We start from the raw sequence: 135,276 nt of genomic DNA on the forward strand, positions 1-135,276 counted from the left end.
ATAAAATAGTGATTTTGTTTTGTTTTGCTTTCTTCTGCCTGCTGCATTGTCTTTCTTCTGTTACTTTCTCTGTTTTTTTTTCCTACCAAAAAATATTTCTTTAAAAAAAAATCTATATTTTGGGAACTTTTTCTTAAATTTCTTACTATCCTTGGCTCCCTAAAGTTTTTATATTTAAAGGCAAGGCACTTGAACATTGATTGGATTGCTTATTGATTAGTGGGCTTTATTGAAAGAACTTAAACGTCAATCTCGGTGAGCATTTTTCTTGAATTTTTCCATTTCTTTCAATCCCTGGGTAGGGAAGATCCCCTGGAGAAGGAAATGGCACTCCACTCCAGTACTATTGCCTGGAAAATCCCATGTATGGAGGAGCCTGGTAGGCTACAGTCCATGGGGCTGCAAAGAGTCAGACACGACTGAGCAACTTCACTAGAGGGGAGAAAAGGCAATGGTGTAATTTCAATATACATCTGGGCATTCTTTCATTTAAGTCCATTGGATCTCCACCCTTTGTCCTAACGACCAGTTCCTTTTGCATTTCTCTCATTACTTATTTTTGAGTATCATTGGCCACGTTGGGGATAGGATCAATTAAAGTGAAGACCTATGATCTATGTAGATATTTCTCACTCTCAGCTGATTTATTCAGTAAATGGAAAACTGACTCTCAGAACAATACCTCCCTTTTCTTCTGTGGTCTAGTCTTCCCTCCAGGTTTCTCCTACTGTTGGGAAATCAACAAAATTAAAAGTGTCTTGCTTCTAAACTCTCCTTCAGCTTCTCTTCTTTCCCTTTTTGCCTACTTAAAAAATATTTTACTATGGAAAATATAAAAATGTAACGCATATTCAAAAAGTAGACAGAATTTTATAATGGTTCCTTCTATGCCCATCTTCCAGGGTGAACAGTTATCAACTCAAGGCCAATCTTATCTCATCCATACCCTCACCTGTACCTCTACCTCTTTATTTTGAAGTAAACCTTCAGCACATTATCAGTTTCATCTGTAAATATTTCAGCATGATAAACTTTTAAAACATAACAGTATATACATTACACCTAAAAAAAATTAAGATAGTTCTTAATATCAAATACTCTCAGCTTCAAATTTCCAGTTGTCTCAAACATGTCTTAAGTGTGTTTTGTCTTTTTGCTTGAATCCAATAAACCTATCCTTGTATTTTATGTTTTTGAAGGGAGTATTTAGAGAAATTTTCAGGTTGATTTAACTTGGAAATTGTAGAATAATGAGCCATGATAATCTACTCCTACAAGTTCTTATGTGTAATTTAGTGGTATTAACATGGTGCAGTGTCACTGGTCTCACAGAAATTAGGTTGATCCTATTAAAAAAAAACAAAAAACAAAAAACTTTCCAGGACTCCCCTGGTGGCTCGGTGGTAACATGCAGGGGACATAGGTTCAATCTCTGGTGTGGAAAGATTCCACATAAGTCTGCATGCTGCAACTAAGATCTGATGCAGCCAAATAATTTTTTTTTTAAAGCTTTCCAAAAAACATCAAACTAATTCAGGTAGTATTGAATTTCCAACAACAACAACAACAAAGGAAAACCCTATACTTTTATTCTTTTAAAATTTAAAATAGTGAAATATACTATTCATATAAAAGAGTATACAGAGGAGTATATATAACATATATATGTACCAGGTTTGTTCTTAAAAGAAATATAATTAGCTACCTTTCAGTTCCCTCTTTTAATTTTTCTAAGGCCTTTAGTTACCTGTACCCTCTGTTCTATTGCCCTCAGGATACAGAGCTTCTTAGAATTTTATATAACTGGGGACAGGGAAAGATGCCCTAAAATATTTATGTAAGGCCAATATAGTTTATATAGTTTAACTTTTCTTCACAGTCAAATATTCTATCCACTGAAACTAAGAAAGAGGGACTTTAATATCTTTAATAAAAACTTAATAAAAATAGCAGCATATCCAAAGTGTTGGTCATCTAGGAAGTCTGAGTTGGAAGGAAACTGGCAGGGATGCCCACTCCAGCAAAATCTTTCTCATCACATTGTGATAGTGTCTGAAGTCCTACATTTGTCTTTGCTCTGTTTAATCATGGAATCTTTTAGATATTCAAGATTCTCCCTTCCTATTTGTCACTCCATGAGGGGTCATGTCTTTTTTTTTTTTTAACATTCCAATAAAACTTTATTTACACAGACAGGTAAACTAGATTTGATCGGTGGGTTTGCAGACCGTGTGCACTTGGCTGTAAAGAACCTTGAAGCCATCAAAACTGGTTGCACCGGTGTCCCAAAGATTGATAAGGGCTCCATTCTGTCCCCTCCAAGAAGGACAAAAATCAAGTTTTATTCAAATTATTTTGTATGGTGCTTTGGTATTTTGATGTGCTTTTGAATGAGTGATCTCAATCCTCCCTTTTGTCCCTTCTCCCCTCTTTTTGTGTATATATCTCTAAATGCTTCCCATTCTTCTTCATCCTGTCCCTTGAACTCACCATATTGGGTGATTTTAGAGTGAGGCTCGGAGAAGGCAATGGCACTCCACTCCAGTACTCTTGCCTGGAAAATCCCATGGACGGAGGAGCCTGGTAGGCTGCAGTCCATGGGGTCGCTAAGAGTCGGACACGACTGAGCAACTTCACTTTTACTTTTCAGTTTCATGCATTGGAGAAGGAAATGGCAACCCACTCCAGTGTTCTTGCCTGGAGAATCCCAGGGGCAGGGGAGCCTTGTGGGCTGCCGTCTATGGGGTCGCACAGAGTCGGATTCGACTGAAGTGACTTAGCAGCAGCAGCAGCAGCAGAATGAGGCTCTTCCACATTCATCCTTGCTAAAATCTTGGCTTCCTTTTAGGGCCCTCATCTATACAAGGGTAAGAGGCAATGTACACTAGTATAAAGAGCACTTGTCTGGATCATTGGGCAGAGCATGCCACCAGATTGCTGTGTGACTTTGAGTAAATTACCTAACCTCTCTGAGCCTTCCTTTGCTCATCTGTCAAATGAAGGAGTTGGTTAGTAATCTCTAGAATCCTTCCAGCTCTAAGCTTGTGATTTTAGGAAGCTGCAGCTTAAACTCTTGACAACTGTTTGAGATCATTAAATAGGATGTCACTCACAGACCTTAATGAAACTGCCAGGAGGCCACAGAAATTAGTCACATGATCTTCTGTAGTTGGCACCCTTCTGAAGCTGGGTGGGTAGGGTTACCAGCTAACTTCAAGAAATCTGAGAGCATATCCCACTAAGGGGAGAAAAGGAACACAAATGACTCCAGGAGGGGTCATGTCTTCATCATTAGTACAGTTTCTGGCACCTAGTAAATGTTCAAGGAAATATCTGCTGAATAAATATTAAGTAATAAACTTTGCAAAGGACATTTGGGAAGGATAATACTTGAAGCTCATGTTCAACTAACACTTGTTTGATAATTGAAGAGAGTAATCAACCTATAATTTTTTAACCAAGAAATGTGGGCACTTTAAGCTAGATCACCCAGGCTCTTGGTATCTTTATTTTTCCAATTCTGGTTGCACTAGATTTTTGTAGGTAGGAGTTTGGACTTGAATTGAGAGATCAGCAAAAAGGGAGACAGTCATTTTAAAGAGAATTTTTCTCTTTAAATTAATACCATTTATTTCTTTAATTGTGAATGTAGTAATTATTTGTATAATGCTTATCAAAGAATTACTAGAAGTGTGCTTACAAACGTTTTTGTAAGTGCATATATAACCTTGCTATCCCTAAAGTGAAATCGCTAGAGTGAAATGTAATTTCCACTATATATTAACTATCTTTGTGAGGTACAAAATATTCCAGAATCCTTTCTTAAGCTGTTTCAATATTCTCTATATTCTGTCTCACTCTTTTAACCATCGTCTTTCCTTCCTTTCTGTTTACTTACCTTTTTGTGTGCTAACCTTAACGTCCTAAAAAGAGGGCAAGAGTGGATGGTGGTTGTGTGATTCAGATGGAAGAAGAAAATACGGAAGAAACAAGTTTGGGATCGTATAAATACACAATCTAATTCTTTCACAACATGTACGTTTGCAAGGATTTTTAGGTGAATATATAATGCAAGAGTGAAGTTGTAATGTGCGTACTTCAGAAAAGAGGGGTGAACTTTTTAAATGTGAAAAACAAAAAGCAAAAATTACATCGAAACACAAAATAACTTCATCTTCCCAATTATCGTCTTTTTTGCTATTAGAAAAACCCTAGCTTCTCATTCTTCTGTGATGTGTGAGCATGTCTGACCTGTATGAAAATGAAGACGGGTGAGAGGAGAACGATGTTTAACACAAAATAAAATCCATGTTGTGAACATGTTCTTCATTCCATATTTGCATTCCTTTCTGTATCTATGGAAGACTTCTGTTTGTGTTTTATACAGGCATACCGGTAGAAGATATATAAACACACCGATTGTGTACTACCACTCATTTGCTTTTTCCAAGAGGAATCATGTAGACTAGTAGAGAGTGATAAGAAAAGTCCTTAAAGGCAAAGGGAGGATTCCACAGAATACATTTTTATTAAAGGACGGAGACAGTCTTGTGCTACGGTTACATGTCGATGTTTTCAAAAGCATACTCTAAGAGGATGAAGAATGTTTAAAATAAACATTTTAAAAGTTCTTTTTCTTTTCCAGTCATAAACAGCAAATGTACTTCCTAATAATGTATGGAACATAAAAGATAGGAAGCAAAAATTCGATCGTAGTATCACTTTTACTATTTAGGCATATCCCTCCGCTCGTCGGGTTATTATTATTATTATTGTCGTTTTTAAAAAGGCAGTTTCCGCCATAAAAACCTCCACCCCGTCCCGAGGAAAGTAATTTATGTAAAAAAGTGAGGTCAATTAATAGGCTTAATTTCAGAAATCCACTAAAGGACAGAAGAGCCCCTGGGGTAAACCTAGTCATATTAATTGACTTCTTTGTCCAGCCCTATGTGAAGGAAGGATTCCTTTGATGGGGATGAGAGGCTTCCTTGTTGAACGCTGGTTTTCAGATACCTTATTAAATATGTCATGTTTGGGGTTGACTATGTCTTCCAGAGCTGCTTGTGGCAGCTTCCTTCATTGACATGAGCTGCAATGGCTGCTACACCCTGCGTGCCAAAAGCAAAGGGTGGGGGAGACGCCATTTGCAAAGCCGGAAATGATTAAAATCTCAGGTTGAGACCATTCCCAGTAAGCAAAGGTTTGCCAAGAGCACAGTTCCTGCTTCTGGTGTCTTCTCTTAAGAGCACAGAGTGGACGTGTGTCTCTCACTCCATTGGCAGTAGGCTCTCCCCACCGCTTGGTAAGCCAGAGGGGGAGCGAGCCACTACTGTGGCAGGCACCCGGGAAGCGCGGTTAATTAGAAAGGTCAGCGGCAAGCCCAGCTCAGTGGCCTAGTCTCACCAGGGTGAGGGGCGGACCCTGCCGGCCTCCGTCCTCTTCCGCTCGACTCAGGTGCGGCGCGGATCCCTCCGCCGCAGTAAGCGCTCCCGGTAGCGCTCCGATCGGCTTTTCGGCAATACCCGGATGGAAGCATAATGGCCGCCATCAGGGACTCGCAGGCAATGGGGACCACGACAGGTATTCCCCGTGAGCGGGGCCGCTCAGGCCTGTTAGGATGCCGGGACTTGTAGAGAACCAGTCAGGGGGCAAAGGGCGAGTTTGTGGGGGCTGCAAAGTCCCCACGAACTCGCTCGGGGCTCCGCCTCTTGTGATAGGAAGCGTCTGTTAAATAGTCCCGGCCATTCAGCGCTTCCGCCTAACTTGTCGCAAAGTTTTTCTAGAGAAGTCAGTCCTTTGACTCGGCGCTCTTGCAGCCTGCCAGAGCTAATCTTCAGCGTTTTAGCCTGGGCTTGCTTTACGTCGGGGCTTTTTGAACTCCGCACTCTCCCACAGTCCAGGAGCTGGAGCGGGAACGCGGCTCAGTGTGCCTCCGCGCGCCCGAGGGGTAGCCGAGCCCCGGAGGAAGGGGCGGATCGGGCGCGGTGTTTGGGACGGAGCGGGGCGCGCGGCGCTCGAAGCACTTACTCGGCGCGTTCCGGGACTGGTGGAGACTGCATGGGTGCCCCTCAGACCGCACCCTTCGAGCTGTAGGTTCGCAGGCCCAAGGCAGCCCGACTCGACGGCTCACCATTGTGGGTTCAGTTTGTGGTCTTTGGAGATCTTTTTTTTTTCTTCCAGATATTCTCACCTCTCTGGCGCGCGTTCCCTTCTCCAGAGTTGGCCAAGGGCGCTCTTCCGTGCAGACCCCAACCACACCCAGTGGCAGATGGATTTCTTTGTAACTGGCTTTCTTACTCGTAGGGTCCATTTTGACTCTGTTCTTAACATAATGGTCCTCATTGTCAAGTAGACAGTCTTCTTAGAAGACTATGGTAATTGAAAATATATAAGGTGATTGTATATAAGGTAAATGTTATAACTCTTAAGTAGACCTATGAAGCAGATACGGTAGCTTTAAGGTTCTGAGTGCAAAAATTAAGGTTCAGTTTTTTTTAAGGTTTAAATTTGGGAGCATTTAGTGTTTGTGAGCTATTAGCGAAAACATTCGTTGGGTATGTTTGGCTATAAAAACTTAAAACTGTAGAAAAATAGATTAAGTCAATGTTTAAAGAATACATAATAATATTGAACTTTACACGGTTATCACAGTGATGAAACATGCCACCAAACTGTATATCAGGGTGAGAATTTTCTTAACTTTGAGCGTCTATGTTTTGGGCTTAGTGTATTGATAAAGTTGAATTGTTTTTCAAGCAGGAAGGGATCTGAATTCAGTGTATTCTAAAGTTTTTGTCTTCAAGTTGAACATTTAGTAACCACTTAAATTGATTCAATGAGATACCCTAACGTCTTTCAGAGTTTAACTGCAAAACAGTTGAAGTGGATTCATTATCTTTCAGCAAAACGGAATTTTCTTGAAATTCAATAAGACGTTGCCTTGTATTAACATTTTCAGGGGGTTAGCATTTCACGAGGATGATAAGCATAGTAGACCATGTTGATTTTTGTTAAAATTCTTGTAAATACAAGTTCCAGATTTAGAAAATTAATAAGAGTGTGGAGAAGGAGAAAATGTAGCTATCAAACCTGTTTTGCACGTCCAACTTTTTCTTAATTGTTGCCGTGGAAGTAAGTATAAATATCAGTTCAGAACGTTTTATGTCTTTTTAGGGAAGGATAAAAGGACAGCAACCAGAGTAAATATCTGCTTTACACATTGATAATATATGAGCTTTTAAATGCTTGAGATTTTTATCATCACACTTCAGATCCTCTCCTATCCTCTCTGGTAGCAGTAGCAGTATGGTGTATTGTGATCCCCAAAGTGTTTATATCTTGAAACATTCCAGACGGGATGTATTTTAGAATAAGTCTGCAATTTGACTTTGCTCTTTTAATTTACTTTTATTGTTTACTTTTCTGTTTGTAATTGTTCATGTTGAAGCATTGTGTGCTGTAGATCACCTAATACAACTTTTTTTTTTAGTGGTAAAAGACTTGGACCTTTCCCAGTTTCCTTCAGTTACGCTACTAAAAGTTTTTGGCAAAACACTATAAACAAAAGAAAAGACTTAAAGTTGAAAATTTTCTTAATTATCTTATCCCAGGTGTGTAGGCTATGAGTATTTCAGTTCTGTGTTGGGTATTGACTTCACGTGGTGAGCAATTTTCATGGACCTTAGAAATGAGAATTAAGAGGTAGCATTGTCATGGTAGGATATCTGGGTTGGAATCAGATCCAGATTCTAATTCTCGCTTTGTGAGTTGGGACAAGACATTTTCCCTGTCGTGTAATAAATGAAGATAATGAGGTTGATTTTAAGCTCCCTTCTAAGCTTTGAGTTTTGTGACTTTTGTAAATTTATGACATGTTATCACTGAATGTCAATGATAGGTTATTTAAGTGCAGAGATTTTTTTCCCCCAAGTTTATATACCTATGTTGACTATGAAGCCTAATTGAATCAAAAGCTTAAGAATATTTTATTGTGTTTTTGCAGTCAAAGTTTTAAAACTTTGGTCTTCATTTCCAGATATCATCTCTTCTTTTGATCACTGTTCCTGATTGTGGCTTTATCCAAGCATTAAATTGTGTGCCTTTTGTTCCTTGAAGAAAGAGGTATGGTGAAGATTGAAGTACTATAGTATACAATCTATTAAATAGTAAGTTATTAGACTGAATAGAATAATTATATGTTTTCCTAAGTTATAGTTTTGTTTTTGGCCTAAGTATAATATACACATGGGTTTTCATGTTAATGTAAGCAAAAAAGGTAGGTTTTTTCATAGTGGAAGTTTTAATATTTCATTAGAAATCTAAAGATGATTTAACTCTTATCATCCTTCTAAATGTAAAGATGACATTACAGGCTTCCTGGATAATGAATGATGGAGATAAATATGGTAGGAAGATGTTTTGAAGCTGTATAAATGGTCAGAAGAGTGTTTGTGTTTTGTTCTAGTAAGTGCAAAGTACTGCACCCAAAGAAAAATTATCTAATGTATATTTGTATTGTGATTAATGATACAACATTCTGAGTCAGAAAAGGGACACTATAGAGTTAAGGCTGGTTTCCTGGAAACAGTCATCTGAGTATCCTGGTATGGACAAAAAGAAGGAAAAATACCTACCAACAAATCCATGGTGATGTAAGGAACATTTTGCACTTAGTGGAAAATACTGTACCTTGTACAAAAACATGGCTTATCTATCTGTTGAAACACAGGTGTCTCTGCTGTTTTGTATTCAGTAGGTTCTGGGATATCACAGTATTACACAGTTCCCCACACCAGATGTATACCCATAACTATAACTCTGGTATAAATGATACCAGGTTATCATTTATATTCCTTTACCTGTGTCATTTCTTCTTATATGATATTTATTTGATCTCTTACCATTTGAGATTCACATGGATACTGTGCTGCTCCTGAGTAGAGAAAGTAAATACCGAGTGCCAAGAGTATTCTTTACTAGGTGTGAGCCAAACTACTCAGAAAAAGTAACACGATGAACAATGAGAGCTTCAAATATAATGAATAAGAAACTGCTGTATGGTGACTGACCAAAATGATTTGAGTTATTTGAACTTAAAAATTGTGAACAAAATCTGACTAAAATTTTAAGATTGTGATTGATATGATTGCTTGAAACAGATGTCGGAATGTTGGAATGCAGGGTCATGACTTGAAGCTTAGGAAAATTAAGTGGGTTTCACATGGGTCTCATTTCAAGAAGTACTAATAGCTGAAAACTTATATTGGCTCTTTGGAAAGTCAACTAGTTTCAAAATAATGGTAAAGTCATCACCAATTCCTAATTAATTGCTAGTTGTTGGAGATTATGGCTGGCAGAAGATGTGTGTGTGTGTATATATATATATATATATATATACATACATACACATATGTGTGTGTGCATGTATGTTGTTTCATCAGCTCAGTATCTCTTCATTTGGGAGTCATCTATTCCCTGTTACGAGTAGTTGGTGGCTTACCGTATCAGTCCATCTTACACCTCGGCCCAGTCATCCTTGTTGCAACAATGATTACCTGTTACTCAAGTAGAGCCAATCAAAATCCTTTGAAATTGATGTATGAATGCTTGGAAAAAGGTGATCCCTTTTCTCAAACATTGTTAATCTGGGAGGATGCTAGTGACTTTCTTTCCCACGTATATGAGAAGCCTATCTGTAGTAGGTGAAAGTGAAGCCATATAGAGATGGGAGATGGATGGAGATAGAGTACTACTTTTAGTGTCAGGAACCATGGTATCAGATATGTGTGGTTTTCTTTTGATTCTGTCTCTAGCTTGGTGTCCTTTCCAGTCCCTGGGGCCAAAATTCTGCATATAAATTAGTTTGAATTGGATTGTAGCAGAAAACCTCCTGGTGAATATATGGCCCTTAGGAATTTAAGATCTGTAACTTCAAGTTGGTCATTCATATCCATCCACAATTTGCCCTTTTCCTCTACCTTATAAGAGCTATCCTTTAGTCATACATGCATGCATTCATTCACTGTACATATATTTAGTCCTTTGTTCAACTTAGAAATATTTATTGAATACATAATAGTATGTACAAGTATGTGCACTTGCCTGTATAGGTGAGAATTATACATATTAGACTGAGTGGATGGTGGGCTTTCTGTAATACAGCACATTTTGATGTAATAGGTTACCTAGATCAACAAGCATGTGTTGAGAATAATCCATACTGTACTTAGGTTTTTAGAAATATATAAATATAAGAGGATGTCTTTGTCTTCAGAGTGCTTATAGTTCAGTTAGGGCATCCAGATTGATGTACGTGAAACATAACACAAACAGCTTAAAAGGATAAATGAACTCACAGTTTTATGGGTTGTAAGTCTGAGTTCTGATAGAAAGTTAGTGAGGGCAGGCCCAGTCTAGGAAAGTTTTTTGAAGCAGGTATAATTTCAAATGGATTTTGACTTCAGAATTGGGTTTTGATAGACATAAAGAGTAATTGAAGAACAGATGGAATGATTGAGGGCTGATCCGAGATGGGTAGGAGATTGGTTTGACAGGAACAGTTTGTATTTTGGGAAAATGAGAGATAATGGGAAATAAGGCTTGCTGTTTTAGGTAAACCTATATATGAGGTATTTGGAAAGCCAGGCAGAAATTTTGCTTCTTTTTACTGAAGTGGAGCTTTCTTTGAGTAAAATGCTTGTATTTCTTTCAGTGTGATGCCATTTTGTGATGCTAAGATATAAAATAAGTTTATTCAAGTGGGTGTACCTTTATTTGTCATGGAAAAGATCTTGTTGCTAATCCATCCATCTGCCTTGAAAATTAAAAAAGTAATGAACCTGAAATGCTGTTCTTTGTTTTTATGTGCAGCTAGTTTATTTCTTTTTACTGCCTCCTTTTTGAATGATGCCTTAGTACAGTGGCAAAACGTACCCCATCCCTAGAGATAAAGCTAGTTCAAAACGAATGTAGCATTAGTTATAAAAACATTTGAAAAGCGATAAGGAGTGAAATTAAAGTAATGTTTGATTACTCCAGATATTAGGAATGATGTATAGGTTAATGTGTCATTCTCATTAAATGCTGTTGTATTCTAGTATACCAGGGTTGGCCGACTTTGGCTGTAAATGACTAGGTGGTATATACGTTAGGATTTATGGGCCATACAGTTTCTGTTGCACCTGTCAGTTGTTGTGTAACACAAAGCAGCCATAGGCAATATGTAAATGAATGAATGTGGCTGTGTTCCAGTGAAACTTAATTTATAAAAACAGCCAGCAGGCCAGAACTGACTGTTGACTATAGTTTGCCAACCCCTGTCGTAGACTTAATGAGACATTTCATTCCACAACCTCTCACAATAACATCTACCCACCTGCTGACATCTTTTTCCTTCTCTCCAGTAACTGTAGATGAATTATCTTTATTCTTTTCTAAGTTCAACTCCCCCACTTGTTCACTAGATTACATTTCTTCTCACTTACTGAAGGACATTACTTTGTTCTTGTTCAGTTGCTCAGTTGTGTCCAACTCTTTGCTACCCCATGGACTGCAGCATGCCAGGCTTCTCTGTCTGTCACCGTCTCCTAAAGTTTGCGCAAACTCACGTCCATCGAGTCAGTGATACCATACAACTATCTCGTCCTCTGTCATCCCCTTCTCTTGCCTTCAGTCTTTCCCAGCAACAGGGTCTTTTTTAATAAGTCAGCTCTTTGTATCAGGTGGCCTAAGTATTGGAGCTTGAAGGACATTGCCACTGCATTTCATTTCTTTCTCTTTTCCATCAGTGATTTTAACAATTTTACTGGGTCATTTCTTATAAGCATGCAATCATACTATCATTTCTTTTACCTTTAAAAAACAAACAAATTCCCAACTCCTCTGTTTCTTCGTCCTTTGTTGTAAAATTCCTTGAAAGAGTTATCTGTACTACATCATTGCTTCTCTTAAATGAATCCCATTTTCTCTTAAATTAATACTTGTGAACCTTTCTCTATAACTCCACTTGAAACCATTCTAATCAGTGTCACCAGCACCCTTGACATAAAGTCCAGTGGTCAGTTCTCAGTGTTCATCTTATTTGACAGAGGTGATCGTTATGATTCTGGAACCAATTTCTTCAGTTTGCTTTGAGGGTACGAGTCTCGTAATTTACCTTCATTCTCACTGGTCTTTTCTTTCAGTCATATCAGCTCGTCTCTTTTTCCTCTAAATGTTACAACATCTCAAGGCTCGGGCCTTGGACTTCTTTCTTTTTTTACTTATCCTTTGGTGATTTCATCCAGTTCTACCTATAAAAATAACACACACATGCACATTATACAGACACACTAATAATTCTCCCAATTTTATCTTAGACCTAGAGCTCTGTATTCAGTTATACATCCCATGTTTCCCCTTGGATGTCAACTAGATATCAGATTCTACATGGCCAAGACCAAACTCTTGATATACTTTCCGAACCTACCACCCTCACCCTGTCTCTTCTTAGTAAATAACAACTCATTTCTTCCAGTTGGTGAGGTCAGAACTTTCAGAGTTACCCTTGATGTGTTTCTTTCTCTCGTGAACCAAATTTAGTCTGTTAGCAAATCCTGTAGTCTCAGTCTTCAAAGTATGTTCAAAATCTGACCATTGCATCATTGTCTTTACCAAGTTACCATCTCTTACCTGGGTAGTTGTAGTATAATAATCTCCAAAGTGATCTCCTTGCTTCTGTTTTTGTGTGTATGCTAAGTCACTTCAGTCATGTCCAACTCCATGTGACTGCAGCCTGCCAGGCTCCTCTGTCCATGAGATTCTCCAGGCCAAAGTACTGGAGTGGGTTGCCATTTCCTCCTCCAGGGGATCTTCCTGACCCAGGGATCAAACCTGCTTCTCTTACGTCTATCTGCCTTGGCAGGCAAGTTCTTTACTGGTAGAACTACCTGAGAAGCTTCTGTTTTTAAACTCCTTCTCAAATACCATGTTCTTAACATAGCAGCCAGAGTGATTTTTTTAAAAAACAACTTAGCTCATGTTACTTCTCTTCCCAAAATGCAGCTTTCTTCATGGTTTCTTTGACCTCATCTTCCTCTGGTTGCTTTCCCTGTGGTGCTTTCTGTTCCCATCGTACTGACTGTCTTCTTGCTATTCCCTGAACGTGTTAGGCATGCTGCATACTCAGAATGTTGGCACTTACTCTTTCTTTTTTAGAATGCTGTCTGCTTCAACTCCTTAAGATCTTAGCTCAAATAAGACCTTTTCAAGTGAGGTCTCCCTGACTTTGTATTTAAAATTGGAATTCTCTGGTTGCGCCTCTCCTTCCCTGCTTTATTTTTCTCCACAGCACTTGTCACCTTTGGCTGTATTATATGATTTACCTACATTGTTTATTATCTAAATAATCAGAGTGTTAGCTCCATGAGGGGAGGGGTTTTTGTCTGTTTCATTCACTGCTGTATTCCCAGTGTTTAGAACAAAGACTGGCACATATTTGGTACTAGCTGCAAGCCCAGCACTATACCAGATGCTGGCCATATGGCCAAAAACCTGATAGATATAGTCCATATACTTATATAGCACTTATTCCAGTGGTGGAGACAGATGGGAAATAAATTCACAAATACATAAAATATTTCCAGAGGGGAAAATGTGATAGAAAAATAAATATGAGGGGCTAAAAGAGAAAACAGTTTTTTTGTTTGTTTGAGGAAGGAATGGCTTATAGGTTGAGGAATGCCTCTCTGAGATGATGACATTTGAACTGCCTAAAAAATAAGAGGAATCTACTCATTTGAGGAATGGAAGAGAGAATGTTTCAAGCAGGGAGTAGCAGGTGCAGAGAAAGGCCTGAGATAAGAAAGATAGGAGAGAAGTATTTGAGAAACTGAGAGACTCTATATATGGTGGCTTGTGCTGTGTGCTTAGTCGCTCAGTCATGTCCAGCTCTTTGTGAATCCATGGACTGTAACCTGCCAGGCTCCTGTCCATGAGAATTCTCCGGGCAAGGATACTGGAATGGCTTGCCATGCTCTCCTCCAGGGGATCTTCCCAATCCAGGGATTGAACCCAGGTCTTCCACATTGCAGGTGGATTCTTTACCATCTGAGCCACTAGGGAAGCCCTGGAGTATATTTACAGATGGGGAGAGTGGTGTGAGATGAAGTTGAAGACAGGTCCAGGACCATATGTCACTGTTCCTTGCAGGCCTTGGCTGAGAGATTGTATTTTAGTTGCTAAGTGCTTTGGGAAGCCCCTAAGGAATTTTAAGTGGAGAACACCGTGATCTATTTTATATTAAGATCACTTTTGCTCCATTGTGGAGAATGGATTCAGAGAAGGGTGATGGGCAAGGGGCAAGCATGAATGCCAGTTAGGAAGACTATCATTTTAATCCAAGTTAGAGATGACAGTGGGCTAAGATGATGCCAGTGGGGATGGAGAGAAGAAAATAATAAACGAATTAGAATGTGTTACCCAGTCTTGTTACACAGTCCTGTGTACCCAGTCTTCTTGGGTTTTGTGAGGGATAAATCTGAAATAGAACTTGCCTTTAAGAAGCTTATAAGTTTTCTTGGGAGGTAAAACTTGTAAAAGGAAATGATGTAACTATAAAACAGTTTGTAGTAAAATGATGCACAGTGGCTGTCCTTTAAATGGATATTCAGAGAAGGGAGAGATCAGTGTGTGTTGCAGAAGATTTCATGTCTGCGTAGAAACTAGAATTAGAAAAGAAGTTTGACCAGAGTTGAGTGAAGAGGCAGAGAAGTGGATGATAAGCCTGGTGAAAGGAAATAGTATGAACATAAAGTAAAGAAAAGTAGATATGTAGGGGGGCAGAAAGTATCATATATATTGGGCTGTGTGTGTATGTGTGTGTATTCAGTGAACAGTTGTAGTTTCAGAGAGTAATAAGATTCATCTGAACCAGAAACTGCTTCTGTGTTTTAATTTTTGTTTTAAAGTCCTTCATTGTATACCAGTGTACCCAGCCTACCTTAGTGGTATGTGGCTCATACGTACACTAGCATTTTTAGTATTTCTGTATCTGTACTTGATCACATTTGCATACTTAACCTTTTTTTCTTTTCTCTTTTTTTGTGTTTAAGATGGTCATTAGGCCACAGTGATTTGAAGGGAACCAATTTCAATATAAATTTCTATATAATTTAATCTTTTACTTTTTTAAAATATGATAGGCATTAGCTTCTGGGGTAAACTTTTGATAGACTTTAAACAGCTACAAAAAGAGTAAGCCCAAAATGTTCTAAGTCATGAAAAGATAATAGTTATTATTTTGAAGACACTAAAATAGATCCTGCTTTGAAAATAAGAGTTTTAGTTTTTTTGTGTGTTCTTTACTTTTTTCAGTAAGCTCTTCCTGCTGCATGCTCTTGGTTCTCTCTAGTTGCATATTTATATGACCATTCTGCACTCGGTTATCTCTGCAGAAAAAAATTCAATTAAGTCAAGAAATATAATAGTTTTAAAAAATAATGACTAGTTAATTTTCCTAACTGTGTAATGTGACAAGTTACAGAGCTACATGCTGAGTCACAAATAGGGTCAGTTAAACTCAAGAGGTTTTTAGTTCTTTGTTTAATGTTTAAGCAACTGGAATGTTGTAAGTAGCCCATAGATTCTTCCTTTTTAATACGTTTACACTAAAACTGAACACTGTAGAATGTCTTTGCTTTTTAATCTGTTATAGAAAATAAAACTCTCTAGGAATGGGTCTTTTGATTCACTGTAAGTTTTTATCCTTGGCATTTTACTTTGGGAATCATCTTTTTAAAAGTTTCTCTGTACCTACTGTGTGATTCCTAATGTATGCTAACACTGCCAGTTCTCTGGTTCCTCTCTTTTATTTGGATTGTCACTTAGTTCTCTTAGTTTTCTCCCTTCTGTTTTTACTCTCTTCCTCGAATATATCTTGCTTTCTGTTTTCTAGTAGCATTCTATACTATTTCTAAAATACTGCTTTTGTAACTCTGCTTGTGAACTGACAAGAATGGATCCTTGTCACCTTTCATCTCAAGTTCAGGTTTGTCCTCTGCGGTCCTCTTAATTCATCTTCCCATTTTCTCTATAATCTAGATTTCACAGTTCTTGCAGTGTTTCTTTTTTTGTTTTTCTGAACTCGATAACTGTTGCTCTTTTCTTACATGTTTAAGCCCCAGTACTCTCTAAAGGATTGTTATAAAATCTACCTTTCTGTGAAGTAGATACAGCCAACATTGATCTGTTAACTTAAAGTCTTAAGAACCTTTGGTTATAAGTAATACCTAGGAGCTTAAGTTAGTTTACACTAGTGTCAGCTGAAAAGTGAAAGTCGCTCAGTCATGTCCGACTCCTTCCGACCCCATGGGCCCATGGAATTCTCCAGTCCAGGATAGAGTAGAGTGGGTAGCTGTTCCCTTCTCCAGGGGATCTTCCCAACCCAGGGATTGAACCCAGGTCTCCTGCGTTGCTGGTGGTTTCTTTACCAGTTGAGCCACAAGGGAAGCCTGCCAGCTGAAAAGGGGGGATGATATTGGGGTTGACCAAAATATTTGTTCAGGTTTTCCCAGAACATCTTACCGAAAAACCCAAATGAACTTGTTGGCCAACACAATATTGAAAGTGAAAGTGAAGTCGTCTCTGACTCTTTGCGACCCCGTGAATTGTAGCCTACCAGGATCCTCAGTCCATGGGATTTTCCAGGCAAGAATACTGGAGTGGGTTGCCATTTCCTTCTCCAAGGGATCTTCCCGACCCAGGGGTCTAATCCAGGTCTCCCAGATTGTAGGAAGACGCTTTACCATCTGAGCTACCAGGGAAGCCCATTTCCTAGAATTCAAGGGCAGGAATTTGGGCTGCTGCTGCTAAGTCACTTCAGTTGTGTCCAACTCTGTGCAATGCCATAGATGGCAGCCCACCAGGCTTCCCTCGTCCCTGGGATTCTCCAGGTAAGAACACTGGAATGGGTTGCCATTGCCTTCTTCAATGCATGAAAATGAAAAGTGAAAGTGAAGTCGCTCAGTCGTGCCCGACTCTTAGCAACCCCATGGACTGCAGCCTACCAGGATCCTCTATCCATGGGGTTTTCCAAGCAAAAGAGTACTGAAGTGGGGTGGGAAAATGGGCAGTTCAGTTTAGTTCAGTTCAGTCACTCAGTCGTGTCTGACTCTTTGCGACCCCATGAATCGCAGCACGCCAGGCCTCCCTGTCCATCACCATCTCCCGGAGTTCACTCAAACTCAAGTCCATCGAGTCGGTGATGCCATCCAGCCATCTCATCCTCTGTCATCCTCTTCTCCTCCTGCCCCCAACCCCTCCCAGCATCAGAGTGTTCCAATGAGTCAGCTCTTCGCATGAGGTGGCCAAAGGACTGGAGTTTCAGCTTTAGCATCATTCCTTCCAAAGAACACCCAGGACTGATCTCCTTCAGAATGGACTGGTTGGATCTCCTTGCAGTCCAAGGGACTCTCAAGAGTCTTCTCCAACACCACAGTTCAAAAGCATCAATTCTTTGGCACTCGGCTTTCTTCACAGTCCAACTCTCATATCCATACATGACCATTGGAAAAACCATGGCCTTGACTAAATGGACCTTTGTTGGCAAAGTAATGTCTCTGCTTTTCAATATGCTATCTAGGTTGGTCTAACTTTTCTTCCAAGGAGTAAGCGTCTTTTAATTTCATGGCTGCAGTCACCATCTGCAGTGATTATGGAGTCCAAAAAGATAAAATCTGACACTGGTTCCACTGTTTCCCATCTGCTGCTGCTAAGTCACTTCATTTGTGTCCGACTCTGCGACCCTGTAGATGGCAGCCCACCAGTCTCCACCGTCCCTGGGATTCTCCAGGCAAGAACACTGGAGTGGGTTGCCATTTCCTTCTCCAATACATGAAAGTGAAAGTGAACTTTCAGTTGTGTCCAACTCTGCGACCCCATGGACTGTAGCCTACCAGGCTCCTCTGTCCATGGGATTTTCCAGGCGAGAGTACTGGAGTGGATGATGGGACTGGATGCCATGATCTTCGTTTTCTGAATGATGAGCTTTAAGCCAACTTTTTCCACTCTCCACTTCACTTTCATCAAGAGGCTTTTTAGTTCCTCTTCACTTTCTGCCATAAGGGTGGTGTCATCTGCATATCTGAGGTTATTGATATTTCTCCCAGCAATCTTTTTTTTTCCCCCTGGCAATCTTGATTCAAGCTTATGCTTCCTCCAGCCCAGTGTTTCTCATGATGTACTCTGCATATAAGTTAAATAAGCAGGGTGACAATATACAGCCTTGACGTACTCCTTTCCCTATTTGGAACCAGTCTGTTGTTCCATGTCCAGTTCGAACTGTTGCTTCCTGACTTGCATACAGGTTTCTCAAGAGGCAGGTCAGGTGGTCTGGTATTCCCATCTCTTGAAGAATTTTCCACAGTTTCTTGTGATCCACAGTCAATGGCTTTGGTATAGTCAATAAAGCAGAAATCGATGTTTTTCTTAAACTTTCTTGCTTTTTCGATGATCCAGTGGATGTTGGCAATTTGATCTCTGGTTTTCTGCCTTTTCTAAAACCAGCTTGAACATGCTGAAGTTCACAGTTCACATATTGCTGAAGCCTGGCTTGGAGAATTTTGAGCATTACTTTACTAGCGTGTGAGATGAGTGCAATTATGTGGTAGTTTGAGCATTCTTTGGCATTGCCTTTCTTTTGGATTGGAATGAAAACTGACCTTTTCCAGTCCTGTGGCCACTGCTGAGTTTTCCAAATTTGCTGACTTATTGAGTGCAGCACTTTCAGAGCATCATCTTTCAGGATTTGAAATAGTGCAACTGGAATTCCATCACCTCCACTAGCTTTGTTCTTAGTGATGCTTTCTAAGGCCCACTTGACTTCACATTCCAGGATGTCTGGCTCTAGGTGAGTGATCACATCATTGTAGTTATCTGGGTCACTAAGATCTTTTTTGTATAGTTCTTCTGTGTATTGTTGCCACCTCTTAACATTTTCTGCTTCGTTGGGTCTTTCTGTGTCTGTCCTTTATTGTGCCCGTCTTTGCATGAGATGTTCCCTTGGTATCTTCTTGAAGAGATCTCTAGTCTTTCCCATTCTGTTCTTTTCCTCTATTTCTTTGCATTGATCACTGAGGAAGGCTTTCTTATCTCTCCTTGCTATTCTTTGGAACTCTGCATTCAAATGGGTGTATCTTTCCTTTTCTCCTTTGCCTATAGCTTTTCTTTTCTTAGCTATTTGTAAGGCCTCCCCAGACAGCCATTTTGCTTTTTTGCATTTCTTTTCCATGGGGATGGTCTTGATCTCTGTCACCTGTACAGTGTCACGAACCTCATTCCATAGTTCATCAGGCACTCTATCAGATCTAGTCCCTTAAATCTATTTCTCACTTCCACTGTATAATCATAAGGGATTTGACTTAGGTCATACCTGAATGGTCTAGCGGTTTTCCCTACTTTCTTCAATTTAAGTCTCAATTTGGCAATAAGGAGCTCATGATCTGAGCCACAGTCCGCTCCCGGTCTTGGGAATATGGGCAAGTCTCAGTAAAAACTTGTAGTGATATTACTCTCTAGGTTTTAGTCAAGGTTCTTAGGAGATCTGATGATTACTTTCCTTTTGTTTTGGTTTGTTTTGTTTTTTAGTTTTTGTTTTGTTTTATCTTGTTTTGCTTTGCTCTGCTGTCATTCCTTAAAAAAATTTTTTTAATCTGTTATCATTAGCTTAAAGGGTATCTTTACTATAGACTTCTTTGTTTACAAACATGTACTCATAGGATCTTTTCTTCTGATGTAAAAATGAGGATCTTCCCTTTTAATTTAAAAATATATTAAATGCCTTAATCTGCAACTTTCTTTTTTGAAAACTAAAAAAATTTCACAAGTCAATTCAATACATACACCTCATTCTTTATGTTGTTTTCATGTGGATATTCCATAATTTACTTAATCATTTTCCTATTCATGGACATTTAAGTGCTTAAGATAGGTATTTAAGATACATATCTATATGTTTTGCTTTTATTTCTGTAGGATAGATTGTTAAAAGTAAATTTCTGGGGGAGTATATATTTAAAATGTGAAGGAAGTTGATTTTTTTCAAGGAAAACATAAACTGCCAAAAGTGATTCAAGCAGTAGAAAACTCAAAGATTCCAGAAACCAGGGAAGAACTTGCAAAGATTGTAATGTCTAAAATGTAAAGATGTCCCAGGCCCATATGGTATATTTGCACAGTCTATGTAATTTTAAAGAGTGGGCATGTCTCATGTTTAGTGAACTATTCCAGAGCAGATGAAATGATAGAAGGTATCCTCACTGATTTTACAAATTCTCCATACCAAATCAAAACTTAATGAGAGGACTAAAAAAGAAAATAAAAATAGATAAAGTTTTGTCAGATCAAAACCAGTGCTTTATTAAAGAATAATATTAAAGAATAATAACTAATGCAAAAACAGTTCAACATTATACTTATTTATTTCTTTGTACAGTATATAGAAAAAAATCAAATTTAGATTGATGTTATAATTTTTATTCTTTTAACAGTATACCTAGATCAGGAATCATATTATTAACTAAATACCACTTGTTTTCTATATAAAATACATACAACTTTTTTTGTATAACAACAGTGCATATATAACTGCTATTTTGGTGGTGCCAGTATTTTAGATAACTTTATGGCTCTCAAATTAATTGTTAAAAGAAATTTCTTAGCATGAATTTATGAAGAACAGTGACTGTCTGATAGCATAGTTCTTCATTGTCTGAGTATTGCATTTGCCGTTAGTTTTGTACCTGTTAACAGTCTTTTCTGAAGTGATGTGATCGGGCACTTCTGTGCTGATAAGAGGAGTGTGTTGAATATACCTGTTTGGTTTTAACTTCTTGTCCACCTTTAGTGTCAACATTCTTCAGTTTTTTTATTGGCGTCATGTTTACTATTTTGAGTTTGTTCAGGAAAACTTAGTTCATTTACCTCAAACTCACTTGCTATGAGAATTCCAAAAATTTCATGGATTCATGCTGCTTTTTCTTTAAGTTTCATAATAGTGTGATTCTTGTTACTGCAAATGTTAGGCTGTTTGTTTGTGCTATGATAAGGAAGTATGCCAGTGTGGAGGCCATAGTAATCCAAGAACATTTTAAGAAACACTGACCCAAGGGATAACCAGTGATCACTATAAATGTATTTTATGTATATATTCTTGACTACTAAGAGTTTTTAGGGTTCCATGTGTCTGTTTATTCATCTCTTCTCTACCATCTATTAACAGTTGAACAAATTAAATCCTGATATGGCTACTGTTTTGATTATTTTTTTCACTTAATGTGTCTTCCCTATTACTAAGTGTGGGTTTACAGTGTTGTTTTAAAAATTGAAGAATATTCCATTGAATAGAAATACCATTATTTATTTATTGGTAGGCTTTTAATTATTTTTAATGTTGTGACTTTGTAAACAGTGCTCCCATGAACATCTGATTATTACTTTTAGGATAGATTTCTAGGGGTGAATCAGAAGTTAAAGTACTTTCTCCCCAGGCATATATGTAGATGTAGATATATTTTGTTTATATTATATGAAATTATAATGTTTATAATACATATATTTTGCAAACTGTTTTTATGAAAGTTCTGTCAGATTATTCCTATCGTTAGTATATCATAGTATGTCTCTTACCAGAAAATAAAATTGTAAAAAGAAAGCATACAAACAAGTTCAAATTTTTATTGTTGGATTCAACAGACAAACTTAACACTGTAAAATTGCTGTTTTAGTTTCTAAATGCTTATTATCAGTTTCTGTACAAATATTGTAATGGACTGGTGACAAATGGCTCTTGTATTATCAGCAGACCACATTTTTAGTAGCAGTGTTTTAACCCTGTTTTAACTGGGGCATGGGATGGGGTTTGTGTCTCATATGTGTATGGTCATTTAATCCTCTAGCTTTTGGTGTGGTGCCCCATTTCTCAGCTGTGCTGGTATCCTGTATATCAGAAATTCTGTTACTTTTCCACAGAGAATACCTGTGACTTCTGTGGTGGGGGAATAACAGTAACCTAGCATGATGGAGTGGGGAAGAGAATCTTAGTATCCAACCACAACTCAAGCAGCTTCTCCAGATTTCTGTTTTAGCTTCCTCTTCCTCTTCCTTCCCATCTCAGAGTTACTTGGTGCTGCCAGTTCCTAAGTCTTTTGAAGATTCAGAGTATAAAATGGGTTAGCTCTTAGTTTACCCCTCTGTCTGCCTGATTGTGTAAGGTCATTTACTATCTACTTACCTGCTTTCCAGTATCTAGAATTTTGTTGTTATTGTCACTTCTTCTGTTTCCCATTGTTATTTTTTAAGGGCTTCTTAAATATTTGTCATTTTTCTTAACTGTATTTACAAAAAAATTATACTTCTCTTTTGTAGATGTTACACTTGACAGATACTTCTGTATCACAATATTTATTTATAGTTATTTTTTCTGACTAAATTTGATTTTTGCTGAAGTATTAATATTTACTTAAAACTTCTTTCTAGAAAAAGTACATATATAGTGTATTCTCTGAATCTTCCCATATCTGAAATTGTGTTTTTCTCCCATATGTGAGAGTTTTCCTGGGTATAGAATTAATTCTTGAATTAATTATTTTCCCTAGAACTCTAAAACTGTTACTTCATTGTCTTCTAGCATTTAGAATTGCGAGTAAAATGTCTGGTTAATATTGTTGTCTGCTTTAGTTGGTGTTGGGAATATCTTTTTAAAAAACTCCCTATCCACCTTTTTTTGGTAAAATTTTATTTTTACCCTTTAAACTGAAACATTTTACTAGAATAAGTTTAGATATTGAGTTTTATTTTCTTATACACTAAAAATCTTGCCTGGCATTTGGGGAGCCTTTGATTTTAAAAATTCAAGGCTTTTTTTAAAAAAAGAAAGCAATAACTCAGATTTTTTCCTCTTGTTTTCAAAACCATTATTTCTCCCCCATCTACTTTGTTCTTTTTCCTGACAGTACTTTTGTTGTTGTGTTGTTGTTTTTTTCCCCTCAGTATCCTAGCTCAGGTCTTACTGAGATTGCCAATCATTATTTTATTTTTTGGGTAAAACTTTCTCCTTTTTCCTGCAGTAACTTTAACTGTAATTTTGTTTCTCATGCTGGATGAGAGAATAGATGAGGTTTCTCTGAGTGTTTCAATCATTTTCCCTTTTTTGAGCTGCTGCATCCAGTGATGTTTCTACCGGCTATCTTTTTTGATGTCATCGGGAGCTGAGATGTATTGTTGGAGAATAAACCAAGATTTTCTTAGTGTTTTGGTTAGACAGAGTTGGGAAAGTTAACATAATTTTTTCTGACAGCTTAGAGATACTAATTGACTTACAAGTAGAAAGAGCAGCACTTTTAAACAGAACAAGATGGTCATGGGTTTAGGAAGATTATTTTTATTCAGAAATGATGCCTCTTTACATCTCTCCTGACAGCTGGTGCTAGCAACTCTCAATCCCGTCTCGTCTCTGGACCCAGCTCAAAGCTCTGGATTTGTTCTCTTCCCATACCTGAGCTGGAGCCTTCTGTCACCTCAGAGTGCTTCATGCAGTCTTCCTCTCAAGCCCTCACTTCTCTCCCAAGGTATGTATAGGAGAGGGAGTGGCTGGAATCAATACTTCTCTACTTAGGACATGATGGACACTTAACTGCATGTTGGTTGAATGAATGTCCTTCATTCAACCAGGGAAGTGTGCTTCCTGTTTGAAAGTGGTGCTATAAAAGGGTTGCTATATCAGCATTTGTTTTCATTCTTCTCTCTCTGGACCTTCCTTAACCTTCCAAACACCTTGTGGCATCTGTATGGAATATATTTTAGATTCTTGACATTTTATAGAACCTTTAAAATTATGTTTTTTAGTTTATATTTAGCAGTTGGGAGAGGAAGACCATCAAATGGCTTGAGTTGCCATCTTGATGCAGCAAACACTCTGGGTTACTTTTTAAAGGGCCAGTCATACTTTAAACAAATAGTATTATTTTAAGGCTTGAGAAGATGTTGGTCATCTTATGAGATAATAATACATATATAGAAGGCAGTAATTTAAATAAGGGATTTAAAGTCAGTAATTCTTGTTAGTAAGATAGAGAGTGGTCTGTAGTGAAAGAGTATTAGCTGGTAGGTTGAAAGATTAAACTTATAATAAAATTTCTTTCCTTTTTTAAAAAATGGAACACATTTTTTCCCCATAGGTAGCAATCCTCAAAATATTTGGTACCAGGTGTTGTGTTTGATTGCTTTCACAGAAAACAGGTTGAATATAGTTGAAGACAAAAGAGATTCTCCAAACTTAAAATTTGAAGGCAAATAAACCCCAAGATACATAAAATACTAATCTCTATTGGTGCCTATACATGTCATATATTAAATACAAAAAATAATCGCATTCAACATTATTAGCAGTTATCATATTTAAGTAAAAGCTAAATGGATTTCTTAATAAGGTGGTTCCTTTTTTCAGTGTTGTTTTTTCTGTGAGGAAAGGACTTGCACTCTAATGGGTGAACTATGTGACATCTGTTTTGGCTGCCATGCATCCTATTTATTTTCTGCTTTAAGATTTTTCTATTTTATTGCTGGATGGTCAGCTCTGAATAAGCCAAGTATTAACATAAGTATATGCTCCACCTCATCCTTTAGATTATAAGCTGCAGTTAAGGGTGGTGACCATGTTTCTAGAATCTCTCAGTAGCACTCATCAAAATGTATCACATTTATAGTAGATTTTTTTTTTAGTATTAGTTGATTGAATTATTTAAATCATATACTTGTTGTCAACCTTTGGGATATGTGTTTTCATGAGAAAAATTTTAAATTATATAGATATTTTGAAATGAAGTTGATGATATTTAGAAATTTTATCAAAATATGTATTTTTTAGCATTACATATAAATTTTTGGACATGTAACATATACTATAAGAAGAAATTTGCCTTTTGTAATGAAACCTGTGATGCAGACTCCTCTTGATTATATATAGAAATAGAAAAGCCTGCGTATTGATAGTCTGGAATGACCACAAAATGCTATTCTGGCAAATGTGGAAGACTCATTACTCAGTGTGCTTAAGAAGTTTCACATATTTGAGCCCCATGCTCAGAGTCTGGTATAGTGAAAACACCATAGTTTAAAAAAAAAAAAAAAAAACACCATAGTTGATTATGATGCTTGTCACTGTTGAGAATGTGACACTCTGTAGAGAATTTTCTTAGTTGTTGTGAAGTATCCACAAGGTTATCACTGAACTTTTTTCTAGTCCTTTATTATTTTTCTCACTTTTAAAGAAAAAGTTTTACGTTTAGCTTTAAATAATATAGTAAAAAACTTCACATTTTTTACTGTATTAGGAATAATATGTTAAAGAAAAATTTCAGGAAACTTAAACACTTCTAATAAATTCATTTTCAGGTTAGTATATATATATATATATTTTTAAAATACTGAAGGTGTTCTTTTAGACACAACCAAATTTTTAAGTTTGAGAAATATTCAAAGGGCCTCTTAATAGTAATGTAATGTAACTTTTAACTATATTCCCTCAGTGAAGGATTTTTAAAACAGTGAAAAGTTACTTAGTTACTAGTTACCTAGTTACTTAGATTAATTGGAATTCAGAGGTGAGACCTTTGGATAGACATTATGGATGAAGCTTATTGTGATTTATACTTTAGTTTTTTAGTTTATCTAATTATTAGTTACATACATATTTAAGAACATGAAAGTAAGAAGATATTTCTTGTAATACACCATTTGATATTTTTGCTACTGAACCTTTGGTGCTCAGATTCCATTTCAGCAATATATTGTCGTATCTATTTGTTTATTTTTTGGCTGTGTCATGGAACATATGGGATCCTAGTTCCCTGACAAGGGATTGAACCCACACCCTCTACATCAAAAACTTGGAGTTTTAACCACTGAACCACTGAACATCTTTTTAATTCTACAGTTTTTTTGTCCTCTGCACCTTGTCATAATGTCTCATACATGGTAAGTACATACAGTAATGGTGGTAGCTACAGTTTATATGGTACCTTACAGGATGCTGTTACATAGTTAGGGGTAATTTTCTTTCTTCTTCTTTTTTTTTTTTTTCATTTTATAGGTGAAGAAACTAAAACATAAGAGATTGAGATTTGCTTAGAGTAATGCAAACCAGTAATTGTTTAAATTAATGGAGGCAGATGGTAATGAGTACATTCCAAAATGCCAAGGACTTTCCTTGCTGCCATCTGCCTTAGTTCTAGGGATAAAAAAAGAAAAAGCCAAAATGGTAGGGAACCAGAAAGGTAGTAAGTAGATTTAGAAGGCAGTGGCAACCCACACCAGTACTCTTGCCTGGAAAATCCCATGGACGGAGGAGCCTGGTAGGCTATGGTCTATGGGGTCGCTGAGAGTCGGACAGGACTGAGCAACTTTACTTTCACTTTTCACTTTCATGCATTGGAGAAGGAGATGGCAACCCACTCCAGTGTTCTTGCCTGGAGAATCCCAGGGACGGAGGAGCCTGGTGGGCTGCCGTCTATAGGGTCGCACAGAGTCGGACACGACTGAAGCGACTTAGCAGTAGCAGCAGCAGGGAAATGTACTCCTTTTAATGTCTTCTTTTTTTAACCAGTTAGTCATGATAACTTGAGAGGGTAGATAATATCTTTTTGTTATTGTTGTTGTTAGATGAGGGAAACTTTTATTTTAAACATAAATTATCCCTGAGGCACTAGGGAAGTTGAAAATCCACAGAGAAGTCTTGAAATTCTCACAATGTAATAGCTATAGGGTCAACTAAGTAATTGAGAAAGTTAATGGTATATGTGTGTAATTGGAACCATGTGTGTAAGTGGAACTTGAGCTTATAGGGCTCTCTTATTGAGATTTTTAAAAAATTGTTTAAAAACTATAGTGTCAAGTTAATATAAAATCTTAGAGCTTAAAGGTGTTTATCCAATTGTGGTTTTCTTTAGATGAGAAAACTGAGGTGCAGAGAAGTCAAACCTTACCCAGTGTCACAGAGCAGAGCTGAAAGTAAAGCTTGTATTTCCTGAGGTCCAGATTAGTAGTATTTCTACTTCAGACTATTACTTTTTGGTAAGCTACTCTTAAATTACTTAACGGGTCTTTTATATCTTTTATTTGTTTGATCAGCATTCTTGCTTTGTGTCAAAATGAACTTTAAAATGAATTTTACTGATACTTCTGTGATGAAAATTTCAGTTCTTTGTTTAATTTTAGGTGAGTTAATGTGGGGAAAATCCTGGTATTCTGAAGATGTTGCGGCACAGTATTGTTTCCTGTTCAAATTACAAGTAACTTCAAGAATTTTCAGGAAAAAAAGAATTGGGATTGTTTTGTTTTATTTTTAAATCATGCCATCTGAACAGAAACGTTTATTTTTTGATGAAAAACAAAATACTTTAAAAAAAGATTATGATGTGAAAAATGAGGTAGTTGATAGTCTCAGATCAAAAACTTCAGAACCAAAATTTCAGAACCAACTTAAACCAAACATTTCAGAAAGTAGTTTTCATTATGGACTAAAAAATGTGAAAATTGTTTTGCCGAAGATAAATATTCCAAATGAAGTCCTATTGAAACATGAAGTTGACAAATACAGAAAATTATTTCAGCATAAGCCACAGACTGCAAGAAAATCTGTCAATGTAAAGACTGTAAGCTCTGTGGAAGAGTGTATGTTGCTTCATCAGTCTGAGAGAGTTGACGAAGGTATAAAAATGTCTGCAAAAATACTGAATTTCAATTGTTTAAAGTGCCGAGATAGCACTCGGTATAGCCCAAATGATTTGCAGAAACACTTTCAAATGTGGCACCATGGTGAGTTACCTTCCTATCCTTGTGAGATGTGCAGTTTTTCAGCAAATGACTTCCAGGTATTTAAACAACACAGACGGACTCATAGAATCACATTAGTAAAATGTGACATTTGTAACAATGAGAATTTATATACTTTATTAGACTTAACAAAGCATTTTTCATCCACACATTGTGTAAATGGTACTTTTCAGTGTGAAAAGTGTGAGTTCTCCACCCAGGATGTTGGCACATTTGTTCAGCATATCCATAGACACAACGAAATCCTTTATAAATGTGGTAAATGCCATTATATATGTTTAACCAAAGGAGAGCTTCAGAAGCACCTTTATATTCATTCTGGTACATTTCCCTTCACTTGTCAATATTGTAGCTATGGTGCTACCAGGAGAGAGCACCTTGTAAGACATGTTATAACTTTGCACAAAGAACATTTATATGCGAAAGAAAAACTGGAAAAGGATAAATATGAAAAAAGGATGGCAAAGTCTTCCGCAGGACTTAAACTAATACTGAAAAGATACAAAATAGGTGCATCAAGGAAGACATTCTGGAAACGCAAGAAAGTTAACAATGCAAGTGACAGAAGTGTAGAAAAAAATACTCAAGTGCTTAAAAAAGTGAACAGAACACAGGCTACATCTGAAGACCCAAGCCATCTTGTTCAGGAACATTTAAATGAAGAAAAGCATGAAAGACTACACTGTGAGAATAATGATAAACCTGCTGAGTCAGAGTCGGAAAAACCAACTCTTCTGTCCACTGGACAATGTAATGGAGCTCAAGAGGGATCAAATTCTACTTCAAGTTTCTTGAAGACTGCTGTACAAGGACCTACAGTGTTAATGGTAAAAAACAACAGAATAACAATTCCTGCTAACTACAGTGCTAAGTTTATGGGCTTCAAGATGGTGGATGGAAAACAGCATATTGTAATAAAACTGTTGCCTACCAGTAAACAGAATTTACATTTACCAGGCTCACAGTCAGGTGCTGCAAGGGACAGTACTGCAGTTATGCAGCCCCAGACTTTGGATACCGCTACATTTTTAACAGGAGTACCAGCTGAGTTAAATGACACAGTTTGCATGAAAGCAGCTCCTTCATTTTCATCTTCATCTCCTGTACTTTCAGGGAAAGTAATTTCAGAAAAAGAAATGGCTTTGCTATCTCAGACAAGTAATAATATTCCAGCAGTGGATGATGAAAAAGGTGTATCTCCTTCACCAGTAGAGTCAGACTTGATTACAGCATCAGTGAATTTGACCACAAAAGTAGAAACAAGAGATAATGTTGACTTATGGGGCAGTCATATTACTCAATGTCACCCTGAGGTGTTAGGTACTACAGTTAAAAGTCCAGATAAAGTCAGATGTACTGCCAAACCAAATTCATACAACAGTGGAGATATGCATAATTATTGCATTAATTATATCAACTCTGAGTTACCTGTTGAATCTTCCAGTCAAGGATCATTACCTTTTCATAATTACTCAAAAGTGAATAATTCTAATAAACGTCGTAGGTTTTCAGGAACAGCAATGTGTGAAAACCCTCAAAGAGAATCTTCATCCAGCAAGACAGTTTTAACTGAGTCAGTTTTATCACTAGTGAGGAAGGAGAGCTCAAACCCAGATAGCCTGTTAGCATCTATTAGTCTTTTAAATAGTAAAGATGGAACTTTAAAAACACAAGGTGAAGTCGGAGAACAGTATGTTTTAGAAAAAGGACAGAACATTGATGGACAAAACCTATACACTAATGAAAATAAAAGTTTAGAGAGCATGACTGAAAAGCCTAAATGGGATGGCATTTCTAATGTTGAGTCACCTATGATGCCTAGGATCACTTCTGTTTTCTCACTCCAGAGCCAGCAGGCATCAGAACTTTTGCCACCTGAACTAAACCAGTTACTACTAGATGTATTAAAAGCAAAACCTGATGTAAAACAAGACTCTAGTAACAGTCCAGATAAAGATGTTCCACTTCAATGTGCCCAGTCTTTTCAGGAACATGGGGGAGAAAACAAAATAGTTGAATCTTCAAAAGACTTGAAAGTACAACGCCTTTTCCCGATTCCGTCTGGTAGTATGGGGACTAATATGCCTACAAATGATCTGAATTTAAACTGTAGTGGAAAAGAAAAGCAAATGCTGTCACAGGAGGTGAGAGATTCAGAGAAGACCCCTAAAAGTTATGGTTTTGGCACATTGCCTAAGACTCAGTCAGATGCAATAATTACACAGCAGCTCGTAAAAGACAAACTACGAGCCACAACACATTCTTTATATGTGCATAATCCACTAAATTCAGAACCAAAAAAGGCTATATTTGTTCAGACTCCAAAAGGCTTTTTTGTACCCTTGCACTTTACTAAGCCTGGATTACATGTTTCAAGAAGACCATCGGTTAATACACAAGGTATCCCTGCCCCTCTCCTTTTAAACAAGAAACCGGGAATGATTTTAACATTTAATAATGGGAAACTTGAAGGTGTTTCTGCTGTCAAAACTGAGAGTGCTCAAGCTTGTGGAACTACAGCTAAGGAAGCTTGCAGAGCACCTTTCTTAAAAGTAGAACCAAACAGTAATTGTCTGACCCCTGCACTTTGTTCCAGCATTGGCAGCTGTGTGAGCATGAAAAGTAGCCCAGAAAATACTTTGTCATTAAAAGGCCCTTATATTATTAAAACGCCAGCAAATTCTTCAGTGAAAGCTGTTCCTACTCATATAATTCCTGAGCATCAGGGCACTAAGTTGAATATCTCCACTTCAGTAAAACCACAGAACAAGATTTTTCCAAAACCACCTCTTTATACCTTTTTGCCTGATGGCAAACAAGCTGTTTTTTTAAAGTGTGTGATGCCAAATAAGACTGAGCTGCTTAAACCTAAATTAGTCCAAAATAGTACTTGCTTGAAAAATATACAGCCAAAGAAACCTGAAGGAACACCACAAAAAATATTGCTGAAAATTTTTAACCCTGTTTTAAATGTGACTGCTGCTAGTAATCTGTCAGTAAGCAACACTGGATCCTCATTGCAGAAAGACAGTGTACCATCTAACCAGACTACAGGACAGCAGAAAGAGCCAGAATCTTCTAGAGATGCCTTACCCTTCTTACTAGATGATATGATGCCAGCAAACGAAATTGTGATAACTTCTACTGCAACATGCCCAGAATCTTCTGAGGAGCCAATATGTATCACCAACCATTCAGAGGCCAGGGTATTAAGGTGTAAAACAAATTGTACAATTGAGAGAAACTTCAATAAGAAAAAGACTTCGAAAAGAAAAGTTTCAAGAATAAAAAGTCATGTAAGAAGTCAGGATTCTGAAACTGCCTTTGTATCTAGAAACAGAAACTGTAAACGCAAGTGTAGAGATAGTTACCAAGAACCTCCAAGAAAAAAAGCCTTACACAGAAAGTGTAAAGAAAAAGCAAAGCCTGAAAGTATCCCTGAATCATTTGAATTCAACAGACCTAGGCTTTCAAAAGATACAGTCAGAACTCTGCGGCTTTTCCCCTTTAGTTCCAAACAGCTTGTGAAATGTCCTAGGAGAAACCAACCGGTTGTAGTTTTGAATCATCCTGATGCAGATTCCCCAGAAGTAGTAAATGTAATGAAAACTGTTGCTAAATTTAATGGACGTGTTCTTAAGGTTTCATTGTCGAAAAGAACTATCGATGCTTTACTGAATCCAGTTTGTTGTAACCCTTCTGAAACAACTTACGATGGTTTTCCTAAGAGGCACAAAACATTTAAACCTGTTAGTTCTGTGAAGGAAAGATTCGTGCTAAAGTTAACTCTCAAAAAGACAAGCAAAAACAATTATCAGATTGTGAAAACTACCTCTGAAAATATTCTGAAAGCTAAATTTAACTGTTGGTTTTGCGGTCGAGTATTTGACAATCAGGATGCTTGGGCTGGTCATGGACAGAGGCATTTAATGGAAGCTACTCGTGATTGGAACATGTTAGAATAATTACCAAGGAAAAGTAAAATTACCTTAGAAGAAAATAGTGAGTTGGGTTACTCCATGCAGACATTTTTTACTTCAATATAGCACCAAAATTAAACATTTAAAAGTTAGCTGTATTTCATGGATGAGCAAAAGTTTCAGTGTTGCATTTGAAAATACACATTAGTTGCATCAGTGCACATTAGTTTTGAAAGAAACTAATCACAGATTTACTTTGATTTAATTTTTTTAAATATGTGTTTTCGGGAAGTTAAGGCTAAAGAAACCTATGATGAAACAGTTTTCCCAGTTTAGTGACTGTTAGTAAAGAGAGTAGCAGCTGACAGCCCCATTCCCTCTCTTCCACTAGCCTTATGAATCTTGATAACTATAGCTCCTCTGAGAAGGTTGAGAGCTCTTTCACTAAGCACCTGAAGGAGTTTCTCGTCATTCATGAAGATACTCTAAGAGAGCTTAGGTAAAGAACTTACTCTCCTGCAAGATGTAGTTCTTTTGAAGGTAACTAGGCTCCATTGAGAGTACATTTAACTCACTACAATTACACCTCATATGATGCTTGGTTAAAGTTTTTGATGAGTAGGTCTTTTTTCCTTGTAAGCTGTCTCACACATCATTGAGTGGAACACCTTTCCAAGGAGATTTTCTAAATGGCTCTCGTGTTGCAGTAGATGGGCAGTCTTGAGAGAAGAATTAACCTCTCCATCTAGTTTGAAGTTCATTTAAAGAACTTGAATATTTTTCTGAATTTGATTATATTCACCCTGCATTCCTTTTATTTAACTTGTTTGTCCCATCATAAACCAAGTGGCCAATTTTTTTCTTGGTTGCCATCCCTTTAAAAAGTGAAACGTAGAAGCACTTCCAAGGGAATGGCTTTTCTCGAAAATTAAAAATTACTCCTCAGAAACAATATTTTGAAGCAAGATTAACAAAGTAAATCATACTTTTGTGTTTATTATTAGTGTCTGAATATGTCTAATTGGGACAAACCATTTTTTGTTAGCAACGTTTCAGTATGACTGACAACCCAAAGCAGATTATGTACTGGTTGTTTGCAGTTGGAAATGAAGAAGCATTAATAGTGGACTCAGTGACAATGCATAAAACTTCAGGACAGATTCTCAAGGGATATGCCCAACAGGTAGAATTTTTAAAAGGAATGTTTTCATGACAACAGAATCATTGATTTAAACTTCTCACTTTGTAAGTTTGGGTCAAATTTTGTTGGATCATTGGATAATGGGGTTCTTGTATTAAAAAATTACTATATAATTTTTGTTACATTGTTACTACAAGTGTTATGATGTCTTTCATTGATTGAATGAAAACTTCAGGGCTTCTCCTGTATATAACAAAGAATTTAAACCTGTACATATTTTTGTACCTTTCAGTTATGTAAATTTTGCACAGAAAGTTTTTGAGATAAAAAGTTTATTTTCTTTCAATTTAGTTCTGTGCATGCACTAATAAAACTCATTGTTTAATTTAAAAGGAGTATATAAGACTTTACCCATGTTATTTTGGGGGGTTTTTATTTCAGATGTATAATTTTTTTTTATATATATAAATTCAGTTTTCAGGGATTGAACACTATTGTTAGCAAGTGCCTAAAAGATGTGAAACAGTTTACATACGTCAACTGTAACATTAGGTCCCAAATGGGCCTTTTCCCCCAATAGTTTTATTTTAAAGAAAGCCATACATAGACGCTTCAAGCTATCTTGCTATGCACATTATACATGTACTGTTTTTGTGCAGTTTGTCTACTTTCTTAGAAGTGAAGTATTTTTTGTATAAAACCTGTTACAATTGTGTTTCTTAAATTGAGCCTAAGAATGGAGTTGATTGGAAATATACAATATATATTAATAATGTGTATGGTGTTTAAAGACTGGTAAGCATTGTTAATTTCTGTAACAAACGTTTTCTTCCATTAAATTTATCTTAAGTTTGTGTTTACATATTTTTCTTTTACTGTGCTGAATTCAAATGGGAATTTTATTCTAGTGGGAAATATTTAGTTTTCAAAACTTTTTTTTTTCAATGCTAGTGAATGCAAAATAAAATGTGGACTTCCCCCACCCCCAAAGTTATAGGTGAAATTTTGTTTGAGAAGGGTAGTACGTATTACAATTTAACTATGCTGGTTAAAAAAAAAAGCCACAGAGAGGCATCTCTGGCTGTCCAGTGATTAAGACTTCGCCTTCCAATGCAGGGGGTATGGGCTTGATCCCTGGTAGGGAAGCTAAAATCCTACATGCCTCAGGGCCAAAAGACCAAAACAGAAGCATATATTGTAACAAATTTAATAAAGACTTTAAAAATGGTCCACATCAAAAAATCTTGAAAAGACACAGAGAGGGTTATGTTCTTCAGGACCCTAATGACAATAAAACTGAAATGTGGCTGTGTTATGGTTAGATTCACCTGTGTATACAGAAGGGAGAGGAGGAACTATCTTGCCACTGTTTGCAGCACTATAAAAATATACTTAAAATAATGCTAATGTTGAAGTACATATTTTTTGCCTTAAGGTTTTGAAAGCTATTTTAAAAAACTTTATGCACCAGTTCCTCTACTGCTGCTAAGTCGCTTCGGTCATGTCTGACTCTGTGCGACCCCATAGAGGGCAGCCCACCAGGTTCCCCTGTACCCGGGATTCTCTAGGCAAGAACATTGGAGTGGGTTACCATTTCCTTCTCCAATGCATGAAAGTGAAAAGTGAAAGTGAAGTTGCTCAGTCGTGTCCGACTCCCAGTGACCCCATGGACTGCAGCCCACCAGGCTCCTCCGTCCATGGGATTTTCCAGGCAAGAGTACTGGAGTGGGGTGCCATTGCCTTCTCCAGTGCATGAAAGTGAAAAGTGAAAGTGAAGTAGCTCAGTCGTGTCCAACTCCCAGCGACCCCATGGACTGCAGCCCACCAGGCTCCTCTGTCCGTGGGAGTTTACAGGCAAGAGTACTGGAGTGAGTTGCCATTGCCAGTTCCTCTAGTTGGTAACTTTTTTGAGGTTTTTTTTTTTTTTTTAACTTAGGTTATTCTGAAGGAAAACCTACTTGGAGCCTCTTACTGCCATAGCAGGAAATCTGAAAATAGAAACCTCTATCCTTCTTTCCTCCTAGCTGAAAGTTAGCTAAAGAAGGTTTTTTACAACAGTATTCATTAATTCAAAGTTCTTAGTACAACTGGAAGAGTTGGTGTTAGTTTTTCAATCCAGCTCCTGGGTAAAGAGTTTTTCATTTTTTCCCTACTTGTCCTTCTCCATTGAAAAGGGCCTATTTGTCATTTACTTAAACTAATAGTTTAACTCTTCAGAGTTCAGAGTCTTACTAAGTATTCAGCACAGATTGAAATGTAATTATTTTTAAGAATTTCATTTTTATTAAGGAGTCAACAAGATAACTTCAGTAAAGGGTCTTAACAAATAACTTAGGCTTTGTAGGCCATTAGTTTCTGTTATAACTACTTAACTGTTGTCATGCTGAAACAGCAATAAACATGTGAATGAGTGTGCCTATTTTTTTTAATTATAATTGCATGTGTTTCTTCATTTTATTAAAACTTTGTTTTAAAAAATTGTCAGTGGGCTTAATCTGGCCCATCAGATGGTTTTTCCAGCCCTTGCTTTCTCTCATAGATGTGTTCTTAGATTGAGATTTTTATTCAAAATAGAAGTTTAAGAGAGTTTTTTGTGATTCACACCAACTATACAAAAGGTTCAAAGTATTGAAACTAAAATGTGTGTAGATATGGTTACCACCATAGATGTATTTGTTCAAAAATGTAGTGAAGTTGATGAAAATAATTAGTAGATAGGTCTTTTGTGTGCTAAGAGTAATGCAGTTTATGGAGGGATCAAAAATCAAACAATTGCTATGAGAATTTATGTTCAGATTAGATGGGAAGTAGATATTAGTTCTTTTAGTGGTTTGAAATCTGTAGTGAGAAAAAGTAATAGAAATTGTTTAAGATGGGGGGAAATGGAAGTGAGCTGAAAACAATATAGTATAAATTCTGTGCAGCTCACTTAAGATTTTTTCTTGATAAGTGATTCCTTTTCACCATTGACATCTGCTTACCGAGGATTTGTCCCATTTGTGTTGAGGTATTGGCTCTGTTCCTTGCCACAGCCTTTGTTACAAACCTTGTTTTGAGCAAAGTGCCTTGGGGAATCTCATCTGGTGAAGCTTACTGATGGATGTTAGTTAAGAGTGTGGTATTTGCAGAAGAATTTCCCTATAGTGGAGAATTGAAATATAGGATCAACTTCGTTGATTTTGGTGTTCATTGCTTTAAGTATGCTCCCTTTAATAACTGGAAAATTAAGAAGTAGTCAGTATCTTAGAAGAGGTGTTTGATAAAGTCTTTGAATTATTTTTTGATTATTTCTCTAAAATGGTTTCTGTTAATAAATGCCTCTAGTTTAAAAATCTTTTTTCTTTAAAAAGTGAATATCATAAATTATGATACTGTAAATTTGAATAGGACTTCCCAGGTGGCTCAGTGATAAAGAATTTGCCTGCAGTGTAGGAAACATGGGTTATATCTCTGGGTCAGGAAGCTTCCCTGGAGGAGATGGCAACCCACTCCAGTATTCCTACCTGGGAAATCATGGTCAAATGAGCTTGGGGGACTACAGCCCATGGGATCACATAAGAATTGGACATGAGTTAGCAACTAAACAACAAATCTGAATAATGTAGGAAGAATGTTAATGTACTTCAGTTCTGAAAATCATAATTTTAGTCAATGCCAAGAATGTACTTATTTAAAAATGTTAATTTCTAGTAGAGACATTTTTAATATGTTAAAAGAAGATTTCTCCCCTGATACTTTAGAGTCCTTCAACCTAAAATGAAGGTTATATTCAGGTTGCAACTCAAATTGCCTCTTTCAATTAAGAAATGTAGGTGCCTGCTGTCTTCAATTATTTCACATTACTAATATTGTTACTGTAGGAAAACAAAATGAAAACTTGGAGAGAGTTTTGCATGACTATTTCAATATTTTGAAAATCCAAAAGAGTACATTGAGAAATAGTTAGCTTTGTGAACACTTAACAGTAGTCATTTAGAAGGCAATAAAGGAAGACCCATTTATAATAGCCACAAAATAAAAATCATGTGAATCTGCCAAAAGGAAAACCAAGCTGGGAGAAATGTTTCTGGGTGTAAGATTAAATGTAGCACTCTTTGGTTGGTCTCATTTTCCATGCCTGTGATCCGCAGATGGCTTATATCAAATAGGCGGTGGCAGCTGGGTAGTGGTGCTCATTGTGCCACTCGCAATTCCTGCAATATAAGGGACAGGACAGGACAACTACAGAAGTGTGTAGCCCCATTTTACCCCACAGCTTGCAACAGACCTACCTGCTCTGGTTAGATTGGCAGTCATGTGACAGTTTACATCTCCCAGTTTTCTGGGGCAGAAGAGCTATTGTATATACGTTAACAGCTAGTGAACCTTGGCACATTCTACTCTCCTTCCATGCCCTTCCCAACCACCAACACAGCTGTTTGACAGGGAGCATTCAACGAAGAGCCAAATTCCCAGCACTCCTTCACCCCACAACCTGCGCTATTGCACAGAGGCACAGAGTTTCTGTTCAAGGGAAGGTTGGAGTGAGCATCAAATACTTGGTAACACACTGTCTGTTGCAAGGGGCCTGACTTTATCTGGATCAGATTGGAGTCGTTTATACCCTATAGTATTGTTGAAAACAGTAGAGCAATCATCTAGCAATTACTGAAGGCCAACAATTGCTGGTGATGTCAGTAGCTATCAGTGAGAAGCTTAAAGCTTCTCTCTCTCAAGAGAGAAAATCTGAATAAAACTACAGACATCCCTTGTAATCAGAAAGGATGTGTGTGTGCTCAAGTCTGCAACCACGTAAGAACAACTCTGGCTGAATGTAGGGCAAAACTTGTAAACTCCCTGAACAGTGAAAGAAATTTCAAGCCATACACAAATCCAATGTAAAGGGTGTAAATCTCACTGATTCAGGAGTCTTAAGCACAACCTCTGATCAATCAGAGTGTATGCGTGTTAGTCGCTCAGTCGTGTTCTACTGTTTGTGATTCCATGAACTAAAGCCCACCAGGCTTTTCTGTCCATGAAATTCTCCAGACAAGAATACCAAAGTGGATAGCCATTTTTTTATCCAGGGGATCTTCCCAACCCAGGGATCGAACCCAGGTCTTTTGCATTGTAGGTGGATTCTTTACTGTCTGAGCTACCAGGGAAGCCTGATCAATCAGTGGCTAATGACTAAATAGTGTCGACTCAGAAGCAACCCCTAGGCAGTCAGACTTAAGGATAAAACTGAGGGGGAAATAAGTTGACCACTGACATCAGAGGCTGCATACTGTGGGGACAGACTTGGTGAATTAGTACAGCCAAGTTACTAAAACGTCCAGAGTAGGGGACGAGTATCCAGAGATCCTGCAATATTATTATAATAACTAAAATTATAAAAATTAAACTGTCTAGTTTTCAACATAAAATTAGACCTTCAAAGAAAGTGTGACATACCAGGGAAAAGGGCACTAGAAACTTCATTTGAGGGGTTCCAGATGTAGGGTGAATGTTAAGCAGCTATTACAAATATGTTCAAAGACCTAAAGGAAACCAGATTTAAAGTATTTAAGTATTTCTGACAGTGTCATATCAAATGGAAAATATCAGTAAGATAGAAATTACAAAAAAAGAACAAAATGAAAAATTTTTAGTTGAAAAGTACAATGACCAAAGTGAAAAATTTAATAGAGAGGCTCAACTGTTGATTTGAACTGGCAGAAGAATCAGCAAATCTGAAGATCAATAAGAGATTTGAAATACGAAGCACAGACAGAAAAAAGAATGAAGAAAAGCAGTCACACCACATACACAAAAATTAAAATGGATTATAAACCTAAATATAAGCAAAAACTATAAATCTTGTAGAAGTAAGATTTATGACCATTGTTTTGTCAGAGCCTTCTTAGATATGACACCAAAATCACAAGTGAAAAAATGAGAGAAAAAAGATACCTCAATTTTATTGGAAGACATTGTAAAGTTGATCTGTTTCACCTAGTTTGGATTAATACAGATTTGATTTCAATTTTCATTTTTTAAAAACTTTGCTCTACATAGCTTTATCTCTCCACCCCAATGCTATTATTGTCATAGATTATAGCTTTATAAATTGTGTGCCCATCAAGTCAGATTTATAATTATTACTTTCTGCATTTTTTTTAAATTAGAAGGGGAAAAAGTTACAAATAAAAATTACATAGTTTTTTTTTTTGTCTTTTATATTTACCTGTGCTGGTGTTTGTATTTACATTTATCAGTTCTGTGTTTTCTTTGTGTAGAATTGCATTACTAAGTAGTATCCTTTAAACCTGAAGGACTTCTTTTTGGACAGCAGATCTGCTAGCAATGTTTACCTGAAAATGTGCTAACTTTTCCTTTTTGAAAACTAGTTTTGCTGAATACAGAATCCTTGAGTGGCAATTTTTTCTATGCAGAACTTTGACTATGTCATTTCACTGCCATTTGGCTTCCATGGTTTCTGACAAGAAATCATCTGTTAATCTTATTAAGAGCCCTTCTTATGTGAAGAGTCACTTTGCTCTTGCTACTTTTAGGATTCTCTGTCTTCCAATAGTTTAATTATGATATTCCCAGTTTTTTCCTTTTTTTTTTTTTTAACAGTTTATCCTACTTGAAGTTCATGAAGCTTTTTGGGTTGGTAGACTAATTTTTTTTTAAATCAAATTTGGGGAGTTTTTATTATTCAAATATTCTTTCTGATGTTTTTTCTTCTCTGCTTCAGAGATTCACATTTTGAATATACTACTATGCTTGATAGTGTTCCAGAGGTCTCTAAGGCTCTGTTCATTTCTCTGTCTTTTTATCTTTCTCTTCCTCAGTATAGACAATGTTAATTGATTTATCTTTAAGCTCATGGGTTCTTTCTTCTGCCTGCTCAGATCTGTTGCTGAGCCCCTCTAGTGAATTTTTCATGTCAGTTATTTTACTTTTCAGCTCTATATAAAGTTATAGAATTAACTTGCAGAAAGTCTGTATCTGTATACATCTCTTGTTGGAATTTATATTAATCTTGAGCTCACAAAATGGGGAGGGAATGGCAACCAACTCCAGTTTTCTTGCCTGGAGAATTCCATGGATAGACCATGAGGTCGTAGAGAGTCAGACACAGCTGAGCAACTAATGCACACACACACACACACACACACACACACACAAAAGAACCATTACATCCCTCTTATCTGTACTAATGAATATCATACATTATTATTTTATTTTAAACAGGACATAATTGTCAAGCACTGCCAGTAGACACCCTAGTTACATTAGTGCACCAGGACTATTGTGGTGGCCTAAATTTTTAGCAGCTTTGTTTTATCCAAGAATATCATTTTCTTATTTTGGAAGTAAAGTGTTATTTTCTTACATGACTGAAAATACTTTACGCCTTTTTTTTTTTTAAATAGAGACATTTATTTGGAGAATATTGGTAGCATATTCTCAGCCTCACCAGATATTAACAGTTTTTCAGTTCAGGCAATAGAACAAGTCCTTGTGAGCTTCTAATAAGGAAATCCACAGCTTCCTCATCTGTTTTATTACTGGATGATTTATAACCCAAAATATGAACTTTGAGGGCTTTTTCCTTAAAAGTGGAAGTAGGGAAAATATCTGAAGCAATGATGTTGACTTCCTTTTAAAAATGTTTTTTAATTTACGGAACTTTAACTGCATATTTCAGTCTTGTGGAATCTTTTGTGTTATTCTGACTGTCAATAAGGACCAGGGGGTTGTGTTGATGATTCTTGATGATTTCAGCAACACTTCCAAAGTACTAGAACAAGAAAACGTAGATGAATTATACATTGGAACTTATGTTAACCTTGAGCTCTACTCCTCCCGTATTCTCCCACTCTTTCAGGTTAGTCAAAGTTACTATTCCCAGCTGACATTTTATCCAAAAAAGACTAAATTAACAAAGGCCACAACCTTTGAGGTGTCAGACCCTGGCCAGTCAATAAGATTAAAAACACAACTGACATCCTCAATTAGTATAACTACTTACAGAAATTACTTTGTTATGTTGTAATATTTTGTTTTTTATTTAGCATCAAGTATAAAACTCATACATTGAATTTCATCTTTATAAAACATAGACTGTCTGTTATGTTGCATGTCTTAGATACACGGATTGATGTAATAAATTAATCTTAGAATTTAGTGTCAAGAGAGTTATTTCTGAGATTAATTCATGCTTGTTTTTGTGTTCTTTTTTTTAACAAGAAAAACTTTATAAACCCTCATATATCCATTTTTGCTTTAGCTCCTAATAAACTTAGAGCTAAATTAGTATCTAATTAATAATGGAATTTCATGCAAGGTGGTTACTATACATACTTATTTTTCTGTATATTAATTTCTATTGTCTATTAGTTTTAATTTAAGGCTATCACAATTTTTTTCTGAAAAGTAATCAATGTTTTAAATGGAGGATATAATAAATGCAACACAGACCATAAAATGATATGCATCAATTATACAAAAGTGCTACAAGCTCACAATTATCAAATAAAGCCTTTTACGGTCATTTTTTATTTTTATTTTTATTTATTTATTTTTTTTAATTTATTTATTTATTTTTAATTTTTACTTTACAATTCTGTATTGGTTTTGGCATAGATTGTGATAATTGTTTTGCAACACTGCTATATAATTTAGCAATAATCAATTGATTTTTAGTTTTTCATATAAAGATAAACATCTAGAATAAAAAGTGTTTAAAAGCTTTCATTAATTATTTGGATAACTTCCAAATAGTATATATTAAATAAATATTCAGAATATTAGTCAGTTTTTCAAATGAAACACCAGTTGTTTTCTCAATAACTGCCTTCTGAATACTAGGTCAGGGAGGAGAGGTGAGAGACAGAGACTTCCAAATACCTTTAGTCTTTATTTCTTACTTTCTTTTCAGTCATTTCCCCCTCTTGTGCTTGCCAGTGAATTTTTTATGATACTCATAAAGACATTCATTCTGTTTGTTTGGCACAGCATATTGTTAAACTGAATGCAGTTGGAGGTTAAATTTATGGACTAACAAACCAAGAAAAGAAATAGCACAACCTCTTTGCAGTGAATTCCAAATGAAAAAGTGTGTTCTGAACCCAGGAAATAGAGGAAAGAGTTGCTATGCTTACACAAATAAGCATCTCACTCTGTCCTTATGCTCTTCTGAATATTTTTGAGTATTACTTTGTTGCAGTTTGGGGATTGAAATATTTGAAGTAGGGTGTTGACCTGAGTTGAAATATTTGAAGTAAGGAGTGGAGTTGAGGCCTTTTTGTAATATTTTTGTTATTTAAAATACTTTTAATATCCCATATTTAAGATATAAGCTTATACACATATTTCTGATTTAATTGAATAAAGAATTGAACATAACTTAGTTGCAGTTTCCCCTTAACACTCCTTTTTTCTGTCTACATTAATTCAGTGTATTTGAAATATTCACACATGGACCGAAAAACAATGTGTTTGATAACTCAAAATCCATGATCAATAAAATAAAGCAACTATAGCATATCAAAGCAATAAAATACTCAATATATATCCACATAATGCTGAAACAGTTGCAAAAAAGTTAATCATGTAGATACTTTTTCTACCCTAAAATACTCAAACACAAAGACAAACAGACTTTTTAAGATATCCACATGCTTAATATCATATAACCAAAGTTTTAATTTTTCAATTCAAATTTTCAGTATCTGTGACAAATAATATTTTTATTGTAGATAATTTAAGTAAATGTTTTAAAGAACTGTCATATTTCTAGATGCTAGTATAATAATATGTGTTTATTTTAATATCCATAGGCCAGATATCTGGGGAGTAGGGTGATACTCTGATCTATTCATTCTGGGATAGGGATGAAGATTCTTTAAGCCAAGAAGAATCATTGTTTACCAGAGTTTTCTAGCAGGACAAGGAAGTCTAAAGCCCCTCTAAGAGCTCAAAATTTATCTGCGAGTATTTCAGGACCACTAAAAAGGACAGCTCCTGCATCCACCTTTAAGCCTTTTACAGAAGTATTGTATTAGAGAGAAATTACTGACCTCTTCACCAGTTTTCTTTCGGCCCAAAGCATACTGTTTTGTTGCTTCAATAAATCGCACAGGGATATTATATACTCTCTTATTAAAAAATACAACTAATGTATATGGCTGTTTGGAATCATGGCCAGAGCTCTTCCGAATAAGAAATGATCCATCCTGTTTATTAAAAGAATAATTAAGATTAGTGTTAACTTGTATTTCCATAGGTTAAAAATCAGTTTATGAAAATACCTATATTATATTCAAAAGGTAATTATTTAGGTATATGATTTTCATTACTGATTAGAACTTGTTTTATTTTCTAAGAAAATACTTCAGTAAAATATATACTTATAGAAAACTCTGAATGAGGTCAGTGCTAGTTTTTGAGGCACTGAAGATACTAAGTTTATAGGATCTGGAAATGTGTGAAGGGACACATTAAGGTCAAATCTAAAGGGCACTCTTGAACTAGGAACCATGTTCACAAGTTACCTATGAATAAGAAAACATATCAGACAAATTCCATTCAAAAGCACTATAAGAAGAAAGAAGACATTGGGAACCAAAACATTTCAACTGATAGCACATGGAACTCTGCTCAGTGTTATGTGGCAGCCTGGATGGGAGGGGAGTTTATGAGAGAATGGATACATGTATATGTATCCATATTTGTATATGTATGGCTGAGTCCCTTCACTGTTCACCTGTAACTATCACAACATTATTTGTTGATCAATTGTACCCCAATACAAAATAAAAAGTTTTAAAAAATGTAACATGGCATTCCAAATTTAATTAAATATCTTTTAAAATATTATAGAATCATAAATTCAAAAATTATGAACAAAAAGTGGACAAAAAACAGCAAGGAAAAATACAATGAGTTGATTAAACTCAGGAAAGAAGTTGAAGAGAAAGCAAAACTATCTCAGAAATGAAGAAGAAATTATAAGGAGGGCATGGTAACCCACTCCAGTATTCTTGCCTGGAGAATCCCCATGGACAAAGGAACCTGGCAGTCCGTGGGGTTGCAGAGAGTTGGACAAGCACACACTATCAGGGTGACAACTGTGCCAATATAGGCTGAGGGCAGAATATGATATTTAAAACAGTCAGACCTTGTTTGATCTGTATAATGCCTCTTCAGCTGACTTTCGATCACAGGCACCAGCATACCACGGTTTACAGTGAACATCCGCTTCCTGTGAATGAGAAGGCATTGTTAAGCATGAGATGGCACTTCAGTGACACTGTAGTTTCTGCACTAGAAACAAAATTTGCATCACCAGAAAGACCTAACTACATTTGGACCAGTAATCTGAAAATGAGTTTTATGCTTCTTTTGCTCAGCCTGGAGAATCCCAGGGACGGGGGAGCCTGGTGGGCCGCCATCTATGGGGTCGCATAGAGTCAGACACGACTGAAGCGACTTAGCAGCAGCAGCAGCAGCAGCAGCGGCAAGGATTACATAATTTTCCCATTTAGTCTTAGGGGCTGGACTTAATACTTGAACATAAAAACTAAGTCCTGCCAGATTCCTGAACCATTTATTCCTTTCTCCTAAACAAGTTACCACCTCCTTTTCTATTATAATCTTATTGTTGTTGCTATGTGGACTGTTCTGTAATTTACAAAGCATGTTTACAAATATTATCTTATTTGATTCTTATAACCACTTTGAAGGCAAGATAAATATCTGCCATCATCCTTATTTTAAATTTTAGAAAGCTTAGAGACTTGCCCTTTCTCTGTCTTTTTTTAAAACTGCTATTTTATGTGTTTTAATATCATATGCCTCCACAGATCTATTCTGAGAAAATTACATAGTTTAAATAGAATCTATGTGAGAAGGAGAACAATAAAAACAGCACACATCTTTGCTAGTTTTGAAGAAGCACCAATGGTTATTTATGGCATCCAGAACACAAATTAGAATAAATGGAGCGAGGTCTTAACAACTGGGGTGGGGGGTGGAATGTATTCTGTACCCATCAGCAAATGACAACTCACAAGCCAACTTAAAATAGAATGTGTTCTCAAGTTTCACTTCCAAATCTCTTATAAGAAGGCATGCCCTTTCCTGCAGTTTATGAGTTCATTTCATACCTGTTCTGACAAACTAGAGTTAGATGAAAAGCTGGGTAGTGGGCCATCCACAGTTGGGCTTCCCCCTTCTGGAAATCCTGAAAAGGATTTGAAAAGTCAGTGGATCCTGTTATATCTCGACGTTACTATGCCTGTATGTCAGCACTGTGGTGGGTGCTGCAAGGAGCATACACACACTGAAAAATCACACACACCAAAAAATCCTTAAGAGTATTGCTTCTCAAAGTGTGGCCGGAGGACCCTGGGGATCCCCAAGACTCTTTCAGGGGATTTGCAAGGTCTTTTCTAAATACATATCTCTGTGAAGCCCAATTTTCTTCGTATACTTCAACCAGTAAAACATACTTTAACAGGTTGAATGTAGACGCAGATTTGAGAATTCGGCTGTCTCTGTTACTGCAAGCATTTAATAAATTTTAAAAGTGTAAAGCGACGCCACTCTTCTCACTAAATCTTTTTTTTAATATAATTTTTTCATAGAAATATGTCACTTATAAACATAATAAGTTTAACATTTTTTAAATGGGTTAATAAATTTTTAAAATGTCTTTTAATTAACACATTATTACTAGAAAGAAACACATAAACCATAGTTCTTTGGGTCTGCAGTGCTTTTAAGAGTGTTAGAATGGTCCTGAGGTCAAAATAATTGAGAATTGCTGCCTTAAGTACAAACTCCATCTAAATGTGGAGACATGAAATGGAGAAAATACTTGGCTGTATTCATTCATTCAAAAGCTTTGGGAATATACAGCTGTCAACAAAACAGCAAAATATCCCTCCCTCCTTGAGCTTAAACTTTAATGGAGTGAGATAGGCAATAAAAATATAAGTAAACATACATATAATATTACAGAGTCGTAGTGCTGTGAAGAATAGACGGGAACGGGTGGCGGATAGCTTTGGGCAAGTAGTATGTTTATATAGACAGGTCAGGGAGACTTCACTGAGATGACACTTGGGTAAGATCTGCAGTTGGAAAGGGAGCAGGCATGTGTATATCTCAGGGAAGGATGTTCCAGGTATAGGAAACAGTGAATGCAAGGGCCTGGCAAATTTGAGGAATAGAGAGGTGGCCACTGTGCCTGGAGAGCAGTGAGAAAGGGGAGAAGAATAAGGAATGAAGTCAGACAGGAGGTGGGGAACGGGCAAGGTTTGTGGGACTCCTGGGACACTTAACATGACTTGAGCTTTAACAAGCATGGCATGGGAAGCTTTTGGAGGGTTTTGAACAGAATAGTAAAATTGTCTGCCTGTCTTTTAATAAGGTCACTCTGGCTCCAGGGCTGAAAATAGAGAGAAGGGGGTAAGAACAGAGAGAGGAGACCAGTTGAGTGTTGCAAACCCAGACGGGAGATGATGGTGCCTTGAAGCAGATAGTATCAGTGGGAGTAGCAACAGTGATTGGATTCTGAACATATTTTGAAGGAACAGTTGGAAGGAGTGTGAGGAAAGCAAGCGAAGAGTCATGGGTGACTCTAAGGTTTTGCCCAGAGCAACGAGAGTTGTCCTTCCTAAGGAGGGAAAGTCTGCAGGAAAAACAGGATTAGATGAACCAAGTGCTTCAGATAAAATCCTGGATGTTCCAAGGTGAGAGCCACCATTGTTAATAGGAGGGAGCAGTGTGGCAGGCCCAGCAAGGTTAGGTATGAAGGAAGGCTGCCTTCTAACAGATGGGGACAATATTCCCAGATGGGAGCAACATAAGAGGTGGTCACGTGCTTCGAAGGTACATAGTACAAGCTGGCTAAGGGTTTCCACAGTTTGGGCAGCCAAGGGAGTTCAAGGCTGACATTTTCCGATCCCTGGATGTGTGCTGGTCCTGTTCTCTTTTCCGAGTCTTAGCTCATTTCCCCCTCACATGTGCCCTATGTAGGAGGAGCTCTCAGACTGTTTTATAGATAAGGTCTTACCTGGCCACTGCAGCCCTCACTGCTCCATTCCTCTCTGTGCCCACCCTCTGCCTCTTTGCTTCATTTTTCTTTACCGTATGACTTTTCTAGTTGTTTATGTTTCCTGTCTCCTCCAGTAGAATAGAAGCTCCATAAGGGAGGGACTCATTTGTTTTGTTCACTGCTGTAGCCCCTGTGTCTAGAATCAGTTCAGTTCAGTTGCTCAGTCATGTCCAACTCTTTGTGACCCCGTGAACTACAGCGCATCAGGCCTCCCTGTCCACCACCAACTCCCGGAGTTTACTCAAACTCATGTCCATTGAGTCGGTGATGCCACCCAACCATCTCATCCTCTGTTGTCCCCTTCTCCTCTCGCCTTCAGTCTTTCCCAGCATCAGGGTCTTTTCAAATGAGTCAGTTCTTCACATCAGGTGGCCAAAGAATTGGAGTTTCAGCTTCAGCATCAGTCCTTCCAATGACTATTCAGGACTTAGTTCTTTTGGGATGGACTAGTGGGATCTCCTTGCAATCCAAGGGACTCTCAAGAGTCTTCTCCAACACCACAGTTCAAAACCATCAATTCTTCGGCGCTCAGCTTTCTTCACATTCCAACTCTCACATCCATACATGACTACTGGAAAAACCATAGCCTTGACTAGACAGACCTTTGTTGGCAAAGTAATGTCTCTGCTTTTCAATATGCCATCTAGGTTGGTCATAACTTTTCTTCCAAGAAGCAAGTGTCTTTTAATTTCATGGTTGCAGTCACCATCTGCAGTGATTTTGGAGCCCCTCAAAATAAAGTCTGTCACTGTTTCCACTGTTTTCCCATCTATTTGCCATGAAGTGATGGGACCAGATGACATGATCTTAGTTTTCTGAATGTTGAGTGTCTAGAATAGTGCCTGGCATATAGCAGATGGTTAATAAGTATTTGCCAATTGAAAGAATGACTTGGGTTAAAAAACAGTAAAGGGTATAATAAAACTTTACATAGTAAAAAAAAAAATTCTATAGCCACACCATTTCACTTTGTGTTCAGAATTTTAGAAAAGTTATATTTTGTTTCATTTATTTAAGATGAATCAACTTCTAGTTAAAACCTAGTAAACAGATTCATGTTTATTTAAACACATGTAAATTTTGTATACAATAATTATTCTCTTTATTTAAATGTATCAAATCTTGAATACTTTGGAATAGTTTTCAAATTATCCATGTCAGGAAGGGGTTTTGTTTTGTGTTTTCATTTTTTCCCCTAGATTAAGTAGAAAGCAAATCAAGGTTTAGGTAACTGTGTTCTGTGAGCCTGCCTTCATATTTTTAGGATATTGTATTATTTGCTTTGGGAAAATTATTCAGATATTTGCTAAATCTTCTTTTCAGGGTACCTTTTATAGATACATTTTATAATCATTAAAAGGTATTTTAGATTAATTTAAATATCATTTACTGAAGACCTTCTATGTACCAGGCACAACATGTTGTTTTACTTAATCATCTTATTTTGAAAATAGTTATATTGTTGTTGTGAAAAAAATTAAATAAATGATGATCAGTAAAATACTCAATCAAAACTAAAAAAGAAAAAAGTAAGAATGATCCCAAATCTATTTACTTTTCAGAACAGCTCTATTAAATAAGTATTCTTGGCCCCATTTTACAGATGAGGAAACAAGCTGGAGAGGATACTCCACTGGAAGAGGCAGTATTTCCCTGGACCCTTGGGTGGAGACATGAAGCGCCAGCTCACACAATACTTGATATTGCTCTTCATGCCTTCATTGTACTTACTTGGCAGAGGTATGGGTTTTTGATGAACTGCCCTGAAAGGAAGAAATTCAGATTAATTAAAGGGCAATGCACAAGATGAATAAGTTTGACTTTTTGTTTGCACTGAAAATACTCTGAACAGGTGCATCACAAAGGATCAACAGGAAGAACCAATAAACCATATCTAAAGACAGGAGAGACACTACAGCCTTCAAGAGAAGAAGATTATTCCCTTTAGTTTCTTTAAAAGAAAGAGGGTTAGCTTGTGTTAGATTTTACTTCAGTCCAATAATTAACCGAAATATTAGTTAAGTCTCTGTGATTCTAAGCAGTTCTTTTAAAGTTGTTGCCTACTTAACATTTTTTAAAAATTTTAATTGCAAAGCTGCTGCTGCTGCTGCTAGGTCGCTTCAGTCATGTCCAACTCTTTGCGACCCCGTGGACTGCAGCCTACCAGGCTCTTCCGTCCATGGGATTTTCCAGGCAAGAGTACTGGAGTGAGGGTGCCATTGCCTTCTCCAATTGCAAAGCAATAAAATACTAAATCTTTACTGATCACTATAAGCCAGTGTTTCTGTGCAGTATGACAATACAGATGTCAAGGAAACTTATTTTCAAAGGAAAAGATTCTTACTTCTGGGCAGGAGGAGGAAACACCGGTGACTGCATATTTTCTTGTCTGTGACTAGATCCCCGGTGGCGTTCAGCAGGTATAGGTTTTTCTGCATTAAGGAAATAATCATATTAGGATTAGAAGGAAACGTCTGTCCCCATGCCCAAGCCCAGTATCAACTGAGAAGAACTGAGTTTGGTCAAATGTCTTCCCGTGAACAAGTCTTTCACCAAGAAGCTCTGAAGCCATGAAGTTTGCTCAGAGTTGTACTTACTTCCTGTAGAGGCTCACCCTAAGGCTTCACTATCACTCCAAGCTCCCTGCTCAGCAGGCATGGAAGACTATAAAGAATGGAAGGATAGCAAGCCAAAAGCATCAGAGGAAAGGCAGAGAAAAACAAGACAACAGGAAAGAAGTCTGGAGGAAAGATGTGGGAAATGATGGAAGAGACCCAGCAGAGCAATGAAAGCAGACAGGTGAGTTGTAATGCACATTCAGAAAATGTCTACCATCCATCGTCAGAGACAGGTATGCCCGTGTTAACTCAGGAAATGGTAGCTTTTAACATGGAGTACCTTCAAGTGTGGAATTAGATGGGTACAGAGCTTTCGTTTCTATGTAGTGTTTTAGGTCTTGAGATTATGAATGATTCTTCTGTTTTTTTTTTTTTTTCTCCCAGTATTTTTCAAATTCAAATTTTTTTAAATGGGAAAGTTCTAATAGAAAGTATACATGGTTATGATAAAGGAAAGGTAGCCTTTGAAGGTGTACTAAGAAGATAGATATTTGAACTCAGGAAACATTATTTTGAAAACTCAGCACAAGAACTTGTTCAAACAGATTTGTTAAAATTTCATTACTTAACTTAGCCATTAATTCTGAGACATGTGAATGGTTCTAAATCAGTCTGCACACTTATGTAAGGTTGTGATACAGTTTCTGGCAAGTCATATCTGTCTACAGACAGGCAGGTTTGGGGCATGTCCACTGTGGCCTACTGCACAGATGTAGCTTGGCAAGCCCAAGTCCTGATCAGCTTTGCTACTCACTACTCATGGCAAAGTAAAGACTGTTCTGTTTAAAAATTGAGCTTTATGTTTACAATTGCCTTATAAATAATGAAAAAAATTTAGAAATATATTTGTATACAAATTTTTAATCAAAATAACTTTTAGAGGACATGCTCTTCCGTCAAAGTAATATAGATTTACCTTCGCAAACACTTGAGACATTCTGTTGAGAGGCAACTGGAGTCTATTAAAAAAAAAGGGTAAGGATCTTCAATACAGTGGTATGCGGAAATAAAAGTCAAAACAATAATATTAAAATAAATACTGGGGATAATATTTCTTTGATGCATGGCTTTTCTTTCAATGACAAGAACAACCATTAAAAACACACAGTCCCCCGCTCAACCTTTGCATCAGTTGACAATGGACCGGCAGTGTGTCATGGAAGGAGCAGTGTCACTTTGGTGTGGGGTCTCCCCAGTCTGTCAGCAGGGCTGGTAGAGCCATGGCCCCTCAGCAGCTGCTGGGCAGTAGCGCCTATGCAGTGGAAATCTGGCTTCTGGCTTAGGTCTCAGAACCCCACCATCTTGGTGTTTGTGGTTGTAAATGTCAGGCTACAGTGTAGATACTAGGTCAGGATGGGCTTCCTTAAATAGTGGGCTGGCTCAGGTTCCCCACGTTCTGGCCAGAATATGAGTGTAGTCAGGACTGTGTGCCTGATGTACAGTTGTCAGTCATTAGCTCCCAGGCCAGCAGGTGGGGAAGCAGACCCAGGGCCTCCCAAGGGGAAGACAGAGGTCACAAGAGGCAGGGAGCCTGGCCCCTGCAGCCACTTACTCAGTGAAGCCACAAGCTTCCTGGAGGATGGGACCCTCCCATCTTCCCTGCCTAACTGAGGATTCCAAGATTCTCTTGGACTATCCAGGCAGCAACAAGACTGCTGTGTTCCTCTTAGCTGAAAGCATTGTCAACTTTAAATAAATGGGTAAGAATGAACAACGCAGGAAATATGAAGCACATTTAAATGCACAATTAACTTACTGTCTTCAGTGGCATAGCTGTTTTCTTCCTGGGGGATAAAAAGAGATTGACTTTGTTAAAACACAGCAGAGATAAAGAGGAGCTGACAACTTATCATTTTACTCTCAAATATAAACTAGAATAATGAAAGTGATACAAGTGTCTAAGAAGATGATCCATGAAGGGCAGAGAGGGGCAGAAACAGGATTCAGTCATGATCTTCTGAACCTCAGATAGCGTCTGCTAACAGATGGCCAAGGGGTTAATGGGGATAAACAGGAGAGCCAGTTGCCAGGGAGTCAAGATAACTGAGCTCTTGCTCCAGTTCTGCAACGAATTACTCTGTGACCTCAGGCTTCTCTCTTGGCTGTGAGGGCCAGTCTGAGCTTTAGTTTCCTCATCTGTGATGTAAGGACCACAAATAGTATTTTCAAAGGTGCATGGAGATCCCTCCCTTCCCCCAACAGCACCCCAGGGCTACTGTCTGGGGCAGGAAGGTGAAGATGTGAGGGTGGCCAAGCAGGTGTGTTTGGCAGCCAACGCCTCCCCATGCCAGTGGCCCTCCAGCCTCTGGTGACTCCTCTCTACTGGACATCTGCCTAGAATTTCACTCCAAACAGATAAACCCAAGACAAATGACATGTTTGAAAACCACTGTGACCTCTGGTCCTGAGGGTTCTTGTATGAGCTAACATACCAGTTTGTCTTAGTTCAGTAGAGACTGGACTCTAATGTTGTGCAATGTACTTAGTTGCTCAGTCATTTCTGAGTCTTTGTGACCCCATGGACTGTAGCTTGCCAGGCTCACCTGTCTGTGGGGATTCTCCAGGCAAGAATACTGGAGTGGGTTGCCATGCCCTCCTCCAGGGGATCATCCCAATCCAGGGATCAAACTCAGGTCTGCATTACAGGCAGATTTTTTACCATCTGAGCCACAAGGGAAGCTAAGGCTTTATAATTGTCGTCTGCATTTATTCTAAATATTGGCTTTCTTTCTATCTCTAACTTTGTTTCAGCTGAGAGCTGGAAGATTGGGGGAAGGATACTAACAATTCCCAAGTGCCTCTAAGACACCTTGTACTGGGTTAGACTATTCACATGTTATTTAAACCTCACACTGTCCTTTTTAAATGGGTATTTTCATTACATTTTAGAGATTAGGAGACTAAGTAACTTGTCTGAAGTGATAAAACTAAGCCAAGAGAGAAGTGTGCACAGTTTTGCTTAATAAACCCCTGAAATTAAAAGCTTCTTTGCTTTACTCAAAGGCAGAATTAAGACTATAACCATGCAGGCCAGCCTTGGACACATTTAAGTGTGCTTTTAAAATAGCCTGTTGAGCCAATATGACATTACTGGGTCACTATTTGTGGTATTAACACATTAGAGTACTCACCCAACAGTTTACAAACTTCTTCTAAGTTCAGCGAGAAAGAATGACCCTCTCATCTCCATTCTGAAAGGAACCTTAGCAGTGTTGCTTTGACTGAACACCCTGTACAAGCTGCTCTGTGTACACATTTGTTTACAGATCACTAACTACTTGGAAGAGAAGCCAAGGAGTAGAAAGGAGGAATGAAACCTGCTTATGGGTCTTAAAATTATTCAAGCTCTGGAGCTTCTGTTTTGTGGAGCACAAGCCACTGAGCTCAAGATTTAACTGACTCAAGATTTAGCTTATGGGAGGAAAGACTACTAGTTTTTGATGTCAGCAGGGGCACCCGAAGTCCAACTTGAAGCATGCTTTGGACATGGAGATGAGTAGGGCAGGAGGGTCATTGCCACACTCCAGGAGCACACCTATTGTAATGTTAGGTGTGCCTGCATCTGAGCTTGGGCACGTGTGCTCTTCTGGATGGAAATAGCAGAAAGACACCTGCCCCTCTTGGGCTCCCAGATACTCAGGCAGGACTCCTTTGTGGATTCCAGGCAGGCCGCTCACAGCAGTGAGAGACCAGTTACTTAAATCACAGAGTTGCTTCTCTGCAACAGGAACTTACCCGGCCCTGGGCAGTGGGGATGGTGCAGCAGGTAAAGAAGTTGACTTGGAGTCCCAGGCTCCACTCTTGCGACCTGCACAGACATATACACAGGTCAGTCTCTGGGCCTGATGGCACAGTGAGCTGGCCTTGCTGGCAGGCTCAAAAGACATGCACATTTTTTGTTACTTTCAGTTAAGCATATATAAGTAGTTATGTTGAAGTTTGGGGGGAAAACCTATCATAGGCAAAGGTAATGAAATACTTTTTAAAATGCCAATTTATAAGCTCAGAACTGGGGTGTTAATTAGGAACTCCCATCCTAACATTGCTGAATGACCTCTCCTTGTCCCTGTGGGACAAGTTAAGAACCTCTGATTCTATGGGCTCAGTGAGAGCTCACAAGGGTTCATATGGGAGGGGGCTCACACTTGCATCTATAATCACTGCACATATATGCACACCAGAGATGCCCAGAGTCAGAGGGGCACAGACCCACCACTCCTGATCACACCTAGAGATACCAATCATTCCTAACTGTGCATACTTACACAGTACACACACTTCACCTCACATTTGGAGGACACTTATTCATTCATCTCTGTATTCTCAGGGCCTTTACCCATTGCACAAATAGACACATTGAGAGAAGCAGGAAGCTGTTATTGAAATCTCATCTTCTGAAGCCACAAAAGGGATTGAAAAGGCCTTGTCCACTGTGCCCACTTCCCTTCTCTCTACTTGACCATCATTATGAGACTGGAAGGTGAGAGACTGGAAAGGGAGCAGGCCTGGAAGGGGAGAGGCCTAAGCTAAGCCAGCCCCCTTAGCATCTCCTGGCTGCCTCCTCTCAGGCTGATATTCGTCTGCCTGGACCTTACTGCTCAGGGACATGAAGGCTCTCTATTGAATTAAGTTGAACTGAATGAATATTTTAATTAAGAACCTACAACATTTACAAGTTCACAGTTCCTAATGGACTTAAAGGGGATATGCTATAAATGTAGGTTGGACTTGCCCTCAGTCTGTATTATTTGAGTTTGCAAGATAAAGCACACATAAGCAAACAGTGAGGGGATAATCTATTACTAAGAATTATTGAGAGCCTGGTATGTGTAAAGCGCTTGGAAGTACTATGTTAGTTGCTGTGGAAGAGCCGAGTAGGCCTCTGCCTTCTCAGAATTTACAAGGGAATACAAAGGCACCCCACACCACCTCATCAGACAGGGCCACCTATTCCAAACACAAAAACGGGGGAAAGGCCTTGAAAAGTATTAAGAGCAGATGTCATAAAGTTCATTCTCATGTACTTCCCTAGAGTCCTTCAGGCTCTCGCTCAGAGTCCACTGACTTTCTTTCTACACACAGTCCTTATAAAAGGGCTAATTTCCATAAGCTCTCACCAGTGGCATCTGCAAAAGGAGAGGCCCCTCCCATGTAACTCTTACTTAGATATAACCTGACCCTGATGTGATTTTTTTTAAAACACTTTGAAAAAGAAGCTACACTTGAAATTTTTAACATTTCCTGTGTCAATAAACTGCAATATCAACTGAATATGTAGTAGTAAGAGTCCAACTGTGTTTCATTAGCTAGAGCATCAAGTTGATACTGCTCTTCAAATTCTCAATATTTAAGACTGACATTGTGAGTGGGAGGTGCTTTCTTTGTGAAATACCCTTGTCTTGGCTACCTAAATTTCAAGGGACTGAAGCAACTTAGCACACACATGCATGAACATGTAGAGAATTAACCAGATTCCCAGCTGGTGCTGTATTTGCATGCTAAGTTGCTTCAGCCGTGTCTGACTCTTTGCAACCCCATGGACTGTGGCCCTTTGTCCCATGGACAAAAGAGCCTGGTGGGCTACAGTCCAGGGGGTTGCAAAGAGTCGGACGTGACTTAGCAGCTGGGCAATCACTAAGCAAAGTAAAATTATTGCTGGAAAGGAATTGAAAGTATTTGATGGTCAAAAGCATTGAGTAAAGTGAAAGGAGTGAGATGGGAAAGACTACACATTATATGACTCCATCTGTATGAATGTTCATAAAAGATAACTCTATAGCAAAAGAAAGCAGATCAGAATATCCAGGGCTGAGCATGGGAACATCACTGACCAAAAATGGGCATCAAGGCTCTTTTGGAGTTGGGGTGGACATGGTAAATTTCTAAAATGGATTGTAGTGTTGGTTACAAAACTCTGCAAATGTAATGATTTTTAAAAACCATTGAATTATACATGTAAAATGGACGAGTTTTATGACTTATGCTAGTTATAACTCATAAAGGATCTCAGTAAATATGATTATTGCTATTTTCATCTTATCCTCTTGTTATCAACCACTTCAGTGTCTCTAGATGCTGGGCACTGGGCCAGGTACTTCACATGTGTCACTTCTGAGCCTCCCATAGGATCAAGGGAGTGAACAGGGGCTCCCCTGTTAAGGGGAAGGTCCATTGCCGAAAACTAAGGTTATTCGTGTTGAAAGCCGAGGCTGGCAGTATCCTCTCCAGTCAAAAGCTCATAATGTTCCCCTGGGGGCATGATTGGGCTGTCAGACTCACTTGCTGCTTCTCCCTGTTGTGGGGAAAGATTAGTGAAATAGAGGGGTGCTTTTGTGGATGCCCATGGGAGGATGGAAGATGACTCCTCCAAGGCCAGTGGCCCTTCCTGTCACTCTGGCTGGAGTCAGACCCTTGGGCATGGCTCGGGAAGGACAACATCATACCCTCCTTACTGCCAGGATCCCCACTTCCTGGTAAAGCTGAATTCTTGGTTGGAAAACTCCAAGGCAGAAATGGGGGATGCAGCAGAGGGAGATGTGTCCAAAAGCATACTAACAAAAGAGAAAAATCAGCTCTGTTTAAATCACAGTGAGCAAAAAATTATGCTAATTTAAAATTTTTTATTCTTTTATTTGGCTTCGCTAGGTCTTAGTTGCGCATGCAAGATCTTCAGGTGTGGCATGCGAAATCTTTAGTTGCGGCATGTGGGATCTAGTTCCCTGACCAAGGATCAAACCTAAGCCCCCTGCACTAGGAGGTCAGAGTCTTAGCCACTGGATCACAAGGGAAGTCCCTATGTTAATGTTTGATTTAACAGCACAAGCTTTGCATAAGCTGCTGGTTACTAAGTTTTCTTAACTGGGAAAACAATGTACCCTTAGTTTTTCCTTCTACCACATGTATTTTATACTGTTCATACTGTTCAAGGGGTTCTCAAGGCAAGAATGCTGAAGTGGTTTGCCATTCCCTTCTCCAGTGGACCATGTTTTGTCAGAACTCTCCACCATGACTCATCCATCTTGAGTGGCCCTACATGGCATCACTGATAGTTTCATTGACTTAGACAAGAGTGAACATTGACATTTTAGGAATCAGTGAATTAAAATGGACTGGAATGGGCAAATTTAATTCAGATGACCATTATATCTACTACTGTGTGCAAGAATGCCTTAGAGGAAATGGAGTAGCCTTCATAGTCAACAAAAGAGTTGGAAATGCAGTACTTGAGAGCAATCTCAAAAGCAACAGAATGATCTCTGTTTGTTTCCAAGGCAGGCCATTCAATATCACAGTAATCCAAGTCTATGCCCCAACCAGTAATGCTGAAGAAGCTGGAGTTGAACAGTTCTATGAAAACCTACAAGATCTTCCAGAACTAACACCCAAAAAGGATGTCTTTTTCATCACAGGGGACTGGAGTGCAAAAGTAGGAAGTCAAGAGATACCTGGATAACAGGCAAATTTGGCCTTTGAGTACAGAATGAAGCAGGGCAAAGACTAACAGAGTTTTGTCAAGAGAATGCACTGGTCATAGCAAACACCCTCTTCCAACAACACAAGAGAAGACTCTTCACAGGGACATCACCGGATGGTGAATACAAAAATCAGATTGATTATATTCTTTGCAGCCAAAGATGGAGAAGCTCTATACAGCCAGCAAAAACAAGACCAGGAACTGACTGTGGCTCAGATCACGAACTCCTTATTGCAAAATTCAGACTTAAATTGAAGAAAGTAGGGAAAACCACTAGACCATTCAGATATGACTTAAATAAAATCCCTAAAGATTATACAGTGGAAGTGACAAATAGACTCAAGGGATTAGAACTAGTAGAGTGCCTGAAGAACTATGGACAGAGGTTTGTGACATTATACAGGAGGCAGGGATCAAGACCATCCCCAAGAAAAAGAAATGCAAAAAGGCACAGTGGTTTTCTGAGGAGGCCTTATAAATAGCTAAGAAAAGAAGAAAAGCTATAGGCAAAGGAGAAAAGGAAAGATACACCCATTTGAATGCAGAGTTCCAAAGAATAGCAAGGAGAGATAAGAAAGCCTTCCTCAGTGATCAATGCTAAGAAATGGAGGAAAACAATAGAATGGAAGACTAGAGATCTCTTCAAGAAAAGTAGAGATACCAAAGGAATATTTCATGCAAAGATGGGTGCAATAAAGGACAGAAATGGTATGGACCTAACAGAAGCAGAAGATATTAAGAAGAGGTGACAAAAATACACGGAAGAGCTATTCAAAAAGATCTTCATGACCCAGATAACCATGATGGTGTGATCACTCACCTAGAGCCAGACATCCTGGAATGTGAAGTCAAGTGGGCCTTAGGAAGCATCACTACAAACTAAGGTAGTGGAGGTGATGGAATTCCAGTTGAGTTATTTCAAATCCTGAAAGATGATGCTGTAGAAGTGTGGCACTCAATATGCCAACAAATTTTGAACACTCAGCAGTGGCCACAGGACTGGAAAAGGTCACTTTTCATTCTAATCCCAAAGAATGTTCAAACTACTGCACTGCACTCATCTCACACGCTAGCAAAGTAAGCTCAAAATTCTCCAAGCCAGGCTTCAACAGTACGTGAACCGTGAATTTCCAGATGTTCAAGCTGGATTTAGAAAAGCCAAAGGAATCAGAGATCAAATTGCCAAATTGGATCATCAGAAAAGCAAGAGAATTCCAAAGAAAGATCTACTTCTGCTTTATTGATTATGCCAATGCCTTTGACTGTGGATCACAACAAACTGTGGAAAATTCTTCAAGAGATGGGAATACCAGACCACCTCACCTGCTTCTTGAGAAATCTGTATGCAGATCAAGAAGCAACAGTTAGAACCGGACATGGAAGAACAGACTGGTTCCATATTGAGAAAGGAGTACGTCAAGGCTGTATATTGTCACCATGCTTATTTAACTTATATGCAGGGTACATCCAGTGAAATGCTGGGCTGGAAGAAGCACAAGCTGGGATCAAGATTGCTGGGAGAAATATCAATCACCTCAGATATGCAAATGATACCACCATTATGGTAGAAAGTGAAGATGAACTAAAGAGCCTCTTGATGAAAGTGAAAGAGGAAAATGAAAAAACTGGCTTAAAACTCAACATTCAAAAAACTAAGATCATGGCATCTGGTCCCATCACTTCATGGCAAATAGATGGGGAAACAGTAGAAACAGTGTCAGACTTTATTTTTTGGGGCTCCAAAATCACTGCAGATGGTGACTGCAGCCATGAAATTAAAAGACAATTGCTCTTTGGAAGAAAAGCTATGACCAACTTAGACAGCATATTGAAAAGCAGAGACATTATTTTGCCAACAAAGGTCTGTCTAGTCAAAGCTATGGTTTTTCCAGTAGTCATGTATGGATGTGAGAGTTGGACTATAAAGAAAGCTAAACACCAAAGAATTGATGCTTTTGAACTGTGGTGTTGAAGAAGACTCTTGACAGTCCCTTGGACTACAAGGAGATCCAACCAGTCAATCCTAAATGAAATCAGTCCTGAATATTCATTGGAAGGACTGATGCTGAAGCTGAAACTCCAATACTTTGGCCACATGACATGAAGAACTGACTCTTTGGAAAAGACCCTGATGGTGGGAAATATTGAAGGCAGGAGGAGAAGAGGACAACAGAGGATGAGATGGTTGGATGGCATCACCAACTTGATGGACATGGGTTTGAGAAAGCTCTGGAAGTTGGTGACGGACAGGGAGGCCTGGCATGCTGCAATCCATGGGGTCGCAAAGAGTCGGACACGACTGAGCGACTGAACTAAATTGAACTGAACTGAGCAACTGAACTGAACCAAACTTAACATGTATTTTATGAATCATCTTTTATTCTGTTTTACATATGATGTTGCTAAATTTCCCTATTCTTAATAATCCAGTGTTGTTGACATTGTAAACTCTTTTAGCTGTTATAGACACCCTATATATATCGTTAGTGGGGCTTGCACACTAGCTGAAGCATCCTATACTCTCATGCACTGCTTGAATTCTGACAAAATACATAAAGACATTGTATTTAACAACTTCAGAACAATTTGGGCTACAGGTAAAATTCAACTTGCACACTAGCAAGGAATTGTAAATTCCAAAACTCTGCTCACTGCCCACCCCCCATTTTAGGAAATAAGGAAATAAGAATATTTTAAAATGCAGTTTTCTTAGAGGATGCTCAGAAATACATACCTTGAGTACTATCTTCTGACAAAAGCTACAGAATCAACCAGAGCTTGAACCGCCTTCTAAATGCACTGCTGCTGCTAAGTCGCTTCAGTCGTGTCTGACTCTGTGCGACCCCATAGACGGCAGCCCACCAGGCTCCCCCATTCCTGGGACTCTCCAGGCAAGAACACTGGAGTGGGTTGCCATTTCCTTCTCCAATTCATGAAAGTGAAAAGTGAAGTTGCTCAGTTGTGTCTGACTCTTAGTGACCCCATGGACTGCAGCCCACTAGGCTCCTCCGTCCATGGGATTTTCCAGGCAAGAGTACTGGGAGTGGGGTGCCACTGCCTTCTCCAATCACAATGAGCGACAGTCTTTCAGTTTGTTTAGACCAGTGGTTCTGAACGGGGAGTGATTTTGTCTCCCTCCTCCATTCAGTGACTGGAGACATCTTTGCCAATCACTGTTGAAGAAAGGGGTATACTGGCATCTAGTGGGCAGGGGCTAGAGATGCTGCTGAACAGCCTGCAATGCACAGGACAGCCCCCACAAGAATCACCTAGCCCCAAGCACCAACTGGGCTGAGGCTGGAAAAATGTGATTTAGAGTAAAACTTTATATGGAAAGAAAGGAACACTTCCCTGAATTGTGCACAGGCTGCTCTATCAGACTGGTCTTGAATTAAGGCAGGTTGAACAAGTGATTCTGGACAATAATAATAATAATAAATCACAAAGAGCTTGTATTTTATGTATGACTCATATCTTTTTACTCATTTAATGCTCACAATATCCTGAGGCATAGGTGCCATTTTCTCCTTAATTTTTTCAGTAGGGGAAACAGACAGGGGGATTACTTAGCTTGATTGAGGGCTAGTACCTAGTGAGTGTCAGAGCCAAGGCTTGGACCGTCTGGCTTTGGAGCCTGGGCTAAGAGCCACTACTGTGCTTCCCAGGATGGAACACTGAGAGAGAAAGCCTGTCTTTGTGCCTAATCCAGTGTGTGATCCTTGGCCAGCACCTTACTAGCCATCAAAGAGCCAAGAGCAACATTAACCAGAAACAAGTGTCAGGCTTCCCTTATAGCTCAGTTGGTAAAGAATCTGCCTGCAATGCAGGAGACTCCAGTTCAATTACTGGGTCGGGAAGATCCACTGGAGAAGGGATAGGCTACCCACTCCAGTATTCTGCAGTATGGGAGACTTGGGTTCGATCCCTGGGTTGGGGAGATCCCCTGGATAAGGGAAAGGCTACCCATTTAGTATTCTGGCCTAGAGAATTCCATGGACTGTATAGTCCCAGATACAACTGAGCGACTTTCACTTTCAGGTGTCACGGTGGGGTACTTTGATAGGGACACCTGAAACCTTAGCATTGTCATGATGCCTATAGGACACTTTCTGAAGCCTTTAAAGAACAATGGTTCAATTATTCAAAGACATAAGCCAGGAGTCTGATTATTCATTTTACAAAAATCATCTCTGAAAACTATACTGTTTGCATACTCAGAAACTCCCTCTAACTGTTCAGGTTTGTTCCTTAAGTTAACTCACTTCCTTCTTCCTCCTGAACTTTCTTCTGTCTATATCCAACAGTCATTTAACCAAGAAATTATTTTCTTGTTCAAGTTTGGTCTCTGCATCTGATGCCTCTAGTGATAAAATTTAGTTATACTAGATTAATGTAAAACTAATGAATCGGAAATCTAGTGGGCTAATGCCTTCATAATGGGGCCGTATAATTCCTTAAAGACAGTCAGAGTTGGGAGGCTCAATTGCTCTCAATCAACTGACCCACCTACCATTTCAGCACCTGCTCTGAGCCAGGACCTGTCTAGGCCCTAGAAACACAAGTATAAGCAAGACATGGAGCTGAGAGTCTTACAGGAAAGACAGAGATCTCAGGAAGGATAAAGGATAAATGGGAAGTGCAGGGTACAATAGGCGTGCACACCAAGGGGATCTAGCCCACTGTGGTATCAGGAAAGGCCTCCTGTGTCAGCAATACTAAGGCAGTGTCTTCAAGGAGCTTGCAACATACTTAGGGAGATTAGACTGAGACCCAAAGCAACTGGAGAATAGGTGCGGGCTGAGTATAAGTGGGATGAGACTTATGGCAAAGAAAAGCTCTCTGAGGGCTAAAAAAACATAGGAGGTTTCCAGGAGGGAAGACTTCAAGCTGGACTTTGAAGGATGTATAGAATTTGGTGTCATAAAAGTGAGACCACAAACAAATGCCAGAAGGCAGGACCCATGAAAAATAGGCTGATTGGAGTATCAGGTGTGTTTTAGGAAGAAAACGTCCATGTAAGGCAAAAAGAGCATTTTAAGATGTAAGCGCCAGAGAGAATTAAACTGTTGTTCTAAAGAGTGCTTAAACCTTCATTTATCTGTTTCAATGAAACGTTTTCTATTCCAGAAATGACGGCACTTCTCCTGAGTTATCACAGGTCAGGAGTCTCTATTTCAGTTGGAAAGAAAAGCAACCTCTCCAAGACGTTTTAGGTTGGTGTGTTGACATTTGTTCCCAGGAATGAAGATGAGCTGGATAAGATGACTCTGACCACTATGCTGCCAGTATAAAGAGCTTGCGGGTTCTGAGGGTGAGGAGAAGTAAGAACTTGTGAAGAGGGTGAGCAATTGCACAGGAAATGAGTCTAGGAAAACACACTAAAAATACGCTTCTTTCATTTTCTCTCAAGGACCATGTCACTGAAAGCAGAGGTCGATCTCCCAATCTCTGTGTTGAGCCTTCAGTTCTGGGAGAGAAGGGAGTGTGTGTGTGTGTGTGTGTGTGTGTGTGTGTGTGTGTGTGTGTTGGGTACAGAGTTGCGGAGAGGATAAGGAGGAATGCTGTGGAGGAGGCTCTTACATCTCTCTGTGCTGTAATAGGGTGAGGGGACACTTTTGAACTGTGGTGTTGGAGAAGACTCTTGAGAGTCCCTTGGATTGCAAGGAGATCCAACCAGTCCATTCTAAAGGAGATCAGCCCTGGGTGTTCCTTGGAAGGAATGATGCTAAAGCTGAAACTCCAGTACTTTGGCCACCTCATGCGAAGAGTTGACTCATTGGAAAAGACCCTGATGCTGGGAGGGATTGGAGAAGGGGACGACAGAGGATGAGATGGCTGGATGGCATCACTGACTCGATGGACGTGAGTCTGAGTGAACTCCGGGAGATGGTGATGGACAGGGAGGCCTGGCGGGCTGCAATTCATGGGGTCGCAAAGAGTCGGACACTACTTAGCGACTGAACTGAACTGAACTGATGGGCATTACTCAGCACTGTGGGTCTCAGTCTGGGAGTTGCCAGACCCTACAGGAGAAGAAGGTCCCTTGGAGAAGGAAATGGCAACCCACTCCAGTATTCTTGCCTGGAAAATTCCATGACCAGAGTAGCCTGGTGGGCTACAGTTCATGGGGTCGCAAAAAGAGTTGGACACGACTGAGTGACTAAACAGCAGCAATAGGAGACGCTTAGGAACCACTGGGAGTTCATGGTTTGGGCAGGGATGGCATGGTACAAACCGTGTAATGGGGTGAAGCTAGCAACATTTGGAAGGGTCAGAAGCTCATCTCAGTGACTAAGGAAAGAGCCTAGGGGCGAGGATGTGCTTAGTGGACTCTGTTAAGACAGAAGGTATGGAGTGTTAAAGAAAGTCTGGTTAAGGTGGTGACAACTAATACAGAAGAGCTGCTGCTGCTCAGTCGCGTCAGTCGTGTCCGACTCTGTGCAGCCCCCGTCCCTGGGGTTCTCCAGGCAAGAACACTGGGTTGCCATTCCCTTCTCCAATGCATGAAAGTGAAAGCGTGTCCGACTCTTCGCGACCCCATGGACTGCAGCCCACCAGGCTCCTCCATCCATGGGATTTTCCAGGCAAGAGGACTGGAGTGGAGTGCCCTTGCCTTCTCCGAAATAGAAGAGCAAGTTCAGGAAAAAAGCAATAGGACTGGGAAAGAGCACAAGCACGCTGAGACATGGGGCCCTGAGGGTGACATGTAAAGAGGAACAGGAATGCCCAGAGGGTAGGAGTGATGGATGCATTGAGCTTGTGGTGGTCGGAAGGAAGAAGGGTTAAGTTTGGACACCAGAGGGTTATTAGCTTAGACCACCAAAGTGAATACAGGAGAATGCATACACCCGAAAGAAGTGAAAAATAATGGTCTACTGAGCACCTACTGTATGCCAGGCACTTAAGAATTTCCCACTCACATTTTCAGAATTCTCCTGTCTCAGGGCTTGGGCTGTTATCTCCATTTGCAGATGAGAAAATGTGATGCTTGGAGACGTGAAGTACAAACCCAGTGTGATACAGTTGAGAATGGGGAGCACTGGAATGCTTGGCTCAGAACCCAAGTTCTTAACCTGCATGATATTCTGCAAGAAGAGCAGAGGGCTGAGGCTGACCCATGCAGGCATCCTCAGTCAGGAGAGGGGAAGAGGAGGAGAAACCAGTGAAGTGCCCAGAGAGGTCAGATGAAGACCAGGATGTGGCTGTTGGAGACGCAGGGACGTGGGGACGAGGGTCCCCCACACAGGTGCCACCACACAGTGGATGAACACGAGAAGTCTCTGTTGCTACTTATGAAGACATTTGGAAATACAAGGGATTGTTTCATAATATTTGTTCTGAGTTTATCTTATTTAGAGTGGATTGAAAGCCAAATCCCCAAATGTAATCATTTCACAATAAAAAAACAAAAATACTAAATCATGTGTATATCCTACCTGGAGCTGTCCCTGGAGGAGAGGCTGACTTTGAGGAGTTATTCGGCTTGATGGATCTATTTACCACGGGAGCTGAAACACATAATCATATATATATTAGGGTTATGTGTATATATTGTAGATACAGTCTACTGATGGAGATTTACATTTATGGAAAAATGCATGGTAGAAATAATGGGCTAGACTGGATAATTTGCAAAGAATGGGAGACACACTTAATTAAGCCCACAAGCCATTAAAAGTAGCCTTTTCAGAAGAAAAAAAGAAACATTTTTTGAATGAATATGTTAATAATTAAAGTGAATACTTGCTTGGAATTTCATTTGCCAAACTGGGGGTCTCAGACATGAAAGAGTTTGTTTTTCATCAGGGGAACATGTATTAAACTAACAGTGGAGGGGCCAAATTAATAGCCCTGCCTTCCCTGCCACACATCATTTCTCTTGGATTTTGTAGGTTTGGGGGTATGGGGGCATTTCATTTGTACTTGTTGTTTTGTGGTTATGGGTGAATTCAGGAATCCTGGAGGGCCTAGACGCTGTTGTTGATATTTAGGGCATGAAGGAGAGGGCTGTGACGTGATGACACCGTAAAACCTGAGTACCGCTACTTCGGAGTCAGGTTTATTAGACGAATAAATAGCATTACTTGAAGAGGCAGCATTTATACAGGATTATATTCTCCATAGCGACTATGTCCAAAGTAATCCTGAGGGTACGTGGCATGGGCTTTTAAAGATAATTTATTTGTAACTGTATTTGTTACTTCGTGAAGGACTTACAAATGAAATGTTTCTTGTGGGCCTGACGTAGCACTAAATTTTAAAGAATTAGAACACAGAGCATATTTTATTCTTTCATTTTCTCAGTCCTCTGCAAAAATTATTCCTGGTACAATATTTGTAAGGTTAGCCTGGTGCTCATGACCTCATTAGTATTAGATTTTATGAGAAATCCATTCTTAGTGAAGAGCTAAAGAGAAGAACCTAGGTGCTTTTATAATTTGAGAAGACAGTATTAAATCATGGAAGAGGATGGAGAAAGAAGAATCAGGGTTGAAAGACACAGGCATGGGTTGCTCACTATGCTCTCTAATGGACCAGCCACTCAACCAAAGAAGGCAAATGCTGTGGCCATGGAGCAGAGGGGTCTCAGCAGCATCGTGTCTGAGCCCTTTGGTACTTGCGAGCAAATAATGCCCCAATTAACTGGTAGAAGTTTTCAGGTGCTTAAAACTGCAAACTCTTGCCTTTTTCAGATGGGACTGAACTGTCTTCTGTGGGATGAATATAGTTTTCATCTTCATCTTCCACAGGGACCACATAATCAGCCTAAAAGAAATACAGAAATGTTGTACATTTGGAGTTTACTGAATAAGAAAGAGTGATATTAAGAAATTTTTCATAATCCATATACCATTAAACGTCATGATGTAAAGTGATTTGGTTACTTCTAGTACATTCAGAGTGCAACCATCACAATTATCTTTAGAACATTGTCATCACTCCCAAAAAGGAACCCTGCACCCACTAGTCAACCACCCCCTCCCCTGACCCAGTCAACCATGAACCTTCTTTCTGTCTTTAAGAATTGCCCATTCTGGACATTTTATGTAAATAGAATCATACACTATTAAAATACAGTCTTTTGTGATTTCTTATGACAGTAATTTCAAGGATTAGCCACGTTGTAGTATGTATCACTACTTCATTTCCTTTTAGGGACAAATCATATTCCATTGTATGATTATACCCCATTTTACTTATCCATTTATCAGCTGTTTCTACTTTGGGGCTATTATAAGTAATGATATGAACATTAATGTACAAATTTTGTGTAGATGGACATTTTTCTTGGGAATATACCTAATGATGGAATTTCTGGACCATATTGTAGCTCTATATTTAATAGTTTGAGTCACAGTTGTTTTCCAAAGTGGCTGCACTAATTTTTCATTACCACTAGCAATGTATAAGGGTTCCAATTTCTCCACATATTCATCTGCACTTGTTATTGTCTTCTTTTTTATTATAAGCATCCTTGTAGGTATGAAGTGGTATCTAACTGTAATTTTGATTTGCATTTCCCTGATGGTTAATGACATTAAGCATCTTTTTGTCTGCTTATTGGCCATTTATATATATTCTTCAGAGAAAAATCTATTCCACACCTTTTTCCACTTTTAATCTGGTTATTTATCCTTTTTATATTTAGATGATTAGAGTTCTTTAAATGTTCTAGATGTAAATTTTTTATAGATATATAATTTGCAGAAAACTTCTCTCATTCTGTAGGTTGTCCCTTACTTTCTCTGTGGCATCATTTACAGCACAAAAGTTTACATTTTAAAGTACATTTTATCTATTTTTTCTTTTGTTTTATCTAAGAAACCATTGCCTATTCCAAGGTCATAACGATTTATACCTATGTTTTCTTCCAAGAATTTTATAGTTTTATTAATAGCTCTTATACTCAGTCCTATGATCCATTTTTATCTAATTTTTTAAGATATGATGTGAGATAGGAGCTTAATTTCATTCTTTGAAAACAGTGGCTGACTTTATTTTGGGGGGCTCCAAAATCACTGCAGATGGTGACTGCAACCATGAAATTAAAAGACGTTTATTCCTTAGAAGGAAAGTTATGACCAACCTAGACAGCATATTGAAAAGCAGAGACATTACTTTGTCACCAAGGTCCGTCTAGTCAAGGCTATGATTTTTCCAGTGGTCATGTATGAATGTGAGAGTTGGACTAGAAAGAAATCTGAGCACCAAAGACTTGATGCTTTTGAACTGTGGTGTTGGAGAAGACTCTTGAGAGTCCTCTGGACTTCAAGGAGATATAACAAGTCCATCCTAAAGGAAATCAGTCCTGAATATTCATTGGAAGGACTGATGCTGAAGCTGAAACTCCAATACTTTGGCCACCTGATGTGAAGAGCTGACACATTTGAAAAGACCCTGATGGTGGGAAAGATTGAGGGCAGGAGGAGAAGGGGACAACAGGATGAGATGGTTGGATGGCATCACTGACTCAATGGACATGGGTTTGGGTGGACTCCGGGAGCTGGTTGGCATCTTTGCCAATAATCAGTTCAGTTCAGTTCAGTTGCTCAGTTGTGTCCGACTCTTTGTGACCCCATGAATCGCAGCATGCCATCATCATGAATCGCAGCTCCCTGTCCATCATCAACTCCCAGAGTTCACTCAGACTCACGTCCATCGAATCCGTGATGCCATCCAGCCATCTCATCCTCTGTCGTCCCCTTCTCCTCCTGCCCCCAATCCCTCCCAGCATCAGAGTCTCTTCCAATGAGTCAACTCTTCACATGAGGTGGCCAAAGTACTGGAGTTTCAGCTTTAGCATCATTCCTTCCAAAGAAATCCCAGGGCTGATCTCCTTCAAAATGGACTGGTTGGATCTCCTTGCAGTCCAAGGGACCCCCAAGAGTCTTCTCCAACACCACAGTTCAAAAGCATCAATTCTTTGGCGCTCAGCTTTCTTCACAGTCCAACTCTCACATCCATACATGACCACAGGAAAAACCATAGCCTTGACTAGACGGACCTTAGTCGGCAAAGTAATGTCTCTGCTTTTGAATATACTATCTAGGTTGGTCATAACTTTTCTTCCAAGGAGTAAGCGTCTTTTAATTTCATGGCTGCAGTCACCATCTGCAGTGATTTTGGAGCCCCCCAAAATAAAGTCTGACACCATTTCCACTGTTTCCCCATCTATTTCCCATGAAGTGATGGGACCGGATGCCATGATCTTCATTTTCTGAATGTTGAGCTTAAGCCAACTTTTTCGCTCTCCTCTTTCACTTTCATCAAGAGGCTTTTTAGTTCCTCTTCACTTTCTGCTATAAGGGTGGTGTCATCTGCATATCTGAGGTTATTGATATTTCTCCCAGCAATCTTGATTCCAGCTTGTGTTTCTTCCAGTCCAGCGTTTCTCATGATGTACTCTGCATATAAGTTAAATAAGCAGGGTGACAATATACAGCCTTGATGGACTCCTTTTCTTATTTGGAACCAGTCTGTTGTTCCATGTCCAGTTCTAACTGTTGCTTCCTGACCTGCATACAGATTTCTCAAGAGGCAGGTCAGGTGGTCTGGTATTTCCATCTCTTGAAGAATTTTCCACAGTTTATTGTGATCCACACAGTCAAAGGCTTTGGCATAGTCAAGAAAGCAGAAATAGATGTTTTTCTGGAACTCTCTTGCTTTTTCCATGATCCAGTGGATGTTGGCAATTTGATCTCTGGTTCCTCTGCCTTTTCGAAAACCAGCTTGAACATCAGGGAGTTCACGGTTCACGTATTGCTGAAACCTGGCTTGGAGAATTTTGAGCATTACTTTACTAGCATGTGAGATGAGTGCAATTGTGTGGTAGTTTGAGCATTCTTTGGCATTGCCCTTCTTTGGAATTGGAATGAAAACTGACCTTTTCCAGTCCTGTGGCCACTGCTGAGTTTTCCAAATTTGCTGGCATAGTGAGTGCAGCACTTTCACAACATCATCTTTCAGGATTTGAAACAGCTCAACTGGAATTCCATCACTTCCACTAGCTTTGTTCATAGTGATGCTTTCTAAGGCCCACTTGACTTCACATTCCAAGATGTTTGGCTCTAGATTACTGATCACATCATCATGATTATCTGGGTCATGAAGATCTTTTTTGAACAGTTCTTCCATGTATTCTTGCCACCTCTTCTTAATATCTTCTGCTTCTGTTAGGTCCATACCATTTCTGTCCTTTATCGAGCCCATCTTTGCATGAAATGTTCCCTTGGTATCTCTAATTTTCTTGAAGAGATCTCTAGTCTTTCCCATTCTGTTGTTTTCCTCTATTTCTCTAATTGACCATAAATATGGGGAGGGAGTGATTTTGTAAGAGTCCACTTGAGTTTCTTCCTTAATACATTTCATGTGAAAATTTAGCAGCTTCACATACATTATTTCACTGAATTCTTTCAATAATACCTACCTATTAAGTTAGGTATTTTTAAAAATTTATTTATCCTTATTTTACAGATGAAGAATTTGAGAAAAGTAATCTGTCCAAGGTCAAATAAAATCATAAAACTGAAACCTTGCAAGGACAGGTACTGGGTCTGTGCTCTGGGCACCAGTGAAGCCCTGGAACATTTGTGTTGAATGAAGGGCTGACCTTTTGTCAGTGGATGCTGGAGAGGTAGTCCAGGATGGCCATGTAGCACCTGGGCTCTAGCATCTCATGATCTGGGTTCAAATGCTGGCTCTAGCAAATAGCTCTTTGACCTTGGACAAGTTTTTAAACCCCTTGTCACCTCATCTGTACCATTTCCTCCTCTGTAATGGGGGTGATAATAGCATGTACTTCATAGGGTTGCTCTGAGGGTGTGATGAGATAATACACACAGAGGGCTCAGATCACCAGCCAATACAAAGTGCTGGTCAAGTGCTAGACCCTCCTGTCATTATAGGGCAGTTGTTCCTCCACCCCCCGCCCCAACTCTCTGGCCAGCCTGTAACCCATATTTTGCCTGTAACCTATATGGCAGAGTTAAACATTTTTATTTGTGCTTGTATTTGACTTCTTCCTTTCCTATCTACTGGAGAAGGCAATGGCAACCCACTGCAGTATTCTTGCCTGGAGAATCCCATGGATGGAGGAGCCTGGTAGGCTACAGTCCATGGGGTCGCAAAGAGTCGGACACGACTGAGCGACTTCACCTTTCACCTTCATCTTTTTCCTATCTAATGTCTTGGCCAGATCTTAATGTTGTCTTCTATTTCTTTGTTAACTCTTCCTCATCTTGATTGTCCATCTCCTCATTCCAGAACGTATCTCCTCCAGTCGTTCCCTTTCCCCAGTGGTTCAGACTTGCCTGAGCCACCGCCACAAAGCTGTTATTAGCAAAACTCAGCCTCTCCCCACTGGGGTCCACCTCCAGTTATTCACAGAAATGGAGAGCCTCGCATAACTCACAGTCTTCATTTGTATTCTGTGTCTGAGTTGGTATCTTCCTATAGACCCTCTGAATGCTGGAAGAATTCACAGTGAGACCCTAACAGATCCCTACCGTGTCCCATGCTCAGATTCTCCTTGCCACCTGTTCACACCCTGAAAGGGCATCATCCCCTCAGACTGACAGACAGACTGAGGACTGACAAACCAAATTCATCCTCAGACTGCTGACTTCCTGACTTAACCTGTCCCTGGAGAGGGGGGTCATAAGCTCAAGTGCTTACAGGAATAGGCATGGAATAGCAATTGGGCATGTGCAGAGTCAGGGTGTGTCCACGCCTTGTATCAGTGGGGAAGATGATGACAAATGGAAACAGGGGCCAGGGATTCTCAGCTGAGTTGGAAGGGTGCCATGAGGCTCAGCTGCTTCGAGGCCATGACTGGCCATGTGTTGACAGGCCGTTGGTTTTCAGGAGAAACTAGAAAAGTAGATTTATAAAGAATCTAGAATATGGTAAAAAGGAATCCAATTTATATAATACATAGAATGCTTCTTTGTGTGAGACACTGAATTTAGTAAAGTATTTATATTCCTTTATTAAATCTTTAAAGGAACCTGAAGAGATGAAAAGATGAGACTCAGAGAGGTTATCTGATACCTGCTGCTGCTGCTGCTGCTGCTAAGTCACTTCAGTTGTGTCCAACTCTGTGCGACCCCATAGACGACAGCCCACTGGGCTCCTCTGTCCCTGGGATTCTCCAGGCAAGAATACTGGAGTGGGTTGCCATTTCTTTCTCCAATGCATAAAAGTGAAAGTGAAGTTGCTCAGTCGTGTCCAACCCTCAGCGACCGCATGGACTGTAGCCTTCCAGGCTCCTCCATCCATGGGATTTTCCAGGCAAGAGTACTGGAGTGGGGTGCCATTGCCTTCTCCATCTGATACCTAAAGTCACACAACTAGTAGTGTGAAGTGGGAATTTGGGCCTGGATGCTGCTTCTATTTTATTTAAAAAGTCTCTCTTTTATGTCGCCTGTTGGGCTACAAATTATACTAAAGTGGCAAAGAAGGTCATTTCACAGCATGTTTGTAAGCTATAGGTTTTATCACCTATAGGCATTTAGAAACAGTTGCTTCTTCAAGAAGCTGTGGTACCATTATGTCTGGTGATGGTTAAGAGTTGCCTTTAATGTTGTTTTCTCTCTTAGCCTGTTGCACTTGTGTACTCAGTTGCTCAGTCATGTACAACTCTTTGCGACCTCATGGACTGTAGCCCGCTAGGCTCCTCTGTCCATGGGATTTCCCAGGCAAGAATCTGGGAGCGAGTTGCCATTTCCTACTCCAGGGGATCTTCCTGACCCAAGGATCAAACCCACATTGGCAGGCAAATTCTTTACCACTGAGCCACCTGGGAAGTCCATTGCACTTGTTTAATTGTTCTAAAGGCTAAGTTTGAGGGCTTGTCTTCGACTTTTCTTAAATGCAGTAATTCTGGGAGCCATAACATATTAGGCTTTATCAGTCATTCTTACAATAGTCTGAATAAGTTCACCCATTCATTTTTTAAAATTTCATAGGGAATAAGACATGAAAATTTAGGTGCTGGCAGAAGAGACATTGGTAAGATAAACCTAGAAATGGGTCCCAGACAGTTGGCAAAGGAGGTTCCTGCATACCTGGGGCTGGGGAGAGAGAGTGAGAAGCAAGAGATGCCGGAGGAAGTGCGGGGTCAGTTCCTCCACAGGTTGTGCAGGGTCACCATACAGACAGGGGTCTCCAGTATACACCCTGTTGCACCCCTCTGCAGCTTAGAGGATCAGAGAGAAAAGAAAGTGGGGGGAAAGGAAATGAGGCAGGACAGGGAGAGAAGCAGGGGACCATAAAGATGGGGAAGTGTCTTATGGAGGAACGAGAGATTTGCAGGAAACGGAGGGGTAAGAAAGAGGAAACAGTGAGGGGGCACAAATCCAGGTTGGATATTACATCATATACCTGAATAGTACATGAAAGCGCTTAAGTAAGGCCATATGTGACATTTTAAGAGAAAACATCCTTTCAGCAGGACAATGGAGAGTTTCAGGGCAGGTGGTTAGTGCCCGTCAGAGACCCAGGCCTGGAGGAAGGAAGACACGCCTGAGGCTACACTGTCCTGCCCCTCCCCCCATCTGGCCCCTGCATCCAGCCTTCCCCTTGGTCTGGGCAGCCTTCCGGACAGATTTACTTTACCTCATCCTCAAGGAGCTCTTTGGGTTTGGGTGGGACTTGAGGTTTATGCAGTGAAGTGTTGGCCGGCAGAGAGGCGGCCAGTCTCGCCTTTGCCGAAGGCCAGTTGGGTTTACTGGGAAGAGTCTTGCTGAAGGGTGGAGACTGCCTCTGGCTTGATCGGTTGTCTTGAGAGGAACAAGAACAACAAAACATAAGATGAAAGGGTTCTGGATCATTTCCTGGGCAGAAGCCACCGAGTTCTAGAAAGTATAAAACTACCAGCATCCATGTAGCCAACATGCTATTGACTGGGGCATTCCTGTAAAGAGTATGACAGGCAACCATCTCAACAACCCATTGACCTACATTAAAAAAACCAGAACAGTGTCCTCCCAGGGAGCCATGAGACCCACAGACCCAGGAGTGCTGACGGTCCAAGCATGCGGCTAAATAGAGTAGATGGTGACTTTGGCAGTGTCGGGGGCTAAGGGGAGCAGTAGTCCTCAATGGGTTCACTTTGCTCCCTGAAGCCTTAAGTGTGATGATTCTCAATCCTGCTTACACATAGGAGCCACCTGTAAAAGTGAATGTGTTAGTTGCTCAGTCATGTCTGACTCTTTGTAACTCCATGGACTATAGCCCGCCAGGCTCCTCCACCCATAGGATTTTTCCAGACAAGAATACTGGAGTGGATTGTCATTTCCTTCTCCAGGGGATCTTCCTGACCCAGGAATCCAACCTGGGTCTCCCACATTGCAGGCAGACTCTTTACCATATGAGCTACAAGGGAAGCCCCTAGGAACCACCTAGGAGCTTTAAAAAAAAAATGCCAAGGCCCCACCCCAAACATGCAGTTTAAAACTTCTGGGGAGGGACCTTTCATTATAGGTTTTAAAAGTTCCCCAGGTTATTCTAAGGTATATGCAGGGTTGCAACTACTCATCTGGTAAAACTACACATTCCTCCCCTCAGTGGTTTCCTTGAATGGGGGAGAAGTTGTGAATCCCCTGTTCCAGGGCCATCCTCAGCAACTGTTGTGGAAGGAGTCCAGTCTCTGAAGTCAAGGGCCCTGGGTTCAGTCCCCTGCTCTCCACCCACCAGCTGCCTTCCTTTGGGCCTCTTCTTCTTTATGTAACCTCTCTGGGACCCACATTCCTCATTTTAAAAATGAAGATGGTTAACTATCCACTTCAGAGAGTTATTGTAGGGATTAGGAAGAAAACAGCAAAGGCAGGAGGAGCATTGTTGTCTGACAAAGACAATGCCTAATAAACAGAACTAACCTTACCTGCGTCATGTGATGGAGGGCTTAGGCAACAGGGGTCTACCCAGTTGATCTGTGAGCGCAGATTCTGACTGATCCATTGTAAGAAAATCTTAGCATGGGAATAACCTGGTGGGTTCCCCATCCTGGAACAGCACAGGTGCCTACACTGGCTCCCTGCTTCCTCTGGCCCTGGCTCAATGCAGCAGTCCCTGCCTCTGCCTGTCCTGCTCTGCTCTTGTCCTGGGGCCTGTTCCAGCTCTCAGCCCATGCTTTTGCATCGCTGAAGTTGTGTGGTTAACTTCACATTGGGTGCCTCCCAGGAGCCTCTTTCCAGTGGTGTAGCTGTATTAAGGCACCAAGGCATCTACTCTGCTGTGCCTGTGACAGTTTTTATAGCTTTATTGGCAGCTCCTGGAGTTTACTGAGATTTCTTAACATAAGATTTAAGCCCAGCAGAAGTAGCAAAGCACAGAAAACAGGCTCTGAATAGTATGACCTGGAATGAGCTGCTTGTGTGTGTGCATGCTCAGTCATGTCCAACTCTTTACAACCCCACGGACTGACTGTAGCCTGCCAGGCTCCTCTGTCCATGAGATTCTCCAGGCAAGAAAACTGGAGTGGGTTGAAATTTCCTCCTCCAGGGGATTGTTCCAACCCAGGGATCGAACTTATCTCTTATGTCTTGGTCATTGGCAGGCAGATTCTTTACCACTAATGTCACCTGGGAAGCCCATATGAGCTGCTTAATCTGCCCCTCTCCCCACCCCCAGCTTGAATGGTTGATCTCCCGGTCTGTAAAACGGGCCTGATGCAGCCCCTTCCTTCCTGAGGTTGTTGCGATGACTGAAGGAGGTCACAAATTGGCTGGTGCTCTGTGGAGCAGAGTGATGAAGAGCTAGGACTTTGGAGGCTGAGTGGCCCAGCTTGCATGCCAGTTCTGCCACTTATAAAACCTTGGCCCAGTGAATTCCCTCTTCCGAGCATCTCCTTTTTCCTTTGTGATCGTCAAGAAGGTGAAAGTAAAGCGCTAAGTTGTGAACTGTAAAAAGTCTGGGAGTGCATCCGTCTTGCTAGCTGCTGAGCATAGCCCTGGCACACAGCAGGTGCTCAGTAAGTGAATCGTTGCACAAAGCAAGGGACAGGACCTGGCACCCACAAGGTGGCAGTTAACTACAAGGACCCCTTGACTCCCAGGGGTGCCAGGGTGATCACCACAGACACAAACCCTTCCTCGCCTTTGTTGAACTTTAGTCACTTGTTAGAATGGAACACAGACTTGTTGGAGAGGCATTAAAAGCTACACTCAGGCCTAGAGACCACATCTAAGACGCGTCCATTTAATTCATGAGCCTCATTCTCGGCCTAGAGCTCTTTACCGCTCCCCCCTCCCCACAGTTCAGTCTAGAGTCTAGACTCAGAGCCTCTGTACAGCTTGCTGATGTGGGGGCGGGGTGAGAGAGGAAGGAGGGGCCTTAGCAAACACTGAGATGCTCGCAGCTCTCCTTGTTCTATACAGTCATCTCAAGAGAAATGTCAGAAGCTTGCGTGTAGGAAGCTGGAGGAGAAGCAGCGACTTATCCTCTCAGGATTGCTTTCTCTGGGGACTACAGGAAATGAGGTGGGGTGGGGTTGGGAGCCACATGGGATGTGGTTGCTTTATCTTTTGCCTGTTTTCAACGTTCCCAGTTTGCAAAGTTTACCCCCTCCTTCCCCAAAGGGCAAGCTTTCCAGCAGGGGGCTCCAGTACCTGTGAGTGACCAGATGACCCATTTGGAAGTGGTGAGAGTGGGAGCTGCCCACCACCCTGCAACCTTGGCCCGACCCGCTCCCTGCTGCTCTGAAGGCAGAGTGCCCAAGGTCCGGCAGGGACTCACCTACGTACTCGCCCCTGGTGAAGGGCAGGGCGGGGTGAACTGTCCGTGTTTCCTGCTCCGCAGGGGGCGGCTCATAGCTGTCGTCCCCGGCCTCCTCAGCTGGCAGCACATACATCTCTGAGTCCGAGTGCTCATCTGGGTTTTCATAATCGCTGTCCTGCAAGTGCAGACACCACGCTCAGGGCCGCATGCATTCTTAGGGGGCCAGAGCTGCTCCCCCAGCAGAGGGGCGAGAAAGCAAGGCTGGGAGGGGTTGGCTAAGCAGGGTTAGGCAGCTGTTAGTGGCAACGCTGGGGTTGAAGCCAGGCCTTTTTGTTTCCAAAATGTATCACCTGGACTGTATCCTGGGGAAACGTGTGGGCATCTAACCCCGAGGGTGGCTGAATTCTGTGTGTCTGCAAAGAACAGCCAGAGGTAAAATATATCTCGAGAAGACAGAAAAAGGACCCAATAAAATAAAATAGCCAAATAGGTTTTATTAACCATAATGTTGATGGTTGAGGAAAATGTAAGTTTATTAAGAGAGGGTAAGAGGAAGCTCAGGAACACAGACACCTTTGAGGAGATGAGGTTTGTTTGTTTTAAACAAAGCTGGAAAGCTTTGGGGATGAGGACTTCAAACCGATTCAGTACATTCTCTTTGTTTTTTGAAATCTTGAGGCACTTATGCCAACTAAGACTTTTATTATTATTACTATTTAAGTTTATTTTTTTGGCCACACCACATGGCGTGCAGGATCTTAGTTCCCTGACCCGGGATTGAACCCATGCCCCCTGCAGGGGAAGCTCAGAGTCTTAACCACTGGACCACCAGAGAAGTCCCTCTTTCTGTTTCTTTTTTTAATATGCATTTTATTTAAGTCCATCTTGAAAATACATTGACCCAGTCCAAAATTCACACAGTTCACAAGGAGGAAGGTCTTCCCAGCTGCTCAGTTCCTCTCCCCTCAGGCAAATAGAGCTACTAGCTTCTTGTGCATTTTGTGTGATTTTTTTTTCTGTATGCAGCGCACACGTATATTAACATACTCGTGTGCAGGAAATCTTTGATTCAGGACTTAAGAGGTCCTCTGACCTCTGTGCCCACTGTTCCCACACACCACCTGACACAATGCTTCATCCAAACACGATTTTCCGCTGAATCAATGATGAACCTGCCTTTTGGTCTGACAATTGTGTAACATTAAAATGGATGTTGGGTTTCCTTCAGAGCTGAATCCTCAGGGCCCGTGACGGGGCCAGCCCATGATAGGTGCCCAGGACGTTGGGAACAGGCAGAGGAGTCAATGAGTGAGCACTGCGCTTTCCTCCTCAGCTGGAAGGGAGATGGAGGGTAAGGGGTGGGAGAAGGAAAGAGAAAGGAGGCTGAAGAGAGCGTTTCCCAGGTGGCTGGAGGCGCCTGGGAGAGGACGAAAAGGAGGAGAGAGCCCAGAGGAGGGTGCTTGTCCTTAACCCTGGCGTGGGGGAGACAGGAAGGGACACATGAGAAAACCACTCTAGGGAGATTTTCCAAAACCCTAGTTCAGAAATAGCAGATGGGAATGTAAAAATAGGCTGAATAAAATAATGATAATAGTGATTATTATTATAACCAACATTTCTATGCACTGCATACCTCACTGACCCCTCACCACGAGCATAGGAGATAGTATTTTTTTTAATCCCATTTTACAGTTGAGGAAACTGAGGCACAGAGGAGTTGAGTAATTCTGAGTCTGCAATCTGTGATCTGGGGAAATCAATGATGATTCCCAGGCAGGGGGCCTGGGAGACAGAGTAGGAGTGAAAGGGTGGGCTGGAGGGGAGGCTTAAGAGGGCAAGACCCTGGCTTCCTAAGCCAGGGACCCTCTTTCCAGGCCAAGGACCTGATCACTGCTGTTGTGACATTCCAGGGTGATGTCAGTATGAATACTGAGAAGCAGTTGCTTTAATAGACATTCAGAAAGTGAAAGAACCAGTGGGCAGCCAGACACATGTGCCTGAGCTGGGGATGGCATGGGCATCCCACTTTGTTTCAGTTTTTTCTCAGAGCAGAGGTGGGCTTCATGGACTTAATTACCTGGAGGCTGAGGATTGGTGTGCATAATGGGGAGGGTTCTGGAGTCCTTGCTGCCCCTCCAGCAGAGCAGTCTGACTGAGAGGACCAGGTGGGCAGAGTATAGGAAGTATAGGAAGAGAATAGAGAGTATAGAGTATAGAGAGTATAGGAAGAGAGACCCCATGTCAGCTGTTCCTAGCAGCCATCCTCTGACACTGGGCTGCCCACCAGATTGTGCGCCCCATGAAGAACGCACTGAGATGCAAATCTAGGACCCAGCACAGGACCTGCTACAGGGTAGGTGCCCACCCACCGTAATTGGAATGGATGAGTGCATTGATGCTGCCTGGGCTCTGGGGGGACCGAGGAGGAGGGAATGGCTGCTCAGAAGTCCTGAGCTGGCCCTTCATTTGGAAAGTCTCTTTGTGGGAGATGTACCACAAGCCTCTCCTACTCAAGCACCATAGAATGCATTGAATGCCTTCTCATCAAGAGAATTACAAGAGAATCTGTTCAAACCTCTGAGAGTTTTAAAGAATCCTCCCCCTCCCCAAGTTATTCTAAATTATGACAAAATTCATTTGTTAATTCATTCAGTACTTGAGGAAGTGCAATACTTTGGACAGTCTGATGGGAACTCTGAAGGAGGGACTGTGTTATCAGACAAAAATCTTGCCAAATTGACCATTCCTTCATTCATTTAATCAAAATTTATTCACCTACTCTGTACCAGCTTGACTCTGAGCATAGTCCCCGGCCTCACAGAGCTTATATGTTAGCAGGAGAGACCAACAACAAACAAATAGTGAATAATAAATAAATAATCAGGTGGATGAAAATCTATCCCTGGTGACAGCACTGAAGGGGGTTTCAGAGAAGGGTGGACAGGTCTGCATGGGCCAAATGTCATCAGGTCTGGAGGCTTTATCAACAAGTCTGGATTTCATTCCGTGTACAAAGGGAATCCAATAAGGATTGTGAATGACTGTGAGTGAATGTTCAGTCAATTTGTGTTACAGCTGATGGGCTTCCCTGGAGACTCAGTAGGTAAAAAATCCACCTGCAAGGCAGGAGACCTGGGTTCGATCCCTGGGTCTGGAAGATCCCCTTGAGAAAGAGATGGCAACCCACTCCAGTAATCTTGCCTGGGAATCCCATGGACAGAGGAGCCTGCTGGGCTACAGTCCACGGGGTCGCATAGAGCCGGACGCAAGATAGCGACGGAACCACCGCCATAGCTGGTACTTCCGTTTTGGTTGTTTGACTTGGGGACATAAGTCATTCCCTCCTCTTCAGGCTGATTTTATTTTATGCTTTCTAAGTCCCCAGTGTGTGTTCTTTTCATCCAGCGAGCGAGCTGTTTTCTTGGCTGCCTGGTCCAGCTTCTTCAACTTTGCTTCAGATGTGACTTGGTGGTGCTGCCAGCAGGGGGCGCAGCTGCAGCGCTTCTGAGGGATCAGGGCCTCCCTCAGAAGTTCCTCCCCCAGGAACTCCATGTCTGAGTGACCCACAGAGAGGCCACCTCCTCCCTTCTTTATAAAAATCTTTTCTCTGCAGTTAAAAAGGAAGGAACTCTGGTCTCCTAATACTCTGAATAAAATCCAGGTGGGTGTAAACAGTGTGGAGCTGGGCTCAGGCTGAGTTCTGGGCACTGGACAGGACTCGTGGGTTCTCATTCTCCTGGGCCTTTGAGAAATTGAGACTGTCAGCAAGTCATTTTCCTGCTCTGGGCCTCAGTTTCCACAGGGCAGATGTGGTTGTATGGAGGCCCTCTGGGATCCCTTCCAGACGTGAAGCTCACAGACTAGAGAAGACTAACTTTCTGCGGGAATATGAGATATGAGGAATTATCATTGTGCCCAGGAGTTTTTAGGATGTCTTGTCTCTTGAAGACTCAGCCCCAAAGAGCTCTATGGGCTGCAGAGCCGTCCTGAAGGGGTTCACAGTTAATTCAGGCAGACCACTCCAATGTCGTCAAGGTCAGGGAGGGCCCTCTCAACCTGAAGCCCTCCAAGTCTGTTCATATCCTCTTGGTCATAGCAAGCCTCTTGGGTTTGAAAAACCTGGTTCTGAGATCTGGGTTTGACTTTTGGAACCGCAAGTACTTATCCTCTCCATGCCTTGGTTTCTTTGCCTATAAGATGGGCAGGACTGATGTCCAAACTGTTTAACCACTAATACAGCTCAGGTGCTGACCATGACCTTGAGGAGTGTCCCAGAGGCTCCCTGATGTGCCAGGCATTCACACTTCAGTTGTTGGTTTGATTAGGGCTCCTGGCAGGGACCAAGCAGTGATGGGGCACTGGGGAATTCAGGGCAAAAGCATTTGCCAACTGATTGGGAAATATTCAAACACTTAAACATCTTTTTTTGGTTCTGAATACCAGTAGAAAATGGGGATAAGAATGCCGACTCATAGGGCTGTGGTGAGGATTACATGAAGCGGTAGGTGTAAAGCTCCTAGCCCGCCACAATGTGGTGCTGGCCCAAGTCAGCCTAGTGCTGTCTTGCCTATTGGTGGCCCTTCCAGCCCAGCTATCTCCCCTCTGTGATGGGCAGCTGACCACCAGCATTTCATTCAGAAAAGTCCTTATAAAGACCTCCCAGGGGCCATGGTGAAAATGGTGCCCTTCTCATCCCAGGAACAAATACTCACGAAGTCATCTGACCACTCCTCTTCATCGGCTGGTCTCTCTGAAATGGCATGTTGGAAGCAAAATGAACGATAGAAATTTTTGCCGGCCCACTCCACCCTGTCCACGAGCACCCTGTACCTGCCTGCCCTGCCCTTGGGCCACATGCTCCCATCTGCTAGGCCTGAAACAGTTATTACAGTCATCTCACATTCATTCCTTTTGAATCTTTTTCTAAAAAACAGTCAATTTTTAAAGTATTAGTAAAAGTCCCACTAGGGAAGAGAAATGGTAACTCTGACCCTTAACATCTTTGTCAAGGGACATTTTTGAACCTTGGAATAGCAATCCATACTGTCCTCCTTCCTCATATATTTTTTTAATCAACGTGTGGATGGAAGAGCCCTGGACAGGGAGTCAGAGAGACCTAAATTCTCATCCAGGCTTAACTTCTCTGGACCTCCTCAATTTTTAGATCTATAATATAAAATTCAAGATCTATAAAAGGGGATCACTTCCAAGATTCTCTCTGGCTCTAACATTGACTTTTTTATTAAAAAAATTTTTTCCCGATGTGTTACTACATGCTGGGCAATATTATCAGTGAAGTATTCACTTCACTTTCTCAAAAACCTTATGAGGAAACTGAGGCTTAGAGAAGATAAATCATTTGCCCAAGATCATGTAGTAAATGGTAAAGTCAGGAGTTGAGCCCTGCAGGTTAACTGACTTCCAAGTGCATGCTCGGAACCTCAGCGCCACGCTGCTCTTGCTGGACTTGGGCTCCAGGGTGCAGCCACTGTCTTAGGCTCTCCAGCAGGTGTAAAAATGGATGTGACAGATCTTGAGCAGCTTGTGATCTTGAAGAATGAAATAAGCCTGGATTATGACAGCCAAGGAGACTATTTGACCCCTTTTCCTCCAAAACACATTTAGAGTTTGAGAAGCTTAGCGTCAATCCCATCACATAAACTGACCTTAGAAGCTAAATAAAATTCTCTCTCAATTAGACCCAAGTTCAGATGGTAGAGTGGCTTCAATGACTGCACCATAGAGGACCACATCTCTCTGCCTACCCCACTGAGCCATTGCAGCTAGAGGACTTGATGGATGGTCCCTGAATCCCCCAGAACCTCAATAGAAACTTTTCTTGCCATTTTCTGCCACAGGAGACTACTGATTCCAGCTCTAGGCAGTTCCACAGAGGCACAAGGAAAAGAATTATGGAGATGAAGTGAGAGCAGGAAGGAGGTCTTGTATCAGAATGACCACATTTTAAGAAATGACAGCAACAGCAACTCTCTCTTGAGAAAAACATGATAGACACAAAGAAGGAGCTTCATTCTACAAGTGGATCAAACTTTGACATTAACAGAAAATAATTCTTATGAAATTATTCTCTGGGCTGACCTATACCAAATGACAGTGTACTCTGATCACTAAATTGCCAAGAAGCCTTAGAAGAATAGGTGAATGAGTCTTCCCAATATGCCAATATTAGCCCAATGGGGAGTATGTTTTAATACCTTAAGTCTGAGGATGACTGAAGGTCAAAATGTACAGCAGCATGATGCTATTGTTTCAACCATTTAAAACAGAAACATTCATAAAATATTTTTATAAGACACACACACTTGATCACAGCTAGTGGAAAAAGCAGTTGTAGCTGTCATCTAACTAGTTTTCCTGTCTCTATGATCTTCAATTCATCCTTCCAACTCTTTCTAGTTATTTTCTTAAAATAGAAATTGGCTCATGCTGCCCCTTTCCTCAGGAATCATCATTGGCTCCCTACGGGATAAAGTTAAGCTTCTGTGTCAACACAGTCACACACCTGTACCTACTCTCCCTCCCTATCCTGGGCTTTTGATAGTTCTCCTCTCTGCTCATGCTGCTCCCCCAGCCCATCTCCCTCCTTCCGTGGAAACCCCTGGCGTCCCTCCTCCATGAGGTCCTCTCTGGTCCCTCTGGGTTATGGGCTATGACCTCGTAGATGCTGCTGGCACCTTGTGACATGTACTTCATCTGACCTAAGAGACACAATTTAGTGTCTCTCTGTACTGAAAAGCAAGCCCTATTTATCTTTGCGTCTGGATGCCATTTTGCATTTGTAATTCTGCACTAATACTGAAATAAAAGCATAAGCCAGTAAATGAATTGAATGAGTGAAAATGAGGATAGTAATAAGAGATTCCATCATTCGAACATTTCCTGCACGCTGGGTGTTAGGGGAAGTATTATGAATGTATTTCTTTGTTTATCGTCAAAACAGTCTCCGTCACAGGTGCCTTATTATCTGTTTTATAGTCAAGGAAACTGAGGCTAAGAGAGGTTGCAAAACCTGTCTGAGGCACACGGCTAGTGAGTGTGGGGACTGGATTGGAGGCCAGGCTGTGTTGCTTCTGCAGCTGAAATCTCATGTGAACAGCCTGGCCCTCCACTGAACATTTTCTCCTGAGATAAAACCCAGGAGAAACAGGCATTGTGGTGCATCGAGGCAGAAAACAGAGAAAAGCATCAGGAGGTGGAGGCTATTTGCGTGGCGCCCCATCTTCCCCCAGCTACCTCTGTCCTCTGGCACAGCGTCACACTCATCAAGACATTGCCCAGACCGAAAAGCATAGCAATCCAAAGTACTAGATCCAAGTAGTGGGTGGTTTTCCAGCATCTCATGGAGACTCCCAATGTGTGCATGTGGTAGTTTTAGACCCAAGCTCCCTGGGTTCAAATCCTGGCTCTGCTCTTTATTACCTGCTTGGCAATGGACCAGTACCTTAATTGTTTAAAGCTCAATTTCCTTGTCTGTAAAACAAGGATAAGAATAGTGCTGCCTCATGTTTTTATGAGAATCAAGTAATATAATACATGTGAAATGTTTTGCAAAGCCTGACCACATTAAATGCTATGTTAATGTTACTCACTGTTGTCTTAATAAATCCTCAAAATGATACCAATTCAACTTCACTCTAATGGTAATCACACAGCATTGTTACCACAAAGAAATGGATCCAAGAACTCTCTAGTATGTAGCCAGTGAAATTTTCAGGAGGGTAAGTTCAAGCTGAATATGGTGTGGGGTTGCAGCCCCTCCTAGGGAGCTGAGATGTTGGTTGGGCCTCCTTGTCGGGGAAAGCCTTTTCTGTTGTGTTATGTAACTGGTTTGGGGTTTAGCCTCTATTTACCGTGTCATAATCCCAGGCTTCCCTCATGGCTCAGATGTTACAGAATCTGCCTGGAATGCAGGAGACCCGGGTTCAATCCCTGGGTCAGGAAGATCCCCTGAAGAAGGAAATGGCAACCCCTTCCAGTATTCTGGCCTGGAGAATTCCATGGACTACATGGTCCATGGGGTTGCAAAGAGTCAGACATGACTGAGCGACTTTCCCTTCACTCACTGTCTCCACCAGTGGTAAAGAATCTGCCTGCCAACGCAGGAGTCATAAGAAACATGGGTTTGATCCCTGGGTCAGGAAGATTCTCTGGAGAAGAAAATGGCAGCCCACTCCAGTATTCTTGCCTAGAGAATGCCATGGACAGAGGAGCCTGGTGAGCAACAGTTCTTTTGGTCTCAAAGAGCTGGACACAACTGAGCATGCATGCGTGCACACACACACACACACACACACACGCATAATTCTCACAATAACCTGAAGGATGGACATACTTATCACCAGATAAGGAATGTGAGGCTCAAGGAAGTTACAAAACTTTCCTAGGTTCAGTGATTAAGGGGCAAAGCCAGGATTCTGACCCAGGCCTAAAGACCCCAGAGGCTGAGATCTTCTCACTGAGCCCAGCCTCTACATGAAATAAAAGACCTAGAGTCTAGAGAAACTTTCACAGATCAGACTGAGGACAATCTAGGGTGGTATAAAATTTCCTGGTGTATGTCCAGCAGCTGATCATATTCCTGGTGTATGTCCAGCAGCTGATCACAATTCCAGGTGCTGAGGGAATTTGGAGAAATGTGCACTCATTGAGGGCCAAGAGGCTACTGAGGCCATGTGCCCAAGGCAGGCTGGAACTAGGCCTTAAAGGAGAATGGTGATGAAGGAGGGTGTCCTTCCACCCTTAAGATGGGGGCTTAGGTGTCAGTCCCAGAAGCACAGCTTAGCCAGTGGAAGGAAGGGGCATCCATAAGGCACAGCCATGCACAGAATAGATGAGCTGCACTGGAGAATCACAGGGAAATATGCTGACAGGTAAACAAAGCTCGGTTCGCTGCCAGCCAAGGGGGTGCTCCAGCCTCAGTGGGTACTGCAGTTTCCAGTGACTAGGTGGAGAGGGGGAGGCTGACAAGGATGGAGTCTGAGTAACCTCGACAACCCACTCCAGTATTCTTGCCTGGAAAATCCCGTGGACAGAGGAGCCTCATGGGCTACAGTCCAAAAGGTCACAAGGAGTCGGACACGATTGATGACTAATACAAAGGTGTGATGAGACAGAGTCTGAACCAGACTGGGGGTTCTTGGGAATGGGGAGAGATGGCTGGAAGCACAGTAAAGGACTCTGTGTTGAGAGCTTGAGGGAAAGGGTAAAGGAGAGGGTGTGGATGTAGTCTCTTGCTTGGGTGTCCTCAGGGGCACCAGAGACCCTGGGTGGACCTGGTGTCCTCCGAGTGATGGGCACTGAGGTGCACTCCACAACTGCCTGTCCATACACGTCCTCCACTCTGGCCCTGATCTCACTCTAGAGGCTGTGCTCTGGGCCACTGGGCCCTGCATAGTTCTCCTCTTGCAGAGCGGGATGCAAGCAACCAGTGGGGAGACTTGCAGTACGACACAGGAAGAAGAGAGGAAGGAGGGTGGTCTAGCTGCGGTGGTGGGGACAGACACAGGGAAGGAACGGAAAGCAGAACTACCGAGGCTGCGGGGGAGGCAGCGAGCTGACAGTAGTCCCTCTGGGTACACCCAGAGGAGAAAAGGATGTGACTTAGTGTGCGGAGCTGAGGCCAAAGCTAGCCTCTGCCAGACTGACTGGGAGTGGTGACTTGCACTAAATCCTTAACATCTTAGAAATTCCCTTTATCTGTATGATCATTCACCTTTCACAGGGCCCTGGGAATGTGTATGTGTATGCAGAAATAGGGGGAAGGGTCCTGGCTCAGTTATCAGCTGTCTGTATGACCCCGGACATTCACTGTGCCTCTCTGGTCTCCAGTGTCCCTAAGATGAGAAGTTTGGGTTGGGTGATCTTTCAGGACTTTCTAGGTTTTAAAATACCTTTGAGTGCAAGTTTCATTCCTCTATTCTTAGTTGCATGAGTCAGAACTAATGTTGAATACAGCTCTTCCTATGTTCAGCTTTGCTGGTACCAGTTAGAAGTAACCAGGGAGACGAAAGATCAAATGAATGCTAGCTTTACTAGTGACACCAGGACAGGAGAAAAAGCAAGCTATATTTCATTCTCAAAAGCAAGTTATGTTTCAGGCAAAGGGTTGTTAGGCATGCTTTGTGCTTCTGTGGAGGGCATTTACTCAGCAATCGCTTTCTAAGTATCTTCCTTTGCCCTGAGGTCTCCCCACTTTATCATTGCTCCGATCTCCTCCCTGCATGACATCAGTGGGGGAGGAGAAGGTGGCCCTCTGGGGATATGACAACAGCCCCTGGGTATCAGGGCCCTAGGGTACAGGGAGAGAGGCCTGTTCAGCTCTGACCTCTGGGGTGTTGCAGAGTGACCAGAGGAGCTTCTGCAGTGACCCCACAAGACTCCGGGTGGCCCACAACTGGTCTCCCCTTCCCACCCTCCCTCTCTAGTCAGACCTCAGACTCAGAGATACAGGAAGCAGGTGGCTTCTTGAACTTAATATTAGAAGCTCTGGGGCTTTCAGGATAATAAGAAATATCCTGGAAAAGTGTAACCATCCTAAATAGGGTCAAAGGGAGGAACAATGGAATGGAAGCCTGGGGTGGGTCTTTTTTAGTGGACAGGTTACTGAATGTTCCTGAGACACATTTCCCTCATTGGTGAAACCAAGATAGCCGTTTCTCTTTAACGGACTAATGAGAGATTAGGGTGCTAGTGGTAAAGAACCCACCTGCCAATGCAGGAGACATAAGAGTTTGATCCCTGGGTCAGGAAGATCCTCTGGAGGAGGAAGGGGCAACCCACTCCAGTATTCATGTCTGGAGAATACCATGGACAGAAGAGCCTGGCAGGCTACAATCCAGAGGGTCACAAAGAATCAGACACGACTGAAGTAACTTAGCACAAGCACAATGAGAGATTAAATGAGCCAAGCTCTGGTTTTTTCAGTAGTTATGTATAGATGTGAGAGCTGGACCATAAAGAAAGCTGTTCAGGTCAGTTCAGTCACTCAGTCATGTCTGACTCTTTGCAACCCCATGAACCGCAGCACGCCAGGCCTCCCTGTCCATCACCAACTCCTGGAGTCCACCAAAACCCATGTCCATCGAGTTGATGATGCCATTCTACCATCTCATCCTCTGTCATCCCCTTCTCCTCCTGCCCTCAATCTTTCCCAGCATCAGGGTCTTTTCAAATGAGTCAGCTCTTCGCATGAGGTGGCCAAAGTCTTGGAGTTTCAGCTTCAACATCAGTCCTTCCAATGAATATCCAGGACTGACCTCCTTTAGGATGGACTGGTTGGATCTCCTTGCAGTCCAAGGGACTCTCAAGAGTCTTCTCCAACACCACAATTCAAAAGCATCAATTCTTTGGTGCTCAGCTTTCTTTATAGTCCAACTCTCACATCCATACATGACTACTGGAAAGAAAGCTGAGCGGTGAAGAATTAATACTTTTGAACTGTGGTGTTGGAAAAGCCTCTTGAGAATCCCTTAGACTGCAAGGAGATCCAACCAGTCAATCCTAAAGGAAATCAGTCCTGAATGTTCATTGGAAGGACTGATGCTGAAGTTGAAACTCCAATACTTTGGCCACATGATGTGAAGAGCTGACTAATTAAAAAAGACCTTGATCCTGGGAAAGATTGAAGGCAGGAGGAGAAGGGGATGACAGAGGATGAGATAGTTGGACAATATCACTAACTTGATGGACATGAGTTTGAGCAAGCTCCAGGAGTTGGTGATGGACAAGAAAGTCTGGCGTGCTGCAGTCCATGGGGTCACAAAGAGTTGGACGTGACTGAGTGAATGAACTGAACTGAACTGAACCGAATGTCTATAAAGAGCTTAGCACAACGTCCAGGTCAGAGTAAACACCCAGTATGTTCTAAATAGTTTCCCTTCCCACATCAATGCCAGCTGCGCGGGAATAATACAGTTTGCTTGGTGGACAGTGATGTTCCTGCAAACAATGTTCTTTCCTCAGAGCCCAAGTAGATTGTGGGGTCTGGAGTGAAAGCAGCAGGCTGCACACTGGCCTAACCCGCTTGCATCTGTAGGAGGTCCAGGCCTCCAGTGTTTGTAAGATTCAAGCTTTGTCCTTCCACCTTCTAATGAGAGGGACCGCGATGACGCTTCTGCTGACCTCTAGGGGGGCTCTGGCCATTTCTATCCTCTGCTTTCTGAAGGTCAGCATCACCAAGGTCAACACACTCTCCACCTTGGCTTAATGGGTTTGGGAAGCCATTAGCTTCTGGGACTGGACAGAGGACATAAATCTATCAGCCAGAGCAAACAGGTGGGGCTGCTTCAGAAGTCTTGGGTGGACCAAATCTGCATAGGCCTCTCGGAAGCACTTGACTGGCTTTCTGGACTCAGGAGGCCTGGTGGGCTAGTATCTCCAAACACTGGGGCCTCCAATGTCCTTGAAGACTCTATGGGTTCAGGGGAAACTGTCAGGGCTGGTTTCTGAGGCCCCAGCTTGCAGCTGCACAAGGACCTCAAGGCTCAGGAGAAATAGCCCGAAATGCTCCTGGGACATGAGTTGGGGGCGGGGCAGGAAGTGGCAAGGGGGGTACTAACTGCACGTGATGATGGTAGTCTTGCCAAAAGGGCCTTTACCAGGGATTGAGTGTAAAAGCAGGGAGACTAGGCAAGACTATATTGGTCTGTTGAAACAATAGGATATATTTTGGAGATTCTAGAATTTCAGTAGATTTATCTTTCAGTTTAGGAGAATCAATAAGGACAGAGTTGGTGATTTATAGCAGGTCTTCTCAAATTTAATATACATTCAAACTCTCTGGAGTTCTTGTTAAAACACAAATTCGGATCCAGTAGTTCTCGGGCGGAGCAGAGATTCTGCATTTCTAACAAGCTCCTGGGTGATGCTGATGCTGCCAGGCTAGGAATTACATTTTTGGGGCTTCCCTGGTGGCTCAGATGGTAAAGAATCTACCTGCAGTGTGGGCGACCTGGCTTCGATCCTGGGTCGGGAAGATCCCTTGGAGAAGGAACTGGCAACCCACTTCAGTATTGTTGCCTGGAGAAACCCACAGACAGAGGAGCCTGGTGGGCTACAGTCCATAGGGTCACACAGAGTCGGATATGACTGAGCAACTAGCGCACGCACGCACACACACACACACACACACACACACACACAGAGCAAAGACTTAGAAGACCTGACCACATTTCAGTGTCATAAGAGAGATTAAGTACAAAGGTACTGATATCAAGACTATTTGGGGAGTTTCGGGGAAGAGAGCAGGTGTCTGAGATTAAGCAAGGGAACATTTGTGAGCATCAGGGAGATTGAAAGCGGTGGAGTCCTAAAGTTGGGGAAGATTAGGAGAGACTGCTTCATCACTAGGCCCTGGGCTCCCAGGACTTGTTTCTGCTAGAGCATTGGCTCTGGTGAGAACCTAACAGGTTTTCTGGTTCAGCCCTGCATGACTGAGAAACGAGAAAAGAGTTGTACAAGGTTACATAGCCACTTAGTGGCTGAACCTTGAAGGATCTTGTCTGTGGGTCCTCTTGATGATGATGTAAAACCATGAAAATATTTAAGCAAAGGTATTTCAGAACAGTTCTCTGGTGGAGACTGAAAAGACCCCATGAAATTAATAATTCAGGAGACTACTTAGGGGCTTTTGTTCTAGGAGAAGCAAGAGATGAGCGAGTCTGAGCTATAACTTTGTAAATAGAAAGGGGCAAAAATATTTGAGAGATATTTAAAGAGAATAAATAAGATTTCGAGTTTTTTTTTTTTTTAGAGGTTGAGTGAAGAGGAGGAATCAAGAATGATCCCCAGCATGTGTGGTTAGGCAAAAGGGTAAGTAAATCGTGAATGCTCCCTGTCTTCTGCCCAAGTGAAAGGTAGAGGAAAAGAAGGGACCTGGGCGAGGGGATGAACAAGGAGACAGTTGAGTGTGAGAGGACCTTCAGGAGACATCCATCCTAAAGTCAGATAGATCGAATTGCCTGAGCTCCTAATGTTTGTGTTCAGCATCTCCAGTGCCATTGGGTCATCTACAAAGTAACAAATGTTCCTGCTAACTCTCTAGGTTTCAAATTGAATGGCACCCTCTCAGAGAGACCTTCCCTGACTACTCAAGTTGTTCCCCTACGCTATAGAGATTCCTTGTCACTGTGCCTGCCATCTTCCTTCACAGCAGTTAGCACGTTTGCATATTTGTGTTTACCAGTTTGCATTCTGATTTATTATCTGATTCCCCACTAGTCATTAGGTTCTTGAAGGTCCAGAACTATATTTTGTTTCTCGTTATATATCTAGCACAGTGAGTATCAAACAGGACATTAGTGTAATATTTGTGGAGGTAATCAAAGAATGTGTGGCATAGCTGAAGCGCCTGGAGATGTTTATTTTAGAAAGAAACCACTTAAATGACCTAACATCTTATTCTATTCCTTGAAGTTGCGCAGAACAACTCTATTTCCACTTTTTAAAATGTTTTAAATCTTGCACTGTGTGGCTACCAGGACAGACTTAGGAAGCCACAGGAAAGGGATCACATCTACATTGCTCCAGGGCTGTCTCTTCCTCATGGGCTCAAACAGGCTTGGGAGGTCATCACAGGAGGTTTCCAAGTGGAAGGGGAGCCCTGTGTGTGGTGTGTGGGAGTGGGGTAACTTTAAGCAATGGATTGGATGTTAGACTATATGACCTCTGGGCCCCCTTTTAAACCTGAGATCCCATGATTCCATATTTTTCAATCAAGCCTTTGGGCTTAACAGGTGCAGTCTTCTTTGATTTCTTTTTTTTGGAACTCTAGGGGAGAAAATGTATTTGTTTTTATCAATTTTTGATTAGGTAGATTTTAGATAAGATGGGGTATATTCAAGGTGATATGGCCATAGACAAACTGGGTAGATTTTAAAGGTCAGGGTACTTAATTTTTTTAGCTCCAAATTGCAAAGGAATCCCCGGCCAACTCTCTAGACTTGCTGACTGCTTGGCATTGTGAGGTCAATAAATCCTCTCTCACCTAAAGAATTCTAAAAATGGGTCCCGTGAGTCAGTGACCAGACTTGGTATGCCAGTCAGCATTTCTCAGTGTGATAAAATTTCATTAGTGCTCAAGGAAAACTCAATTATCTGATTTAATACTATCTTAATCAGTGGTAGAAAAAAAAATAGTCATGATTCTTTAAGGTTGAGATTTGGTTTCAGTTGTCATTCTGTAGAGGAAGAGTTATCATCAGTGTCTGTAGTCCTGTGGTTCTCTGTGAGGGCTGGATAGACCTGTCCACATCCAGGACATCCTTATATTTTAGAAAGTAAATGAGATTTTAGACCTACCTACCCAGTGCATCTTTTCTAGACAAGAAAATTGTGATGGAAAATCTATTTAGCTTCAGTTCAGTTCAGTTCAGTCACTCAGTCATGTCCAACTCTTTCTGACCCCATGGACTGCAGCACACCAGGCTTCCTGTCTACCACCAACTTCTGGAGTTACTCAAACTCATGTCCATCGAGTCGGTGATGCCATCCAACCATTTCATCCTCTGTTGTCCCCTTCTCCTCCTGCCCTCAATCTTTCCCAGCATCAGGGTCTTTTCAAATGAGTCAGCTCTTCGCATCAGGTGGCCAAAGTCTTGGAGTTTCAGCTTCAACATCAGTCCTTCCAATGAACACCCAGGATTGACCTCCTTTAGGATGGACTGGTTGGATCTCCTTGCAATCCAAGGGACTCTCAAGAGTCTTCTCCAACACCACAATTCAAAAGCATCAATTCTTTGGTGCTCAGCTTTCTTTATAGTCCAACTCTCACATCCATACATGACTATTGGAAAAACCATAGCTTTGACTAGATGGACCTTTGTTGGCAAAGTAATATCTCTGATTTTTAATAGGCTGTCTAGGTTGGTCATAGCTTTCCTTCCAAGGAACATCTACAGTGATTGTGGAGCCCTAAAAAAATAAAGTCTCTCACTGTTTCCCCATCTATTTGCCATGAAGTGATGGGACTGGATGCCATGATCTTAGTTTTCTGAATGTTGAGTTTTAAACCAACTTTTTTACTCTCCTCTTTCACTTTCATCAAGAGGCTCTTTAGTTCTTCACTTTCTGCCATGAGTGTGGTGTTATCTGCATATCTGAGGTTATTGATATTTCTCCTGGAAATCTTGATTCCAGCTTGTGCTTCCTCCAGCCCAGCGTTTCTCATGATGTACTCTGCATATAAGTTAAATAAGCAGGGTGACAATATACAGCCTTGACGTACTCCTTTCCCAATTTGGAACCAGCCTGTTGTTCCGTGTCCAGTTCTAACTGTTACTTCTTGATCTGCAAACAGATTTCTCAGGAGGCAGGTCAGGTGGTCTGGTATTCCCATCTCTTGAAGAATTTTCCATAGTTTGTTGTGATCCTCACAGTCAAAGGTTTTGGTGTACTTAGCTTTCTATTGTCATAAACCTACCAATCTCCAGACTAACTCCTCTCCCCTGACAAAGTTAATCCTAGTTGAAATGGAGTTGCAGGGTTAAAACTTGGAGAAGATTGAGTAACTATGTGCCTTCAGTAATTTATTTCATGTACACTGCCCCCCTGCTCCCGCCAACCTCATGGACCCTCAAGTATCTATTTTAACAATTCTCTATCTAGGAAGCCATCCATTCCCTACTTCTGCCACATTCTCCACCTCAAATTAGATTAAATATTGTTGCTATGTACTTCTATAGAACTTTGTGCTTCCCCATCACACTGAATTGTAATTGCTTTAAAAATCATCTATCTTCCCTTCTAGACTATAAATTCTGTGAGTATGGAGACCATATCTATCTTATTTCATTGTATTTTTACCTAAGACTCTGTATATGCCTGTCACATGGAAGTTGCTTAATACATATTTGATAAATAGATGAGTGGATGGATGGATGGACAGATAGAAGAACTACTATATTTCCACTATAGACAGATTACTCTTAAAATTAGAATGGGCTCCTTTGTTCTCAAATGAGTAGAACATGTTCCCTTTTCAAGAAGGAATTATGAACATTAGGTTAGTCAACAGTCCAAGTAGTTTAGAAATACTCTTACCTGGGGCATAGTCCCTCCGAGGAACACTTGGAGGTGCTTTGACTTTCAGCCTGTAGATAACAAATTAGACAGATGGTCAGTGAGTAGGACAACTGTTGTCAAGGCCCATAATATAAGCAGGTTTAGAGATAATGGGTAGATAACTAACAGAATAATGGTTTCTTTTGAACTCGTCACACTGAAAAACTAAATGTACTGTAAATGTAGTGAAGCCATTAGCATTTTCCTGCCTCTGCCCCTCCTCCCAGTGCAGAGTGTGGCTGTGACTCAGCAAAGGTGAGGTCGGGAGGGCAAAGGTGAGGTCAGAAGGTGGACGGGCTCTGAGAGGTGAGAATACTAGTAAGTCCAGAGATCAGAGATTCGAGGACAATAAATGTTGATTGGTTTGATAGGAAGGTAAGAGAAGATGAACTCTATTTTAGTAAATAATTCAATAAATGCTTTAAATAATAAGAGAAATGAGGTATAAGCAGCTAAAATGCTGAACTAAAATGTCGTGGGTTGGGATGAAATTATTTTTTGCACTATTGAAAAAAATGCCAAATAAGTGAGCAGTGAGTGTCTCCAGGCTGAGGATTGTGATGTTTAGATAAAAGTTGAATTGTTTCAAGCACTCTCAAAACTACTATATTTATGCATATATAAAATATTCTGAATATTCACAAAGCTTTCCCATTATTAAAAGGAAAAAACTAAAATTACATTTCAAAACCTATCCCAGTTTTCAGACTTTTTTACAACTTTTGACAATACTTTCCCTTCCATTGTTTGAAATGTGTAAGGTTTGTAGTAAGTTATTATTTTTAATAATAGTTAGCATGTTATGTAAGAATGCTTTGCTTAGTAAAATTTAGACATATATAAATAGAACCTATATAAAACCCAGTAGCCTTCATTTGCTAAAACATTACATAAGCTGTGTATAAGCTAACCACTGGGGCTTCCTAGATGGAACTAGCGTTAAAGAACTTGCCTATCAATGCAGGAGCCACAAGAGACACAAGTTCAATCCCTGGATTGAGACGATCCCCTGGAGGAGGGTGTGAACCCACTCCAGTACTACCAGTACTCTTGCCTGAAGAATCCCATGGACAGAGGAGCCTGGAGGGATACAGTCTATGGGGTCGCAAAGAGTTGGACACCACTGAAGTGACTTAGAGCACACACACACACACACACACACACACACACACACACACAAGGTAACCATTACATATAAAAATATTTCATTTTTGGGGAAAAAGGTGGTACAGAAAATCATGCTTGATTACAAAAAAAAAAAAAAAAGCTGATAAACCAGAACTGTAATGTTGCAAAAAAATGATTAATTATATTTGCCTAGAAATTTTTTTTTTTGTTTCCTAAAGACTCTCCAGCTATTGTTTCATTTGATTCTCAGCAAGCCAATAGGGCCTGCTGAGAAGACATTGTTGTTAGGCCTAGGATGAGGTCCAGATAGAGAGACTGTCTACGGTAGTGAAGGGAAGAAAAACCAAAACAAAACAGGATCTGGTGCCAGGTCTGTTCATGGAACAGTAAGATTTCAAAAAGCACAAACCAACCATTATATGTTATCGCTGTCTTTTCAAAAAAAAGAAAAGAAAGGATATTTTAATACCCCTGAAAGTGTGAGGTCATCATCTCAGAATAAAGGAGCAATTCAAGAGAGGATCCTTGATCACTGAACATCGACCAGAGATAAGAGGTGTCGTTTGGGCCTCCTTGAGCAACCAGCAGCTGCACGCCAACCCTCAACTCTTTATACGGGCCTTCTTTTCTCATTCAGCCATGAACTGGTGACAACTCTGTCATGCTCTCGTGTTAGGAAACCAGTGTGCTCAGCTGTGCTTCCTCCTTTGAAGGTGGCACCTGTGGCTTGGTTTTGAGCCAGAGCCCAAGTTTGGGGCACTTCAACCCAAAAGAGCCATTGACTTCACCAAGGTGATGACTGGGGCAGTCATATTTTCTAAATAGAGAAGAAAACACAGTTTGTCAAGTATTAGGGGATAGTGGGCAGAATGAAATAGAAATTATCTGGGAAAATCTGAGCTCCATGGCTGCTGTAAATGGAATAAGGAGACATTTTATACAAAGACGTCATATTATTGAAAGAATTGGTATATTGTAAAATTGGCAATTGTGAGATAATTAATTTAGAATTGCTAGTGATGGAAACAATGACTGGCAGGGTTCTCTCATTTCAATGAGATTCTGTATGTATTAGAAATAAGAAATGAAAATAGTCACACACACATCTCCCAGTCATAGGACAGACCATGAAGACAGGTTCTTCTCCTGTATGAGATGACCACTGTCCCTCAGGCAGAAGATCATTTTAACTATTTTGTGATGACAAGTTACACATATTGAAACTCATTTACACTGTATAGCCTAAAAACACCATGAAAAGTAATTTATTACTCTTAAGTTTAGCAAAGGCCAAAAAAGAAAAAAATACTCTGCTCTGAAGCCACAAGGAAATGAATTTTTATCCACTGTTAGTAGTACCTGCAATTCAGGAGACCTAAGTTGGGAAGTTCGGTTCCTAAGTTGGGAAGATCCCCTAGAGAAGGAAATAACCCACTTCAATATTCTTGCTTGGAGAACCCCATGGACAAAGGTGCCTGGCAGGCTACAGTTCATGAGGTTGCAAGAGTCGGGCCCGACTTAATGACTAAACCACCACCAACCAGTAGTACAAAATTTGGGGGCAGCAATTCGGTAATATCAACCAAAATCTTAAGGGCACAAATCCTATCCAGAAGCTAGAGATTTCACTTCATTAGTTTTCTGGTATACTCAAAAGTCTGCAGAGGATATTTATTGAAGTATTAATTATGCCAGGTAAACTAAAAGAAATGGCCATAAAACTTTCATAGATATTATCAAATTGTCTTCCAAAATGTACATTTAAACTCCTACTCCTACTTCAAAGAAATCCACCAGTATATAGGTGGTTACATAAATGATAATATATTTATAGTAGACTGTTAATTATCTGTTTAAAAGGTTTATGGTTATTTTTATGTGCTAACAAAGAAAAATGCCCACTTTATAGCATTAATTAAAACCAACAAACAAAGCAATTTGGTAGAATGTGTGTGTGGCATGATGCCACTCATGATAAAACTGTATGCATGTATGTAATGTATATTTAGGGACTACAACTATGCCAATACGTGTATGTATGTGTGTAAACATACACATACAGATATTTATACCAAACTCACTCATGCTGTGTCCATTTCTGGGGAGCAGGTTGGGGTGGCAATAGGAGAAGGTGAGAGATTTTTACTTCATGCAATTCTGAACTCTGATTTTTTTTCCCTAGTGAATCTGTATTACTTTCATAAAAACAAAGAAGCCTTAAACAAAAACTTAACAGAATACCATTTCCCCTTTCCTCTTGAGTTAAATTTCGAGTGGCAAATTCAGGTACGCATAATGTACAATTTCTATTCTCTGCAAAAACAAAAACAAAACGTGAGAGGTGGGTGTCTGTGTGTGTGTATGTGTACGAAGATTTGGAATTCTAACTTTCCTTCTCCAAGTGTCAATTGAAAACACCATTTCAAGGTCATAATTGAAAAAGCAAATATCAAAATATGGAAAACAGTTATGGCATCCTAAAAAAAAAATCACGCTGTGTTCTTGCAATTTCTCTTTTGAATTTCTCCAAAACAGAAACACATCCTAGTGGCCCTTAGCTAAGTGGTCAAAGAAGCTGATTGTCTGGCTTCTATAAACGTCTCTTTTGATGTTTGCCAAGTACCTTGAATGACATAACTCAGCTGTCCAGGAGTGAGAGAGAAAAGCAAGGTGCCTGAGTACCCGCCACTCATTCACCATGTTTCCTGAATATGGGTCTGACCGCCATGACTCTAGCCATGAGTAAGAACGTGTCACATGCTAGACAGGTTGTCATTTCTCACCCGGGTAACAGGGAACTTCGTTTTCTTCCACTTACTGCAGGCTGGCATAAGATGTTATTTACATAAATAAGTGCTCACATAGTGCTCTGGCATCTGACTTACTTTTTGATCTTGTTCATTATTCCGCCTTCATTGTTCTTGATATCATGGACCATCTTTTGAAGTTGCCTGTATGAAATGAAGTGAAACATAAAATATTAATAACTAGGTTGATTTTTAAGTCTACTATCCTTCTTAAGTACAAGAAAAAAGCCCCAAATAAATAAACCCCCAAGTAGCATGAATTATATTCTATTCAATTAAGCTGGCCATTTACTACTTGAGCAGAGGGAAGGTGTGACTGAGTCTATAAGGAGTGCAGTCATTGGGCCCTGCATTGACCCACTGGGTTAGTCTGGGTTAGTCACAGGCTCTAGGAGAAATACTGACTCCCAGATTTGTCTGTTGTGAGGAGTCATAAGCTATCAGAAGCCTCACCATTTATCACCTGTCCTCAGACCGTACAAAGATGGAGCTACCTTGAAGAACACAGTATAGACAGAAATCAAGCTTAAGATTTTTTGTGAGGTTAACCTTACTAGGCAGAATCTGGAAAAATTGTCACTTAAAAGTCGTACATACACAGAAGTCATAAAGAAACTGATGAATGAATCTGGTTGCATAACTATTTGAAACTTCTGCAGAGCAAAAAGTAATGTGCACAAAATCAAAAGATAAATACATACTGGAAGAAACGTTTGCAGCACATATAAGAAGAACTACATGTTTTGATTTAAAAAGCATCTTGCTGCTGCTGCTGCTAAGTCACTTCAGTCGTGTCCGACTCTGTGCGACCCCACAGACAGCAGCCCACCAGGCTCCCCAAGTGGATTGCCATTTCCTTCTCCAATGCATGAAAAGTGAAAAGTGAAAGTGAAGTCGCTCAGTCATGTCCGACTCTTAGCGACCCCATGGACTGCAGCCTACCAGGCTGCTCCGTCCATGGGATTTTCCAGGCAAGAGTACTGGAGTGGAAAAAAGCATGTTACAACTCAGTAAAAAAAAAATGTTTAACAATTCAATAGAAAAATGAGCAAAAGATGTGAACACAGAGCTAACAGAAAAAAACAATACAAGTGACCAACAGATCAATAAAAAGTTATTTAATATCACTTATATTTAAAGAAATCTAAATGGGAACAGTGAGGTATAATATTCTGATTATCAGACTGGCAAAACTTAATAAGTATAATAATCCGCAGGGTTGGCAAGTATATAAGAATACAGATATTCTTGGGAATATAAATTAGTACAATCAGTATCTGTCAAAATGTAAAACCACCTTGCCTTTTGACGTGGAAGTCCCACTGCTAGGAATTTACCTTATGAACATAGTCACAAACTATACAAACATACATATCAGAATGTTTATTCCAGATGGGTGTAATAATGCTAATCCTTTCTGCCTCTCCCACCAAAACACCTGGAAACAACCTAAATGCCCATTGATTATTAAAAGGGAACTTCTTAAATACACATTGATAAAGCCGTAAATGGAATACCACAGGCCATAAAAAAATGCATCTCTATTGCTAATATGTAAAAAAAAATCTTGAGATATTATTAAGTTAAATGAAAATGGAGGATGAGATGAAAGAAAAGAAAGAAGGAAAATTCAGAATATGCATGTATGTTTTTTAGGAAAAAAAGACGTATATACATGTGTGCTGGTATGTGCATAGCTTTGTAGAAGGATATGCAAAAAATTGTTACATGGTTGTTTTCAAGGCCAATTGTAGTTAGAAAAATTTATGAATTAGAAAAAAGGTCAGCATATAGGACCATGTTTTGTTTTCTTCATAATGACTTTCTAATTTAAAATACATCTAAATAAAATTTCATATGGTTCTGCCTTGAAAGAGTAACGTACATGAATTTACCTTTCAGGCAAGGCTTTCCTTTCTTCTGAGGAAACAATTTCATTGGAAACAATCCATTTCAGGATTGATTAGGAAGAAACTGAATAATTTCAAGTGGGGAGCAGAGGGCACACTAGTAAGCCAGCTATAACCAAGTGGAATGTCTTTACCCTACTTAATGCCTAAATGGATTGAAGGGCAAAATGAACTGGAGTGAAGGATCCTATCAGAGGTTCGTGAAGAGTGGGACACAGGCAGAGTAATAGGGAGCCAGAGGCTGATTTGTATAAGTGACTTTGCTGTAGGTGTAAAGAGTCATATGTAAATTGTTACAAAAAAGTTTGATGTAATTTTTTCAATTATTCAGCTAGGTAGTTGATGCTTCTTGGCATTTCATAATTACTTTTAATTATAGCGGTTCATGGGGTCGCAAAAAGTCAGACACGACTGAGCGACTGAACTGAACTGATAGATTATTAAAATAATTATAATCTATAATTTTAGCAAGTGGTTGAATTGTTTCACAAACTACATGTTTTGTGTTTAAATTTTTTTCCGCCCTCTGCATCTCATTCACTCAAATCCTGCCATCCACAGACTGCTCAGTTTCAGCTGCCAACCTTGTTACGTGGTACAAGTCGGCATCCCCCAGACCGAGAAGATGTGGTGATACTCTCAGCTCACTTTATCAACTCTTCACACACCGGGTGATGCACAGCTTTTGCTGCCTGAAGGAAATGGCAACCCACTCCAGTACTCTTGCCTAGAAAATCCCATGGACGGAGGAGCCTGGTGTCCATGGGGTCTCAAAGAGTTGGACACGACTGAGCGACTTCACTTCACTTTAGTATCTTCTGCTCCATTTTGGAGCACTTTTTGTCCTCTAGCACAACTTGGAGGATATGTAATAGCAAAGAAATATGCAACTGGACTGTTTCAGGAGAGGATGCTCTTGAGTTGAACTACAGTTGTTTCACTGTGATAAGCTGTGTGTGGGTGAAAATAGGTAAGGCATAAAGTAGCTGCACTTTGATTATCCCTTTCAGAGATATTCTTGCAAGGCTAGGAGAAGGATAATGAGATCTCAATGTTTTCATCTTTTAAAGTTGTGAAGAGATAGCCATGCTTATGTTAACAAATACAATGAAAGACAAAGCTTATCTACACAAATCTGCATTTTAAAACAGCATTAATATGTTATTTTTAAGCAGTATGACATTTTCACATTCAAAATAGTGAGCAGGTCATATAAATAATTATTATTCCTTATATAAACCAAATTGAATATTATATTCTCTCCTTTCTTGTTGTTTTAATTTTTTTTCAAGCTTTTGGGTTAATATCAATAAACTTAGCTATTTACCAACACACTGGAGTAATGTGATCCTGACTGAACCAGGATCTCATTTAGATCCCATGATATCTTGAGAGAGGAAAGATCATTGAAAGTTACAAGCAGTTCTTTGTCTTCAAAGAAGAGTTTAGAGGCTTTAGAATCTGACAGACCGGTGGTTCTCACACTAAACTGTACCAGAATCACCCAGAGTTCCTTGGAAACCCAGAGTTTCACTCCAACCCCTGGGGTTTCTGATCGGGCAGGTCTGTGGTGGGGCTGGAGAATTTGGATTTCCTACAAGTCCCCAGGTAGTGCTGACTCTACCTGTCAGGAGCCCACCCTTTGAGCACAACTATGATTGTTGTTGCTGTGATGATCATACCCTTTTCCACTGCAAACCTTTCAGTTGTGCCAAATAAAACAAATACCTGCTTGCAGAAAATTAAAATCCTCATTAACCCAAGTGCAGAGTTTCAGACAGAGAAACTGATTGGTCAGTTGGGTAACCCAATCTGGACTCATGCTTTACTAGACGGTCACTTCTTTATGGGACTTGACTTTTCTCTGTGTGAATTTAGACTACCTAGTGCCTGTGTGTCTTTATTTATCTTATAGTCATATGCTTTTTTCTTGAACCATAGTTTGCAGCAGCTGCAGAGTGGAGATAAAGGGCCTATGTGCCCCTCACGCTGTGCAATAATCCAAAAGCTACCAGACCTGCTCCCAGCAGAGCACCTGGCTGAGATGTTGCCATTCCTAATACGGTGCTCTAACATGGAAGAACATAGAATGTGGTGCTGTTAGGACTAAGACACGGCCATAGCCCCATCTATGGGGGATGGGCTGCCTCACTGTCGCTCATCCTGCAGACTCCAGTCTAGAAACTGCAAGTGAGGGAAATGAGGATGTGGTAGACAGGTCCTGGGCTCTGGTACCAGGATGTCTCCTGTCTTCTTGGAGCCTCCTGGTTGCTGGTCCCTTGACTACAGGTTGAGTTGACTCCTAGAAGCATTCATTCTCACCATGCAGAGATGAGCTGGCCCTTGAAGTGTTCTCTGGCGGGAGCAAAGCAGAGAGAGCCTGAGGTAGGGTCCAGGGCACTGAGTGAAGCCTTGACTAGTAACAAAAATAAATCATTCTTTGTGATGTACTTCCCTTTTCTTATTCCTCAAACTTCAGTGAAGTTTTATTACACATTCATAACTCTCTTAGGACTGTGAGGAAATAAGGGATGGGTCTGTGGCCAGAGGTGGAAGGAGCCCAATAAATCCAGATGGAACCTAGAGGATGCCATCTGCACCAGGATGGCTCCTAGGAGAATGGTGAATGGGTCTGGAGATAGGCAAGAGCCAGAGGGAAGATGTGGGAGGTACAAGCAGCCTGGGACTCACAGAATCCCAGGCGCAGGGAGTCTGTAAAAGAGCGATAGGATTAGTGTAATTTGAATGGCAAAAGATAACCATTTTTCTTTTCTTTTTTGGACTCAGAGGCAAATAGTGGCTGGTTGCATATGTTGCATAGTTTTTAATTTCTGATGATTTCTGGTTAAAAATGTGATATATGCTAAGTCAAAGAATTCAGTCTGAAAAGACTACATAAGGTATGATTCCACCCGGAATATGGAAAAGACAAAACCATAGAGACGGTAAAAATACTAATGGTTTTCAGGAGTTCAGGAAGAGGGAAGGAAGGATGAGTAGGTGGAACAGAGGATTTTTAGCACAGTGAAACCATCTTGTATGCTACTATGATGACAGCTGTAGGCAATAGATGGTCACTGTAGAATGAGCTTGGATAGATATTCTCCAGACCGGAAGGTACTCCAGAATTGGTTTTTATTATTGCTGTTGGTGGTGGTTCTGGGGTGTTTTTTCGCTTGTTTTTTGGTAGTGGCAGGGAGGGTTGACTGAAAATGCTCCCCAGCATGGCTGACTGGTGTGGAAGGATGGACTGGTGGGATGCAGAACTCTACTAGAACCAGGGTGGGCATGAAGTTCACTGGAAAGGCAGCTGCATATGGCCAGACCATCAAAGAGTACTCCAAGTAAAGTCATATTTCATTAATACCTTTCTAATAATTTTTATTAAATATAGATGATTTGAAAGATGGTATCATCTGCAAGAAGTGCTTTCTTTAAAGTTTTGTAGAAAAAACCCAGAAAATGTCTTGTTTTTAGCTCCTTAGTGCACTCACAGAGAACCATGAGAAGGCAAGCCTTATGATTTTTTTTCACTGTTTTTCGAGAAAAGGTGGACTGCAAAGCAATGTTTATCTGAGAAAATCCCTATTTAATCTGGATTTAGGAATGGATTAAAGAAGTCTTCATATTCAAGCAACTCTTCACAAACAAAAAGAACGAGGCAAATCCTTCCTCCTTCTTCATCCCCACATCCTAACCTCAAGCCCAGTTCTGGAGCTTCATCCTTTCAGTATGCACTGGGCTGGTCCTTCTCCTGCAGCCAAGATCCAAGCCTACAGCTTCCCCTTCACACCAGGAAAAAGCTGCCTCTGGCAATGTACCTCTTCAGTCCATGCTCTGAAGGCTTGTCAGGGTCTATTCAGCTCACGTTTCTAAAACCCAGCTTTCACCAGGCTGCTGTCTCTTCTAGGGCCTACAGCAGTTCTCCAGCGTCTGCTGAACCAAGCCTGGCTTTTTGTCTTGACCGAGAGTTATTCAGCCTCTTTCTGAACTGTGAATTATCCACATCTACTCGGTTGGGTACTCTTAAGACATCCATCTGCTCTCCTCACAACTGGCCTGGCATCTCCAACTTATGTGTTTCTAAGATCAGTTTGGAGTAGAAATCTCTAATGCTTTATTTGGTATATATAGAGAGAGGCAAAAAAAAAAAAAAAAAAAATCCAGTCTCTTGACCACTTCATACAATGAACAGACTTTTAAAAATGCAGTGATCATCTCTAGGTCTGCTTAGCTGACTTCCTCCTTTTTCAGGAGTTTTAATGATCTCACTTATTGACTCAGGACTTATTTTTAAGAAGCTACTAGTCATTTTATGGTATATTTTGTTATTAAATTTAATAAGTAATTAAATAATCTGGTGTTCTTGAAATTTCCAACTTTAAAAAAAAATTTTTCTCTGACTACTCATCTCCTATCACTAGTTGTATCAATTCATATTTAGACAAATTTTACCCTTCTCTTTACCCTCCTGTTCACTCCTACAGCTACAGCCATTGTGATCTAAGGGTGATAGACTACGCCAGTGCCCCAACCCCACCTTTTCTTAAAACAATAACTTTTAATTTTATATTAAAGTATAGTTGATAAAACAATTCTGTGCTAGGTTCAGGTGTACAGCAAAGCAACTCGGCTGTACACATATATCTGCTGCTGCTGCTGAGTCGCTTCAGTCGTGTCTGACTCTGCGACCCCATAGACGGCAGCCCACCAGGCTCCCCCGTCCCTGGGATTTTCCAGACAAGAGTACTGAAGTGGGGTGCCATTGCTTTTTCCGATACACATGTATCTACTCCCTTTCAAATTCTCCTTCCATTCAGATTGCCACATAATATTGAGCAGAGTTCTCTGTGCTACACAGTAGGTCCTTGCCAGTCATCCACTTTAAATATAGCAGTGTGTACATGTCAATCCCAAGCCCCCTATTTGTCCCCCGCCAACCAGTCTCCCCTGCCATCACAAGTTCACTCTCCAAGTTTATGAGTCCATTTCTGTTTTGTAAATAATTTCATTTGCATCATTTTTTCTTAGATCCCTCATATAAGCAATATCATACGATTTGTCTCTCTCTGTATCTGACTTCACTCAGTACGGCAATCTCTAGGGCCATCCATGTTGCTGCAAGTGGCATTATTTCATTCTTTTTATGGCTAACAGTCACTGTATATATGTACCCCATCTTCTCCATCCTTTCCCCCATCTTGTCTCCTTCCCTTCAGCCTCTCTCCTTCTCTGGGTTCATTTTCCTAAATGTCGCTCTACTCATGGATAGTCATTGATGTCTCCCTGTTTCTTGCAGGATAAGGTGCACACTCATTTTCTTGACAAAGGTCTTCAAAATTTGGATACAGCTAAACATTTTAGGAGAAGGCAATGGCACCCCACTCCAGTACTCTTGCCTGGAAAATCCCATGGACAGAGGAGCCTGGTAGGCTGCAGTCCATGGGGTCGCGAAGAGTCAGACACGACTGAGCGACTTCACTTTCACTTTTCACTTTCATTTATTGGAGAAGGAAATGGCACCCCACTCCAATGTTCTTGCCTGGAGAATTCCAGAGACGGGGGAGCCTGGTGGGCCGCCATCTATGGGGTCGCACAGAGTCGGACAAGACTGAAGCGACTTAGCAGTAGCAGCAGCAAACGTTTTAGGGGCTTCCCTGATGGCTCAGATGGTTAAAAATCTGCCTACAGTACAGGAGACTCAGGTTCGATCCGTGGATTGGGAAGATTCCCTGGAGAAAGGAATAGCAACCCATTCCAGTATTTTTGCCTCGAGAATCCCATGGACAGAGGAGCCTGGTGGGCTATGGTCCATGGTGTCACAAAAGAGTTGGGCACAATTTAGTGACTAAACAACAACAACTGACTTGAGGGCAGGATCTTCCCCTTAAAATTTAATATTATCATTTGTTTTATGCAAGACATGTATTTGTTTTAGTTATTCCACAGTAGTCAGTGAGCAGACCAAGCAAGGCACGTGTGGATTCAGAGCTACTATGATACAAGCCCTGCCTCTGGTGATGTAGGAGAAAGGTCCCTTCTGCCACCGTGTCACACGACAGAAACATCTGACCTGTGTCAGACCGAAGGGCAGAGAGAGACAGATGGGGCGGGAGGTGGGGAGTGTGGGGCGGGGGAGCATCTCTAATTCACACAAAATAATTTCCCTTTGGATAATTTCTGTCTCAAAACTGAAGTCTCTGGCTACTGATGGTCATTTTGAAACAGAATGCCGCTTTTGAGTGACTGTTCTGTTTTTTGCATGCAGCAGCCCTGTCCCCTCACTAGCTTCCCTCCTCCTTCCTACAGCCTGGCCCAGCTTCCTCCAGGCCAGCCTTCCTGTGGCATTATTGGTGTTATATTTAGAGTTGCGAATTCAGCAACTGAAGTCCCTTCCTTCTGGAGAGTGTGTCCATGGTGAAGCTGGCATAGAAGTTTTGGTAAGTCCTTTCCACCATAGGATACCTCAAAATGCTCCTGAGAGTAAGGTCTCCCCCAGCCTCATTCACAGACTCAGATACAAGGCCCAGGAGACCCCAGTGCTGCGCTCAGACCACACAGCTCTGAAACTCCTAGTTCTGCCTGTCATCAAGGTAGTCACAGAAGTCTGATGGTGAGAGAGACTTTAGGAATATCCTAGGTCAACCTCCTCTTGGAAGGGAGGACATTAAATTCCAAAGAAATTCTGCCATTGTCCCCAGATTAATTCTGAGGATTCCCTCAGCTCTTTCCCTCACACGCTGCTCCATCCTTTCCGCCTGTGGTCCAAATTTCCTGTTCAAGAACCAGCCTTTCCACAGCAGGGATGTGCCCTCCAGTTTATACCGCAGCCCAGAGCCATGCTTACAAGTCCAGGCCCAGAGAGCCAGGCCAGTGGTCAACTGGATAATCAATGGCACTGCAGTGAATGCCCGCACTCACTGAGCATGTATTGTGTACCGGGTATTTTGCGTGTATTATCTCCTCTAGCCCTCACAGCCTGGTGATATAGGTCCCATTGTTATCCCATTTAAAAAATAACCACATAACATTAAATTTATGATAACTAGTGTTAAGTGAGTGTACAGTCAGTAGTGTATTTACATACACATTGTATCTTCACATTGTTGTGATTATCTCAACTTTTATAGTGAGGAAATACTTGCTCAGAGTAGCAACTTGCCCCAGGTCCTACATCTAGTGAACAACAGAGCTGGGATTTGAAATCGGGCCGTCCGACTCCAGAACCCATGCTGGCAAGGAGCCCTGCATGACGGGTGCTGCCTTGTCTCTGCTTGGCCCCTCGCCAGGGTGGATGGCCAGCTTCAGCATGTGCCCCTTGGGCACCTTCCTCTCTGTCCCTGGAGAAGGCATCCAGTTCCTCCCCCAGCCAAGGGTGTTTACTGAGGACACGTAGTCCCACTGCTGCCCTGCTACAAGTCTCCCTGCTCAACTTGTTGCTGGAAGGCTGCGTGGGCTCTGCAGGGCCTGTTTCAGTCTTTAGGGAGGGGCAGAGAAGAAAGAGGAAGGGACAGAAGGCAAGGGGAGGGAGAAACAGAGAGGGCAGTACACGCAGGTGGCAGGAAGGAATAGGGCAAGGGCTCTCAGGTGCAGAACATGCTCGGAAGTAGAGTGCCTGGGCTCAGCCGCAAGGAGACCTGGGTACCTATCCCCGTGCGCCCCTCTCATCACCCTAGTCCAAAAGGCCACCTAAGAGTCCTGGAGAGGGGGCATCTGTGCACCTTCTATGTGAGCATCTCACGGCCTGGGTTGTCTCACTAACCACCTAGGAACCAGAGAAAGTAATTTGCAAGTTTCTCCAGACACTCTACCATTTCTTTTTTCTCACTGAGATCTGCAAATACTTTGTGGTTGTCTTTGACATGTCTAGACGGCGGATCTCGGTTATAAGCAGACAGAAATTGGGCTGACTTGGCACAACCAGGAATAAGAGGATCCTAGAACCCTGAGTCCTTTCCAAAAAAAAAACCTCCTGGTGCACTTTACCCTGTCAGAGGCAGTTAGGCATGAGACACACTGCCCTGCCACGGATGAGATGATGGGAAAGTAGGTTAAATTAGCTGCACAGAGGTCCTAGGAGATTTGTCCCTTGATGTGACAGCAAAAGTGTCAGGCTCTCGGCTCCCTGATTTTAAGGGTCTGTAGGGATGTAGCACTTTCCTTTATCTCTCTGGTGCTGGCTCTCACTCACCCACATAGCATGGAGGACACGGGGTAAAGGGAAACTTCTTCCTAGAATATGTGGGAGCAGGTTGTGGAAAGCAAAAAAATTCAAGGAGGCTCTTGGGTTTGGAAGAGCCCCTGGAGCTCATGTTATCTAACCCTGTCACTGTGCCGGGCTCTGATTTGTTTCTTGTTCTAACCAGGTGCTGACAGCTGGAATTTTGTGATGTTTACAATCTTTCCTCTAACAGCATGAAAATTATTGTGTAAAGCAGATGATTCTCTTACTTGTCATGCATGTAAGACTGCATGACAAGTAATTCAAACATTTTCAGAAAATTCTGAAAATGTAATTTTGGAAAAAAGGTGTGTTTAAAGAAAAAATTAACCTTAGTGGGGGGAAAATTGAAACTTGGCTGTGTCTACATGTTACACCCCACTTGTCTGAGCAACCATTTCTATAACTAAAAACAAAGATATTTTTCTGGGAGTAAATTTTCAAGGAGTGATATTGCAAGAATGGTATTTCTGATACATCAAAAAAAATTTGCCTCAAGCTCAGCATTTCTTTGGGATCTGAGTGAAAAAGGTATTGGAAAATATCATATGGAGAGATTGAAGTGAAAGGAAGCATTGTCATTCTTAAATGTTTACCCCACAGGAACATTTATTAATAATACATTTTTTGTGGTGGGGTGGCCACACTGCTCAGCTTGTGGGATCTTCGTTCCCTGATTGGGGAGCTAACCCAGGCCCTTGGCAGTGAGAATGCTGAGTCTCACCACCAGACCGTCAGGGAATTCCCCAGTAATACACCTAAAAAAAAAAAAAATGCTTTGACACAGTATCTAATTGGTCAAATGAAATGATCATGGATCCCCATAATATAATATTTTACAGTAAATATGCAAAATAATTTTATTACCAAAAATTCCTCATTCAACTATTTCAATATTCAACTTAGTGAATAGTAAGTAAATTTAGTAAATTCACAGTGCTGTGCAATTACCACCACTATCTCATTGCAGAACAGTTCATCAACCCAAAAGGAAGCCTCAGACCCACTAAGTAGTTACTAGCAATTTTAAAGCAGATGTTTTTCCCCTACTATACTTTCGAGGCACATAAATAGCTTTTGTTTTAATCATGTTAAGAATTGTTTTCATCATTCATCAAATGAATTAGATTCAGTCATCTGGGATTGGTTGGGCAACTGTGATAATCTGTTGATAGGATGATAATAGGAAATTAAAAAGTTTTCTGCTGTAAAAAGAGGACTTTGACCTTGAACAGGGTGTAAAGACAATTTAAGAAGCAAAATAGTCACATACATGTAGCGGGCTCAGTTTTCCAGTGATTTGCTGGTGGTGGTGTTGTTCAGTTGCTCAGTTGCGTCCTACTCTTTGCAACCCCATGGACTGCGGCACGACGGACTTTCCTGTCCTTCACCATCTCCTGTAGTTTGTGAAGACCCATGTCTGTTGAGTTACTGATGCGGTCCAATCATCTCATCCTCTGTCGTCCAATCATCTCATCCTCTGTCGTCCCCTTCTCCTGCCCTCAATCTTTCCCAGTGTCTGGGTCTTTTCCAGTGAGTCTGCTCTTTGCATCAGGTGGCCAAAATATTGGAGCTTCAGCTTCAACATCAGTCCTTCCAATGAATACTCAAGACTGATTTCCTTTAGGATTGATTGGTTTGATCTTCTCGCAGTCCAAGGGACTCTCAAGAGTCTTCTCCAGCACAATTAAAAAGCATCAGTTCTTCAGCACTCAGTCTATTTTATGGTCCAACTCTCACACCTGTACGTAACTAGTGGAAAAACCATAGCTTTGACTATACGGACCTTTGTCGGCAAAGTGATGTCTCTGCTTTTTAATACACTGTCTAGGTTTGTCATAGCTTTTCTCCCAAGGAGGAAGTGTTTTAATTTTGTGGTTGTGGTCAACATTTGCAGTGATTTTGGAGCCCAAGGAAATAAAACCTGCTACCGTTTCCACTTTTTCCCCATCTATTTGCTGTGAAGTGATAGGATCGGATGCCATGATCTTAGTTTTTTGAGTGTTGAGTTTTAAGTCAGCTTTTCCACTCACCTTTTATCATGCTCAAAAAGCTCTTTAGGGATCTTCCTGACCAGAGATCAAACCCTGTGTTGCAGGCAGATTCTTTACCATCTGAGCCACCAGGGTGTTTTCAATTTGGTATTACATTTGCCATTTTCCTTTTTGAAAGTATTTTTCATGTTTGTATTTGATTACACTGTAGTTGTTTGTGCTAAAAATGACTGTTTCCTTCCTGCCTAGGATTGGGTATGGTCATTAATATGCCAAACATGTTTAAAAGGTTATTCTTCACCCTGCAGCTTTTTACATTTTGAACCAAGTAAAGTTGTAAACAACAGCATAATCAACAAGGGAGGACATTTCTTTCTGCCTTTGAGCTTAGCCCTCTAACCCTGTTGTCCAAGCACCTTAGTTATAGCCTCCCTTGATTTAGGTGTTGTTTCCCTCCTCTGACATTTCTCACCTTCTTTTCACCACTTTCCTGAACAATGTTCCCTTCTTTCAACTAACAAATGAGCTGTTAGACTCCGGCCTGGGTGTAAGTGATGGCAAAGAGCTTAACGCCTGAACCTACTACAGTGATGTTTAACCTTGAGCCAGGACTCTAAGATACTGCTTTATCACAGAAGGATGTCTCTCTAAGGACACAGTTGGGGGCAACAGCAGAGCCCAGGCCAGGAGGGATTTGTGGGACATTCTCTGAACCCTTCCTCTCTATTTAATACATTTATGGTTACAACACCCCTATTATGTTATATGGGCTTCCCAGGTGACTCAGTGGTAAAGAATCCATGTGCCAGTGCTAGAGATATAGCAGACATGGGTTGGATCCCTGGGTTGGGAAGATCCCCTGGAGGAGGAAAGAGCAACCCACTCCAATATTCTTGCCTGGGAAATCCCATGGACAGAGGAGCCTGGTGGGCTACAGTCCGTGGGTTCGAAAAGATTCAGACATGACTGTGCAACTGAACGAGCATTATGTTATTTATTATTATTCTCATTTTCCTGAAAAGCTGAGACTAAAAAGGATTAAGTAATCTTCTCAGAGACCAAGACCTGTGGAGTACAGAGCAAGTAGTCAAACCTAGGTCTGCCTGATTCCAAAATTCAGCAAAAAAAACAACAACAAAAAAACATAAAAAACCACTTTTCTGGCGCACTTCTTAAATTATACCACATGGTCCTTATACTTAGTCTATGCATAAAACCAACTCTGCTCTTTTTAATTATCACTCACTCTCAGATTACATGAACTACTGTGAGAACATTCCTTGAAAAATATATAGTATCATAGGGTACCAAACATGCCTGCGTCAGTGTGAAATTCAAGTTTGAACTTGGAAGCATGTAATAGCATGAAATACTGACAGCAATATTCTGTAGGGCCTCACTGGGATTTCTGACTAGTAAATTATCTGCTTTTTAATTTAAAAAGAGTCTCGGAGAAACATTGAACACAGACTAAGCTAGAATGTTTTGCTAGCCAGTAAATAACACAGGAAAAAAAAGAGGTACACATGGCCTGCTCTTCTCTCTACTCACAGGCAAGCATGGAGGCATAGTTCTAGATTGGGCTTTGTTAGTGTGAGCTTATATAGGTAACATCACATCTCTGGGCATTTCACCTGAGGGAGTACAGAGGTGGTTTCTCCATTTTACCTGCCAAGTAAACCTTTCTGATTTGGAGGCTGGGGAGAGGAGGGGAGGAGGCTTCTCCACTGATGTTTGTGTCCTGACATATTGCAGGGAGAGCAGGTTCAGCCAAGGTGGCTCATGGAACTTGTGACCATCACTGGCTACATAATTTCCAGGGCCCAGTGTAAAATGCAAATACAGGGCTCCTAGTTAAGGATCCAAGACTGCAACAGCAGAGCGCTGAAACAAGCATGGGGGCTGTGAGACGGCATGTCACATGCCGTGAAAACTCAGTGACCTCTGCTGCAGGTTCCCTACACTTCAAGGAAGGTTGAAATCTGGTGGCAATCTAGGATGCCCAGCTGGCCTTCTGGGAGGCAGGGATGCCCTGGGAGTAACAAGCTTCTTTCTCAGGAAAGTGGCAGACAGGGAAGCACTTTTCATCTAGGACATGCAACATGTCCCTAAGCTGGCTTCCATGCTTTGCTGTGGAGATGAGCACTGGAACAGCCATGCTGGACTAAGGGACTACTTCCAGTTTGGGGACCTAGGCCATAATGCTGTAAAAGGGTTGTGAATACACCCAAGTGGAAAATCAGTCTACAGATATAGCTGCTGATGGATGGCCTCTCAGAAGGGAGGTGAGGCAGGAGCAGGCAGGTTAGACCGGGAGGAGCAGCTGCGAGGGAGGAGCTGTTGGGAGCAGGCAGTCCCCAGCTGTAGCCCTAAGTACAGGTGTGGGAAGGAAGACATAAGCCTGCCTGCCGAGGGGTATAGAACTGAGGATGGGAGCGCAGGACACAGATCAACAGCCCATAGCAGGAGGGGTGGCTCCCTGAGAGAGGGTGTCCACCACAGGCCAGGTAACCTGTGTGCCAATGTCAGCCGCTTCCTTGCAATGTGCTAGGGACCCTTAAGGTCAGTGGGACCTGGTAGACAGTAAGCCAGGGTCACACTTCAGGGTTCACAGCTCCTTTGATCTTGAGGCAGGACCTCAATGGGGGCTGGAATTCCACCAATCTGCAGGGGGGACCCATTTCTGGAACAATGAGTGTGCCATCCTCTTAATCTCTAATCGTGTGCTTGATTCCTGGAGGCTGAGAAAGCCCAGCAAGTACATGGAATGAGAAAACTGAAGCTGTTACGGAGACCTTAGATATCAACACCTAAAAGAGCAAATAGAGAGCTGCAAGGTCATCTTAAAGAAGCAGAATGGTTCCAGGTCAGTTGAGATTTAAAGGACCTGGCAAATCCAAATCACAAGGCAAGACAAGCAATGTATCTGATGGGGAGGATTGGTAGCCCCAGTGACCACTAGCCTATAAAATCAGAGTTTACCTGATATTTATCCTAACTCAAGTTGCCCAGTCTACTTAAAGAGGTAGAAACAGAGTATTCCAAGGTTGACCTGATGTCTGGAAATCTTTTCCTGCTTTCATTTCTCTGCTTAGGAGAGAACAACATATGCTTCAGTGATTCATGTAGTTCCTGCCATCTAGCTTCGTTTGACATTAAAAATTCTTTTTTCAAAAACAACTCATTGACATACAAACTCAAGAACTTCTGGACTTTCTGCTTGGCAATCACTGACCCAGATCATCCTAGACAGAGGAAAATCAGTCCAGCAAGCAGAGGCCACATCAATGGCAAAGATACATATTATATATTCTAAACTTGAATACATACTGCACTCTAAGTATATACAAGTGAACCTGTGCTTCTCATTCTACATAAAATTCATTCCACTTGATTTGAATCAGAGTCTTCCAACCATAGCACCGTTGACATTTTTGTGCCAGATAATACTTTGCTGTGAGGATTACTCTGCACAGTTCGGAATGTTCAACAGTGTCTCTGGCATCTACCAACTACACATGAGCAGCAACCCCACCCCACATGTGATTATCAGATACCCCCTGGAGGGCAAAACTGTCCCTGGTGGAGAACCACTCATCTAAGTGGTGCAGCTATGTCTGGGGGAAGGGCGGGGTAAGACAGCTTCTAGGGGGTTTATTAAAAAGCCAAAGAAAAGCCATCCAGTGTTTCAATTTCTCTATAATAAGGCATTACTTAATTTCTTTTTTTTCCCTTATTCATGTTCTTTAACAAGCCCAGATGCCTTGATGTCATCACAGGAGGGCAATAGTAAGATCTTCTTTGAAAATGCACCAAACAAGTAAATTCTTCACAGAACAGATGAGCTTAATCATCTGTGGGGGAAAACGAAGAGATTATAAATGTGTGCTTAAAACATTTGGGTACCAGCCCAATCTCTTCCTATCCAGCGATGTAAGAGGCAGGGTTGGAATGTGAGTGTGGCTCAGTTCTCAGAAACCTAATTAATTGTATCGTAGCCCGTTTGGGAACATATTCATGAAGAGGAAGGAACTGTTCAGCCAAGGCACACATTGCTCAGATGATCACTGGATCCAGGAGAGAGGGCGCCTTGAATATGTAGACTCTGGTTTAGTGTTTTCCTGGCAGAGCCGTGCCCAAATGAGAGTGGATGAGAAACAGCGCCTTGAGGTTTCCTAGCTGATGGTCCTGAAATCCACAAACGCTAAGCAAATTTCTAATGTGGCTCTCATATGGCTTGCCCATGAGAAGAAAGAGACCTGTCTGAGAATTCCATCCATTGGTAGGACACAAGTTAGTCCAGTTGAGCAGGTTCTCAGTAGACATAATGCCGGTGAGCAGTGGGAAGAGAACAGGGAATCATACTTCCTGGAAGTCTGTCTTATCTCTGACATCAGATGCTGTGCTTCCTCTGTGCCCTCTCATATCAGCACTGGCCTCTGACTTAAAACTTATACAGAATGATAAGAGCGATGTCCCAGACACACTTATATTCAGGCTGTGCTCTGTCCACCATGATGAGCCCCTGGGCATCTTCCTGCTCTGCTTGCCACTCCAGTTTAAAGGGGGTTGGATCTACTACCATGAGTAGAAAGAGACATACCAAACAGTCACTTGTGAAGGGTGGGTTGAAGTATTGATTGTTGCGTTTACTTTTTCTTTACTTGTTATACTGACCATATGACAAATATTCTGGGTACTTTAGCCCATGCCTTCAGAACACACCTGTGAGGGAGGTATCTCTAGTTTTATTTGACAGCTGAGGAAACTGAGGCTTAGAGAAGTTGAGTGACATCATCAGGACTAGTAGCTAGTAGTTGGCAATTGGAACCCTTCCCTTTTGGGAACTGGTTGCTTTGTCCTAAAATACATCATAGCTGTCTTCTGGGTGATGTATCTGCATGCTGTCTAGTTGAATCCTCTGACCCCAGTGTTCAGAGTTAGACAGTTTTCAAAAAGTTTGTAAGAAAAATGTTTGAAAATGTTTTGAAAACTATCTCAAATAAGTTGATCATTCCATCAGGACATAGTTCCTGAAGGTCATGGGATGAAATGGTAGCCTCAGAAGATGTAACATTTCAAGTATGGTTTTCATGCCTAAAGGACCACCCAGCATCAGAGCTGAGAGGGACTTTGAGAATAATCAGATCCAAACTTCTCAATTTGTAGCTAGGGGACACAAGGGTGATGAAGACCTATCCAGGAAGGGGTGGTAGAAAAAAAAAGAAAAGGGCGTATATGGAAGTATCATGAAATAAAGACTAGAGGGTGTGGTAGGTGAGTGGAAGTACAGAAGGCAGGATGAATCAGACTTAGGGTTAATGGTGACACCATTGACAGAAATAGAGAGGGCCACAGAGGAAGATAGGGACAGAAAGGTGAAAAGAAGATAAATTTGTTTCTGAAGAAGTGAACTGGAAAAGTTAAGTTACTGGAAACTCCAGTTGAGGATTCCAAGACCTGAGAAGAAAAGTCATGTCCCAGGATCTGTCAAATAGGATCGCTAAGTGAGAGCCCTCGTTGTGAGACTCAGACACCCATGACGGCTCTGTCACGCTTGACAGTTTATTAGCCACTTAGATGAAGGCAGAGAAAGGGTGTTTGTCACGTCTACAGTCCATGCAAAGCTAAATGCCACAGATGTCAGAATCAACAGGTAAAATAGCCAAAATAGCTAAAAAGAAGAACTGAAACTGACATGAAATTTATCAAGGATCCATGTAAAGTGCTCTTTTTCTGTTCACAAAGTCAATTGCACACCTATAGAATTAATAAGAATAATAATAAAGGTACTAAATAACCACCATTTTTCAATTCAATAATTATTGTGTGCCAGGATCACTCTAATCCTTGCAGCAGCCCTTTGAGATTGGTGCTATTATTATCTCTATCTTTTTAGCTGAAGAAGCTGGGACCAGAAAGTTTAAGTACAATTTCCTGAAGTCACACATATGTTAATTTGACTGAAAAATACCATATTCTTACACCAATAAGATAAGGATTAGGAAGACTTGGCTTATCTATGCCTGTGTCAAAGACTTTTCGCATTTGTAAAAATAAGTGAATATATATTTGTGGGGGGCTGGAAAGAAAAATACACAAGCACAGGTGGATGAGTCAAACTCAATGTTTTGTGGCAGCCTGGATGTATATGTATGGCTGAGTCCCTTTGCTGTCCACCTGAAACTATCACAACAGTGTTAATTGGTTATACTCCAATATAAAAGAAAAAGTTTAAAAAAGTATATGTAAAACATAAAAATTCCTTCACAAACTAGTTTCATTAACTTGAAAGAAATATAATCAGTGTGATTCAGGATTGTAAATGTCGAAACGCTTACCCAGAACAGTAATATTTTTGTGAACAGGAATATTTACTGTGGAAGGATTGAGACATCAGGTCTGAGGTGCTTTTCTGGTGGTATTGTTACCTTATAAAATCCAGGGAAAATCATGGCTGAGAATTTACTAAAAGATTCTGTAAGTTTTTGGATTCCCATGAACAGAGAAACCAACTTCATGTAGTGCCTCAAGGGGAGAAAAAAATAAAAAATCTGTGCTCACACATTTCTGTGGTCACGTACAACGGAGCCACTTTGCTTTTTTCAACTCTTCAATAGTAGGAACTCAGACTTGACTATTATCCCCAGCTGTCCATCTCAGAAGGTCCATCTGGAACCTTCCCATTCTCCTTCATTTTCTGCTCTTTCCTTCCAATCTTTCCTGCCCTCCTTTCCTGGTTGATTCTGCTTTTTCTTCCTCCTGGTCACTCCTTCTGTCTCTAATCTCTTTTCAGCCCTAGATCAAGGTCATCCCTTTTACACTCCCTCCACCCCCGAAGGACACTCACTATCTCTCTATTTTTCTGGCTAATAATTTAAGCAAAGTATGTTTAAGTGTTGATAAACTTAAGAGTATGGACTCAGCTCTTCACTTATACTGTCATTCAATGCCAAATAATTGCACAGTTGTCAATCCTCTGAAGTGATGTTAACCAGTCAAGACAGAGGGTGCAAACCAAAAGGATCAAGAATTCATTTATGCCCGGCCATCCCATCTAATTACAGCAAATATTTTAAATGGTGCTTCAGGTTCATTGTGTTTACAATTTCATTTCTTTGAACAGTTCCACATCAAGAGTATACATTTTATCAGAACCGGTCAATTCTGTAAAAACAACTCAGTCACCAAGCAGAGGGAAAAAGTTACTTCTGCCTGAGCAGATGAATGTAGTATATGACTATCCACAATACAGTTTCAGTTTTCCACCCTCTAATCTGTGGCTGTACGTTGTCTGCTGATAGCTCTGTGGCAAAGCTGGACTTTGTCCCTGAGGGAGCAATTATAAAGTGATTTAGGTTCTATTGCCCTCCTCTATTTAAAATCTCATCTGGATTTCCTGAAAGAAGTTCTAAAACTTAGTACAGCCCTAGGTAATGGACTATCCCTGAAAAGGACCTTCTACACCTTCTTGTTCCTTTGAGAGAAACCCTCAGAGTTTCTTGGTCATGTCCTTCCGTCCCTCTCCCCGCTCACTGCTCTGCCCCAAGTCCAGGCCTGCAGCATTAGAGGCTTGGGTTACTTAGCCGCCCCTCTCTCACTGAGCATCCTTGACAACCTCCCTGAAGCCTGTTGGCATGACATCTGTAACAGTGCAAACTGTTCTCCAGCTCTGTGCGGCCAGAGCCCTCACAATCCTTTGTGATATGGCTGCACCCTACGTGTCTAACCTCGTCAGGAGCTTCTGGTCCCACATGCCTGCTCTACAGCCTCTGCTGGGAAGGAAGTTCTCACCATCCTACAAACGGATCTACTCAAGGCCCAGCTCCAAGCGTCCGGTTCCCCAACTTCTTTTTATCTTACGTGCCTCTTAAAGACTAGCTCTTTATTTATTTTGTTTTATTGAGGTAACATTGGTTTATCATATTATGTAAGTTTCGCATTTACATATTTCCTACTTCTATATACATCATAGCGTGCTCCCTGCCAAAAATTTAGTTTCCATCCGTCACCATACACTTGACTTCTTTTACCCATTTCAGCCCCCCACCCTCTCCCCTGCTCCTTCCCTTCTGGTAACCACTACTTGGCTCTCCATATTTATATGTTCATTTTTATTTGGTTTGGTTTGTTCATTTACTTTGACAAAGCCTAGTGCTTGATGCATCTTCTCTGTTAAAACATCTTCGGCTACTCCGATTCATTTCTTATGCTCGTTGAGTCACTTACTACTTGCACTATTTTATCTGCCCCCTCCCATGATGGTGTAGCAATGTGAGACCAAGGGCAAGACCTTCTTGACTCCCATTAGGGCCGATCATTCAGCAGCACTTACCAACATGCCCTCAAAGGGACCGACCGCAGCCATGCTGCCTCCTGATTCTAGACCAACAGTTCGTTTCAAACTATCATTTACCAAGGGCCTACCAGGTATATAACCCATATTATAACTGTCAAGGACTGTCCCTTGGCCATTCCCAGGCTAACTGCCCTTAAATTCTGTCTCAACAACCCTAATTCTGTAGCTCCTTATCATTTATGATAACTTCCTTGCTACACGTGTCACATCAACCCATGAAAAAGTGAAGTTCAAATGGTAGCTGAAATATAAAACACTCATTGAACACCTAAAAGTTCCCATGTCCAAAAGTCTTGATATTGTTACAATGAGACAAAAAGAAAATTTTCAAAATAAAAATTTGGAAAGTCTTTTTTTTTTCCATAGCTCAGAGGAGTTTCTTGATTCTTGCCCCTTGGCTCACTTCTGGTTTATTTATTCTTCCTAAGTGGTTTATTTAATCTTTTTATAGATAATTGTACTGACATAAAGACACTGGAAAAATAGATCTAATCTCCCCCCAAACACTTGTGATATACAGCCACAAAATAAATGAGATAGTAAAACTATAATGAATACAAATCATTACAACAATCCTTAGCATTAAATAGAAATCCACAATGAAAACTTTCAGTACTCAGTTTAAATCAAACATTTTTTTAGAAAAGCTTGTGTTTAAAGTCTCCAAGCTGACCATTGGTAGAATCTAAGCCCTTGGCTTTTCTTTTTTATTGTCTCTTCAAAACTTTACATTTTAATCCACCACTGGCAAAGTCGGCTAAATTAAGCCTACTTGTTCCTACACATTTCTTTAAAAACACAGTCCACTTCCCTATAGCAATTGACACTCGGCTTTCTTAGAACAAGCAAAGTATCCCAGCATTTCAGTATTTCTGATATGCTGTAAAATCATTGAAAAAAAAAAAAAGGAGAAGAAAAAGGAAAAGTATTGGATGGCAAAAATCTTACCTCAACTTCTGACTGGCGGGGACAGTTATTTTATTAAGCTTATCCATTCTTTTTGTAACTATACGAGTCACAGATCACTGTCCAGTGGTCACGTCAGCAGTCCCTGGTCGTCCTCGGGAGTAGCATGGTAAGCCTGTGATCTCAAGGGTCCCAGTCACTTGAGTCTGATTTCTGAGAGTGCAGGCTGCTGGCAAACACCTCTGTACTAGGGAGAAGTAAAACTTGCTCGAGCACATAGCCAAGTTTCATGTTTCTACATAATCATGTGATCTGGGTAGCCAGCCAGCTTGGCTGATTACTCTACATTGTGTAAACTTTAATAGTGAAACCTATTGGACATGCAAATTTCCTTTGAGCTGCTTTCTTTTATAACCAGATTTGTAACCAGGTCAGGGCAAGCTTCTGACTGGTCACTACTTCCTGTTGTCCTGAACACAGATAGCCCTTGTTTTCAGCAGGTATCATGCTGTCCCCTTCCTGGGCTCAAGGAAAAGCAGAATAATCATTTCCATCTGAAAGTCTCTTTGGGACTTTCTGCTCATTTGCCTGAAGTCGTGGATAAGCTTTTCCACTTAAAGGACCATTCTATGAAAATGGCATTTTTGTGCAGTTTCTCTTCGCTCTGCTCCCCCACATATTTTAAAATAAATATCAAGTGGTAACAGTTTACTTCAAGAGTTAGAATTTAGTTATCCTGAAGAGCTACGTAAAATGGGAAGACAATTCTCTAGGTATGGTCGTTAGGGATAGAGACAGGAGATCTGGGAAAGGGGAGAGGTTGTCCACTGTACAGTGTGGGCACCTTATCAAGTCGATGGTGTCAGGAGGTGTGCTGATATCCAGATGCTATCAAACAAAATCAAGATGTACCCCAAAGTCAGCTGAGAACAAATCTAACAACCTCCCAACAAAGCTGTTCTGACATCAGGTCGTTGGGAGGTCCCCTGAAGGGCAGGTGCCACTTTCCTCACTGCCTTTGTCCCCTCCTGCCCTCATATCCTGCTCACTTTCAGCCCCTTACCAGACCCAGTGATGGCCAGACATGGGAGCAGTAAGGGGTACCCCGGAACAGTGGGGGGAAACACACCTGCATGGGCTGAACCCATCCCAAGGGGTCCACTTCCCTCCTGGAAGATTTGACAGTTCTTTTTTTACCTCTTCTGAAACCTTCGAACGTATCTGTTCAAAGAGCAGGAGGCAGTTTAGTGTCAGGGAGGAAGAAAATGAGAAAGACGTTCCCTTTGTACCTGGACACTCTTCCTTGTCTCCAGCAGGAAATGCTCTGCTCATCTTTACGAAGTTGGCATATGTTTCCCACATGTATCCAGGTGGCCAATCCTCTCCTGGGCCTGAAGAACACACAGAAAGGGCCGAGCAGAGCGATCCCTGTTACCTCTCCTGTTATAGACCCAAGGTCTGGCTGAAGATAGAGGGAGAAAAGAGAGGAAGAGGCAAAAACGAGAGAGCTGGAGGAAAAGCGGTGGGGGTGGGGGGAGGTGGGGGGAGGGAAGAAGAGGCAGAAGAAGGGAAAAAGAGGAGGAGGATGGTGAGGCAGCGGTGGCAGTGGGAAATGGATGTGGTAGATGGGTCCCTTTCCTCCTGTGCTGCTCCTTTGTCCACACAGAGGTTCTGTATTTCTCCAGGTAAATCTTGATTATTTGCATTCGTGTACTGCCTCTGGATTTCTAGCTCAACCTGATGGTCAGGAGCAGAGTCCTCAGGGTTATTGAAGGGTGGGGCCCTTCTGCTCAGCTGAACTATGGAATTCTCCAAGCTAGTAAGAGAGCAGATCATCTTCCACGAGAAAAATATAAATGCTTGATTCATCCAATTGCTATTTCCCCCAAAATGCAGCTCAGTTTTCTTGCAGTGTATCTCAAAGGAGTTCTGGATCTTCGTCCCTCCTCTCCTCACAGTTCTTAACTGAAAGGAACTGGTAGACCAGGAGGGTGAAGGCACGTAGAATGTCATCAGGATCAGGAAAAATGAGCTCCACTGAATAGGATGGTAATCATCTTGTTACTTCTATATTACTGTAAAGTGCACTCCATTGGCTGCTTTGCTCTCAGCCAACAACTCTGTTCAGCACCTGGGCTGGCAACTTATTTCCCCAGAGAAGAAGACCAGGGGCAAGAGTTACACTTCTGCTTTTTCTTTTTACAGCCACATGTCTTTCTTCTTTTTACTGTGTCTAGTCTGACATGATAAAAATGAGAGTCTGCTTTTCCAGAGTGGACATTTTATCCCATGTGGTATGTAGCGTGATAACCATGACGTTCCAAACTGGCAGGACTGCTGTGCAGCTATAATCAGCTTCCCATGAAGGTCAATGCAAGCATGGAAGTGGAAGACACCAAATCTTAGCTGATAACTTGTGAACGGAAAGAGACCACACAACATAGTTTCTTTCCATAGCACGTGGAGATCGACAAAGCATGATTAAACACTCAGTCTCGATCTACACAGCACAGTGAACATGAAAATTAATTAATTACTATTAATAGATGAAAATGGATAGTACCAACCTTAAAGAAAATTTGGAACTCCTATACATTGCTGATAAAAATATAAGTAGGTACAATCACTTTGGAAACAGCTTAGTATTAGTTAATACATTTGATGGGATATGTACCAATGACCAGCATGAGGTCACGATATAGCATTGTGTCAGAACACTCAAAGTATACCATGTATGCCAAGGTCATATGCAAGAATTGTCATTGAAACACCCTTTCTAATGGAAAATTAAGCAGCACTGGGAACAACTCAGTTGCCCATCAACAAGAAAATGAACAAATTAACTGTGGCATATTCATGCAATTCAATGGTGAAAATGAGTGAACTACAATTGATCAGCATGGATAAATAACAAAAATAATCTGAGCAATAAAGGCAAGTTAAAGAAGATCATACACCATGATTCCAATTATGTTTACGTCTGTTCGTGTTTGAGCTTGGTCATATTTGACTCTTTGCAACTCCATGGGCTGTAGCCCACCAGACTCCTCCAAACATGGAATTTTCCAGGCAAGAATACTTGAGTGGGTTGTCATTTCCTACTCCAGGGGATCTTCCCAACCCAGGGATTGAACCCGCATCCCCTGCGTCCTCTACATTGCGGGCAGTTCTCTACCCACTGAGTATATTAAGGTTCAATTCAGTTCAGTTCAGTTGCTCAATTGTGTCCGACTCTTTGCGACCCCTTGGACTGCAGCACACCAGGCTTCCCTGTCCATCACCAACTCCCAGAGCTTGCTCAAACTCACGTCCATTGAGTCAGAGATGCCATCACACTACCGTTCAAAAGCAAGCATTCTTCGGTGCTCAGCTTTCTTTATAGTCCAACTCTCACATCCATACATGACTACTGGAAAAACCATAACTTTGACTAGATGGACCTTTGTTGGCAGAGTAATGTCTCTGCTTTTAAATATGCTGTATAGGTTGCTCATAGCTTATCTTCCAAGAAGCACAGTTAAAGACATGTAAAACTAATTAATTACTTAGGACATAAATGGTCAAACCAAGGGAAGGAATGATAAATGTAAAATTCAGGTGAATGGTTACCAGGAGTAGAATCGGGAGTGAAGGGATACACAGGACTTCAAAGGCAATGGTAGTGTTCTATTTCTTAAGTTGTGTGGTGGGTCTATAGGTACTTGTTGTAGGTATTAAATAATTAACAAAAATATGTAAATTAACATCTGCTCTAGAGCTATGGGGCAAAGCCAGGACAACCCCCCCGACCCAAGTCTCAGTTAGCCCTGTGAAATTGTGAGGTTTGAGAACAAGAAGACATTATACTGGAGTTTGGGGATGAGACCGACCAGCACTGGTTTCTCTTGGGCTCTTTTCCATGCCTACAAAGGTCCATATATTCAAAGTTATGGTTTTTCCAGTAGTTATGTACGGATATGAGAGCTGGACAATAAAAAAGGCTGAGCATCGAATATTAATGCCTTCCCATTGTGGTGCTGGAGAAGTCTCTTGAGAGTCCCTTGGATGGCATGGAGATCAAATCAGTCAATCCTAAAAGAAATATCCCTGAATATTCATTGGAAGGACTGAAGCTGAAGCTGAAGCTCCAATACTTTGGCCACCTAACGAGAAGAGCCAACTCATTGGAAAAGACCCTAATGCTGAGAAAGATTGAAGGAAGGAGAAGGGGATGATAGAGGATAAGATGGTTGGGTGGCATCATTGACTCAATGGACATGAGTTTGAGCAAGCTCCAGGAGATGGTGAAGGACAGGGAAGCCTGGTGTGCTGCAGTCCATGGGGTCACAAAGAGTAGGACGCAACTGAGAGACTGAACAACAAATTTTCCATGTATCCATTAATGACAACTAACAGCATGCTTCTCAGATGTTTCTTATGTCCCTATACTATGACACCATTCATTTTACATGTGAAGAAACTGATTCATAGAGAGGTTAAGTAACTGACCCAAAGTTCCACCACTCTTAGTGTTGGGATTCAAACCTGAGCTTGATTCCATAGTCTAATCTGACAATCACAGAGTTTTGCCGTCACAAGAGAGATCTGTAATTCAGCAGAAGGTCCTGCCCTGACATCGAGGTATCACCTTAACCATGACCTCAGGGGAATCACTTAATCTCCTCACCCTCAACTTCCATTTTTTGTGGATGAGAAAGGGTATTCAAGGAGGATTCAGACTCATTCTGACTTGGCATTTGGACATGGGCCAATGTGTACAGAAATTGGTTTCCATCCGCGGAAGAGATGCCTTTGATGCACTATGCTAGATTGCTTCCCAAAGTAAGGCTAGTTGGTTGTGGCAGTTGATAGAGCCTTGGAAGTGGTCCAAGTCCTCACTGAAACTGGAAGGTCAGCCACGGTTCACTCCCTCTGGTCTGCCACCCACCTGCTGATGGCTTTTCCCCTGCCAGGGCTGGTTTAGGCAAATTGCCAAAGGAAGTAGGCAAGGTGTGGCATTGATATATGCAGTGTGGCTCTTTGCTTCTAATCATAACTATTCTCATGAAGATTAGCCCCACAACTCTATGAAAGGGGTACTACTATGATTCATGATGTGAAGACTGAGCCTCAGATAGGTGACAGCACTTACCTAAGGCCACTCAGTCTTCATGATCCATGAGCCAGGGCCCTTTAACCCCCAAACCATTCACTTTCTTTCCCCTGTGCTGGCCCCCTTTCTTGGGGTGGGGTTGGGGAGGCTGTCATATAGGAACAGTGGGCCTGGTGGCTTTCTGACACCTGCAGGCTTAAGTGGCAGGAGTTTGCCGTTGGTCAGGCCCATGCCTCGTTAATTGGCCAGTGCCGGTTAAGGGCCCAGATGGAGGAAGATCTGGGAGGAAGTTAGGGAGCCTGGGTAAACCACCAGCAAAAAATAACAGAAGAGGCCAGGTAAAGGCCAAGAGAAAACAGGAAGTGAGGCAGATGCTGCTCATGGTCTATCTGCTCTCCTTTGTGGGGAAGGGGCAGGAAGGGAGGAAGAGGGAAGGAGATAGCACATCTGTGACTTGAACAAATGGGCAAAGGCTCTTTGAAGCTCGGGGCTTCACTTTCATGAGACAAATCAGTTCCCTATTTTATCTGTCCAATAAACTAAATACTCTTTTCAAATATTTATTTATTTATTTTCTTTTTGCCTGTGCTGGGTCTTCGTTGCTGTGTATGGGCTTTCTCTAGTTGTGGCTAGACTCTAGTTTCGTGCATGGGCTTCTCATTGGCACACAGGCTTAGTTGCCTCCCGGCATGTGGAATCCTCCCAGACCAGGGATAGAACCCGTGTTCCCTGCATCGGCAGGCAGATTCTTTACCACTGGACCACCAGGGACATCCTAAACTCAATATTCTGTATATCAAATTGCCTGGAGTGCAGCATCTGTTTTACAAGGGGAACAACTTAGAAGAAAACAGTTCAATAATCAGTTCTAGTCCTTGGTCAGTTAGAGCATTACAATAGCCTGTTGTTAGGACAGGTAACTCCTTGCCCATGCCTCACCTTCACCTTCCCTCTTGCCTTCAGCCCACAGAGCCAGTCTGCCAACAGGACTCTCCTTTGTAATCTTTCCACCTTCACCCTGCTCTCACTCCACCCTACATCCTCACCTGGATCACTCCTCAGCCTCCTGCTTCTTCTCTGTGGCGAGATGCACACCCACTCTCATTCCGGGCTATGTTTCCAACTGCTGACTCTTAAAAAGGATTTCAGAGAGTTTTCCTTTCTTTTAGAACCAAGTATAAATGTAATTTGTGCCCTGCCACTGAGTCTCACCTTGGGGCTCCATCTTATTCCTGACTAATTCCCTGCACATGACCATCCTTTTGGGCAGACTGGTTCTCAAACATCCACTCTCCTTATCAGTCACATGGACCAGCCACCAGCCAGAAACTGCCATCCAAAGGCAAGTTGGGAGGCAGATATGTGGGGTCCTAGACAGTCAAGAGGTCAGGTCTTCCCTGTTAGTCAGGGCCATGAAGAAGCCAGAGAGCAGGCAAGGGTGAGAGGATTTTTCCAAGGAATGGGTGCATCAGAGAAGTAGAAAGCCAAGATAAGGCTCAGAGCCTTCAGGGGTTGAGGTTCTGGACACCAGGAGAAGTCCTTGATAACAGATGTGGGAACTGTTGATTAGAATTTTCTATTACCTTTTATCTCAAGCTTGACTAGTCTCCCAATCTTCCTACCCAAACAGACTATCTAGATTCAGAGGGCCCCCAATAAAAGCAGACTTGAGCAAATGGGGAGACAATTTATGTTCTTGCATAGAATGACTCAACGTCATGAATGCCATTATGTCCAATTTAATGTATAAGTTTAATGTGATGCCGAGAAAAGTAGCAAGATCCTCTTCTCCAACCATGCCAGAGGCAAGTAGACTCTACAGTTCCTTTGTTTATAAAGACAAGCAAAAATTGCTAAGACATCTCTGACAAAGATCAAGGGAGTGGAAGGAGACAGACTTTTCAGATTTAAAGCACACTATCCATGCGTACATGTATGCTAAGTTGCTTCAGGCAGTCAGTCCAACTCTTTTGTGACCCCATGGACTGTAGCCCACCAGGCTCCTCTGTCCATGGGATTCTCCAGGCAAGAATACTTGAGTGGGTTGCCATGCCCTCCACCAGGGGATCTTCCCTACCCAGGGATCAAACCTGCGTCCCTTGCATTTCCTGTATTAGCAGGCAGATTCTTTACCGCTAGAGCTACCTGGGAAGCCCAAAGTATGCTGTGAAGCTTCTCTAATAAAAATGGCATGGTATTTCTGCATGACCACTGGAACTAAAGAGAAAGTGTAGACACAAATCAGAAAAATGTAAGGAGATTAATTTTTATGAATGTGGCATACCTAATAGGAGAAAGCTGGACTTTTTAATAAGCAGGGCAATTACAAAGCCACTTAGGAAAAAGATAAAACTTAGATTTACACCTCAAACCATTTGAAAAACTCCCAATGGATCAGAAATCTAACTATAAATACAAAGCTATACCTGTACCAAAAGAAGACACTGTTAAATTTTTTATAACCATATCTATGACTTAAAATCCAGAAGCAATCAGAGAAGGATTAATAAATTTAACTAGAAAAGCATAAAGAACTTTTTCATGGGGGAAGAAAGTATTATCAACAATATCAAAAGACAAAGGACAAATTGGGAGTAAAGAATTGCCTCATGGGTCACAGATAAAAGATTAATCTCCCTAATAGATAAAGACTTACTAAAAATTGAGATGGAAAAAAAGTGGGCAAAACCCAAGACCTTGAAAAGCCTTTAGATGGATGAAAAGATGCTTAATCCATCTCCTATTAAGAGGAAGTTTATAACCAGAACATATAGATGTTTACATATCAGATTTTAAAAGTCTGAAAGTCTGATAGGAGGTTCTTAGGAAACAGGTGCTCTTTGCTAATAACATGTTACAATCCTCATGGAGGGGAACTGGGGATATCTAACTTTAAAATAGATGCATTGACCTTGTAACCCAGCAATTTCAATTTGGGGAGAAGGCAATGGCACCCCACTCCAGTACTCTTGCCTGGAAAATCCTATGGATGGAGGAGCCTGGTAGGCTGCAATCCATGGGATCGTGAAGAGTCGGACACGACTGAGCGACTTCACCTTCACTTTTCACTTTCATGCATTGGAGAAGGAAATGGCAACCCACTCCAGTGTTCTTGCCTGGAGAATCCCAGGGACGGGGGAGCCTGGTGGGCTTCCGTCTATGGGGTCGCACAGAGTCAGACACGACTGAAGCGACTTAGCAGCAGCTCCTGAAGATACACTTTCACATACACATGTGTACAACATCTGCACAGAATCATTTATTTTAGTTTTATTTGCAGCAACCAAAATTGGAAAAACCTAAATGCTTTACAGTGGGGGACTGGTTAAATCAATTTTAGTTCATCCTTACAGCAGAGTTCTGTGAAGCCATAAAAATGGTGTGACTGGTGGGATATGATAAGTGGAATAGACAAGGTCAGGACAGTATAAGCTCCTTCTTTTTTTAAAAAAAGAAGATACAGGAAACACACACACTTATTTCTGCAAGAAAGAAGAAAGAAAGTGAAGTTGCTCAGTTGTGTCCGACTCTTTGTGACCCCATGGCCCACCAGGCTCCTCCGTCCATGGAATTTTCCAGGCAAGAGTGCTGGAGTGGGTTGCCATTTCCTTCTCCAGGGGATCTTCCTGACCGAGGGATCAAACCTAGGTCTCCTGCATTGCAGGCAGACACTTTACCATCTGAGCCACAAACACTAGAAGGATAAATCATAAACTAATACAAATAGTCACCTATAGGAGGCAGAAGGGAACTGGAAATAGAGCAGAAGTGATACAGCTTGATTCTCTGGGTCTATCTTTTCAGTTTTGACTTTTAAGCTAGATAATGGTTTGACATACATTAGAAACAAAATTAGCACAAAAAATTTAAAAAGGCAATTTTATAATAAAAATAAATAGAAACAAATGAATGTAAATAGTAACATACCTTGGAAAAGAGAATTATTTTGACTTTTGAATGTAATCCTCTGTGCATCCTCAGTGAAACATAGTCTAAAAATGAAAATGTTACAAAGAAATCTCAAACTCTACTTCATATTTTCAGTAATAAAGTGTGTGTTACAATTTTGAAGTGTTTTTGTATAATGTAGATAAAGCTAATAAATACATTAATATTAGTAGAAACAAATGTTCTTAGTATGAGGGGAGAAATGCAAACATAAAATCAAAGAAAAACTTGGTAATGTTAAATTTATTAGAAGCATCAATCTGAACTGATGATTTCCTAGTATAAAATATTGAAAGGACCTAAAAGCAATGACATTCCAGATTTTAAACACATGAAAAGTTGCTCAATTATAATTTTATCAAGAAGCAGACAGAATCCCCACTGGCAGGAGCTAGCGGCTAGAAGGAAGGGTTGATTTCAGGTCTGGAATGTAGACAATAGAAGATGAACATGGAACATTTTGTGCCAAAAACCACAGACACATTCAGGAAAGTGAATGGATGGGGAGGGCATTAAAGACACAGGATCAGATCTTGGAAGGTGATTTCAGCAACAGAAGTGAATAATGACTGTAATTTATTTTAGAATGTTGAACAAGTTAAAATTCACTGGCCTACAATAATAAAACCAAAACCCAAAGCCATTTGCCACAATTAGAGATAACTAGTCCATCAACTCCTTACTTACTTAATTTTAATAAATTAAAAAGGAATGAAGTATCTTTTAAAAGAGGAATTGAAAATCTTCCTTGATTTTCTAAGAATGCTAGCTTATAGTAAATGTAGAAAGAATTACAGAATAAGAAAAGTCATCATTTTGCAACTGCAAATAAATAATTGATTAAGGTGAGGATCATCGATTAATGCTGAAACTAGTAGGTGAAATGTTGAGGGAAAGGATATTCTCAAGGTGTAAAGGCTCCTCTCAAGGGCTGCTTGCTAAACGTGAAGGGAAAAAACAATGTTTGCAGAGATGAAATCTAGCTGTCATTGCTTTGAGTGATCAAACTCAGTAGGAGCCATACTTCTTCCTAACGTGATACAAAACTAAATGCATTTCACCAAGAAGCATTGTTGCCACACATGTTTGATCCCAATCGAATCAATTTTTAGACCTAACTTCCCGTTTGCAGAAAGTGAACATAAAGTTAATCATCCAAACTAAGGTACTTTTGAGAGTGAAAGATGACTCACTTAACAATTACACTAGGACTACGTGTTCAGACAGGCAGGACATTCCCAGAAAAACCAAAAGTCTTGCCCAGTTTACAGGAAGTAAAGGTGGTAGAGAAACAAACTGGGCAGCACTAAGAGGAAAGAATACAATTTTTAAAAATCCAGATGTGGGGAATTCTACAAGATAGCCACCTGGGTTCAAAAAAAAAAAAAAAGATAAAAAGAGACATAGTGGTGATGTTCACTCAAAAGTCATAACAGCCAAGTGCAATGCATGAACCCAAATAGGATGCTGGTGGAAAGAAACTATCTCTAGAAGATATTTGGGGACCACTGGGAACATTTTAATATGGTCTGGCGATTAGATGATACTAGAATTGTTAACATTCTTAAGAATAGTTATGGGATTGAGGTAGTATAGAAAGATCCTTATAAGGCTTATAAGGACACTTTGGGGAGGTTTAATGTCTGCAGCTTACTTTTAAATTATTCAGAAAAAAAATGTTAGCAATGACAAGCTAGTGGTAGGTATACAGGAATTTATAGTACCATTCTTTCAGCTTTTCTATACATTTGACATTTGCATGTAAGAGTTTAAAAAATGGCAGGACTTCAAATGTTTGGCAACCTCAAGCCCCTCTACAGAGCCATTAGGGATGCTGGAACTGCCCGGTGCCCCAGGCCTCCTCATTAATGCCCTCTCCATCAAAAAGAGAATGCTGCTCAGGAATCCCCAGGCACAGTCTTTCCATCTCCCTTTTATGGCCCCAATTTTGACCATTTTCTAACTTCCTGTGGCCTGTCCAAGTCCCACTCACCTTCAAGGTACATTCCTCCTGGAAGCTTGTCCTGTCTTCTGATCCATCTGGGCTGCTACTCTGACCTCCTCAAGCTCTTGGTTCTTGGGCCACAGTCTTTACTTTTAGCCATATGTCAACTTTCTAATATATTATTTTCCTAGGTGTGTATCCCATTATCTTGATGAGATTATGAACATTCAACTGAAAAGACTATTCTATTTTTTTGGTCTTTCTCTAGAGCAAGCACAAAACTATACTATTATTTGCATATAGTAAATGCTTTCTGAATTAAGCCTGACAGTTATTAAAAGATATGTGCAAATAAAGTAAAAATTACGTGAGATGCAACTACTATTCCAATTCAGGAACTGAATCGATGTTAAAAATTATTGACATTGGGGCTTCTCTGGTGATCCAGTGGTTATGACCTCAGTTCCCAATGCAGGGCTTCCCAGGTGGCTCAAGTGGTAAAGAAAATCTCCCTCCTGCTGTGGGAGATGTGGAACCCACTTCAATATTCTTGCCTGAAGAATCCCGTGGATAGAAGAGCCTGGCGGGCTATAGTTATAGGATCACAAAGAGTCGGATCCGGCTAATCATCCTGGCACCTTCCAATGCCGGGGGTGTGGGTTCATTCCCTGGTTGGGGAGCTAAGATCCCACATGCTCCAAGGCCAAAAAACCAAAACACTGAACAGAAACAATATTGTAACAAATTCAGTGAAGACTAATAAATAATCATTGACATTGCTGGTGTCATATGTAAGGAGTTTGGCAGTGGTCACTCCATCCTAACAACAGTGAAAAACTGAACAGACTGAAAGAAATCAACAATTCTTCTTCTGTAAGAGAAGAAGGATACAGTGCAAACAACTGCCCCCAAGGCTGGAGAGGCCGACAAGTGAATACAGGTCATCATGGCTTACTAGAGCAGAAACTTGCTGGCAAAACCAGCAGGTTCACTGTAGGAACAAGTGAGGGTGCAGAAAAGCCTGAACTGTGATTGATGAGTTGCTGGAGGCTCAGTGGGGACAACTCTTGAGAGTTAAAAACTGCAGCAGGACCCAGGCCTAAGGAGACCCCAACAATATTGTGAGATTTACCCTTAGGAGTTTGACCAAGTTCCCACAGTAAATAACAGAGAAAAATCCCCTTGAGCTTCTGGTCAGGGTGGAGAAAAGAAAACATTTTGAAATAAATCAGAGCACTCCATTAGTAGCAAGCCCTGCCCCCAGTGGAAACTAGTTAACCACAGCCTAACCTTCTGGTGTATTATCAGAGCCCAACTGACCTGGGAAAGGGAAGTACCCAATTCCAGCTCACTTGAGTCATGCTGTTCCACCTAAGGGAGAGGAATAAAAAAGAGAAGTGTTTGTGAAGTTCATGGTCCGGAGGAATAGGTTCACTGAAGAGCTGAGACCTGATTCTAGAACTGCAGAATGTTCCCCCTCCCCCATATCTCACTACCATGGAACTAAAGGCCTATTTACAGCAGTTCCGTTTACCTCATACATCATGTCTAGCTGTCAAAAAAATAAATTACAAGGCATACCAAAAGGCAAAACCCCACAATCTGAAGAGAGATAGCAAACATTATAGCCAGACATGGCAGAGATGTTGGAATTATCAGACCAGAAATTAAAACATCTATAATTAACATGTTAACGGCTCAAATGGATAAAGGAACCAGCATGCAAAATCAGGTAAGCAATGTAAACAGAGAGATAGAACTCCTAAGAAAGAATCAAAAAGAAATGTAAAACATTAAAAAACACTGTGATGGAAATAAAGAATGCTTTTGATGGACTTATTTGTAGACTGAACTTGGCTCGGGAAGGAATCTCAAAGCTAGAGTAGATTTCAATAGAATCCTCAAATCTGAAAAGCCAAGAGGACAAAGATTGGGAAAAAAAAAAACCAAAAACCCAACCCAGAACAGAGTACTCAAGGATTATGGGATAACTAAAATAGTTGTAGCATATGCAGTGAGAATACCAGAAGGAGAAGAAAGAGAGAAGGACTTTATCAGACAAAGAAAAATGGAGGGAATTTGTTGCCATTAGAATTGCCTTGCAAGAACAGTTGAAATAAGCCTTTGTTGTTGTTTAGTTGATAAGTTGTGTCCAGTCCTTTTGCGACCCCATGGACTGTAACCCACCAGGCTCCTCTGTCCATGGGATTTTCCAGGCAAGAATACTAGAGTGGGTTGCTATTTCCTTCTCCAGGGATCCTTCCCACCCCGGGATCGAACCTGTGTCTCTTGCACTGGCAGACAGTTTCTTTACCACTGAGCCACCAGGGAAGCCCAAATAAGTTCTCTAGAGAGAAGGAAAATAATATTGGTCAAAATCATTTTACAGAAAGTAGGAAGGGAACTGAAGAAGGAATGGGTAAAGGTAAAATGAAAACTTTTATTTTTCTTATTCTTAATCGGTCTAACAGATAACAGTTTATTCAAAATAATATCAACAGTGTATGTGTGTTTAAATACACGTTTTATGTATATGCTTTGTTGTTGTTCAGTCGCCATGTCTAATTCTTTGCGACCCCAGGAACAGCAGCACACCAGGATTCCCTGTCCCTCACCATCTCCCAGACTTTGCCCAAGTTCATGTCCATTGAATCAGTGATGCCATCCTACCATCTTATCCTCTGTCACCCTCTTCTCCTGCCTTCAATCTTTCCCATCATCGAGGTCTTTTTCAGTGAGTATGGTTATGCATGCTTATGTATAAGTGAAATGAATAACAAAGGATGAGAGGAAATAAATCAGAATTACTTTATTATAATGTACTGACACTACTTGTGAAGTGGCATAGTGTTATTTTAAAGTGGAATTTTATTAGTTATACATATATATACTGTAGACTCTAGCTCAATCGCAAAGAAAAGCAAAGAAAGACATATAAGCAATATGGTAAGAAAGAAAAAAATTGAATCACATTAATCAATCACTCGATTAAAGCCATGAATGGCAGAACTTTCTTGGGCTGAACAGGTTACAGAGTTTTATAGTAAACATTATGATTAGGACTGTTTTTCACACTCTGGGCCTCTTGGTTAATTCCTTACAGGTTGGATGGCTGTGGCTCAGTGGGTTGCTGGATCTAGTTCATATCAGCTTTTGAGAAACAACTGTTAAAACTCTAGGCACTTTGTGAGCCTGTTGTTAACAGTCATTGTTTGAAAGAGATAAATTATTTAAGCATACAATTAAGTAGTAATTAAAACAAAGGTAATAGATACTCAAAACCCATATTTCCTAGTTATTTTATTACATTTTGCTTTTATCTGTGCTCTTGAGGTTATTTAAATCCATTGTATCTCTGACTGTGCTGGAAGGACCATGTGATGGTGATTCTACCTTACCATCACAGCAATATGAGGTTGGAGCTTGAAATCAGCTATGGTGGAAATGTTTATAGCATAGGAATTGGCAAATATCTCAAATTACAGATGGTTTTTTTTTTTTTTTGAGAGCCAATTATTAAACATTCACCAGGATACCACTGTTCTATTTCAGCTTCACAGACCCTCAGGCTCAAGTACAACAGAATCGTGACAGCACGTTCAAAAGTGAGATCTACCCTGATTGGATATTTTGGTCACATCTCTTCCCGGAACCAAACTCCAAAGTCAGAGGGAGAGTGGTAACCTGTGCTCCATCCTGGACCTCAGTCAGAGGCTATCCTATGCCCTATAGCCTGAGTCAGAGGCTATAATGTGGTTGATCCCCACATGAAAATCAGAAGCTTTCACTGGAAGAAGGGAGTTTGGCTATTAGAGAAACTTCAAAATATTATCACCATAGCACATAAAGCAGTGGCTTCCATGCAATCTCCATCTCACCTAACCCACCTCAAGGTGTCTTTTCTCCATGCATCTTGAGCAAGAAGCAAGTGGTTCTGGACCAACAAAGTAAATGGTGGGAGACGGGAAGGTTCTGATCTGAAACCTCGTCCCCACAGTCTCCAGTATTCCCCTTTGGCAGAATGATGTCCCCACTATGTCCCCTAGTCTTGTTTCTTCTGCTCACAGCTTGCTTCCTGCTTAGATAAATGAAATACACATTCTTGTGTTGTGTGGGTTCCTGAGACTTAAAAAAATCAATTTAAATGATTTCTTCCTGTGATGGGTCCTAGTCAAGTGAAGGAGACATACAAATACATAATTACACAGAGATGTGAAGTATGCTTTCTTAGAGATATTTATAAGCTGTGCTGAGATCTAGTGGGGAAGTGAGGAAAATGGGGACAGTTCCCCAGAGAAGAGGACCTATGAGCTGGCATTTTACGTACAAGTAGGGAGTCCCCTGTGCGGCAGGAGAGGCACAAAGGGAACTTTCTATACCAAAGGAGCAGTGCGAGTTGTGGGACCACAAGGTCAAAGGGCTTTACTTATCCTTTCTTTCTTTTTCTCCATACTTTAGACATCTCAGGAAAATTTCCCTTCCTCTCTTGCTCTCCATTCTATTCTGTGCCTAAAATAGAACCCAACCACGGAAGTTGGCAGCAAAACACTGTGGTCTGCACCCCTTCTTGCATGGGGGACAGAGAACACCAAGGCTTTAAACTGAACTTTCAAAGAGCCTAGGTTATGGAAATGACCCTTGATCACCCTGGAATCTCCAGTTATGTCTATAGGACTGCCTCCTCAGATGAAACCCACTCCTCTTCAAGCACAAACATTCAAAGCAAACAAGTTCTTACTTTGTTACTTTTTCTCTTTGGCTCAGTTACTATATTGCAGAGTCGTTTTCTATTTTCATCACCAGAGCAGACATTTTTCCAACAGTCTTTTTGAGCCTGGGGACCAAAGCACCATTTATAGCTTTGCTTCTATGGGGAACAGTGCTTTCAAGTTCCAAACAACAGACTTACAAATAAATTATTGAACTCACACTGCTTTTAAGCAATGAGCTTCCTGTAATGTTTTGCACACTTCAGTGCTAGAGGCTGGTGTGTGTGTGTTTAAAAATTTCTAAATATGGGTGCCAGGTGTTACATTTTCAGGCTGACCAAGTGTAACTTTTTTTTCCCCTCTTAAAGCAACAGAATCATTTTTTTTAGCTAACACATATCCATTTAATTTGATGAAAGACAAGCCTGGGGCTGCAAAACTGAAAGAACAGTGCTGAAAATTCAGGGGTGTAAAGATATATATTTGCACAGTATAAGAAAAGAGGTTAACTTACATGTAAACCTTATTATTTCAGGTTCGGGCTAAACAGTAAAGCACCTCCAAGCACAGGGAGAGTTAAGAGATCAAAGCCACCTGAACAGCTTGGTTTTACTTTGAGTCCAGTCACCCAAGGAGATTGCCAAGATGAGGTTTCTAGTCTGCTTTGAAGCAAGCCAGACACAGAAAAATTGAAAAACCACACAGTAAAGACAGCACACAATCTGTCTCCCTGGTAAGTCAAAAAATATAATCAGATAAGGCACATATTAGAAAGGGGTTAGCTATGCGAAATGCTTGTTTTCCATGGAAAGAAAACTATAGGGCTCAGTACTTGATTCATTTCTTTCTCTCACCCTAATTCCTCTCTGTTTCTTTTCTAGACCCTTGACTGATCTCTATTCAGTCTCTATTTCTCTTTCACTTCCTGTAAGGATAGGAGATGATGTGCTTAGAATTAATCCTCCTGAACCAAAGAAATTAATTCAACTACATTTTTTTTCTTTCAAAACCTTTTATCTATTGCTGTGTATTCAAAATTCATACCATTTGTGTGTACATTGGTGTGATGAAGCATTTTTCCCTGTAAGCATTAGCATATGATTTTATATATATCTTATGAAGAGTAGGCATTTAAAAAAATAGATACCAATAACTAGGAAATTAAACACACACACAAAAACCTGTTTGGCCATTTGAATAAAGTCCAATATTTCACAGTGAACAGGACAGGACTGGCTAATATATTCTGGGATCCAGTGCAAAATGGAAATGTGAGTCCTCTTGTTAACAAGTGAAGAATTTCAGGATTGTGACAGCAGAGCCCTGAACCAACCATGGGGTTCTTCTGA

General features: G+C 40.9%; 2 protein-coding genes across 8 annotated transcripts; one reads left to right on the forward strand and one right to left on the reverse strand.

Annotated features, from left to right (window-relative positions):
• The first annotated feature begins 5,480 nt into the window (after nucleotides 1–5,480).
• On the forward strand, nucleotides 5,481–33,787 carry ZNF518A (zinc finger protein 518A). 6 transcript variants are annotated; one of them, XM_040254631.1, is made up of 5 exons: nucleotides 5,481–5,580; nucleotides 8,036–8,165; nucleotides 23,453–23,600; nucleotides 26,979–27,102; nucleotides 27,247–33,787. In XM_040254631.1, the coding sequence occupies exon 5, from the start codon at nucleotides 27,381–27,383 to the stop codon at nucleotides 31,827–31,829; it is 4,449 nt and encodes a 1,482-aa protein (XP_040110565.1). In that variant the 5' UTR covers nucleotides 5,481–5,580; nucleotides 8,036–8,165; nucleotides 23,453–23,600; nucleotides 26,979–27,102; nucleotides 27,247–27,380; the 3' UTR covers nucleotides 31,830–33,787. The 6 variants fall into 6 exon arrangements, with proteins under 6 accessions (XP_040110565.1, XP_040110562.1, XP_040110568.1 ...); XM_040254628.1 differs by having other exon boundaries at nucleotides 8,036–8,121; XM_040254629.1 differs by lacking the exon at nucleotides 5,481–5,580 and adding an exon at nucleotides 5,632–6,134 and having other exon boundaries at nucleotides 8,036–8,121.
• A 6,530-nt stretch (nucleotides 33,788–40,317) lies between these two features.
• BLNK (B cell linker) lies at nucleotides 40,318–118,493 on the reverse strand. 2 transcript variants are annotated; one of them, XM_040254635.1, is made up of 18 exons: nucleotides 118,276–118,493; nucleotides 96,922–96,987; nucleotides 92,888–92,937; nucleotides 80,542–80,579; nucleotides 76,180–76,242; nucleotides 75,848–76,004; nucleotides 72,728–72,891; nucleotides 65,797–65,878; nucleotides 64,549–64,620; nucleotides 53,374–53,446; nucleotides 51,395–51,422; nucleotides 50,555–50,597; nucleotides 49,365–49,452; nucleotides 48,752–48,783; nucleotides 45,066–45,142; nucleotides 44,078–44,161; nucleotides 42,978–43,133; nucleotides 40,318–40,696 (listed from the first exon to the last, which is right to left on the reverse strand). In XM_040254635.1, the coding sequence occupies exons 1-18, from the start codon at nucleotides 118,320–118,322 to the stop codon at nucleotides 40,577–40,579; spliced, it is 1,440 nt and encodes a 479-aa protein (XP_040110569.1). In that variant the 5' UTR covers nucleotides 118,323–118,493; the 3' UTR covers nucleotides 40,318–40,576. The 2 variants fall into 2 exon arrangements, with proteins under 2 accessions (XP_040110569.1, XP_040110570.1); XM_040254636.1 differs by lacking the exon at nucleotides 76,180–76,242.
• Nucleotides 118,494–135,276: the final 16,783 nt, after the last annotated feature.

Source organism: Oryx dammah, unplaced genomic scaffold, assembly GCF_014754425.2.
Source record: "Oryx dammah isolate SB20612 unplaced genomic scaffold, SCBI_Odam_1.1 HiC_scaffold_14, whole genome shotgun sequence".
NCBI classification, from domain to species: domain Eukaryota; kingdom Metazoa; phylum Chordata; class Mammalia; order Artiodactyla; family Bovidae; genus Oryx; species Oryx dammah.

Coding starts and splice junctions, on each gene's coding strand:
- ZNF518A (XM_040254631.1), top strand. CDS start 27,381: ATGCCATCTGAACAGAAACGTTTATTTTTTGATGAAAAACAAAATACT.
- BLNK (XM_040254635.1), bottom strand. CDS start 118,322: ATGGATAAGCTTAATAAAATAACTGTCCCCGCCAGTCAGAAGTTGAG. Junction 45,143..48,751: donor AAAACCCATACCTCTGCCAA/GTAAGTACAATG, acceptor AATCCTTTTCAG/GATTTCCAGAAGGGGGAAGC. Junction 43,134..44,077: donor CATTATACAGATCAAACAAG/GTCTGACTGTTT, acceptor TTTAATAAACAG/GATGGATCATTTCTTATTCG.